Consider the following 144,179-nt stretch of genomic DNA (forward strand, 5'->3'; position numbering starts at 1 on the left):
TATCTAGCGAAAAAGAGAAGCGCCTTAATCAGTGGTGGAGAGAGGATGAATATAGTATTTAATTATGTTTGAAAGTATATTTGTCAATTTTGACACAAATACAAAAATTTGATTCGATTAATCCATACCTAACTTGACCAAATATGATTTAATCATAAAAAATCAATGATTTGAATTTATTTAACTTGAACTTGAAATACCTCAAAATAAAAAATGTCTCAAACTCAAAAATAACTCAAATTCGAAATTATTCAAGCCCTAAGTAACCCAAACAAGAACTCGACGTGACCAAAACTTCAATTGATCCTGTACAGACCAATTTTTGACCCTGGGCCTAGTACCCAAACTAAACCCACTACCCAAATTAGGCCCAATGGTAAAAAAACCCCTAAGCCCAACAACAACAGCCCATAAACTAAAAAATTCACAGCAAACCCTAACCCCTAACCCTAGCTCCAGCCGCTGCAACCACCGACCCCAACTGCCGCCACTCCTCTGCCACCTGCTCTCTACCTGCTTTCTGCCATCGCCCAAACTGCTCACCTGCAAAGACAGAAACAAACACGCAAGGCAGAACCAAATAGTAGCAGAACAATAATAGAAGCTATAACATTGTATCAATCTGCTATAAAAGCAAAAAGAAAATGTAACTTTAGGGGGGGGCGAACTTCATTCTTGTAACAGGGGGCTTTTCTTTTCTTTTTTTTTTGGTAGCATTTACAGAAATAAAAAAGCAAAAAAAGTTTAAAGGTGATTGCCAGTGTTCTATCTTATTTTCGATTTCTTCTCAGATATATTTTTTTTTCTTTTTTTGTTTATTTACTTTTATACATATATAATATAAAGAGAAAAGTGCAAAAAAAATAAAAAAATACCTTTTTCTGAAATTTGTACGGTGGCCGGCGAGACGCCGGAGCGGTGGGCCTTGGCCGGAATCTGGACTTAGTCTAGAGAGGATTCTTTTTCTTTCTTCTGTTTTTTTTCTTTTCAATGCTCAAATGATTTTTTTTCTCAAAACATTGATTTTTATACCCTTGTAAAACGGCGCCATTTTGGCTCAGCTCCAAAACACCCAAAACGACGTCGTTTCACTCCCAGACCCGTGTGCGAGACCCGACCCGCTACAGGGTCCGCGCGTTTTCGACTTTTGGGATATTTTCCGCTTTGGTCCTTCCGCATTTTATATTTTCTAATGCAGTTTATTTTTATTTGCAATTTTGACCCAATTATTTTTCTTTTATTTCGATTTGGTCCCTGTTGGAACGACGTCATTTTTGAGGAAAGGTTAAATTTCCTTTTTAGTCCCTCCATGTTACATGCACGTTCAGAACGGTCCTTCCCTTTTAATTTATTTATGATTTAACCCCAAATTTTGTTTTAAAATTTCAATTCGGTCCTCTTTTCGTTATTTTGGTTATTTTATTAATAAATCTATTATGATTATCATTATTATTATTTTATTTCCTCATTTATATATATACATATATTTGCAAATTTCCAATTTTGCTATACATATATGTACATGCGTGCATTTTTATATTATACGTACATATTTTTTATAATTTATTTATTTATATATGTATACATACTCATATATTTATTTTATTTTATTTTAATAATTTTAAAATATACATATACATATATTTTTCATATTTTTATAAATTTATGTGTGTACACATGTTTATATAACAAACATACTTATATTGTATATATTTTTGCATTTTATAATCTATATACATATATATGTATAAATACTTATATTTTTATATCTTATAATTCATATATATTTTTCATATTTTTATAATTTTACGTATATTTTTACATATATATATTTCTCTTAAATGTACATATACATGTTCATATTTTATAATTTTCATATATTTTCCTTTATTGTTTTGTGTGATCATTTATGCATTTATTTATATGCCCATTTTTTTATACTTTAGTTTATTTATTTATTTATTTATTTGCTATGGTATATGCATGATTGATTTATTCCATTATTCGTTTTTGTTATCATTGTTCATATTATCATATTTATTATCCCATTGTGCATATTAACACTATACTTCAAAATTAAAAATTTTAAAATAAGGCAATGTTTTGCGTTTGGGAAATTCGAGAAAACGTGCCCTAAGGTATTGGGTGTCGATTTTTCTCGTTCAACCAAATGGCTTAATATCCTTCTTAAAAATTTCAAAATAAGGCAATGTTTTGAGTTTGGAAATTCGAGAAAACATGCCCTAAGGTGCTGGGTGTCGATTTTTCTCGTTCAACAAAATGGCTTAATATCCTTCTTAAAAATTTCAAAATAAGGCAATGTTTTGCGTTTGGAAATTTGAGAAAACATGTCCTAAGGTGCTGGGTGTCGATTTTTCTCATTCAACCAAATAGCTAAATATCCCTTCAAAAATTTCAAAATAAGGCAATGTTTTGCGTTTGGAAATTCGAGGAACGTGCCCTAAGGTGCTGGGTTTCGATTTCTCGTTTATCCAAATTACCAAATATCCTTTTGAATTTTAATCCATGCCATTCGAGTTTTTTTTTAAGGATCGTATTTTAAATTTCTTTAAAGTTTTCAGTTTTTCGACACTAAGACTTTAAGTAATCAACTAGGTACCAATTTTGGGCGTATCGAGGGTGCTAATCCTTCCTCGTGCGTAACCGACTCCCGAACCCATTTTTCTGAATTTCGTGGACCAAAATCGTTGTTTTAATAAAATTAAATCGTTTATTAAAGCAACCGCTTTGCAAGGTGATCCGATCACACCTCATCAAAAAGGATCGGTGGTGACTCCCATTTTCGTTTTCATTTTCCAAAACCCAAGTCGACCCCGTTTTCATCCAAAAAATGGTGTCAACAGATCCAAATTCAAAACAACATAGAAAATCCCAAAACTATCTAAACCTTAAATTAACTCGAAAAATATTAAAACTCCAATTAAATTAATCTAAATTGATGCGACTAAAAATCAACCTAATTCACCCAAACGGCAAGTTTATTCAAAACCATGAATCACATGCATTTGAGATATATTTTTTTATTTTTTTATTTTTTAATTGAGTTTATTTTATATCTATAAATTTATATTTTACATTATTTTTATATATATTAACAACATTTTGTTAAATTCAGATTCATTATAATGTTATTTTTTTAGTTACATGACTATCAATGGAGTATTTTTTTATTTAAAAATGTGACATCAACAAAATTGACAAAAAAAATTAACAATGTCAACAATTAGACTTGATTTTAAATCTGAAAAATAGATGGACTAAATTCTTGAAAATAGAAATGTAGAAACTAAATTGCAAATTTGTGGAGTACATAGACTTATGACATATCTTAACCTTTATACTACAAATCATTTATTATATATATATTTATAATTATAACAAATAATAATTATTAAAATGTTAATATTGAATATTTTCAATAATATGTGAAGAATATTGTTTTAAAATTATTATTTAAATAAATTAAAATATTAAATATTTTATTAAAATAATAAATTATATTAATTATAAATATAAATAATTAAACATGTATGTTTAATAATATTAAAAAATATAATATTTTATATTAATATTTTAAATATTTTAAAATAAAAATAAAATTTATTATCAATATAATAATATTAAGCTTAATTTAAGTTAAGTTTTATATAAAAATAAAATTACCTATAAATGAGCTCTTTTCCGGAAAATAACTTATGCTTTTCAAAAGGGCAAATCATTTTACATGAAAAATAGCTTATTTTCCGTTGACCAAGTTGTTTTCTGTAAAACAAATATAGGAAAATGTAGAAAACATTTTTAGTAAAAACATTTTACATGTAAACAAACGGACTCTAAATATTAAAATTTTAAATTAAACTTGAATCTTTGGCTAAGGTCTTTGTTTGTGGGCTTAAATTCATTGTGTATTTTTTCGATTTTAACAGATTCTTTAATATTAAACTTATTACTTGAGGATTGACTTAAATTATTTTTTGTTTGAATAATTTTAAGTTTTTACTTTTCAATCATGATCACTTAGACATTAGTTTTGAGTTGAGTTAACTTGAAAGTTTGACATTTTGAGAAAGTCCTTTTAATTATATATATGTAAATTCTTCTCCTGTGTACATCGTCCGACCTTAGCTCAGTTGGTAGAGCGGAGGACCGTAGTGAGATTACTCTAAGAAATCCTTAGGTCGCTGGTTCGAATCCGGCAGGTCGGATTCATTATTCCAAGAGTATCTTTTTGGGTTAATTCCAACAATGGTCCCCGAATGATGTTTTAGATTTTAAATTGGTCTCTATTTAAGGGTGAACAATCAGTTCGGACGGTTTATTTTCGGAACCGACTTAACCGACCTAGACCTATCAAACTCAAACCGACTGACCATCCTTGAGTTATTGAGACTTTTTTTTTAATTCATATTTGTTTGTGTGTTTTTTATTTGAAAATTTAGAAAAGAGATATTACATGATAAGATTTAAGTTAATAGGGACCAAATTACAATGATTTTAATATCTAGAAATTTGGGAGAAAGGGACTGGTTTATAAAAATCTGAAAAATCTGGGTTGTTTTTGGGAGAACCAAATTCTGTTTTCAGGGACTAAAATTGTAAAACAATACAAAAATTGAACTTTAAAGATTAAATTGTAATATTGCAAAATTATAATTTTAGGGATTATTTTATAAAATCTATAGGTTGTTTAGTAAATTCTAGAAAATATAGGAATGGGTTCAGCTTTTATTTTTTTTCTAATTGGGTCACATTTTATTAGATTTAATGGGTTTAAAAGTTATTGGATTAATGGTTTCGGTTTAAATTTATTGGGCTGCGTTTAGTGGGTAATATATATATATTTTAAATAATATAACACAAAAGGGTTTTTTTCTGTCTATTTGACCGACCAAATTGAAAAAATTGATGTTGAAACGGATAAGATTGCCAAAGCCAACTACAACTTTTCGGTTAAAATCGATTTTTGCTCATCTCTATAACGGTCTTCAAAACACTCTAATTGAATGGTTAAAGTATTAAAAAATTTTAGAAGGATTGTCTTTTTTTTTTGGGATAAAGCAACATTTAGCCATTAGACTGATAAATTATTTCCAATTTGGTCCATGAATTTTTTTTGTCTACGTTAGTCTCAATTTAGTACTTAAACTTGAATTTTGTTAAGATGCGATGATGTGACACTATAAGATTATGTCATGTTATCATTCCAAAATTTTAAAAATTTATATCAAATCTAAAGAATAATTAAAAATTGTAAGAAATTATAAATTTTAGAAAAGTACATGTCAAAGTACCACATTACATACCTTAACAGAATCCAAGTCCAAAGATCAAAGATCAAATTAAAAAAAGCTACCACATTTCGTGATTAATGTGCATAAAAAATTCACGAATTAATGTAAAAAATTACCAAATTTAAAGATTAAATATTATTTTATTATTTTTTTAACTCACCATATCCAAAGTGATTCATGGAATAAATATATAGATGGTAGTAAACTAATAATTCACTGGAGTCATTCATTATTAACGCTTTTAGGACTCAAATAACATTTTTAAAGTTTAAAAATCATTTTAAATCTTGATAAATCAGAGTTCAAAGAAATTTGGTCTGACTAACTCTATCTTTTAATACAAGCTCCTTCTTTGTGTGAGATTTTTTTATAAAAATTATTTCTTAAATCATATTGTTATACAAGGGAGAAGGAGGTAGAGAGGAAAAGGGGCTGACGCAACAGAGACCGATTCATCTAAACAGGTGGAAAACTGAAAAAGCACAAGAGGAAAAAGAAAGTTGCCATGAAGGCAAAAAAGGCAAAAAGTAAAGGAATAAGTGTTTAAGGTTGCTAATGAGATAGACAATCATTTTCCCTCCATTTGGAGGTTATTTATAGGAAAAGTCTTCTTGTCTGGTAGTAGTGACGTGGCAAGGTGGTTATCATCATGGAGTACGTGATGGACGTGCATAATGAGACCCATTATGTTATTCCTTTTGAGATGGTACAAGTTTGTTATGTCTAGGTGGGCACTAAAGAAAGTATTCACATTGAAAAGCAGGTGTCTGATCATGGTAAATTGGAAGCCAGATGGAAGGGGACGTTCCATCTATTAATTGATAGTCTCACGACAGATGGTTAGTTTGAGAGATTGAACGGTCGAGGATAGTCCGATTAGCAGGAGGTGAAGAACTGTCTTCAACTATCCACCTAATACTTTCTGAGAGTGCCACTTGCCTAGCCCGAATGGACATATAACACATATATATTATCATATTACAAGGTTTTGGCTACAAATATAAATAAACACTTGTTCACATGATTTTTTTTTTTACATTTGGCATTAACTTATTTGACACATGTTCACACCTTTTTTGCATAAATTCTTCAAATATTGATTGTTTCACAATTTCATCCCTCCTCTAAATATAATTGAAATTAATTTAATATAATTGAAATTAATTTACTTAATATATATGTTGACACCATTTTTTGGATGAAAAACGGGGTCGACTTGGGTTTTGAAAAACAAAAATGGGAGTCGCCACCAATCCTTTTTTGATAAGGTGTGATCGGATCACCTTGAAAAGTGGTTATTTTAATAAACAATTTAATTTTATTAAAACGACGATTTTGGTCCACGAAATTCAGAAAAACGGGTTCGGGAGTCGGTTACGCACGAGGAAGGATTAGCACCCTTGATACGCCCAAAATTGGTACCTAGTTGATTACTTAATGTCTTAATGTCGAAAATTAAAAACTTTAAAGAAATTTAAAATACGATCCTTAAAAAAAACTCGAATGGCATGGATTAAAATTCAAGAGGATATTTGGCAATTTGGTTTAAACGAGAAATCGAAATCCAGCACCTTAGGACACGTCCCTCGAATTTCCAAACGCAAAACATTGCCTTATTTTTAAAATTATTTTAAAAATTTTTAAAGGATATTAAGCCATTTGGTTAAGCGAGAAAAATCGACACCCAGCACCTTAGGGCACGTTTTCTCGAATTTCTAAACGCTAAATATTGTCTCATTTAGAAAATTTTATTTTTGAAGTATGGTGTCAATACGCATAATGGAATAATAAATATGATAATGTGAAAAAAGATGAACGAAAACGAATAATAAAATAAATCAATCATGCATATATCATAGCAAATAAATAAATAAATAAACTAAAGCATAAAAATGGACATATACATACATACATAAATGAACATAAAAATAAAGGAAAATATATGAAAATTATAAAACATGAAAAATATGCATGTACAATAATAAACAAATGTGAAGCATAACAAATAATAATGACGGACATGTAAATAAATAAATGAATAAGATTAACAAAATTATAAAAATATATATACATCTATATATATGTATAAAATTATGAAAATATAAAAAAAACATATGCATATATACGTATTATTACATGAAAAATTATGTAAGTGTATGTATATACATATATACTTATACAACAATCATCAAATATAAAAAGTCTATATATGTAGGTATATATATGAATCATAAAATAAAGAATATATACAAATACATATTTTAATATATGTAAAATAAAAAATAAATGAATAAATATATATGTATATACATATTCATGAGAAAAATATATATATAGATATGTATAAAAAAATACGAATATTTATGTATATATTAAATAAGTTATAAAATATATATATACGTTTGTATGTATGTAAAAATAAATTATTATAAAATATGGACGTGCATAATGCATATATGTATATATAGAATAAAAGTAAAGCTGAAAATAATATCAAACTAATTAATATAGTAATATAATAGTAACAAATAAATAAAAAGGAAAATAAAACTAATAATAATTAATAATAGTAAAAATAATAACAATAATAAGGTTAAATAATAAAAATGCTAAAAATACTGACTAAATCGAAATAAAATAAAAAATACAGGGCTGATTCGAAAATAAAAAGGCGACAAGTATCAAATTGCGACACGCGCAAAAAAAGAAGGGACCAAAATAGTAAATTTATCCAGGCCTTTAAAACGACGTAGCTTCGGGGGACCAAATTGCAAATCGAAACAAATTACTGGGTGAATTAAAAAACAGAAGGCAATTGATTGTAAAACTATTTAAAAGCGGAAGGGCTAAAGGGAGAAATAACCCAAAGCTCAAAAACACGCGGATCCTCCGGGTCGGATTGGGTCGACACGCGGGTAAAAGGGCATTAAGGCCCAAAATGGCGTCGTTTTGGCCACTGGGGTTAAGGCCCAAAACGGCGCCGTTTCAACCCTCTATAAAAAACAAATTTTTTTCTCAAATTTTCATTTCTCCTCTTCTTCCAAAAAAAAAACCAAAAATTCTCTCACACCCTCTCCCTTTCTCCAGAAACCGGCAAGGGCCCGGCCGTTGACCGCCGGAGCCGCCGCGCGCGGCGGCGGGGAGACCAAAAGTCTCCCTTTTCTCCGCCGAATGGTCTCCTCGTCCTCCTGATCGCTCCGACGTCGGTAAAAGAGGGTAAAAATGCCTCCTTTCTTGTTTTATTTTATATTTCGAAATAAAAAATAAATAAAAACGAAATAAAAAAGAGTGACCTTTTATTGCTTTTTTAATCTTTGTTCTTCAGATTTTTTCTTTTTTTTTTTTCGAAGAACCCCCTTTGACATTTTCGAATGGCTTTTATATAGCCATTTTTTTACATATTTTTTTACTTGTCATTTCTGTTTCTGTTTGCTACTTGCGTGTTCTTTCTTCTTGCAGGTGATTTGATGGCACAAGTGGGCGACGTGGGACGTGCGGCGGTGGCAGAGCGGCGGCCAGCAAGTGGACGACCCTAGGTGCGGCGCACCTAGGGTTAGGGTTACATTTTTTTGTTGTTTTCTGATTTGGGCTAGGTTTGGGTATTTGGGCTGAGGGTTAGTGGGTTAGGCTAGTTGGGTATTGGGTTGCTGATTTGGGCTTTGGTTTTGGTGTGGTTAGGCTTGTATTTGGGCCTGGGTAGTTGGGCTTGGTTTAATTTGTTGGGTTTGGGTTGGTTGTTTAAAATGGGCCTGTACAATATATTTTTTAATTTATGATATTAGTTTTTATTAAATTTGAATTGTTACATTCGGTTCTAAAATAACTGCTTATTTGTAAGGATGAATTTGAATAATTTTTTAAAATATTTATTAAATTGAATATTGTCCAGTTATATTTTCAATGAAATTGATTGGTTTTATATGCAAATAAAATTTTCAGTTTTTATTTAAAAAAAATATTTTATAGTATTTTTTTATTTTAGTTTAAACGTTTTTAAATGGTTATAATGAATTATGGTAATACTATTTTTAAAAAGTCATACAGAGTATGTGAGACACAATATCTTAAACAAATATACATATGTTATGTATATTCTTTTATTTTTCTATATTGGTTTATATATTAATTAATTAAATTATTTTAAAATTTAAAATAGTTATAAATTTATGTAATAACGATAATTTTTAACATAAACGTATAATTATTTGGTATACATTAAAGTTCTTGAAAAAAATACATACTTAAATATTTATTTTGTTAAATTAATATCATATAGAAAATAGGCTTAATACCATTTTGGCCTCTGTAATATAATAGAATTCTCACATAGGCCCTTTTACTATTTTTGGTTAGTTTGCCCCTTTAACTTCTTTTTTTTGTTAAAAATATTAAACCAACCGATGACATGTTGTCACATGTTAAAAATAAAAAATATTTAAAATTTAATTAAAAATAATAAAATATTCAAAAACAAAAAAAAATGCAAACATAAAATAATAAATTAATCATAATATATTTGAAAATTATAAAAAAATTATTTTTAAAATAATTTATAAGCATGTGAAACTTCCAAAAATTTAAAAATATCATAAAATTTAAAAATTGATTTCTTTTTGAATTTTAGATTTTTATAATATTTTAGTATTTTATTAAAAAATAAGAATTTTATGGTATTTTTTATGATATTCTAGGTTTTTTTTTTCATTTTAATGATTTTTTTAAAAAAATAAGTTTTTTAAAGTAAAAGAATACTATAAATTTCTTGAAAGTTTCATAAAATTCTAAAATTTTCTAATAATCCTAAATTCAAATTTAAAAAAAATTATAAGTTTTTTTAAATTTTTTTTGAGGTTTTGCTTACTTGTAATTTTATTTTTTTTTATAATTTTAAAAAATAAATTAAGATCTTTTTATGGTTTTCCTGTGTTTTAAGATTTTTTGTTTTTTTAAATTATGGTTTTTTGGGGATTTTAATGATTTTTTTTTACATTTTTAAAATTTTTAAGTCAATCGAAACTAGTCACGGAAAAAAAATTCTTAGTTTGGAATTTTAAGATTTTTAGAAAAAATAAAAATAAAAATAAAAATAAAAACCTTATACTAGGGTTACTTATAAATATGTAAAAATTCAAAAAAAATTAATATTGTAAAAGGAAAAAAATTGTTTGGAATTTTAGGGTTTTAGAAAATGTTATAATTTTGTGAAAATTTTTAAGAATTTGATGGTATTTTATATTAAAAAAGTACTCAAGTTTCTTTAAAAATACAAAAAAAATTCCTAAAATTTGCCCAAAAAACCCATAAAATTATTCAAAATTTTAATGAAATTGTAAAATTTCTAAAAACCTAAAATTTCAAAGAAAGCTCATGCTTATAATTTTTTTTGGAAGTTTCACATACTTGTGCTTAAAAAAATCATTTTTTATAATTTTCTAAAATATATTATGATTTTTAATTTTATAAATTTCTAAGTTTTCATATTTTTTGGATTTTTAATGATTTTTTTGGACTTTTAAGTAAAATTTAAAAGTTGTTTACACATGGCAGTGCATCATTTTTTTAAACAGAAACTGTAGAAGGGGTTAACTTGAGTGACAAAATGAAAATCTATGGGGGCAAAGTGGTTGAAAAATAGTAAAAGGGCCAAAGTGAAAATTTCAGTATAACACATGGGCTAAAATGGTATTAAGCCTAAAAATATTATATATGATTTTTACGAACATTGTAATAAAACATTTATTTTAAAATTTAGCTCCATATTTATATGATTTTTCAAGCAATCATATTTATATGATTTTTATCTTTAATCATTTTATTTCTCAAACATTACGTATTTTAAAGTTATTTTGAATTAATAAATAAATATAATTTAATAAATATGTACAGTAAATCCATGCATCACACATGATAAAAAAATTAGTGAAATTATAAATATTAATCATGGTTAAATATTAATTAAAAATAAAATATTTATTTTAATTTTTAGATCCATAAATATAAATATAAATATAAATTATTTAATTAGTACTCTAAAAAATAATTATTTTAGATTTGGATCAATTTAACTTGAAATTACTTGAACCCGAAGTGACCAAAACTTCAAATGGTTTAAATCCAAAACAATTCAATAAAAATCTCAATTCTCAAACCCTAAACTTAAATTGATCCAAACCAAAAATTAACTAAAAAAATCTTAAAACTCAAATTAAATTGATCTAAATTTATGCAAATGAAAAGCAATTTAATCCACCCAAATGACATGTTTATTCAGAAGTATGATAAACATGTTGCAAATGAGTAATATCATAATAGAATGTAGATTATTTTTTAGGATGTAACTAAGGTGCCTTCCGTATTCGTGTTACAATCAATGAAAATTATTTCTTTCGAAGTATGTGGTTATCTTTTCTAACAATGCTTTATGTTATTTGTCTTTATAATGCCTACGTTGCTAAGAAACTATATTGGATACGTGAAATCCTCCTAAGGACACCATAGAAAACATTTTTAACTTCTAAAAATTATTCAATAAATGCATATCTCAATCAAATCTAGATAAATAATGGTTTATTTGAATAGGGGATGAGATTAATTTTGGTAAAATTAAAAAAAAATGATATTAATTTTTATAGTGATGAGATTAATGTTTTTGGATTCAATCTACGGTAATGTGAATTATGATGTGAAATTAACTCTTACACGATTGGAGCATAAAACTCCAGTCAAAATTGTGAAGTGTGTATAGATTAAAAATAATATATGTATTTGATGTGAGATCTAAAGGTAGCCTAAGTAGTACATGAGATAATATTATTAGTAGGAATTTTAGGAGCTGAAATTAAATTATCTATATCTTTATAATTTTTAAAAAATTAAATTAAAATTTTATTATTTTTAGGGGGGTTAAAGTACAATTTTATATTTACTAATTTAAAGGACCAAAATGGAAAAATTATCATATTTTAGGGGGAGGGATAAGTTAATTTAGGTCAGTTTTGAATTGAGTTAATTTAGAAGCTTAACATTTTGAGAAAGCCCTTCCATTTGATATATATTTGTATATTCTTTGATTGTGAACATCGTCCGACCTTAGCTCAGTTGGTAGAGCAGAGGACTGTAGTGAGGTCACTCAAAGTAATCCTTAGGTCGCTGGTTCGAATCCGGCAGGTCGGAAATTTTTGCTTTATTTCGGGTTAATTTCAACAATGATCCACGAATGATGTTTCAGATTTTGTAACGCATATGGTAAAAGTCTACCTTGAATCCCTATAGTAAAGTTCATTTTAAACCCTTTACCAATTATTTATTCTATATTAAAATTTTATTCAAATCTTACAACTTTCCCTTAATTACTTATAATTTAGACAAAATATATTATACCCATAAAAAATTTCATGTATTTTTGAATTATTATATAGCTGAAATTAAAATTAATAATATACCACTTGATACATTATTAATGTTTTGAAGACTTAATTTAGGAACTAATTTAAAATTTAAAATAAAAAAACAATTAAATTTGGATAAAAGTTTAACAACATTTGATACAGTTAAGGCTATCTTTTAATACTAAATCCCCGAATTTTCTTATAAAAAATGATTTCTTAAATGATATTTTAAATGTGAATCATGTTTAAAAAATTAAGGCATAATGATTTATTTGACCCTTCAACTTTATAAAAAAAATTATTTTAGCTTTCTATTTAAATTTTCGCATTTTTTAGCTCTTAAACTTGAGTTATTTGTCAAATTGCTCCAAAATGAATGGAAAAGTTAACATTTTTTTTGAACTTTGTTTATGTTTCATACATGTAGATTGCCATGTGGATGACAAGTTAGCATTTAATTAATTTTTAAAATTTAAAAATTTTAAAAAATATATAAAAACTATTTTTTAAAAATATTTAAAATTTAAAAATATTTTTAAAATTTAAAAATTAATTAAATATTGATGTGTTATCTACGTGGTAATCAACATATATGTCATATTAGTAAAGTTAAAAAATGTCAACTTTCCATCAAATATTGGGTGATTTGACAGAACAAATGCAAGATCAATGGTTAAAAGAAACAAAAACTTAAATGGATGACTAAAATTATTTTTTTTTATAAAATTGAAGGGCCGAAAAATTTATTATGCCAAAAAATAATAAATATTAATTAAAAACAAAACATTTATTTTTTTTAAAAAATATTAGCCCCATAAGTATAATGGTAAGTTATTCAATTAGTAGCTACAAAGAGAAGTCTTTTAATTAGTCAAATAATTTTTTTTAGTGAATTACAAGAAAATAGTAAAACCTTAATAGCAACATGACTTGAACGATTCAAACCCAGACCATATTTAAGTTGATGAACACCTTAACCATCATGATAATACATGAGATTTTAAATAATTTTTAATTATTATCATCTTTTAAATGACTTAATACATTTCATTCATCATGATGATGATTTTTGGGTAACGGTAGGTTAGAAGTAAAATCTCGGATTGAATATTTCAATCCAATCATACACATCTATTGCAATCATTTTAGGGCACAAAACATTCAACTTTATCAATATCCTAATCCATAATTAGTATATATCTTGAAAATTAAGCATCATTATATATATATATGTTCCTTGGATGTTCTTGTCTGACTCATTATGCAATATTCTAACAACAATAATGCATGTGTTTGGGATGAGGGACAAAATCGACTTGATTGATTTCTTTCTACTCCATTCATAGAATCCTAATCCCCTTAGTCACTAATCTCATTTTCAAACCACCTAATTTAGTAATATGTCTTCACACTCATTTCAATAAATTATGATTTAATTTAATTTAATTAAGATAAATCAATAATTAAAACTTAAATTAACGTAAATTTAAAGTGATCGAAACTATGATTTAAACTCAAAATAATTTGAAAAACAATTAAAACTTAAAATCTAAATTCAAGATTACCTAACCCATAGTAGGTCCGTTTTCAATATTTTAGGAGTCTTAGACCAAACAATAAATTGGGATCCCTTTTTAAGAAAAGATTATAGAATGTAATACAACAAAATAAAAAATTACGGTTCCTTTTCTTTCCTTTTTTTCTTTCTGCAATGAAGTGTCGATTAGAAGATTTAGAAAATGTTAAAACTTTTTTTTTTCACGTTAAAAACTAAAGAAAATTTTTTTTGAGCCGAAATTTTTTTTGGGCCCCTTCCAGCCATGGCCCCTAGGCAGCCACACTCCCAAACTACCCCAAGGTCGGCCCTAACCCAAAAATATTAATGCTATAAATAAAGATTAAACAAATTTTAAGCATAGACTAATTAATTACATGTTAAAGAAAATCTGAATGATAAATTATTATACTTGTCAAGTCATACAAGGCTAGCTAGAAATATCAAACCATCGTTTTAAAAAGAAAAACATCTATGTAAGCCTTTAAAATAGAAAAAGAAATTATTTGAATTACACAAGTATATTTTACTTATTATAATTGAATTTTTTAAAAATAACATATAGTATTTTAAAATTTTATGCATTTATTATTGTATTTATAATATTTATAATATTTTTTAAATGAAAAAATTGAAAAAAATCTCAAATCCTAATATTCCACTATATCAACTCTAGCAACCATGCCCAAGTCTGAGTGCAACAGCCTCCAATAGCTCCTCGGCGGCTTCCCCACCAAATGCAAACCATCATCAGCACCATGTACCCACTTAGCCATAAAATTTGCAGTAGTATTACAAACTCTTGCTTCTCTAGCTTGATAGTCCAGTACCGTTAAAGCATGCCCATAATTCGTCAAACCAACAAGCATACATGTTCCCCTCCCAATCCTCGAAATACTAACTATAAGGCCTCAATATCATCACTCTCCACAATCGCCTGTCGGAATACCTTAGCCCAAGCCACCTCCAATCCATCTAGCACAACCCACAACTCCAAGTGGAGCACCAACGTGATTCAAATCTTCCTAGAGAACTTGACAAGTAACACCCCTCGCTCGGTCCAGTCGCTAGACTTGAGTTTCAAGATGCTACTATAATTATCAAAATGTTTTATGATATAACAAATAAAAGTGTTTTTGATTAAAATTTATTTTTGAACAAAGAAATTATAAAGTTCAAAGCATAAAAATCATTTCAAAACGTCTAAACGTCTTAGAAAATGTTTTGAACACTTAGAACACGTTTGGACAAAATTCAAAAATGGTTCAACTCTTTTAAGCCAATTGAAACATTTTTAAATCGATTGAAAAATTGTTCCCTACAAAAAGTATCAATACCTTTTATAAAGTATCGATACCCATACAATTTTCACTGATAATTTTTTCAAGATCAATACCAATCTTGCTTACGGACTTGAAACAAAAATTGAACAGTCACAATAAAAATCAATACCTTTTCAAAAAGTTTTGTAGCGACTTAAAATTTTCACATTCACTAGTCGAGGTTGTTACGAAAGGAAATCTTATATTGACGGTTATTGAAAACTTGGAAAAAGTCTCAATTTTACTTAAAAAGAGGAGTTGCCACCGATCCTTTTTCTAGGTATGATCGGACACCTATTAAATTCTCGTTTTAAAATTCCTTTACGAAGAGTCGATTTTAGGTCTGCGTCAAAATCCAGAGAAAATTAGAGTTCGGGAATCGGTTACGCACGAGGAAGGTATTGACACCCTCGTACACCCGAAATCGGTATCTCACTAAGCGCGTGTTGTCTTAAATTTTAAAAATATGAGTTCAATTTAATGTTTAATTGTGATCCGATAGAAAATTAAAAATTATGATAAACTACACATTATTATATTCTATATATATTTTTTAAAATGCAATTTGATAATTTACGAGTAATTACAAAAATAAAGATTTTATTTTTAAAAAACGAGAATTTCTGAATTTTTTAATTTTTAGAAGGGTGTCCCGTATTTAACAAAAATCCAAGATATCCACCCCACATAGCAATGAAATCAATGGCTTAATGTTAAACCGATTCGTTGCCTTATGTATTGAAATGATTTTAAATTAAAAATTGCAAATAAAGTTAACATAATAATATTCTAAAAGGCTATTTAAAGATGCTAATTTAATTAAAATGAGATATCATTTAAATACATGGACTAAATAAATAAATAAAAATAGATTAAAAGTTTACCAAAAGCCCAAAGTTATGAGCTTGATCCAATGGGTTGCACAATTCGAGACCATTTTTTTTCTCTTTTCTTTTTTTTTTATTACTTTGGGCTGCCTCAAGTGTTGGGCCGCTGTTGGGTTGGGCAGTTGCTGGTGTTGGGCTGTTGCTGGACGGGCCTCCACTGGATTGGGCCGCTGCTGGAGTCTGCTGGATTGGGCCTCTACTAGGTCTGCTGGATTGGGTCTGCTAGGTCTGCTAGATTGGGTCTGCTGAGTCTGCTGTATTTGGTTTGCTGGATTGGGCCTGTTGCTGTTGGATCTGTTGCTGGCAACGGGTCGAATCTGGTTCGTGTTGGATCCGATCGGTGGTACGGGTCAGGTCGTGTCGGATCCGACTGTTTTTTTATTTTTTTCTTTCTTTCTTCTTCTTCTTCTCTTCTTCTCTCTAATCCTAGCCCCTTCAGCCGTCGACGTTTCCTTTGCCCTGTAGTACAACGGCCTCCGGTGTTCTTCTTTTTTTTCTTCTCTTGTCCTTCTCTTGTCCCTTCTTCTTCTCCATTTCTCTTTTCTCTTCTCTCTTTTCTGTTCTTGTTTTATTTATTATTTTTTTCAAAATTTTTTGAAGACCTAAAGGCGCCGAGGCCCGTTCCAGTCACCATCGTTTGTCACCCGTCGCTCTGGTTCCCATCAACCCTCAGTGGCCATGGCCGGATTCTCCTCTTCGTCGGTGTCTCTCTCTCTTGAAGGTGAGTTTTCATTTGTTTATTTATTTTACACTTGGTTATTACTATTGTTTGGGTTTCAGTGACGGTGGTAAAGGAAATGGCAAGGTAGTGGGGGCGATGGAAGTCATGGTGGCAGTGGGGGGAAACGACCGTGGCGATTCGAAGGTAAAAACCTTGTTTTTTTCTTCTTGAAGCTTTTTTTCTGTTCTTGGTTGCCTATTTTTGAAAAGAAAAAAAGTCCTTTTATTGTTGTTGATTTCTCCTTCTTTCTCTCTATTTTCAGGTAGTAGTGGAGGGCTATCATGAACCTAGGTCGGCCACCGAAAATAACTGAGGGTGGGGGGCGAAGTATGCCTCGCCGCTGCTAGGGGACAGTCTGACGCGCCAGAAGGACTGGATTGTAGATGACGCAAAACTACTGGGGATACAACATAATTTTAGAAAAAGTGGGGGCTAAAAATGTAATTTTAGAAAAAATAGGAGGCCAAAATGTAATTTTAAAAAAGTGGGGGGCCAAAATGTAAATAGTATTCTTGTATTTTTTCTAATTTTCCTTTTCTTTTTTTCTTATTATTAACTTTTATATTATTTTTTAAAAATTAATATAACATTAAAAACTAAATACACTAATGGGCTAAAGCCCCAAACAAATCCAAAATTAGATTAGTATAAGCCCAATTATCCAATCACAACAGGCCCAGTCATTGGGCCCATATGAGACAGGTTCAAACCCTAAATCTATTGATCCAAAAATACTTCGAGCTCAAATTATCCAAACCCGTAATTTGGAAATAAAAATTAAAACACGAGACTCGAACCAGACAAAAATTAGTGATTACAGTTGCCCCTCTTTGCTCATCGCTGTGAAACAAGGATAGAGTAAAGACTTAAAAGCATTGAATTTTGTTTGATTGCCCGATTTTTCTTTCTTTCTTTCTTTCTTTTTTTGAAAAAAGAGCTTGACTCACGATGCAATTTTTGAAAGTAACGAATACTTCGAAAAAGCATCCACTTGACAACAAACTGGAAATTAAAATACCTCAGCGAGCAATAAAAAAAAAGCTGAAATGGATTTAGGCGGAACCAGAATTTTGAAAACAAATAAAAGACTAAAATTTAAAATACCTCGACGTGCAATCCGAAGCTCAACTCACCTATCGGATTATGAGTTGATCTTTGAAAAATAGAAATTAAAAATACCTCGATGTGCGACCCGAGGCTCAACTCACCTATCGGATTATGAGTTGATTTTTTGAAAAACAGAAACTGAAAATAGCTCGGCGTGCAACTTGAGGCTCAACTCACCTATCGGATTATGGGTTTATTTTTTGAAAAATAGAAGTTGAAAATATCTCGGCGTGCAACCCGAGGCTCAACTCACCTCTCGAATTATGAGTTGATTTTTTTGAAAAATAGAAGTTGAAAATACCTCGGCGTGCGACCCGAAGCTCAACTCACCTATTGGATTATGAGTTGATATTTGAAAAATAGAAATTGAAAATACCTCGATGTGCAACCCAAGGCTCAACTCATCTCTCAGATTATGAGTTGATTTTTTGAAAAACGAAAAAAGAAATAATTTTTGAGAGAATCAGAATTTCGAAAAAGATTATCAGATGAAACTCGAAAGCCTTCTTTTTCATTGATTTAGTGCAGCTGGCACCAAAATATCTTATTCTACTCAATACTTGTATATGTCATGTGTGATGTTATTATGATATGCACGTGTTTGTCCTAAATGCTTTTATGCCTAAATGATCATGCAGTGCACTTGGGCTGTTTGTCAAACTCACTTAAATGCCATTTTTTTGTCATGGTTTTTGTGATGGCCCACATTCTTCTCTATTATTTCCTCAACCCTTGAATTTTCTCTCAGGTTTTGTACTCCTCCTCAAGTTTTATGAGTAACCCATATTTCTTCGTACATCACTCTCCTGCCCCCTATTGAACTTTGTTCTTGCTTCGAGGCCCTTGTACTTATCAAATTCTCATCCGGATAATACTCAACATTCCTTTTGTTTAGAGCATGTCATTTTACTATTTATCATTTAAAAAACCAAACATGAGATGCTTGAGAATGGCAAAGTAGGCATGAAGGAAATACCTCACATTCATATTTTATTTCAAAAGCAACAAATAAAGAAAATTGACAAGGAATAGTTCAATAAAGAAAGCGTCAAAAAGAAAAAAAACAAATTTAATAACCGTGAATGCCCTAGATATCCAATGCATGAACTTCTCCACGTTTCTTCATCAAGGATCTTTTTGAGCATAGCCTCTTGTGTAGAAGATTTCGAGCTTTTGAGAATGCTTCAAATATTGTAATTTCGTCATTTGATTCCCTGTTCAAGTCGTCTTACTCCTTAAGTTCAAACTTGCTTCATTAGGACACCTTTTCGGGTTTTTATCCTAATCCTGTTTGTTTATCAAGACACCCTTTTTTCGGGTTTTCATATTGATTTGATTTGATTGATTTTTTTAGGCATAATATTTCTTCATAACATCTGAGTTCACTTGATTAGGTAACTCTTTCTCATCCATCTCAGTGAGAATCAGAGCTCCTCCCGATAAAGTATTTTTTACAACGTACGATCCTTCCCAATTTGGTGTCCATTTTCTTTGAAAGTCTTTTTGTATTGGGAGGATCTTTCTTAGTACAAGCTCTCATTCACAGAATTCTATTGGATGCACCTTTTTGTCATGAGCCGTGATCATTCTCTTCTGGCACATCTGCCCATAACAAATTGCCTTCAAGCGTTTTCCTTTGATAAGGTTTAGCTAATCATATCTACCTCGAACCCACTCTGATTCTTCTAGTTTTGATTCCATCAAGACGCATAGGGATGGGATCTCAACTTCGATGGGCAGAACTACTTCCATTTCGTAGACCAGAGAGAAAGGAGTTACTCCCGTAGATGTCCGTACAGAGGTGCGATATGTGTACAAAGTGAATGCTAGCTTCTTGTGCCAATCTTTATATGTCTCAGTCATCTTCCCGATAATTTATTTAATGTTTTTGTTAGCCCCTTCTACTACTCTGTTCATTTTCGGGCGATAGGGTGAGGAATTATGATACTTTATCTGAAATTGCTTACACTCTTCTTTAATCATCTTGTTGTTCAAATTCAAAGCATTATTTGAAATGATTCTCTCAGGAAAAGTATATCGGCATATGATCTCCTTTTTTAGGAACTTGCAGATTATGGTCTTCGTTACGTTAGCAAACGAAGTGACTTCTACCGATTTTGTGAAGTAATTTATAACCACAAAGATGAATTGATGCCCATTAGAAGCCTTTGGGGAAATTGGCCCTATAAAATCTATACCCCACATAGAAAAAGGCAATGGAGAAGTCATAACATCCATACCCCATCTAGTATTTTTCTGGCTTCAACAGCGTCCACGCATCTCATAAGCATTTGATCCTTTCCTCTTTTGTATAGAATATCCGCATCAATAACAAATCCAATCGCCATTCTCTTGATTGTCCTTTTGTCATTCTCATTTGCTTGCTCGGGATACCTTTGATTCTTGATATATTGCAAGATATCATGGAACCATGGTCGTTCATTTGACTCTTTCTCAATGCTAAAACAATGTGCAGGGGCCTCTTATATGCTTATTTAGAGAGACACTATTTCAGTTTCTCTGTTTGCTTTGAACATTGAAGCCAAGGTGGCCAGGGCGATAGCCAATTGGTTTTCTTCTTGTAGGAAGTAGTTAAAAGTCATTCATTTGAATTCTTTGACTAGTTCCACAACAAGATCGTGATATTTGACTAATTTTAAATCCCTCGCTTCCCAATCTCCACGGATTTGATAAATCACTAATGTTGAGTCCTCGTACATCTCTAAAATTTTGATTTTCCGTTTGATAGTTGCACGAAGTCCTATGATGCAAGCTTTATATTCATCTATATTATTGGTATAGAAGAAATTCAATATGGCAGTAAGCGAGTAATGGTTCCCTTCCGATAATACTAAGACTGTTCCTATCCCGTGCCCCAATGCATTCGATGCACCATTAAAGCTCATCTTCCATGATTTCTCTTTTGATGACACATATTCTTTTCCAGAAATGCACATCAAGTCTTCATCCAAAAAATTGAATCTTAAAGGCTCATACTCATCCATTGCTCGACTTGTTAAGAAGTCAGCTATTGCGCTTTCTTTTATTGACTTTTGGCTCACATACGCGACGTCATACTCAGACAATAGGATCTGCCATCATGCCATTCTCCCTAAGAGTGCAGGTGATTCCATCATGTACTTTATTGGGTCCAGTTTTGAAATTAACCATGTCGTATGGTACAACCTATATTGTCTAATCCTTCGAACTACCCAAACCAATGCGCAACAGAATTTTTCAATTGATGGGTACTTTGCCTCATACTCTGTGAACTTTTTGCTGAAGTAGTAAATCGCCTTTTCTCTTTTCCCTGAGTTATCATGTTGCCCTAATACGCAACTCATTGAGTTTTCGAACATGGTTAGATACAATATTAAAGATTTTCTGATGATCGATGGTACTAGTACCGGGGGACTAGACACATACTGTTTTATCTTGTCGAAGGCCACTTGGCACTCTTCGTTCCATTCTCCCGAATTATGTTTTCGAAGGAGTTGAAAAATTGGGTCACACTTGTTGGTAAGTTGAGCAATGAATCGAGCAATGTAATTCAACCTTCCTAAAAATCCTCTGACTTCTTTTTGTGTGCGTGGAGGTGACAATTCTTGTTTGGCTTTTATCTTGTATGGATCAACCTCAATACCTCTCTTACTGACAATGAAACCTAGCAGTTTTCCCGAGGTAGCCCCAAACTTACACTTGGCTGGGTTAAACTTCACTTGGAACTTTCTTAATCTTTCGAACAGCTTCTTGAGATTCTCGTTATGCTCTTTTTCTTCCCGAGGTTTGGCGATCATATCATCGACATAAACTTCTATTTCTTTATGCATCATGTCATGGAACAACATTACCATGTCTCTCTGATATGTTGCCCTAGCATTCTTTAATCCTAATGGCATCACCTTATAATAGAACATTCCCCACATTATTATGAATGTGGTTTTTGTCATATCCTCGTGAGCCATCTTTATCTGATTATAACCCGAGAAACTATCTATGAAAGAAAAATAATGAATGTTTTGTCGTACTATCCACCAACGTATCGATGTGTGGTAAAAGAAAATTGTCTTTGGGGCTTGCTCGATTCAAATCGCGATAATCCACGTACATTCGTACCTTGACATTTTTCTTCAGTATCGGGACTATGTTAGCTACCCATTTTGGATATTTAGAGACTTGTAGGAAGCCATCATCAAATTGTTTCTTGACTTCTTATTTTATCTTTAACAGCATTTCAGGTCTCATCCTTCTTAACTTCTGTTGAATAGGTTTGTATTCTGGTTTCAGTGGGAGCCTATGGACCACAATATCTATGTTCAACCTTTGCATGTCCTGATAAGACCAGACAAATACATCCTTGTACTCACAGAGCAAGGCGATCGAATTTCATTTGGTGTTCTCTGAAATTGAGGTCCCAATCTTCACTTCTTGTTTCTTTTCTTCATTTCCCAAGTTCACTATCTCAACAGATCCTTGATGGGGTAGGATCTGTTTCTCTTCTTGTTCTACCATTCTTAGTAATTCAGGAGACGAGACACAATTAACATTTTTCTCGGCTTTGAATTCTTCTAAACAAATAGCCTTTTCGAAATCGATTTCAGGATTTGTAACGAAATTGTTCATCTTATTGATATCCGAACACCTGAAAGGTGAATGAAAAAAGAAAAATATAGAGGACCATCAAAGTATTGGAATCAACGAACACAATGTTATGGAAAGATATGAGTGAAAGGCTATGAAGAGAGGGAATAATTACGAAGCTAATGGAAATTAAAAGATCATGACAATATGCATCTTCATTAATGTTCATTGAAATGATAAAGAGCAAACATAAGCTCTTAAAAATGGACCCTACTACTTAGGGACACACACGAAATAGAGAATGAATATTGGGCATTACTCTCGAGAGGACTTAAAAACTACAAGGAGATCCACAATAGTCCAATTATTCAATACATACCCTGGAGGACAAGGGCGTATCATTGAAACATCCTCAATTGCATCACCCTCGTTGTCAACAACATTTATGCTGATATTCTGAAGACCCTTTTCAATCAATAAAAAAGTACTCCGCGGATTGTCTTCCTCCGAGTACATCATTTCCGCAGATGTAAAGATCTCTGACAAATGAGGATGCGTTATTGGCTCCCATTCTAATTCTCAACCTGAGGTTCTTGCGATTCTTCTTTCTTGATTTTTTTGTAATTATGTTCTTCTTTGACGTATATCTGGCTCGAACCCCAAACTGTATCGAGCTCTGTGGTGCGTTAGTTTCAAAGCTCTAGCTATCCCTTGCTGATATCTTCCCAAACCTTTCTTCGCTCGAGCTTCTTTTCCTACAGTCAGCTTAATTTCCATCTTGGTATTCCTTGACAAATTGGGTGTGGGAATCTTATTCCCTTCGGTAATAAATGTGGCACTGATAAATTTAAAGGAACGAAAAGAACATTCCACGATATTCTTGCTTACTTCGATATAGGGTGCATCAGTAGAGATAGATGCAGCGATGTCTTCCTCACCAGCGATAGTAATCAAGTGACTATTTATGATACACTTCACTTTTTGATGAAGAGATAAAGGAGCTGCCCCAGCAGAATGAATCCAAGGCCTTCCTAAAAGGCAATTGTATGAAGGCGTGATGTCCATGACTTAGAACTCGATATCATATGTGCATGGTCCCACCTCTTGAGGAATTTGGATCTTTCTCATAACCTCTCGTCGTGTCCCATCAAATGCCCTTACTATGGAGTGACAAGGCCTTAGATAAGACATATCAAATGGCATCCTAGAAAGTGTGGCCAAAGGCATGACATTGAGTGCAGACCTGTAGTCGATGAGCACATTCGGTACTATGTAACCCTTACAATTGGTTGTGATGTGTAATGCTTTTACAGAGCCCCTACCATTCGACGGTATTTCATCATCACTAAAAGAGATGAAATTATCTGCATTTATGTTATTTACCTACCTATTGAGCTTTTCTACAGATACATTACTCACCACATAAGCTTGATTTAACACTTTTAGCAAGGCGTTTTGATGTGACTCTAAGTTCAACAATAGAGATAATACTGAGATTCGCACTGGCTGCTTGTTTAATTGCTCCACGATGTTATATTCACTGTGCTTAATGAACTTTAAAAATTTATGTGTTTCTTCCTCATTCATAGGTCTTTTAACTTCTTGCTCAGACGGTATTTCAACATCGACCTCCACCTCATGCATCTGTGCTTTTCCTTTCTGGTTTAAGTCAGGGGCTTTCTTCCTTAGTCCAACCATCTCGGGGGAATAACAACTCTTGCTGCGGGTAAAGTGTCCTACTCCGCTAACACCTTCATTTGTAGCATTTGACTTTTCACTTTTAGGTACAACAATGTTGACATCATATTTCCATGGTACCGCCTTATTGTCCTTGTAAGGGAAAAAGATGACACTTTAATTATCACATTTGGTTTAACTTCCCCCTTCTTTGCCTCGTAATAAATCACCAAAGACCGATCGACGTATAAGGGATAACTAATGGTTGATTATCTGAAACGCATATTTCCCCTTCCTCGGCCTTCTCCATTCTATCAAAGATCTTGACCTCCTTATTATCCATAATGTCCTGAAGTAGTTTTCTGAGTTCCTCACAAGATTGGATGTCATGCCCTCCGACGCCATGGAAATCACAAAAACTTTGACCTTTTGTATTTTCTTCTTTAAAAATTTCGTTGGATGGACAGAACAAACCCTTTTCAACTATTATCTCCCATACATTTCGCAAAGGCGTCCTTACTTCGGCAACATAGCTTTTGGCTCGCCATTTGTCTTTATTTCTCACCGCATTCACATTGCCATCAGTATGGTTAGGAAGAGGGTTTTTAACCACATTACTAACACCATCAAATCGTAGAATGCTAACATCGATGAGACCTTGAACCCCCATTTTAAAGGCAAGGCAATTCTCTATAGAGTGCGCCTGATTTCCAGCGTGATACATGCAACTAGCGTTAGGATCATACCACTTGGGTATGGGGGCTTTAGGGATGCCATATAATGTCGGGATATTAATTGTTTCTCTAATAGTTTCGGGTATAATTCTCCATATGACACAGAAATTAGGGTGAACTGGGGTTTTTCAGACCTAGGTTTTGCTGGTCTTTGTTCATTTTTGGGTTGGCCTCGTATAGGCATGGTTGGTGGGAACATGGTGAAGGGTCTTTGGTTATTCATGGTGAAGGGTCTTGGGGAGAAAAGTAGAAGTTTAAAAGTGGACGATAACGAGGTTGTGATTAGGCTGGGTACAGATTAGAGATATAGTGGCTCTCGGTTCCAACCATATGGGTTTTGCCTAATTTTTCCTTACATGTACTGCCCTTTTTGAAATCTTAGGGCCTTCCGTCCTCTCACTCTTGATGGCGTTTTCTATAAGCTCCCCGGATATTACAATGTCTGCAAAGTCTTTCGTGGCACTTCCTACTAGCTTATCGTAAAGTGGCACTTTTAGAGTGCTGATGAAGAGGACCGTTATCTCAGTTTTAGTTAATGGGGGTTCTACTTGAGCCGAGATATCCCTCTATCTTTGTGCATATTGTTTAAAAGTCTCCGTCGGCTTCTTTTCCATCATCTGCAAAGTTAGTCGATTAGGTACCATATCTGATACATGCTTGTATTGCTCACAAAATGCTGATGCTAAGTATTTTCATGATCGGATCCTTTCTCTACTGAGCTGATTATACCATCGAAGAGCTGGTCCGACCAAACTATCTTAAAATCAACGTATCAACAATTTATCCTCATTCACATAGCCAGTCATCTTCCGGAAAAACATGAAAAGATGCATTTTTGGACATCTTGTCCCATCATATTTGTCAAAATCTAGCGCATTGAATTTTAGGGGTAGAACCAGATCGGGTACCAAACTGAGCTCTTTGGCACTCAACGCAAAGAAGACTTCAGTACCTTCTATTTCCTTGAGCCTTTCTTCTAAGATCTTATACTTATCTTGAGCATTATGATCATCAATTTTCAACCTTGCTATTTCTACAGGATCGTCTAGATCTGGAATAATTAGATCTGAAGGATTAGCCCTGGGGTTCAGTACGAATATCCCTTGCTCTAGATGAGTAGGTGGTGCAAGATGTTACTCAAAGACTGTAGGTTCCCCTTAGGGATATCCTCTTTGTGTTGTATGGACGTGAGGTGGAATGAATCCTAGGGGATAGAGTGGAGCCTGATTATTATTAGCTCTTGACTGGGGCTCTATAATATCGGGGCTCTGCATAAGTCCCTTTCCTTTTACCAAGGCTGTCATCATCTCCATCATTTTGGCCATTTGATCCTTTTGCTCGAGTGATTCCTCTCGAGATCTTACCATCAGATCTCTCGCCTCTTGCTATGACTTAGCCAACTGTTCTTGTAATTCTTTTTGGGTCTTTTCCATCCTTTCAATTCTTTCATTGAGTTCAGCATTCATAGCTCTAGCTCTTAGATGCGTCCTATAAGAATGACGTGATTCCAAACTTGTAGTGTCATAACTATGGATTATACGGTTTTAGCCTTAGAGAATGATTAGGGTGATATGTACATGCAATGAATTAATGAATGAATGACTAATGAATGTTAGTCATGCATAAATATACAAAAAATAGGTGTTGATTTCAAGATAGTCTCATAGTTGGGCGTTTCATTAATCAAAAGAGTCAATTACAAAATATTTTTCCATATTTGATTTAGCAGTTACACAAATTTCCTAGCTACATCGCCTTGTTTCCTTATACGTTCTAGGAACTCCGACATGCTCGATCTTTGACTTGGTGGGAATTGTCAACTGAGAGCTTCTGCTTCATCCGATAATTATACTATTTGCATAGCCGCCTTGCGAATTTCATTGACCAAACTGCTGATATGCATATCCTTTTCTTGGAGAGCTATTTCGTAGGTATGGATGTTTCTATCATGCTGACCATTCTTATCTTCTAAGGCTTTTAGGAGATCATCTAAATGTTGTTGATGAGCTTGTAGCGTATTTTCTAAATCTCGTATCTTTCCTTTTAGCTCATGAAGCTCAGATTGACTAGTTATTAATTCTCTAGACACGGTTTCGTATTCAACATTCTTCTTCCTTAACTCTATCATAGCATGTGCATCTTTTTCCTCTTCCTTCTTCGCTTCCGCTCTCCAGAACTCCATCCAGCCTTTGATGTTGCTTATTTCTTCCTTCCATTTTGATGATGATTTTCCCAGTCTACTATTTCTTATGGTGCCTCTTAATTTCTTATTTTCCAAGTGAAGATCCTTTAAGTCATTTTTCGTGATCTCAGCTTCTTTTTGGACTTTCTCGGTTCTAGATTTTTTAATTTGAACATCAATCTTCAACTGATAGTTCCTTCTGAAGAGAACTAATATCTCGTGGTTTTTCACGTCCAAATTCATGTATTGCTATCTCCAACTCGGACGACATTTCTTCTGAGAACGGATTCTGAAAAGCATAATCTGTCAGTGGGGTTAGTTGATTCTTCACTTGTCGTTGTCTCCATATGTCATAATCTAGAGTGATAGTATTAGCATAGAGAGCTAACTCTATTAGTTAGATTTCCCTCTAAGAATTTGCAGTATCTCGGACTTTTTTCATGTAACCTTCACCCGTAAAGGCAAACTCAGATTGTGCCAATCCACCAGTAGCTGGTATGAACTGTCATGAAGCAAACTGTCTTTAAACCATCAATGGAGCATATCTAACTCCTCCCCATAATCCTAGTAAAGACACCCAATATTGGTTTCCACACTTGTATAACAGGACAGAAGGATGGATCTAAGGTGCTCTCCAAGTAATATTTTCGGCACGGAGGTTCTGAAAAATCGAGACCCAGTACTGTTCAGTAACATCCTTTGGCCAATCTTTTTCAATGTATGTTGCCAATGAAGCGAAGGTCTTTGAAAACATATGGAAAGGTGTGCACTCCACTTTCTAGAAGTGGCTAAAAATCCAAGCATTAAGTAACTAAGCGCATCCGATAAAACGTCTTTCCCCTTTCTTCCTACAACTACTTAGAGATAAAAGTCTCGGCCAAGATAGTCGGGACAGGGTTGATTTCTTGCATTAAATTTTGAAAGAAATCCACTACCGTAACTTTTATGTGACTAAGGATCTTTGGGAAGACGATCAGTCCGTAAATGGCTAAAGCAAATAGATCTACTCTCCTCAAGATATCTGGATGATTTTGAACCAACTCTTGAAGAGAAAACCATAGAATACAACTGACTTTATTCTTCTTCATTATATGCTTTTCAGCCTATGTATCAGTCATCCCTGTCAACTTCATTAGCTTTTTCTTGAAGGTCATTGGTTTAGGCTCCTTCACATATATCTTGTTGAGTTGTACATTGTCAATGCGAAGTAGGACGACATACTCATCCATGGTCGGAGTCATGTATTCCTGATTGAAAGTGAAACACTGGTAGGCTGGGTCCCAGAATCGAACCATGGCTTGAATCAACTGTTTGTCCATATTGATTGCTATCAAGTGAGCTATATCCCCATACTTTTCAGTGAAGATGCCTCTAGTGTCTGAGTCTCACTGTTTCCAGATCCTAGTCAAGTTTTCGAGGTCATTTTGACGAGCATTGGAAGTCACACGCCTGGGAAGATTGGAGATATATCCTTCCTTTAAACTATCCCCTTTTGCCTTCTGGGTCCTCAAAAACCAATCTCGAACTACGGCATTTTTCTCGGTTACTTGCGTAATTGACTCATTCATTAGAAACCCCTTTTTTAAGCAACCAATCTCTAATCAACACTTTCCTAATAGGATGCCTATGATGCACGATGAGAAACAAAATGAAGACAAATAAACTTAGTTAGTAATCACCAAAATATAAACGGAGGAAAAAACTATGGTAAATCTAACAAATTAAACTATTTAATCATGTATTTTGGAGAAACTGACCCACGTTTTCACCCCATCATGATTTACGAAATAAACCTACCCTACATACTCATCAGATAATCTACCCGATCCAAATTTATTAAACGCACCTGATTCCCTTGCAAAGAGTGTAAATGTAAAAGAAATAAAAGGTAAAAGACATTCTTCCCATGTACTTATTTGGTGACTATTCAACGGACAGCGGTTCAATATGGCTCTAATTGGGTGGCTCATACGTTCACTATAAGTGGTTTCGATTCTAGAAAGGTACTTGAATTGTTCATACTGTCGCCTGCTAAGGCTAGTACGGAGCCTCGCTCATCACCCATCATAGGCTCCGAGCTCAATTCGAGGGATTACATTTACTTATGCCTATACGGAGAGACAAGTTAACTCACAAAAGCATAAGTCATATGTAACCTAAAAGCATTTCACTAGTCTCTGCGGATGGATGAGTTAACTCACGAAGGCGTAGCATTTACCTCCACTTAAACGGACGCAGCTCGGGTGGATAGCTCATGTTATGCAAGAATACAAGTGCACGGTGTGTGGGGAGAAACTCACAAACCTTTTTTGCTTTTTTATTTATTTTTTTTCTTTGCTAAAAAAAACTAATATCATAAAACCTAGAGCTGAAAAGCAAAAAGGTAAAACAAGTTAAAAAAATATTTACAACATGACACAGATGCATGATTTTTCAAAAACAAAACTTAGGGACCACGATTAAACGTTAATTTGAACAAGGAATTTAAAAATTTTGACAACACGCGTTTAATATCAAACTCGACTCTCTACTTTGTCCCTAGTGGAGTCGCCAGCTGTAGCGACTTAAAATTTTCACATTCACTAGTCGAGGTCGTTACAAAAGGGAATCTTATATTGACGGTTATTGAAAACTTGGAAAAATTCTCAATTTTACTTAAAAAGAGGAGTCGCCACCGATCTTTTTTCTAGATATGATCGGACACCTATTAAATTCTCGTTTTAAAATTCCTTTACGAAGATTCAATTTTAGGTCTACGTCAAAATCCAGAGAAAATCAGAGTTTGGAAGTCGGTTATGCGCGAACCCTCGTGATGCCTGAAATTGATATCTCACTAAGCGTGTGTTATCTTAAATTTTAAAAATACGAGTTCAATTTAATGTTTAATTGTGACCCGATTGAAAATTGAAAATTTTGATATACTACACATTATTATATTCTATATATATATTAAAATGAAATTTGATAATTTTCGAGTAATTAAAAAATAAAGATTTTATTTTTAAAAAATGAGAATTTCTCAAATTCTCAATTTTTAGAAGGGCGTCCTGTATTTAACAAAAATCCATGATATCCACCCAACATAGTAGTGAAATCAATGGCTTAATGTTAAATCGATTTGTTGCCTTATGTATTGAAATTATTTTAAATTAAAAATTGCAAATAAAGTTAACATAATAATATTTCTAAAAGGCTATTTAAAGATGTTAATTTAATTAAAATAAGATATCATTTAAATACATGGACTAAATAAATAAATAATAACAAATTAAAAGTTTACCAAAAGCCCAAAGTTGTGGGCTTGATTCAATGGGCTACACAATTCGGGCCCATTTTTTTTTCTCTTTTTCTCCTTTTTTTTTTACTTTGGGCTGCCTCAAGTTTTGGGCCGTTGCTGGGTTGGGCAGCTACTGGTGTTGGGCTGTTGCTGGACGGGTCTCCACTGGATTGGGCCACTGCTGGAGTCTATTGGATTGGGCCTCTATTGGATTGGGCCGCTGCTGGAGTTTGCTAGGTCTACTGGATTGGGTCTGTTGAGCCTGCTAGATTAGGTCTGCTAGATTGGGCCTGCTGCTATTGGATCTGTTGTTGGCAATGGGTCGAATCCGGTTCGGGTAGGATCCAGTCGGTGGTACGAGTCGGGTCAGATCCGACTGTTTTTCTTTCTTCTTCTTCTTCTCTTTTTCTCTCTAACCATAGCCCCTTCACGCTGCCTACGTTTTCTTTGCCCGGTGGTGCGACGGTCGTTGGTGTTATTCTTTTTCCTCTCTTCTCCTTCTCTCTTCTCTCTTTTCTGTTCTTATTTTATTTATTATTTTTTTTCAAAATTTTTGAAGACCTAAAGGTGTCGGGGCCCATTTCAGTCACCGTCGCTCGTCACCCGTCGCTCTGCTTCCCGTCAACCCTCAGTGGCCATGGCCGGATTCTCTTCTTTGCCAGCGTCTCTCTCTCTCGAAAGCGATTTTTCGTTTGTTTATTTATTCTACACTTGGTTATTACTACTGTTTGGGTTTCGGTGATGGTGGTAAGGAAAATGGCAAGGCAGTGGGGGCGATAGCGGCCACGGTGGCGGTGAGGGGAAACGGCCGTGGTGATTCGAAGTTTTTTTTTGTTCTCAGCTGCCCTTTTTTTAAAAAGAAAAAAGTTCTTTTATTGTTGTTGATTTCTCGTTTCTCTCTGTTTTCAGGTAGTAATGGAGGGTCATCATGACTCGCTAGGAGGACTGGATTGTAGAGGACGCAAAACTCCCAAGGCTAAGATGTAATTTTTGAAAAAGTAGGGGGCAAAATGTAATTTTAGAAAAAAGTGGGGGCCAAAATATAATTTTAGAAAAAGTGGAGGGTCAAAATGTAAATAGTATTTTTTCTAATTTTCCTTTTCTTTTTTCTTATTATTATTTTTTAAAAATTAATATAACATAAAAAAACTAAATACACTAGTGGGCTAAAGCTCCAAACAAATCCAAACTTAGATTGGTATAAGCCCAATTTCCAATCACAATAGGCCCAGTCATTGGGCCCATATGAGACGGGCCCAAACCCTAAATCCATTGATACAAAAATACTTCGAGCTCAAATTATCCAAACCCGTAATTTGGAAATAAAAATTAAAACACGATATCCGAACCGAACAAAATTCAGTGATTACAAGTTTCAATACCTATTGTATTTTTATTAATACCATCTTTGATATAGATACGTTTTTTGCATTTTGACTTGATGATTTTTCAAAAGATTACAAAAAGTATCGATACTTTTTCTACGAGTATCGATACATTTTACCAGGTATCGATAAAATGTTTTTGGTATCGTTGTAAACAAACTTTAATGGTCACTGAATCAGACATTAAATACTAATAGTATTGATACTCGTAAAAAAATATCGATGTTTTTTATTACAGGTGAATTTAATGATCCCGTATTTTCATCCTAAATGACTCTATTCAATTCCTCAACAACTACAACGATTGAAAATCAATTAGAGGGTATAAATATCATCTTCTAAGGGTCTCACAACAACTAGTGAGATTACAATTGATCAAGTCCTTCAAGATACATAAAAACCCCCTACCAATGTGCTTCAATTCTTTATCTTCTTCTTATAGGCACTTGTGAGCATTCATTATATTTTCTATCAAATTAAGTGTTTTCCTTGTATATGTGTTTAATTGGAAAACATCCTAATCTTGTGAGAATTATTTCTTTGTTTATTTTTTATTTTCTTTGAGAGGGTTCGTGCCTTACAGTTTGTGGTAGAAACCTTAAGGGAGTTTGTAAGGTTAAACCTTGTCCTCAAATGTTATCGAATTAATGAATTTGAGAAAATTCTTAGTAGCGGAAAGATAAGGTAGGGGAGTAGATAATTGGGGTTGAACCACTCTAAATTCTTGTGTTCATTTTTCTATCATTTATCTTTAACATCCATAAAATTTTTAAAAGCCAATCCACCCCTATTGGAAATTTCGATTTAATTATTTGAGCTATCAATTCGTTAATAACCCTTCCCACAAGACCACCCAAAAAAAATGTTGCACTCAATATGACACATGCAACTTCCAAACCAATTTACAATTGTCATTTGGTGACCCCAAATTACCACACATAATTTCCTTATATGTCGTTGCTACGAAGAACCTCTCCGAGGTTGCTAGTTTTCATATACATTGATAAGACCCTATGCTCAGCAAGGGTACAAGCACAGTCGCAATCCTATCACGTATTTCAGCACTAAGCACCTTGACTGTCCCCTTCCAATCCCAATGCAATCACCATGTCCATAACCAATATGTCTTCAAACCTCGACGACGGGGATGCAACAAGTTCAATTAACGGCCCCACGACCGACAAACAATCATCCACCCAAAATCAGACTAAGGTACCATTCTAATAGTGTTGGATCTAGTGTCTTAAGTGTAGTATATTCGTTTTGCATACTTGTATTTTTCAAACAATTTGACTTAATAATAATATCCATTAATTACTTTTTGTATATTGTCCTCAATGTTTTTGCATGCAAAGCAAAATGGAAGCAAATATTGATTCACTAGTTATCTAATGTTTAACTAATACTAAGCAATATTATGTGGTCGGATTGTAATACGAAAAGACAACTTGTATTAGTAGATGAACCTAAACATGTCCTTAATCTAATAAAAATAAACAAACCAATTGAAAGACTAATATGTCGTCTATCAAGTCTAATTGGGGAGATGTTTTGTCTTGAGCATCGGAGCAAAGGACTTGTTAAAAGATAGAGACATAGAAGTGACTGGCTAAATTGACTGTAAATCAAACAATACTCTAGTAGAATAGATCCTAGATCCGTTTATGAATTTATTCACTTGTGATTAGACCTGTCCATGAGCCGAGCCACTTGGCCTGGCAAGAAGGCTTACTTAAAAAGTGGGAAGATTTGGGTAAAAATATAGGCCCAAAAAATGGGTTTGGGCAAAAACATAAGGCTCATTTAGAAAATGGGACAGGCCCCGGGTAATGCTTTTTTGGCCCGGGTGCGGCCCGAATATGCAAAAAAAAAATTGTTGCTTTTCCTTGCTTTTTTTTTACTTTTTTTTTCTATTTTCTTGTTATTTTTTCACTTTTTTGCTATCATTTCACTATTATGTTGGTACTATTATGTTGTTATTATTTGGATATTCTATAAATCTTGTTCTATTGTTAATTTTGTTACTATTTTAGAGGCATTTGCTTGTTAAATTACAGTTATCTTAGTGTTATTTAAGTATACATATATATTTATTTTCAATTTGTTGGGAAACATTTATTTTAATGTTTGTAGTATTTTTGATGTATTATATTTTAAAAAAATTATATAATATATAATATAAAAAAATTAATACGGGCGAGCCGAGCTTGGGTAAAATCTTAGGCCCTTTTTTGGGTCGGGCTCAGGCCTAGCAAATGGGCCTAAAATTTTGGTTGGATCCAACCCGACCCACCTACGAACACCTCTACTTGTGACGTTCATAGTGTGACATACTTTAATCTTGAGTGGATGACAGGCTATGTATTCGTGACTTGTATACTTTGATGTAAGAAAAAGCCTGAGTTCAAATAGATAAGGAATCAGAAGTTAGTGCGTTGGGTATACAACTTTTGCAGTATGTAGCATCATTCACGATAGTGAAATTCATAGCTCAACTAATGAGTAAATGATATTTTGTCCTCGACATTACATGATAGATGAAAAGTAAACGTGGTCACGAGTCGTTTGTCTTTGTGATAAATGACTTAATTACTATTCAATAGTAATTTACTTTTCATGAAGAAAGATGTAATGATTACCATGAGATAAAATACAATCATATTGAGAGAACGAATTTATCCCAAAGAGATTAAGGATATGCTATGAGGGTAACATACTTATGACTTGTTGAGTAACTTTAGTAATGGTATGTAATTAGGGAGAGGATTTTTGTTCTTCTCTTATTTATCTTCAATTTTTCCACTTATGGTGGTGAGAATAATTAATATTACCATCCCTTTTACGTTTATTATATAGCCACTTATTACATCCACGTTAAAGATTATGTCTTTATATAGTGTTACATTCGCTTCAAGGAATGGAACAAATCTAATACAATAGGCTTTATGGTTTTTCATTTAATAGCTCGTTATTTAATAGCACATTTGAAGCATGAAAAATTAAATTTTTTTTAAAACAAGTCTTGATCAATAATATTCTCCTCATATAGTTTTAATTGAGAACTCAATACTACATATTTATACTCACTCACAATTTTAAAATATTGCAACTTTAGGTGCATCCAATAATAATGAGATTTAGATAGAATTATCATATTCTATTGTTCATATCTTTCTTTTAGAATATTCTACAATTCAAGTGGATCTTTAAAAGTAAAATATTTTGCTTTCAACCCTTTATGGGGATGATAGCAAAACAAGATCACAGTCAATTTAATTTAATAATAAGAGTAAGAAATATAATTCAATAGCTCAATCTTTCTTTATCATTTTCAAAATAAACATAGGTATGCAAGTATCATGCATAATATAATTCAGTAGTTGAATCTTTCTCTATCAAAAGAGGTAGATATTCATAGTAAGAGTGATTCATACTGAATATAATCTTTTCCTCATTCACAATCTTAATAGGAGATCTATTACAATGAATATCTTTTAAAACCAATGCATTAACCACCACAAATTGTGTTCTTTCAAACCAATGCATTAACCACCACAAATTGTGTTCTTTCATATATTGATATATTAGCTTTTTTTGAGTTTTCAACTAATTTTGTACCACCAAATATTGCAATAATATTGATTTGCTTCAGTACTGAATTAGATAAACGCTTTATATATAAGGATAGTATTCTTTACTACATTATCAACAAAACATATATACATTCTTAAAGAATATCAATATAGTTGAACAAAATATTTGAACGTACAATAAATATGTGATCGATGATCTTTCATATCACATTGATAAGTTATATCTACCCTTTGAAGGGTTATCTTGAAAACTCTCATTGTTCTCTTTGAAAGTATTGCATTATCTAAGAGAAAGTTATTTCTATTTGTCATTAATTTTATCAATGATTGAATATCAAGTATGAAAGTGACTTGAAAATAAATAGAAACGGGAAAAAGCCATTTTATTCAAATGGCCAAATGTCAATTTTTTTAATGGATTCTAGATTTTTGTAATGGTTGCATCACCATTATTATTATTATTTTTAAATATCGAAGGAGTTGTTTTTATAGGAAGTATATATGTACACCCATGGTAGGTTTTTTTTTAAGTTACTACTTTTTAATAACTTTAGTTGGTTTAATTTCTACGGGATCAAATCCGATTCAATCCAAAATTTCCAACAAAATATAATAATTTTTTTAAGAAATTAAAAAACATATCAAATATGAATCCGATTAAATATTATTCATATAATGTAAAAGTATGTATGAAAAATTGATATGGTGCTCTATATCTATCTAAAATTTGCTCAGTCAAAAACCAAAATTAATAATGACATTAAATCTTTCACCATCCTCGAATAAATTAATCAAATCAATTATGAATTAAAATTAATATAAACATAAAATAAAATAAAATTCCTGAAAATATCTGCATCTAGTGTCTAAGATATCAGCGAACAAATCTAATTTTCGATCCTCGAACCAATAAATTAGATTAGATTGAGAGAAACTGATGTTAATAAATTTTTTCGTGCAGTCTTTGGAGTAGCTAAACGATTAAAAGCGTTGAAGGAACTAAAGGGCACTAGCGCCATTGATTTATCGTGGTGACAAAGTGTAAATAAATAAATAAGAAATAGAAGAAACAAGAGAACTATGAAACTCGATGAATAAGAATGTTTACAATGCTTCTCTAATGTCTATATTTATAGACATAATAACTATAGATAAAATAAAATTCTATTTTTAATGAATATTAGAATCCTAAAGTATATAAAATTTATCTTGATCTTTATAATAAAATATTCATAACAATATTTCAATTAATCTTAGGGATAATTCAACATTTAGTCCTTGAACTTGGCAATTATTCTCAACTTGGTCCTTAAACTTTTTTATCCAAATTAGTCCCTGAACCTAGCAAGTTTTCCCAATGTTATTTTTGTGATGATCTAACACTTTGAAATTGTGCCACATCATTACCTATTTTTAAAAAAATACTATTTTTTTATGTGATGACCTGTCACAAAATTAAAATTTCACATCATCGCATATACCAAAATTGAGAGAACTTGTCAAAGTACCGGGACTAATATGAGAATAGTTGTCAAGTTTCAGGACTAATGTGGACCAAAAAAAGTAAAAAGACTAAGTTGAGAAAATTTGCCAAGTTCAGGGACTAAATATCGATTTATCCCTTAATCTTGAGAAAGAACTAATTGCACCAAACATCCCAAACTATGACCATTATTCTAAATTGGTCCTCAAACTTTAAAACATTCTAATTACTTCCTAAAACTATTTATGTTATATCAATAAAGTTCTTCCATTACTAAAACCATTAATTAAACCATGCATTAAATGAGACACTAGAATTTAAGTAACATAATTTAAAATGAAATTTAAAAAAAAATGAATGTTGTAAAAATTTTAGTTTTAAGATTTTTGAAGTTTTTACAGAAACTATCGTTCACTTTCTCTCTCTCTCTTTTTTTCGTTTTACTTTGTTTTTACTTTTTAATTATAAAAGTTATATGGTAACATTTTACTTTTCTTTAAAATTTTCATTTTAAATTATGTGACATGATGTTTTACGTCCCATTTAATGATTAAATTAACTATTTCAATAATTGAAGGACTTAATTGATATAACATGGATGGTTTAAGGATGTAATTAAAATGTTTTGAAGTTTGGGGATAAATTAAGAACGAGAGTGATAGTTTGAGGATGTTTGGTCCAATTGACTCTAATTTTTAGATTTTATTAGTACTATAAAAAATATATTAAATAATCTTAGGGATATGTCAACATACAGTTCGTGAACTTGGTAATTTTTCTTAACTTGGTCCTTGAATTTTTTTGGTCCATATTAGTCTTTGAACTTAGCAAGTTTTTTCAATTTTGATTCTTATGATGACATGACACTATGAGATCATACCACATCATTATTTAATTTTTTAAAAAAAATGACATTGGCATAATACAATAGAACCACATCATCAAATTGACCAAAATTGAGGAAAACTTGTCAAGTTCTAATACTAATATGAGAATAATTGTGAATTTCAGATAAAAAATTCAGTTACCTATTATTATTTTATCCCTTAATCTTAAAAAGAACCCCTAATTTGAGAATAAATTAAGGAAACTATGACTGGTATTCATCCATTCGTAAATTATTGACAAAAGAGCTATAGGACAAAAATCGTTTTTGTTATTTGCTAATACAACATATCATACAATGTACAAGTTGGTAATTAAACAGCTGCACAACGCACATTGGATAACGTTGTTCCCAGCAAATCCACCGTCAACAACGACGCCCTTGGCTTCGACGACCTGACCGAACATCCCACCGGCGCCGGTAGAGTTTCCGTCGACGTATTCCGTTCACAAAATCTAAGCCACTTAGCTTGCATGTAACTGTGTTTCCTCCATGGTCCCATATGCATTTTCTTTTCCTTCATGCATTTCTTGGCAGCCAAACACAAGATTTTAATCACGTTATTCAATCTCTCCACTTTTCCCACGTAAATTTGGGGTAATCTTTGGACCAACCGGTTGTAATCGTCGCTGGCTCTCGCTATCTCGAATTCTGCTCTTAAATTTAATTCTATGATTACCCTTACTTCCCCTTTTCTTGATTCCTCTATCACATCCAAAAACGTGTGCTCCCCTGCAACAACAAAAGAAAAAAGGCCGCCATTAATGGAATGAAGGATCTTTGTTTTAAACTTTCAAAAAAAGAAAAAAGAAAAAAAGGAAGATCATTGTTTTAAGTATTATTGTGGGGTTAATTACACTTTACATCCTAAAACTATAATCCAAACTCTAAACTATTCCTACACTTCAAAGTGTTCTAACTAATTGAGTTTCAAACTATATGAGATATAGTTGTGAAGCATATTTAAAATACATTAATCAAATCGTAAATACCTATAAACTTATCAATTTGATATTTTAGATTTAACATATTAAAAAATTTTCTAAATTTTAATAATATTGTATTCTTTTAACATATTAGATTCAAGTTATTAATGTAACAGGTAACTCATGTTTTAAATATATTCAATATCAAATCTAAGTTGTGAAGAGATAAAGACTTGAGTTTTGTTCCGGGATCCGAAAAAAAAATATTTTAAGCTAAAGTACAACGTTCTTGTGTTAAACCTTATTAATATTCGAGAATGATGTAAGTAATAATTTTCCATTTTTTTTTTATCAAGAGTTAAAGCGTTAAAGCTTTGCCTGTCACATTTTAACCTGTTCTGCAAGTATTTAATGTCAAAGTTGATAGCTAAGTTAATGTAATGAACTTATTTATATGGTGCTTACATATATGTTTTACCTGATGGAATGTGGGCAGAGCTCGGCCATTTAGAGCGGCAAACGGCGGTGTTGAAACCGGCGTTTTGGAGACGACAACTCACTTCTCTCATAACACAAACCCTACAACTTTCCGCCATGGATTTCCCACAACCACAAACATTTCCGGGTCTCCGTACATCATTCAGAGCTTCTTTTGCGGCATTTCTAATCCTCGATTCTAAAGAACTCGTCCTACGCAACGTAGCTTCCAAAAGCTGGTGCTGACTTTCCCAATAATTACCATCGTTTTTGACGCCGACCGCATCGTTTCCTTTCCCTTCATCCTCATCGTCATCACCAAACCCTAAACCCGCCATTTCATTGCCCCGGACCTCATCGACGCTGCCATTACAGCTTTCGAAGAAGAACCCATCGTCGCCGTCTTCTAGAAACTCGAATTCCATGTCCGACGAACTTGAATCCGGTTGGTCGGGGAACTTGAATTCTTGGTAACCGTACGTTAAGTTTCGGTGATTCCATGAAATTCTTGCTGTAATTCCAGCCATTTTATTTTTCCTTTTTTTGGTGAGCTTAATTTTAGAAACTCGGTGACTCGTCGTCGTTGTGGATTACAATTTGCGTGACTCGTTTATATATAGTAGGAGGGAAAACGTGGGGGCCGATATGAACCGACGTGGACGCGCATGCGATGGGAACTGAAATCTTATGCGGCGTTAATGGTTGTTTACCATCAACATCAATCCAGTCTTGTATTTTGGACTAAACAGCGAGGATCCACGTCGATCATTCGGCGGCAATAATTCAGATATACTCGAATATTCACGTCCCATAGCTATTCATTTTAAAAATGGTCCAATATAATGTTTGGTCCCTAATAAAGTTATAGATTTAATCCAATTTTAAAAATTTGCAAACTTTTATAACATTATTTAGTTATTCTAAATTATTAAGAATATTAACCATTCCCATTAAAAAAGTAACAAAAAACCTTTTCTAAATAAAAAAGAATATATGTTTGATTGCTTAGAGATATTTAAAAATAATAAAAGGTTGACATTAGTTTTTTTTAAATAAATAAATTCACACCTAAATTTTATTTTAACTAAAATATTTAACAATTGCAACTATTTGAATTAACTAAAAATTATAAAAATACTAAGATTAGTCACAAATATTTTTCATAATAAAGATACCAACTTAGAATAGGAAGATAATGTACTTCAACGCACTTGAACTCAAGTCCTCCTGCATTGACAATAATGCCCATGCCAATCAAGCTAAGACTCAAATAGCTAAATGCATATGTATTTAAAGTGGATAATATCTCAATACATTTCTTTTCGAAAAGGTTTAACCTACAAGTTGGTATTTAATTTCAGAGGCGAAACTAGAAAAATTTTTTAAGGGGGAAAATGAAATTTTAATTTTTAATAGTCTATATCTTTATAATTTTTAAAGGCTTATATAAATTTTTTTTATAATTTTAGGGGGGCTAAAGTACAATTTTACCTTTACTAATTTAAAATTTTAAAAGTTTCTAAAGGACCTAAACTATTTTTTTTCCAAATTGGTACCTCCATTAGTCAAACCACTAAGTCTATTTTAAAAAAGGCTTAACCCATAAATTAGTACTTAACCACGATAATCATTTTCCCAAATTGATGCCTAAACAATTTTTTGGTCACAGATGATACCTAAACTATTATTTTGTTACTAATTTTACACCAAACTGTTATATCCGTTCAAAAAATTCAGCCAATATTTATAGACTGCCATGCCATATTAACTTTAAAAAATATATTTTTTAATTCTTTTATTTTCTTTTACATTATTTCTCTCTTTAATTTTTTTTATTTTTTTCTTAGTTTTTCTTCTTTCTTCCTTTATAATGTTTGGCAATGCAAGTATGCTCGAAATTGATCCTCTTGAGGTCAAGACATTGGTGATTAATTATATTTTCAAATTTCACCATCTACTTACCCGACCTAATGAGATTGAAAAGGGTCTTTCATCGATCAAAACAAGTGTTTTTAAAATTGGAATGGACCGATCGGTTGATTCACAAACCAATACAAATTAGTTAAATCAACGAAAACTCTATTTAATTAGTTGAATTGGTTTTCTCTATTATTTAAATATTTTTATTTTTAATATTTTTAAATATATTTATAATGAAAATAATACTTTGTCTTTTCTTGTTACATGGCAATTTTTAATTGGTTATCTTTTTTTTTAAATAGACTTCACGATTGGACTAACAATTGAACTAATAGAGGTACCAAGTTGGGGAAAAATAGTTTAGGTACCACTTGTCGAAAAAAAAGGGTACCAAAATGGGGAAAATGGCATAGTTTAGGTATCAATTTATGATTAATATTTTCTTAAAAAATAGATTTAGTAGTTTGACTAACAGGGTACCAACATAAGAATTAGGTATCACTTTTGACAAAAAAAAGTTTAGGTACCAAGATGGGAAAGGGGTATATTTTAAGTACCAATTTGTTGATTTAAGCCTTCAATAAAATATATAATAGTGAAAATCATCTTTTAAAAAAAAGAAGGGGTAAACTCAATAAGTAGTCGTCCAACTATTAGTAAGTTCTTTTTTTTTTGTCTTCAAACTATAAAAAGTTACAAAATGGTCACCGAACTTCGATTTTTTTCTTTTTTCGGTCATTAGCACTTAAATGGCTGACGGAAAGATAATGTGACAACTTTTTAAATTTGCATAATAGCAATTTTAAGCCTCAACATTTATACATTGTATCAATTTAGTCTTGATTCTAAAAATATTAACTCTCAACGTTTACACATAGTGTAATTTGGTCTTGCTTTCAATTTTACTTTTCTTTGTGACCCTTTCACCTAAAAAGCTAAAACCCCTAAATCTATCAACTAAATTTGATTGGAAATATACCAAAAATAGAAACACCCAAAAATCCAAGATAATAATCTTCATCTTTTCTCATTCTTTTAAAATGTGTAAATGTTGAGGGCTAAAGTTGTTATTATGCTAATTTTAAAAGTGGTCAACTTATCTTTCCCTTAGTAATTTCATAACTGGGGACCAAAAAAGAAAAATTTGAATGGTTAAATGATCAAAGAAGAAAAAGTCGAATAATTGAGTGACCATTTTGTCACTTTCCATAATTGAATGACTAAAAAAAATTAATAATAATTAGGTGACTACCAAAATAATTTACCCTTAAAAAAACTTATTAAACAAACAATATTCATCAATACCTATTAACTTAATTTTTCTTGATCATGTAATATTTGTATATTTTGCACATTACACTTATGTTCCAAAGTATATAATATTTTAATTAATTTGTATATCTTGTACTATATCATATTGTGTTTTAATTATATGATTGTATGATGTGGAAAATATGGGTTTAATTGCTATAGATATTGGACAAGTTCAAAATGCCATCTACCAAAAAAGCATCTCCATGTTAGAGATAATGGTATAATCTTATCTATACTAATTCATCATGATAAAAATGATGACCCAAAATGATAAGATTCATTTAATTGATGAGTAGATGTTTAATTATTTAATTATAGCTTATATTTGAATTTTCATGGAATAAGTTGATTGGAAAGAAAGAACTATGGGACACCTAATTTTATCAATCGGCTTTGCTGGGGCCCCCCTAAAGCGACTCCTTCTCCCTAGGCTATATGTTGTGGGAAATTTAGCTTCAACAGAATGCATGTGTCTTTGAGAACCAATGACAACAAAGGGATGCGATTAGACGAGTGATAGAAGGAGCTGGAGATTTCTTCACTCTATCCTCATCCATCAACCTTTATAGCTGGTTGTTACTTTTAAGCTTAGCAGAGAGGGATCTTCAATGGACAACCCCAAGATACTGGGTGTCGGTGGAAGGAAAATGAATCATTGGAGCATATAGACATTTCGAAAGCAACTAATGCCGAAACTGAGTTGTAGGCACTTAGGGACAAACTCTTCATGGCTTGCAGTTAACCTAAGTATTAGGCATGGAGATAGATGCAACTATTGATATTAATTCTCTATTTCTCTTTTGTCTCTCTCATTGATGAATGTAATTAGATTTATGAGATCCAAATTATTAATTAATAATAAAAATATATATTGAAACTAAACTTAATTATGATATATATATAATATTGTAAAATTATTTTGTATTACTATAAATAATATATTAATTAATGTTTAAAAAAATCCAAAAACAGCCTCTAAAAATTGAAATTCAAATGCACTTAAAAACAGGAAATGAAGGTGGAAAAACAAAAAGATGAAGATGGACGACTTTGTAAGCAATATTCATATGTAGATAAATCTCAAATAAAGAGACAAAAAAAAACACTAAAAAAAGACAAAAATTCCCTATAGAATAGTGTATTATTGTTTATATATATATATATATCCACACATCTACAACATTTTATGTGATTATAATAATTTGATAAATAGTATTTTTATTGTTTTATTTCTTTAATATGAAAACCTTGAATTATTTTTTTAATTATTTATTCCCACGTTCTCTCCCCCTCTCTGTCTCCTCCTCCTCCTCTTCTTCTTCATACTGAATCCATGGCCAACCTGATAATGGCCTCCTCAAATGCTATAATCTCCATTGTTCTTTCAACATCCCTCCAAACTCAAATTCTATCAAATCCAACAGCTATTATTCTCTTATTTTTATATTTCTTAAGGGCTATTTAAATTTAATTTCAGAAGTCGAAAACCATTTAATTTGATGTTTCATATTGTCAGGGACACCATTTTTTCAACCAATCTAAAAAGGATAATTGTTTCATCTGGTCCCTGAGTATTTTATATAATAACACTTCAGTCCGATGCCAACATGTGTCAGGCGGCACTTCTAAAATTATTTTTAAACACTTATGATTGGGTCATAATTAACGAGGGGAAAAAGGGAATGATGCCGCTGGTTGGTCAAGCAACCCTGATGAATACTATAACAAACGGATCATTTTCGTATATAAATTTTCCTCTAGACAGTTTTCGTAATTAATTAATATTTTTAGGTTATTTATATATAAAAAAGCCAGATGATGATGTGTATAAAAATGTCACGTGGGATGCTTTGATTGGCTCCACATAGTTGACTGGCTTTTTTTAACTGTGTTAACTGAAATGGGCTGAACCGATTAACAGAAATAAAGTTAAAGTATCAAAATATGACAAAAAATATTTAAATACTATAATTTTTATAATCATAGGATAAGAGTTGTTTAGATATTGAATCTCTAAACAGGTGAAACATGTGTTAAGCGTTAATTGAAGGTCTGAACTTAACTTCTAAATCAGGACTGCTTCAATAACGTTTTTTTTTAAAAATAAAATAAAATAGATAAATAGAAGATAGAAAAAAGGATAACAACGATAGGATTTTTTGTAGGTAAATTTTTGGGCCACATATTTTAATACAATTAAATATTGATAATTTTCAAATTATTTTCCATAATATATTTATACAAAATAATCGTTCCACGTAATGTGTCAACATATAGAAAGCAACCCATTGGCAAGACGCCGCGTTTGTTTTCAGACATTTCTTTTTTATTCAATACATTGATAATATGAATCATGTGATTATTTAATAAGTCATAATATGTTTTTTTATTTGAAATTGAATATTTACTTTTATTTTCCAAAAGACATCCACTTAATCTTATAATAAATATTAAATAATGACATTTTTATTTTTAAATTAAAAAATTACTTCTTAGAAAATAATATATACGAATCTAATTTATTTAATATTACGAGATACAAGCATACAACTAGGTGGAACGACAGGTAGGCTCCACTCTTTAGGATAAACCTCAACATCTGACGCCCGCAATTGTGCCACGTTTCGTCACATTCAACACTCAATCACATCAATCATTTTTGTCCCCCCCCCCATTTGCTAAATTGGATGAGATGGGATTATCTTATTATTCACTCGAACCTTATCCACATTAAAATTCCATCCAAATAATAATAATATTCCACCAAACAATTATTTTTGTCGGTACGTATATATAATATTATTTATTTTTATGGTGCCTGAAATATATTTTAATGTTTTTTATTAATCGCGGTGGTAATTTTTACGTTGTGGTACTTCTAAAATACCTTCGAACTCGACAAAAGGATCATAATAAAGGTGAGCACCCTTACAACTAATTATATCTATCTATAATCTATAATATATTATTAAACTATTAATATTATTATGTGATAATACTAAAAGTAATATTAATTAATATGATAATATATTGATGAAAAATTAAATTTATTTATATCTTTTAAAAATTTTACCTAAAATAATAAAATTATAAATATGTAAAATCATTTATTTTTAAATAAAAAAATCTAAATTTTTTTAATTAATCAAATTTCTAATCTATAAATTTATTTATTAATAGTTTTCATTATCAATGTAATCATTATTATCATTTAATTAGACTTTGGATCTGTATTAAATTATACTTATTATTTTAGATTAATTCTTACCGATATTTATGGCTATAAATATATGTATTCATTCAAAATAACATTTAAAAAATTATATTTTAACAAGACAAAATACACGTGCCAAAAAGAAAAAAGAAGCTACTCAAATAAGATTTGAAAAAACCACCGTCCACCAGAAATAATAATTCTCTACAGTGTAAACCACCATTACAAGTCACTCTCTATTTTCATGTTGTAATTATTCTAGATTTAAATTTTATTATATTCAAATTTCATTCTAGTTATAATTATTAAAAATTATATTTATAAAATTTATTTTTAAAAAATTACTTATTTTGATGAATTAAAGATGATTCTTGAGGTTTTATGATTAATTTGTAAAAACATATCTCCATATAAAAGGGTGATTTTAGTAGGAGTTTGGCAAATGGTTCCATTGATGATACATTGATTTTTCCTTATGAGAAAAAAAACTTAAGGATGGGATTATGATAGTTGAAAACAATAGGTTTAGATCAAGATTAACATTCAAATATTTATTAAAAACTGGTATAATATCAAATTTAGTCTTCAACATTTATATTTGTGTCAATTTAATCTTTACACAAAAATTAGACCAACATTTACATTTACATAAAAATTTAAAAATAGAAAAAATGGTTCAATTGATTTTTTGTTTAGTTCAATCTTTCAACCATCGATTCAAGCAATTTGTATTGATTTGTGTGCTAAAAACCCATTATTCCAGATTTATATCCCGACTTGCTGATATGATTTGATTCTAGAAACAAAAACAATGTAAACTGAATTAAGGTTCGATCGACCAATCAATTTTAAAAAGGTTAAAATATGTCATAGGTATTTGTATTCTTCACAATTTTAAAATTTAATTCCTCTATTTTTATTTCAAAGATTTTAGTCCATTTACTTTCTAGATTTCAAAAATCAATTCCAATTGTTACATTGTTAACTCTTTTTTGTTAAATTTTTTAGTTTGATATTTTGAAATAGAAAAAAAGTACTCATTTGATAGCAGTGTAACTAAAAAAATGATGTTACAATGAATTTGAGTTTAATAAAATAATTTTAATAGTGGTAAAAGTGGATCTGAATTTTGAAATTTAAAAAATAAAGAAACTAAATTCCTAAAGTTAAAAGAACAATAACTAAATTTCAAATTTATGAAAAATATAAGGACTTAAAAAAGAATAGTTGTGGACCGGACGTGAATATTCGAGTATATCCGAATTATTGCCGCCGAATGATAAACGTGGGTCCTCGCTGGCAAGACCAAAATACAAGACTTATTTGATGTTGATAACCCAATCATTTATCGCCACGTAGGATTTCATTTCCAATCACATGTGCGTCCACTTCAGTTCATATCGGGCCCCACATTTCCGTTCTACTATAAAAACGAGTCACGTAAAATCATAATTCACAACGACGACTCACCGAGTTTCTAAAATTAAGCTCACCTAAAAAGACAAAAAATGGCTGGAATTACAGCAAGAATTTCATGGAGTCACCGAAACTTAACGTACGGTTACCAAGAATTCAAGTTCCCTGACCAACCGGACTCTAGTTCGTCGGACATTGAATTCGGGTTTCTCGAAGACGGCGACGATGGGTTCTTCTTCGGAAGCTGTAACGGCAGCGAGGATGGGGTCCGGGGCAATGAAATGGCAGATTTAGGGTTTAGTAATGATGATGGTGATGATGATGATGATGATGATGATGAAGGGAAAGAAAAAGATGGGATCGGCGTTGAAAACGCCGGTGATTACTGGGAAAGCCAGCACCAGCTTTTGGAAGGTACGTTGCGTAGGACGAGTTCTTTAGAATCGAGGATTAGGAATGCCGCAAAAGAGGCTTTGAATGATGTACGGAGACTCGGAATTGTTTGTGGTTGTGGGAAATCCATGACGGAAAACTGTAGGGTTTGTGTTATGAGAGAAGTGTGTTGTCGTCTCCAAAACGCCGGTTTCAACACCGCCGTTTGCCGCTCTAAATGGCGGAGCTCTGCCAACATCCCGTCAGGTAAAAAATAGATGTACATATATATTAGGTTATTTTCACTAAAAGTCCTCAAGCAATGATTGAATTTTAAATCTGATCCTAAACTTTAAAAACATTTTAATTGAATCATCAAAATATCAAATAACTTCCTTTTAGCCTTTTAACTCTTGGTTAAAATGCAAAAATTCTCCGATGTTAATAATTAAATAAGGTTTTAACACAAAAATGTTTATTAGCTCAAAAAAATTATAATTTTATTTCAACTCCTAACATAAAATTCATATTTTCGCCTCTGTGAACTCAAATTTAACACTGAACATATTTAAAATATGAGTATACTTTCTGCATAGATAGCTTAGATTCACATACTAAAAAAATTATAATACCCTTAAAATTTAAAAGGACTTTTTAGGTTCACACTATTTAAAATTTGATCTAGTAACTGATTCGATACTAATACTTGAAGACTCAACTAGCTAGAACACTGTGAAGTGTAGGACTAGTTTAGAGTTTGGATCATAGTTTGAGGACATATAGTGCAATTAACACTACAATAATACCTAAAACAAAGATTTTTCATTCCATTAATGGCGGCCTTTATTCGTTGCAGGGGAGCACACGTTTTTGGATGTGATAGAGGAATCAAGAAAAGGGGAAGTAAGGGTAATCGTAGAATTAAATTTGAGAGCAGAGTTCGAGATAGCGAGAGCCAGCGATGATTACAATCGGTTGGTCCAAAGATTACCCCAAATTTACGTGGGAAAAGTGGAGAGATTGAATAACGTGATTAAAATCTTGTGTTTGGCTGCCAAGAAATGCATGAAGGAAAAGAAAATGCATATGGGACCATGGAGGAAACACAGTTACATGCAAGCTAAGTGGCTTAGATTTTGTGAACGGAATACGTCCACAGAAACTCCGTCGGAGCCTGTGGGATGTTCGGTCAGGTCGTCGAAGCCAAGGGCGTCGTTGTTGACGGTGGATTTGCTGGGAACAACGTTATCCAATGTGCGTTGTGCAGCTGTTTAATTACCAACTTGTACATTGTATGATATATTGTGTTAGAAAATAACAATAAAGATTTTTGTACTATAGCTTCTTGTTTTCCCAATAAGATACTTGTAGACAAAATATACCTAAATTAATAAAATTTAAATCCAAAATAACAAATATACAAACACAAACTTCAAAGTAATTACTATAATTTTAACATAAATTTATCCTAATGAATCCAAACTCAAATATGAGTTTGAATTTAAAATGAACTAAAAATTTATAAGAAATGAGTTGGTATATAGAATCTTTTGTATAAAAAATTTGGATGGATCCGAAATCGAATTTTTTAAGATAAAGTGTTTTTAGGAGACTATCTTAAAAATAGTTATTTTCCCTTCGTGTGCAGAACGATCAAGAAATACTATTAACAAAATATAATACATTTACTCGAAATGAATAATTCGTACTGCATTACAAATTATTTTAGACCAGAATGAAATCTAGAAATACACACACAAAAAAAAGAAAGAATATAACTTTAATGATGTCATTCTCTGATTCCACAATACTGGTTCTTGGGTTTTTTACCAAAATATTACAAAAAAAAGTAAAAAAAACCAAAATATTATAAACTTTTTTTTATTTACTAAAATAATACAAAAAAAAAGATGGCTGATGGAGGGCATGCAAAAGGCGGCACCAAAGGTGCCTTTCCCATAGGCGGCATAGGACTAAAATGTAATGCTCTAAAGTTTCAAGGATCTGATATGAAATTTACCATTTTGAATTTTGAAAGTGAATTGGTGCCGTGGGGGTGTGGCGGCACTAAAGTTGAAATGTGGCTAATTGCCTTCTAAGCCCTCCTTATTTATTATTTTCTTTTTATTCCCCTTCAACTCATTTTTTTTATTTAATAAACAAGCCCTCAACCTATTTTTTTAGTTAAATAAGCTCTTAATCCATGATTTTTACTCATAAAAGCCCTTTATTTTATTATTAAAGTAAATATATTTTACCTAAAGTAAAAATATTTAAAAAAGTATAAACTAATTCGTATTTTATGTTTATGTGAATTGGATGAGAATAATTTATTAAATAAAAAAATTTACTAAATTTGATGAGAATAGTTTATAATTATAATTTATTTTTTTCTATTTGGGTTACATTTATGGGTGATCAGTTTTATTATTACTTTTAGTTTTTCAATAAAGCATGCCTGGTATTTCTATTAATTTTTTAATTAAATCTAATATTAGTTAAGTGATAATTAAGATACTTAGAATTCTAATTAAGTAATAACTCTACTTTACTTTAATAAAAGTAGTATCGTCAAATTTTTTAACTAATAACAATAAATTATAATTATAATTATCACAAATTTTTGTCTTTTTCCTATATTTTATGGTTAGAGTTCTATTTAAATAACAATTCTATTTTAAAATTAGCACAATATTTTTAATAATAATTGCACTTTAAATTATAATTATTTTGAAATATATAATTCTCACAACTTCTATTAAATTGTAATTATTTTTAAATTTATAAAGAGTATTTATATATAAAAATATTTTTATTTAATTAAAAAACTTGAATTCTTATTGTTTTAAATTCATCTAATTATATTCAATGATTTTATAGATTTATAGTTTTATTAATTAATAATATATTATGTTTTTTTTAAGTAGAGCCTTTATAATATATGACCAAATTAATTAATTTCACATTAATATATTATTATTTTAATTAATCTTACTTTTTATTATTATATAATAATATTAATAACTTATTATTCTAATGTAGTTTAGTAATATAATTAACAATAAATGATATTTTTGTCAGTTCAAAAGTTTTTTCAAGACTCGTGCTTTTATATATATTATAGATAGATATTTTTATGATTTTTATCAGAGATATGAAAGATTAAATCACAGCCTGTCATATTTCGTCATCTAATTGGTCCGTTAATTGATTTTAATGGTTAATGTAACGAAATGTGAAAATTATTAATGGAAGAGCTTAATTAATTTTTCAGGTTAATGATAAGGGCTCAACTGGGTCCAAATTAAGTCAAGGGGCTTAGTAACTTTTTTTGGTTTTTCCTTAAGGGACTATTATAGCTATAAGCCTTTGATAAACATAATTTTTTTTATTTAATAAACTATTCTCATCAAATTCACATAAACATAAAATGCGAATTAGTTTATACTTTTTTAAATAGCTTTACTTTAGGTAAAATATATTTACTTTAATAATAAAATAAAAGGCTTTTATGAGTAAAAATCATAGATTAAGAGCTTATTTAACTAAAAAATAGGTTGAGGGCTTGTTTATTAAATAAAAAAGTGAGTTGAAGGGGAATAAAAAGAAAATAATAAATAAGGAGGGCTTAGAAGGCAATTAGCCACATTTCAACTTTAGTGCCGCCACACCCACAGGCGACACCAATTCACTTTCAAAATTCAAAATGGTAAATTTGCATATCAGGTCCTTGAAACTTTAGAGCATTACATTTTAGTCCTGTGCCGCCTATGGGAAAGGCACCTTTGGTGTCGCCTTTTGCATGCCCTCCATCAGCCATCTTTTTATTTTTGTATTATTTTGGTAAATAAAAAAAATTATAATATTTTGATATTTTTTTTATTTTTTTGTAATATTTTGGTAAAAAACCACTGGTTCTATAATATCATAAAACATAAGATCATAACAACTCAATATATGAACATTAGCATACTTACATTCATTTAAGATTTATGCTATTTACATATATACCTTAAAACAACTTATGTGCCTTAGATCAAACTAGCATTTACAATCCAAAATACCAAATCGACAATTTACTACTTAAAATTGACTTGATTCTAGGTACATGCCACATATCGAAAACATAAAAAACTACACAAATATTGCTAAGTTGAGAACTACGATTTGGATGCTGTTTCACTTCTTGAGAACTTCGACATCTACTGATTCATATGCATGAAAAATAACAAATTGTATGTTGAATGATAAAGCTCGGTGATACTTTCATGATTCAAGTTAATAATACTATAACAAATAACAATAACGGATTAGAATTAGAATTAGAATTAGAACTAAATCATGAACTAGTTTACAACAATACCAATTCTCAATTCATATCACATATATCCAAAATGCATACCTTATATAATGTGATCAACTAATATTAGTATAACATACCAAGTTTTCTATCATTACATCAATTCATTTATATTCCATTGCATATCACTAATTCATTTAATTTTTATATTTCTTTCTCGAATCTATTGATTCATTTCGTTTCCATTATGGTCATTAGGGATCGTATAAACCGGTTCACATGATTTTTCACATGTTATTATATATCATATTTCATAAGTATACATAATGTACCATTTACATCATTATTTCATTTCATACATCATTTAGAAAATTTAAGTTTTATAACCCCTATTAACCCGACACGAACTTAAGACAGATAGACAAATTTATTTTACTTTGTCATCTCGGGTTGCCTAACAATGATAACGTTTAGAACTAGTACATTCTGCCATCCTCAGTTGCTCGACAACGATGGCTTTCACTATCTATCATTGTTGTTCATTCTACCACCTTGGGTTGCTCGGCAACGATGGTTATACTTATTGTACTTGTGACCCTATGACATGCCAACTAAATCTGACTTTGCTCGAAACAGTTAATAGGGTAACCCATGAGTTCAATACGCATCATAATCACATATCATAGTTATATCATGTTTGTTTATGTTATATTCAATTCAATCCAATTCTTGACATTCGATATCATCATTTATAAACCGAGTCAAGAAATAGTAATACACTTACCTCAATAGGTAGTTTTGCGACAATCATATATGTATATGTATATGTATATGTATATGTATATGTATATGTATATGTATATGTATATGTATATGTATATGTATATGTATATGTATATGTATATGTATATGTATATGTATATGTATATGTATATGTATATGTATATGTATATGTATATGTATTTATGTATTGAACTCGAATCATAAAAGTACAAACTAAACTCTTTTGTCACTCGTCTACAACTCTCGCTTTTCCTTTCTCTCGAGACAGCCTAACATCGTTTTTAGCTATGTTCGATAATTTAGTTATAAAATAATGTCAGCTCACATCCAAATCACATTAAAATACATAGCCAACATATTTTCATTTTATTCAGTTGTCCTTATGACTGAAATGCTCATATTCTTCTCTATCTAACATCGGATCAAAATTCAATTTCGCATTCTTTCATTAGGGACCTTATACTTTTATCTACAACTTAATTTCATAATAGTTCATAATTTATTCAATTTAGTCTCTAATGTCACAAAGTTATCTAACAAGCTTAAATCAATTTTTAATTTAGTCCTTATCATAATCTAAGCTTACTAACTATCAATTTCTTCAAATCAAGCTCAAAATGATCAATTTCACTTTAATGAAAACTTCCTAAATCTCTAACAATTGAAGAAATTAATTCATGGGTTAGCTAATTCAAGCTCCTATGATTAAGAATCTATAAAAATGTCAAGAATTAACTAGTTACCTTAGTGAATTTAATGGCCGAAAGTTGAATAGATGAATAAGGTTTCGTCTTTTCTTTCTTCAACTTGGACGACATAAACAAGTGAAAGAGATTATGTTTCTCCTCCTTGCAACTTAATATTATATATATAGTATAATTAATAACTTAGTTAACTTAATTAAGTATAATTAGTTCATTAATTGAAACATATCTTTACATTTCTTAATTATAAGTCATGGTTAATGGAAATCATCATTCTCCACCAACAATATGAAGAACAACGGTTTCATAACCATTTAGGCCCTTTGGATAATTACTAACTAGGTCCTCAAGTATTTTCTAAATTAAAATTTAATAGTGATTGGATTTTTAAAATTTAGCCCATGAGCTTTAATTAATGATTTTCTCAGTTAAATTAATTAATCGATCATCAATGTATTTTCATACCAACTCCGTACATTTTCCTATTTTATTATTACAAACTCGGTTTACAAAAATGAGATTTCGAAACCGTATTTTTTGACACCGAAAAAATTTGGGTCGTTACACCATATTTCAGTTCTCACTTTTGGTTCCTATATATAGAGTACCAAGAGGTACCTATTGTTAGGAAAATCTTAATAATAAATATAAATTTTGTATATTTTGTTTATTCATAAATTTTGTTAAAATTAAATAATTATAATTATAAACTTACTTGGAAGTTACACACTCACTAATCGAGAATAGATTTGATGAATAGTAAGCTTAAAGTTGTTACCAAGGATTAAACCCTTTGTCCTTAAGGGGAATTGTTAGTTACTTGATGCACATAGTTTTGATGCAATTCCCTCACCACCACCTCAAATACATCCCTCCACCACATTAAGGTCTCCAAAGAGATAATGAATATTCGATAATCTGCAACAAATGTTGGATCTGGAATGACATATCATAATCTCCACATCGTCAATAAACTCGTACAGAAATGCACATATGACCCTATTTGCATGCTTATTGTATCCTAGCCTTTATACTGAGTCTTCATAGGCATCAATCATTCATAAATATATATCATATCACATAGCATGTTTCAATCCATTTTAATATCACATATAATGTATCATACTATTTTCTACTTTATTCAAATAAGTTTAATTTCCTAATATTCAACATCATTCCCGATGAATCAATTCATACAAATATTAACTACTTACCTTGAAACTCTGTAACACCCCAAACTCGGCTTGGACATTAGGGCCGAATCTGGTGATAATACGAAGAAGGGTTTTGATAATAATGTCATTTCGTCAAAACTTTGTAAAGTGTTTCGATAAATCAACCAAGTTTTATGACTATTACCAAAAACGTTATTTAGTTAAACCATTTGCCAAAACATTGTTTAAAGCGGAAGTTTTAGTAATCGTTTATATTTTAGAAATCTAGTTCGTATTTTTGGAAAACATTAGTTTTCGTAAAACCACGATTTTAGTCAAATGTTGTAATAAAGGTTAAAAACACCACCAAAACCAGAATAAAAATCCAACAGTCCAAAGAGTCTAAAATTTACAAAACTCTCAGAGAAACAAACCTTACTTAAATAATTAAAACCACTATTAAAAACAATTTGCATCTCGTGGTCACCGTGAGACTCCATTGCGCCAATCTGCCTAAGTCTGTGGATTACCTGAACAGAACAGGCAAACATATGTGAGTTTTCGTAAACTTAGTGTGTAACCCAACAGAAATAGGCATACAATACTTACAGAAATCACATATACAATCAGATTCAAATTCATACTGCACTACAAATTATTCGTCAAAATATAATACATTTACTCGAAAGGAATAATTCGTACTGCACTACAAATTATTTTAGACCAGAATGAAATCTAGAAACACAAAAAAAAGAAGAAGAAAGAATATAACGTTAATGATCTCATTCTCTGATTCCACAATACTGGTTCAATAATATCATAAAACATAAAACCATAACAACTCAATATATGAACATTAGCATACTTACATTCATTTAAGCTTTATGCTATTTACATATATATCTTAAAACAACTTATGTGCCTTAGATCAAACTAGCATTTACAATCCAAAATACCAAATCGACAATTTACTACTTAAAATTGACTCGATTCTAGGTACATGCCACATATCGAAAACATAAAGAACTGCACAAATATTGCTAAGGTGAGAACTACGATTTGGATATTGTTTCACTTGTCGAGAACTTAGACATCTACTGATTCATGTGCACGAAAAATAACAAACTGTATGCTGAATGATAAAGCTCAGTGATACTTTCATGATTCAAGTTAATAATACTATAGCAAATAGCAATAACGAATTAGAATTAGAATTAGAATTAGAACTAAATCATGAACTAGTTTACAACAATACCAATTCTCAATTCATATTACATATATCCAAAATGCATACCTTATATAATGTGATCAACTAATATTAGTATAACATACCAAGTTTTCTATCATTACATCAATTCATTTATATTCCATTGCATATCACTAATTCATTTAATTTTTATAATTCTTTCTCGAATCTATTGATTCATTTCATTTCCATGATGGTCCTTAGGGATCGTATAAACCGGTTCACATGATTTTTCACATGTTATTATATATCATATTTCATAAGTATACATAATGTACCATTTCCATCATTATTTCATTTCATACATCATTTAGAAAATTTAAGTTTTATAACCCCTATTAACCCGACACGAACTTAAGACAGATAGACAAATTTATTTTACTTTGTCATCTCGGGTTGTCTAACAATGATAACGTTTAGAACTAGTACATTCTACCATCGGCAGTTGCTCAGCAATGATGGCTTTCACTATCTATCATTGTTGTTCATTCTACCACCTTGGTTGCCCGGCAACGATGGTTATAATTATTTTACTTGTGACCCTATGGCATGCCAACTAAATCTGACTTTGCTTGAAATAGTTAATAGGGTAACCTATGAATTCAATACGCATCATAATCACATATCATAGTTATATCATGCTTGTTTATGTTATATTCAATTCAATCCAATTCTTGACATTCGATATCATCATGTATAAACCGAGTCAAGAAATAGTAATACACTTACTTCAATTCAATACAATCATATATGTATATGTATTTATGTATTGAAATCGAATCATAAAAGTACAAACTAAACTCTCTTGTCACTCGTCTACAACTCTCGCTTTTCCTTTCTCTTGAGACATCCTAACATCGTCTTTAGCTATGTTCGATAATGTAGTTATAAAATAATGTCAGCTCACATCCAAATCACATTAAAATACATACCCAACATATTTTTATTTTATTCAGTTGTCTATAACTGAAATGCTCAAATTCTTTTATATCTAACATCGGATCAAAATTTAATTTTGCATTCTTTCATTAGGGACCTTATACTTTTTATCTACAACTTAATTTCATAATAGTTCATAATCAATTCAATTTAGTCCCTAATGTCTAGAGGTGATCATGGGTTGGGCTACCCGACCCGGCCCGACGGCCCGTCCGAAAAATGGGAGGGTTTGGGTAAAAAAATAGTCCTGAAATATGGCTTTGGGCAAAAAATAAGGCCCGTTTAGAAAACGAGCTGGGCCTATTGTAAAACTTTTTTGGCCTGGGCCAGCCCAAATTATATATTAAATATATATTTTATATTTTTAATCAAATATAGTTTTTAATTAAATATATATATTAAATATATACTTTTTTGGAGTTGTAAAATTTAATATGGGCCAAGCCGTGCCGGGCTCGGGCTTAGCAATTTTCTTTTGGGCCGGGCTTGGACAAATTTTTAGGCCCATATTTTGGGCCAGGTCAGGCCCGGGCCAAGAAAATGGGCCTAAAATTTTGTCTGGGACCGACACGAACCTAGCCCAACCCAGCCCATGATCACATCTACTAATGTCACAAAGTTATCTAACAAGCTTAAATCAATTTCTAATTTAGTTCTTATCATAATCTAAGCTTACTAACTATCAATTTCTTCAAATCAAGCTCAAAATGATCAATTTCACTTTAATGAAAACTTCCTAAATCTCTAACAATTGAAGAAATTAATTCACAGGTTAGCTAATTCAAGCTTCCATGATTAAGAATCTATAAAAATGTCAAGAATTAACTTGTTACCTTAATGAATTGAATGGCCGAAAGTTGAATAGAAGAATAAGGTTTCATTGCTTTATTCAACTTGGACGACATAAACAAGTGAAAGAGATTATGTTTCTCCTCCTTTCCACTTAATCTTATATATATAGTATAATTAATAACTTAGTTAACTTAATTAAGTATAATTAGTTCATTAATTGAAACATATCTTTACATTTCTTAATTATAAGTCATGGTTAATTGAAATCATCATTCTCCACCAACAATATGAAGAACAACGGTTTAATAACCATTTAGGCCCTTTGGATAATTACTAACTAGGTCTTCAAGTATTTTCTAAATTAAAATTTAATAGTGATTGGATTTTTAAAATTTAGCCCATGAGCTTTAATTAATGATTTTCTCAGTTAAATTAATTAATCAATCATCAATATATTTTCATACCAACTCCGTACATCTTCTTATTTTATTATTACAAACTCGGTTTACAAAAATGAGGATTCAAAACCGTATTTTTCGACACCGAAAAAATTCGGGTCGTTACACAATATTCCAGTTCTCACTTTTGGTTCCTATATATAGAGTACCAAGAGGTACCTATTGTTAGGAAAATTTTAATAATAAATATAAATTTTGTATATTTTGTTTATTCATAAATTTTGTTAAAATTAAATAATTATAATTATAAACTTACTTGGAAGTTATACACTTACTAATCGATAATAGATTTGATGAATAGTAAGCTTAAAGTTGTTACCAAGGATTAAACCCTTTATTCAAATAAGTTTAATTTCCTGATATAGCATGTTCCATTCCATTTTAATATCACATATAATGTATCATACTATTTTCTACTTTATTCAAATAAGTTTAATTTCCTGATATTCAACATCATTCCCAATGAATCATTTCATATAAATATTAACTACTTACCTTGAAACTCTGTAACACCTTAAACCAAGGCCTGGACGTTATGGCTGAATCTCGTGATAATACGAAGAAGGGTTTTGAGAATAAAGTCATTTCGTCAAAACTTTGTACAGTGTTTCGATAAATCAACCAAGTTTTATGACTATAACCAAAAACATTATTTTGTTAAACCATTTGCCAAAACATTGTTCACAGCAAAAGTTTTAGTAATCGTTTATATTTTAGAAATCTAGTTTAGTAACCGTGATTTTAGTCAAATGTCGTAATAAAGGTTAAAAACACCACCAAAACCAGAATAAAAATCCAACAGTCTAGAGAGTCCAAAATTTACAAAACTCTCAGAGGAAAAAATTACTTAAATAATTAAAACCACTATTAAAAACAGTTCGCATCTCGTGGCCACTGTGAGACTCCATCGCGCCGATTCGCCTAAGTCTTTGGATTACCTGAACAGAACAGACAAACAAATGTGAGTTTTTGTAAACTCAGTGTGTAACCCAACAGAAATAGACATACAATACTTACAGAAATCACATATACAGTCAGATTCAGATTCAGATTCAGACCTAAGTCCTTTACAGATACAGATAACAGAATCAGAGATACAGAATCCTACCCCCATCCTCTACACACCATCTTCGACCATCCCATCACACCATGTGGGGTCAAAAACACTCATCCATCCCTACACACCATATTGTGTCATTACGACACATATCAGATAATATGCAGACAAGTTGGCAGAATATAGGCGAAGGTCAGCTTACAAAACACTTCCTCCACATATACAAATTCCCTCCCCAAACATAATTACAGATTACAGATACAAAAATATCATGCTTAACATGCTGGTATACAGATATCAGATATATATAGCAAAATAACCGGACATGCATTACAGTGTCCTACTAAGAGCAAACAATGAGGATATCAGATCATATAATCTAGGGTTTGGTTATCCCTTACCAACCGTACGGTAGGCCCACAGTCGATCAGAGCAACCTATGCGACCCTAGGCAAAATTTCAGAAATATGGGCTCACATGCCTGTATGGCTCACACGGCCTAGCCCAAAACCACCACGTCTGTGTGGCATGCCCGTGTGGACCCATACGCCCAACTTGGCCTAGCCCGTTTGGCTCATATGGCCATACTCACACCACCACACGGTCGTGTCTTGTGCATCGTCAACCATACGACCGTGTCTCACATACGGCCAACCACACGGTTGACCACACGCCCGTGTGGCGTCAACAGTCTGCACTTTTAGCTTTCGTCGAAACTCGTTTCTCACGCGTAAGGGGTATATACCTGTTATAATTTCAATGTAACAACAATCTCGAGCCTTTCGAAACCTAAAAACAGAGTACCCAACATCAGTTTACCAGATTGATTAACAAATTTGACACATGAGTCAGCACAGAACCGACTTACCATCGATGACAAACTGCCTCTGATGCGCAGTAAACCGTTGAAGTGCAATTCCCTACTCCACAATAGAGGTGCTCATGGGTCGGGCCGGGCCGGGTTCGGGCCGGACCCATAAAAAAATTTTGGCCTGGCCCGAAGTATGGGCCTGAAATTTTGCCCAGGCCCGACTCGGGAAAAAAATCATAAGCCCGGGCCTGGCCCGGCCCGGCCCATTTTTTAATAAATACTAAAAATTTATTTTAAAAATTAAAAAAAGTATTTTAAAAATATTTTAAAATTAAAAAAATTTTAAAAAGTATTTTAAAAATATTTTAAAATTAAAAAAATTTAAAAAATAAATATATTTATTATATCGGGCCGGGCCGGGCCTGGGCCAAAAAAGTGGTGCCCGAGGCCCGGCCCGTTTTCTAAACGGGTCTCTTTTTTTACCCAAGCCCATATTTCGGGCCTATATTTTTACCCAAACCCTCCCATATTTCGGGCGGGCCGTCGGGCCGGGCCGGGCCGATCGGCCCATGAGCACCTCTACTGCACAATCTGCTTCTAAACACAAATTACCACTAATCAATCACTACAGATTGTCATCGCCAAAATCCCAAACCAAAAGTCATAAAAACACAAAGCTCACTTACCAACCGATTACAGAACCCGATAAACCAAAGGCACGATTAAACAATAAAACCAACAACAGAATCGAAGAAGAAGAACGAATTAACTATTTTACCGAAAAATGGAAAAAAAAGCTAGAAACCACAAAAAAATTGAAGAAAACGTCAGAGGGAAAATTTAGGGAGAAGAGAGAGAAAAATTTGAAAAATAAAATAAAATCACAACCTCTCACTAACAACTCAACCTCAACTAACTCAAACTTTCAAGATCACTCAAACTCTCTTAGCCAACCGAAATAAAAATTAACACCCCCGCTCCCGTGAGGATTCAAACATAAGACCTCTAGCATAACAACCCCCTACCACTCAAACCAGTAGGCTCATTTTGATATGAGTTTACAAACATTATTATATAAGCTCACTCAACAATGGTAAGGCTAGGATTAGAAAAATAATAAAATTTGGCAAAAGTAGGACTTGAACCCAAGACCTCACACACACACCTAGAACACTTAACCATTGAAGTAGTTACATATTTATGTCAGATATTTACAGAAGCAGAAATAAACTATTCAGGGTGTTACAACTCTAACCCCCAAAAAGAAATTTCGACTTCGAAATTTACCTGATCAAAACAGATGAGGATACTGTTGATCTATCGAGTCCTTAGGTTCCCACGTGGCTTCCTCAGTGCCATGATTTCGCCACAAAACCTTTACTAATGGAATGGACTTCCTCATCAGAACCTTAATATCACGATCCAGAAACTAAACTGGCTCCTCCTCAAAAGTCAAATCCGGTCTAACCTCGATCTCCTTAATAGAAACAATGTGAGATGGATCAGACCTATACCGCCTCAAAATCGAGATGTAAAATACATCGTGGATACGGTCTAACTCCAGAGGTAACTCTAACTGAAAAGCAATCGGTCCCACACATTTCAGAATCCGATACGGCCCAATAAACCTGGGGCTCAACTTGCCCTTACGACTGAATCTCAAAACTTTCTTCCATGGAAAAACTTAAGAAAAATGAAGTCACCCACAAAGTACTCAATATCTCTCAAATTCAAATATGCATAAGACTTCTATCTATTAGAAGCAGCCTTCAGATGATCCTGAATCATCTAACCTTATCTTCAGTCTTAGAAACTAGCTAAGGACCCAAAACCCGACGCTCGCCCAACTCAGTCTACTATAGCGGAGTACGACACATACGACCATACAAAGCCTCGTAAGGTGCCATCTGGATGCTAGACTTGAAACTTTTATTGTAGGCGAACTCAGCTAACGGTAGAGAATCCTCCCAACTACCTCTAAAATTTATTACACAACTCCGAAGCATATCCTTCAGTATCTGAATTACCCTCTCAGATTGACCGTCGGTATGAGGATAGAACGCAGTATTGAAGTCTAATATCGTACCCAGAGCCTCGTGTAATTTTTTCCAAAATCGAGAAGTGAAGCAATGATATCTATCAGAACTTCGCTAACTTCTGGAGAGAGTAGTTTGTTCGAACCTGAATAAAATGAGCGGACTTGGTCATTTGATCCACGATGACCCAAACAGAATCCTTCTTAGTGGGTGTCAAGGGCAACTCACTAATGAAGTCCATCGTTACTCTTTTCCACTTCCATAAAGGAATCTTAATGAGTTGGAGCAAACCCGAAGGCAGCTGGTGTTCAGCCTTAACCTACTGGCACGACAGACAACGAGCAACGAAATCTATTAGCTTACATTTTAAACCCGGTCACCAATACAGTTCACGAAGATCCCAATATATCTTATTGCCACCGGAATGCATAGCATAAGTGCTACTATGTGTCTCCCTCAAAATCGACTGTCAGAATCATTTAGCACAAGGATTTGACCTCGAAAACACATAACTCCATCTTTATTTAGCCCAAAATCTGAAGTACTTCCGCTCTCAATCTGACGAAACCGCAAACCCAAAGACTCATCCCCTAACTGCTTATCCCGAATCTGATCAATCAAGTCGGCTTAACTTGTAACTGAGCTAACAGACCCCCATCATCAAAAAAACTAAGACGAGCGAACATTACCTCAAATCAGTCATCGCTCTACGGTTGAGAGCATCGGCTACCACATTGGCCTTACCAGGATGATACTCCATCGTGCAGTCATAATATTTAAGCAGCTCAATCCAACAACGCTGCCTAATATTCAACTCCATCTAAGTAAGAAGGTATATGAAACTCTTGTGATCAGTGTAGATGATACACCTCTCACTATACAAATAATGCATCTAGATCTTTAATACAAAAACCACAGCAGCTAACTCAAGATCATGCATCGGATAATTCCCTTCATGTGTCTTAAGCTGACGGGACGCATAAGCCACAACCTTACCATCTTGCATCAGAACATATCTCAAATTGACGTGTGACGCATCACTATAAACCACAAACTCTTTACCGGATTTAGACTGTATCAGAACAGGAGCCTAGGTCAGAACAAACAAAAGCTTCTCGAAGCTCGATTGTAGCGCATTAGTCCAAACAAAAGAAACATCATTGTGCAGAAGCTTAGCCAAAGGAGCTGCAATTAGAGAGAACCCCTCTACAAATCGCTGATAATATCCCGCAAGACTTAGAAAACTATGGATCTCAGATACGTTCTTAGACTGCTTCCAATCAAGCACAGCCTCAATCTTTCTTGGATCAACTTGGATCCCCTCAGCAGAAACCACGTGCCCTAGAAAAGTTATCTCTCGCAACCACAACTCACAATTGCTCAACTTAGTGTAGAGCTACTTCCCTTGAAGTATCAGAAACACTACTCTAAGATTCTCATCATGCTCACCCTCGGTCTTAGGGTAAAACAAAATATTGTCGATGAAGACCACGACGAATGCATCAGAACATATCTCAAATTGACGTGTGACGCATCACTATAAACCACAAACTCTTTACCGGATTTAGACTGTATCAGAACAGGAGCCTAGGTCAGAACAAACAAAAGCTTCTCGAAGCTCGATTGTAGCGCATTAGTCCAAACAAAAGAAACATCATTGTGCAAAAGCTTAGCCAAAGGAGCTGCAATTAGAGAGAACCCCTCTACAAATCGCTGATAATATCCCGCAAGACTTAGAAAACTATGGATCTCAGATACGTTCTTAGACTGCTTCCAATCAAGCACAGCCTCAATCTTTCTTGGATCAACTTGGATCCCCTCAGCAGAAACCACGTGCCCTAGAAAAGTTATCTCTCGCAACCACAACTCACAATTGCTCAACTTAGTGTAGAGCTACTTCCCTTGAAGTATCTGAAACACTACTCTAAGATTCTCATCATGCTCACCCTCGGTCTTAGGGTAAAACAAAATATTGTCGATGAAGACCACGACGAACTGATCCAGATATGGCTGAAAGATTTGATTCATCAGAACCATTAATGCAGTCGGAGCATTTGTCAAACCAAAAGGCATAACTAGGAACTTGTAATGTCCAAAACGAGTCCTAAATGTAGTCTTATGAACATCAGCTTCCTTAACTCTAAGTTGATGATACCCAGAACGGAGACCAATTTTTGAAAACACAAAAGCCCTTCTAAACTGATTAAATAAATAGTCGATCCTTGAAGTGGACACTTATTCTTCACCGTCAGTTTATTCAATTGTCGATAATCAATATACATCTTCATGGTCCCGTCCTTCTTCTTTACAAACAGAACCAGTGCCCCCCACGGAGACACACTCGAGTGGATGAAACCATGATCCAAAAGCTCTTGAGCCTTAAGCTCTGCAAGCTCCTTCAATATCATAAGGTACGGGGCGATGGATACCGGATCTGTACCCAGTAGAAGCTCAATACCGAACTCAACTTCTTGATTCGAAGGTAAACCCGATAAATTTTTAGGAAGACATCTGAAAAATCCCTCACTGTTCTGATATCTTTAACAGAATAGTCCCCAAAAACTGAAACACTGACAAAAGCCATATACGCTTCACACCCTTTCCGAACCAGTTTTTCAGCCACAAGAGTGGAGATCACATTAAACAAAATCTCGACGCTCACTAATCAAAACCACCTCCTTATCCTTCTCGGTCCTCAAAATGACCCTCTTAGTCGTGCAATCTAAACTAACTCGGTGCTCAACCAACCAATCCATACCCAGAATCAAGTCGAACTCCCCAAACGATAGCTCCATCAGATTTGCCAAAAATACGACCCCTTGCACCTCTAACGGAACATTTCTATAAAGTTTATTAACCCGAACAGACTGCTCCAACAGACTCAGTACAGTAATCTCACTAGAAGTGCTCTCAACAGAAATCCCTAGGTTTTTAAAAATAGTACTAGTTACATAGAAGTGTGTAGAATCTATGTCTATCAAAGCAGTATAAGGTACATCAAAAATAAAAAACGTACCGGTGATAACATCAGGAGCATCTCTATCTTCTCGGCATCGAGCAACATAGACCAATGTAGGCTGCCTCGTCTCAGTCTAACTAGCACCTTTGCCCGGTGCTCTCTGTCCTCGACCCAAACTATTACCACTCCTAGCTAGTCCATGGGCCCTAGATGGCTGCTGAATTGCCCTTTAAGGCTGTACAAAACCCGGTCTCAAAGGTTGAATCCCAGTAGGAGCCACCGGAACCTCCATTCTAACTGGCCCATCAGGTCTGGCCCATTACTTAGGCCTCTGAACAGAAGTAGATGGCTCTAAATCCCTCTTATTCTTGCCTCTCTCACAGTCTCAATTTTGGCACTCCATACGCTTAACTTTCTTGGCGATCAGTACCCTCAAATTATCCTTTAGACCATCCTTAAAGCAGACACATTTCTTGTACTCAGATGCCATAATGCCTCGAGTGTAGCGGCTCAACCTCACAAACTCAGCCTCATACTCGGCCACAAATCTATCACCTTGGGTAAGATTCATGAACTCACACCTATGAGCATTTACATAGCTCGCCCCAACATACTTCCCCTGAGAGGCAGTCTTAAAGAAGTCCCAGTTCAGACAATCTGACTGAGTACCCTTCTCAATCGATAACCATCACTGATATGCCTCGTCGCGAAGCAAAGAGACTGTACCCTGAAGTTTCTGCTCAGGTGTACAGTCAATATCATTCAGGATCCTCTCGGTGGCCTCCAACCAATACTCGAGTACAGTAGGGACGACTCTAGTGACACCCGTAAACAACTCAGCTTCATTGAACTGGAGTCGTTCAGTTACTGACCCACGGCCCCCGAATCTAGAATGGGGTCCAGCAACCCTCTTCAACATTCTCAATATGGCTTGGGATAGCATGTCGTCCCCATCCGAGTGGCTTTGAGACTAAGTCTCAGTAGCAGGCGAAACCGGTGTCTCACTCTTGTCTAAATTTGGCATACTGCCTAGAGAGAAAGACTCAGCTTTAGCCCCCTTACGACCTCTACCACGCCTACGAATACCACGACTGCGAGTTCCACAAGCGCTCATCATAAATTCAATTTTATCTACATTATAAAATTTTATACATCAGTTCCAGTATTTATTAGCTGATATTTTATGTGTAATTTATCAGAAGTTTAGAAATGTTTTCATAGGTTTCAATCTCTACCTATTTCAGTATAATTTCAGACAGTACTAACTACATTGTTTTCAGAATATTCTATCTAAAATTCAGAAATACTTATAGGATTGGCACCTGAGACTCGGTGTACCACATACTTTCTAAAATTATCCAAATTATTTAAAAATTAGTTCTTTTTGAAACACAGTTTTAGAACCCAAAATTCACATCCTGAGTTTTACAACCTAGCTCTAATACCACTAAATATAACACGCTAAACCCGGCCTAGACGTTATGGCCGAATCTGGTGATGATACGAATAAGGGTTTTGAGAATAATGTTATTTCGTCAAAGCTTTATAAAGTGTTTCGATAAATCAACCAAGTTTTATGACTATTACCAAAAATGTTATTTAGTTAAATCATTTGTCAAAACATTGTTTAAAGCGGAAGTTTTAGTAATCGTTTATATTTTAGAAATCTAGTTCGTATTTTTGGAAAACCTTAGTTTTCACAAAATCGTGATTTTAGTCAAATGTCGTAATAAAGGTTAAAAACACCACCAAAACCAGAATAAAAATCCAACAGTCCAGAGAGTCCAAAATTTAGAAAACTCTCAGAGAAAAAAAACTTCAATAATTAAAACCACTATTAAATACAATTCGCATCTCGTGGTGACCGTGAGACTCCATCGCGCTAATCCGCCTAAGTCTGTGGATTACCTGAACAGAACAGACAAACATATATGAGTTTTTGTAAAGTCGGTGTGTAACCCAACAGAAATAGACATACAATACTTACAGAAATTACATATACAATCAGATTCTGATTCGGCCCTAAGTCCTTTACAGATACAGATAACAAAATCAGATATGCAAAATCCTACCCCCATCCTCTACACACCATCTCCGACCATCCCATCACACCATGTGGGGTTAAAAACACTCATCCATCCCTACACACCATATTATGTCATTACAACACATATCAGATAATATGCCGCCAAGTTGCTAGAATATAGGCGAATGTCGCCTTACAAAACACTTCCTCCACATATACAAATTCCCTCCCCAAACATAATTACAGATTATAGATACAAAAATATCATGCTTAACATGATGGCATACAGATATCAGATATATATATAGCAAAATAATCGAACATACATTACAGTGTCCTACTCAGAGTAAACAATGAGGATATCAGATCACATAATCTAGGGTTTGGTTATCGCTTACCAACCGTACGGTAGGCCCGCAGTCGATCGGAGCAACCCTAGGGAAAATTTTAGAAATATGGGCCCACATGCCCGTATGACTTGCCCATGTGGGCCCACGTGCCCAGATTGTCCCTACCCGTGTGACTTACACGACTTGGCCCAAAACTCACACGCCTATATGGCGCAAACACCCAACTTGGCCTAGCCTGTGTGGCTCACACAGCCATACTCACACCACCATACGATCGTGTCTTATGCACTGCTGCGACAATCTACATTTTTAGCTTTTATCGAAACTCATTTCTTACGCGTAAAGGGGTACACACCTGTTACGATTTGGATGCAACAACAATCCCGAGCCTTCCAAAACCTAAAAACATAGTACCCAACATTGATTAACAAATTTGACACATGAATCAACACGAAACTAACTTACCACTGATGACAAACCGCCTCTAACGCGTACTAAACCGTTGAAATGAAATTCTCTGCTTCATAATCTGCTCGTAAACACGAATTACAACTAAACAACCACTACAGATTGTCATCGCCAAAATCCCAAACCAAAAGTCAGAAACTACAAAGAAAATTTAAGAAAACGTCAGAGGGAAAATTTTAAGGAGAAGAGAAAGACAAATTAAAAAAAAAAGAAATATAATAGAAATATAATCTAAATAAAACCCCCCACAATATCACAACCTCCCACTAACAACTCAACCTCAACTACGTAGGAATTTCAAGGGCATTCAAACTCTCTCGGCCAACCGACACAAAAATTAACGCCCCTGCTCTCGTAAGGTTTTTAACACAAGACCTCCAACAAAACAACCCTTTTACCACTCGAACTAGCAGACTCATTCTAATATGAGTTTACAAACATTATTATATAAGCCCACTCAACAAGAGTAAGGCTAAGATTAGAAAATTAACAAAATTTAGCAAAAGTGGGACTTGAACCCAAGACCTCTTACACACTCCCAGAACTCTTAACCACTAAAGTAGACACATATTTATGTCAGATATTTACAGAAGAAGAAAAAAACTATTCAAGGCGTTACATACTGATGATCACTAAACTAACTATAATTACGACAAAGGCAAACACTCCTATCGAACAATAGTATAGCTATGGTGAGTAGGGAATATTGTATCCATGAGGACTAAAAGTACTAGTAATTACCATTTTTATATTATTTAGCCGATAAATTGAAGTGATTATTTTTAATCTAAAATTAACTAAACTAATTAGTAAGAACGAAATAGAGAATGAATTAAGAAAATAATCGAATAAAACCAATGAGATAGAATACCAAGGAAAGAATCCACCTAGACTCCACCTATTATTCTGAATTTGAATTAAATGATTTATTCACTTGTGTCTTGATCCGTAGAAATCCCTAAATTATGTTAATATCTCTTTCGGGAGTAAGAACAACTGACTCTAGGTTGATTAATTGAATTTTCTTTCTAATTAAAACCCCTATTGTCACATTAACTCGATCTATGGGTTCCTTTATTAGATTTGACTCTAATCCGGTACATTTATGTCGTTCTATTTCTAGGATTGCATGGAACTCCACTCAATTATGCTAGATCTACTCTTAAACATGGACTTTTGCTCCACTGAAATAAGCACATTAAACATGAATTAATATCCTGAAAATATTAAAACACGAAATAAGCATACATAATTGAAAACAAGAATCAAGTATTTATCATGTAATTTAGAAATCAAATAATACGATTCATCATAGGTTTCATCTTCCCCAGGTATCTAGGGAATTTAGTTCATAATCTTAAATGAAAACATCTCAAAGACAAAAAAACCACAAGACATAAAAAAATTCACTAAAACTTTAAAAGAAGTTAAAATGAGATCTTCAATCTTGAAGGAGATCCGTTTCTGAGTTGACTCCGATGGTGTTCTTCGAGTAATTTCTTCAATCTTCTCTGAGTGCTCCCTCAGGTTTTCTTCTGATTGTTATTTATAGATTTTAGAATGCTTAGAAAGTCTAAAAATTGGGTTTTTCAGCGTGTTTAGGAAATAGGGTGCAAAATCGACACGGGCTGGCACATGGGCGTGTGATAGCTCGTGTGGAAATGCCCAGGCTGTGTGGATCCTAAAAACAGCTTTGTTCGTTCGATTTTGGCTCGTTTTTATCTCCTTTTGCTCCCAAATGCTCACTTAGGTATAGAAACATGAATTTAAATAATTAGGAGCATCAAATTCACTAATTTACATAATAAATCATCCAAAAACACATTAAGAATGGGATTAAAAATATGTTACTTTGATGGCTTATCAAATATCTCCACACTTAAGCGTTTGCTTGTTCTAAAGAAAAATCCTCAACTCACAATTAAAATTAATCTTTCTCAACCCATAATTCTCATCAGTGATGTTTCGTCATAATTCACAAATAATCATACATTGATAATTCAACTAAAAGAGCACTAAAGATCCAAATAATCCAAGTCGAACATTTTTAAAGCATGAAAACATAGGTATTTCCCCTTATATAAGTAATTACATTTAATTCAAAATCGACAAGAATTAACATCCTCACTAAAGATTCACTCAAATCACTTAAAGTGTTTAAGGTCCAAAAATAAGCACTCAATAATCAAACATGAAAAGTCATTACCATAGGCTTGCATGAAAATCAAATCTCCACCACTATAAAATGAGATGATACACAAATCAAAATGTCTTTAAGAGGTTGTAATGGGGCTTAGGTTAAATGGTGTGAAGAAAGGCTGGAAAAGTTGGTTAAAATCGAGATTGAATTGATAAATTACCAAACTAGAAAAATAAACAAATATTGAATTAAAAACAATTACATCAATTGAAAACTATTCAAGAAAAACATGAGCTTCTTCTCAAAATATGAATTTAACTGTTCAAGCTCAATTAACGTAGAACTAAATAATAATCAATATATACGTATTATTTTTTCTATTTTTTCTTTTTAATTGAGAAGAATAAGAAATAATTCAACAACTTAAACAAAAGGCTTAATCAGGCAATTAACCAAATCAAATCTCGATAAAAAGGGAGTTAATAAAACGGGAAAAATTCTCAATGAGCAAAAGATGAGTTATGGGTTAACATTAATAGGTAAATCAAGAAACGGTGTGTTGGGCTCAGAGGGGTTCACTAAGGGTTAGGATAAGTGGTTAAAACCTAAGTGTCTTTATCATCTCAGTATATCAAATCAAAGGTGTGGTCTCAACATGCATAATCGAAGCAAGTTCTAGAATAACAAATTAATATTGACACACTCATATCCAATAAAAATGAGCAAGAAAAATGTATGCTCTAAAGGCTCAAAATCTCACAAAAAATTATGGTTTTTGATGTTAATCTTGCAAATCTAAAACTTCAAGGTAATACCTCAATTCAGGGAAACAACCTAAAATTTTTTAATTCTGAAAATAGACTTATCATGTTTGATTCTCTCATGCCTTAAAGTTTAAATCAACCAATACACAATTATCAGCAAATTAATCTAAAACACATCAACAAAAATCACAAGTCAATAAAAATTTATTCTAATAGAAGTATGAGAAAATTATTTAAACACAAGACATAATTCAAGGATTTTCTAATAATTATATAAATAACCTCCCCATACTTAAGATGTACATTGTCCTCGATGTACAAACAATATAATCACAATATAAATAGAATATTATCAGAGAGGGAGAAAACTGAAACTGCCCTAAATTTTGGATGAAATCCCCAGAATAGTGAAAAGTGAAATTGTAGTGAAATCTAAATGTAGAACATGATTCCAAGCACACTAATAAGAAAATAAACACAAATAGTGAAGAAGATTAAGGGATTAAAACTCGATTAGAAACAACCATAAAAATAAAAATATAGTTCAAAAATATAGAAACAAAATAAGTCTTAGAAAATAAAAATAAAACAAATGGACTCAATGGTCCTCATCATCAAACACGTCAGTGTCGTAAGTCGTCAACATTGAGGAGGAGATATAGAGATGCTGACAAATCTACTGCAATGTCGCATCAATACTATCGAACCTCTGAAAGCAACGCTACTCGAAACGAGTGAATCGCTCTGAGAGGTCTGCTAAAGTAGCAGCAGAAGAAACAGGATGGTGACTCGAAGGTGGAGGTTGAGGTGGATCTTCGTGATGGAATGGGACATCATGAGTGAAGTCTTCAGGTTTATTCTGAGAGTCAGAATGAACTAATCTATACTGAGGAGGATCTACTCCACGACGCCGCTCGATCATCCTCATATGGATCATGTTTAAGATTCCTTATGGGGACATCTGGCCAAAAAGTGTAAGTGTATTGGACTGTTCCAGTGTGTCAAAGAGACCGAAGTGTTGAGCAAGTCGAGTCACATAAGGGCCTAAACAGATGAGACCCTTCCTGTGTCGGTCAGTCTCATGGCGGAAGGTTAAGGCAATAAAGTATGTCAAATCAAATATATGTTCGGTGGCCATGCTCCATAGAAAATAAGCATCAGTAGTACTGACGACTCTAGTACTCTCTCTCCTACCGGTCAAAGTGTGAGCTAAAAGGGCATGAAGATACCGTAAAGCCGGAGAGAGAGAAGTCGCCTTCGAGCGACTCACGCCATAAGGTGTTAGACTCACTGTAAGCTCTTCCCAACAACTTAGATAGGGTGTAATATATGTGTCGATGTCGGTGGAGGAAGTTCTCGGTACTCATAAACTCCTCAATGTAGAGTCTCATAGTAGTACCAAACTCGGGGACACTCATATAGTGCACCAAGCCACCGATTCTAAAAGTCATGGTGCCTAGCTGTAGAATAAATGTAGAACAAAACTCCAAAGTAAGCTCTATGTGTGTGGGCTCGATGATGGAGAAAAGTCGGTCCCATGAGGCTGTAGTAATAAAGACACGCACGTGATCAACTAGGTGGACTTGCTCCAACGCGGCCCAATCAATACATCGGCCTAGACCGAGTGGGCGCTGTCAAAGTAACTGAAATAATTCCTCCTAGAGACCTGCAGAAAATCAAAGATAAGGGTGGCGGGCCTCGGCGGAGGCACTCGAGGAGGAGGTTGCGCCAGGTGCCTTCTGCTTTTTCGAAGCGGGGACGGCGACCTTAGACTTGCCGTGTGTGTTTGTCATGGTGTGCCTTAAAATAAAAGAATTCATCAATAAATAAAGCATCACCAAATGCCAAGAAGGTAAAATCCAAGTAATCCAAATAGCAAATTATTTTTAAAACAGTATGTATGAATACCCAAGCATGCAAAAACCATATCGTAAAACTATCATACTAATCTTAAATAGTAACAAATAGAACCAAAAAAGAAAAATGACTAATAATAATACTACTAATAATAAACAATAAAGAAATAAAATAATCTAACTAATAATAATAGGTAAGAATTAAATAAATAAATAAAAGAGAATGGCAAAAGGGGAAACCGATTGAATGGCGGATGGTGATTGGAGGTACGAGGCTGGTGCGAACGAAGGCTGAACGGTGGTGGGTCGTGCATGTAGGTGTGTGAAAAAGGGAGAGGGAAGAGGGGGTGTATGGTTTGGGGGGGCAAAAGGGTGGGGTGGCGGTTTAGGTGAGGTCGTGCGCCGATGGGTGCGAGGGAGGAAGAAAATGAAGAAAAGGGAATAAAAAAGGGTCAAGTTGGGCGTGGTTGGTGGACAGTGGCCAGAAATGAGGTGATTTTGGTCGGAGTAGGGGGAGGCTGTAGAACCGGCGGATAGGGTTAGGGTTGGGGAAAGAAGATAAAGTAAAAACAATGAAAAGGGAATTAGGGGTTTAAATTGGGTGACACAGTCATGTGAGGCCCGTGTTGGGCCACACGGCCATGTCACACGCCCATGTGGTTCTCCCTAGCCCGTGTGTGATTTAAAAATATCAGCCCAATCTTCACACGGCCTTGGACACGTCCATGTCGCATGGCCATGTGCAACCTCCTTCATTTCTCCCATGTCCGTGTGACCTTTCACACACCCGTGTGGCTCGACCATGTCTCGTACACGACCGTGTGTCTTGCCTGTATAACTCTTTGACTTATTTTAAAATTGAAAAAATTAGCTCTAGGTTTCACACGGCCTGATGTGGTCCACACGGTCGTGTCACACACCCGTGTAGACTATTTTAGGCCGTGTCTTTGTCATTTTTTTGGAAAAAATTAAGTCTCAGGATACATACGGCCAAGGACATGCCCATGTGTCCAGGCTGGTTCAAAAACACTTTTTTTTTTAAAAATAATTAATTTAAAAATAACATGAGATAAAATTAGGAAAATTAGCAGCGTTAACACTCGGTTTACCTCTCAAGAAGCGCTTATTTAAAGTCTAAGCTCGACTTACCTTAAATTCTCACGGTCACGGTGGTTCGCGAAGTTGAAATTCCTCTTTTTCGCTATCAATTCTATTATTAAAATAAGGTTTGAATCGAGTACTATTTACCTTAAACGTGTCGAATTGAAAATGAGTTACCTCAACTGTACCGTATGGAAATATATTCAGTACCGTAAAAAGAGTTGCTCTGCTTACATTAAGCTCTGAAGTGGCAATATGTGGATCCATTTTATCTAATAGTACCTTGTCCCCAACCTTAATTTGGTTTGTTTCGTCCACATGCTCATCATGGGGTCGCTTTGGTTCTGCATCGTATATTCTCGATTTCTCCTTGACATGTGTCTGCCATTCATCTAGTTCATCGATCTGTAGCATTCGTTCTTTATGAGTCATTTTTTTGTCGCATGGACTTGAACGTGGCTCCATCACATTTTTTTGAGGGGTTTCCTGCAAAGAAGTTTGAGCCACAAGGTTACTCATAGTAACAGAACTCATATAATCATCCCGATTACTAGATGTCGTAACAGAATCACGAGCTTAGAATGTAATCGTGTCATCACCTACACGAAGTACAAATTCACCTATACCAACATCAATAATAGTTATGGCAGTTGCTAAAAAGGGCCGATCTAGAATCAAAGGCACGTCACTATCCTTATCCATGTCTAAGACAACAAAATTAACTAGCAATATGAATTTATCAATTTTGATATGAACATCTTCAATAATACCCCTAGGAAATCTAATGGTTCTATCCGCTAATTAAATACTCATCCTATTTTGTTTGGGTTTCCCAGGACCTAATTGTTTAAACATTTTATATGGCATGACATTAAAACTCGTCCCTAAATCAGCCAAAGCATTATTAACATTTAAACTACTAATTAAACAAGGGATAGTAAAACTCCTTGAATCTTTCAATTTGTTGGGTAGTTTATTTTGCAAAATGGCTGAGCAGACTGCATTTAGCTCCACATGCAACGAATCATCTAACTTTTGTTTGTTTGCCAATAACTCCTTTAAAAATTTAACGAAATTAGGCATCTGCGAAAGAGCTTCAATAAACAGTAAGTTAATATGTAATTTTTTTCAAAAGTTTAATAAATTTACCAAATTGTTCATTTGTGTGGTCTTTTTTTGTCACGTTGAGATATGGAACACGAGGTTTATATTCCTTACCGACCGATTTTTGCTCATTTTGACTTACCTCAACCTTACTTTTACTTGCCACACTTTCTTGCCTCGATTTTGGTTCAGATTCAACTAACCATTTTTCATCTCGAACAGTAATTACATGAAGCTGCTCTCTTAGGTTAGTTCCGATTTTGCTAGGTAAGTTACCTTGTGGTCATTCTAAAATCAACTTTGCAAGTTGATCGATTTGGTTCTCAAGCCCTTGAATCGATGCTTGTTGATTTTTAAGTGTTGTCTCGGTGTTTTGGAAGTAAGTTTCTGACACCAAGATAAACTTCTTTAGCATCTCTTCAAGGTTCGGCTTTTTCTCTTATTGGTAAGATTATTGAAAGCTTGGAAAAGGTTGTGATCTCTGGTTTCCTTGACCACCCCAAAAGAAATTGGGATGGTTCCTCCACCCTGCATTATAGGTGTTACTGTAATGATTATTTTGAGGTCTAGAATTATTACCCATATAGTTGATTTGTTCGTTCTCTGTGCGAGGACCATAGGGTAAACATTCTGGATTGTTCATCCATCCTTCATTCGTATCGCACTGCATCACCGGATGTACCTGCATAGAACCATATAAACTATCAATTTTCTTATTTAAAAGCTCTACCTGATTCAATAACATGGTGACCATAGGGTAAACATTCTGGATTGTTCATCCATCATTCATTCGTATCGCACTGCATCACCGGATGTACCTGCATAGAACCATATAAACTATCAATTTTCTTATTTAAAAGCTCTACCTGATTCGATAACATGGTGACCGCATCTAAGTTGAAAACACTGGCTGCTTTTATCAGCTTTGTCCTCATGACTTACCACTAATAATTATTCAGTAACATCTCCTTTATAAATTTATAAGTCACTTTAGGTATTTTATTATTCAATGTACCACCGGCTGTTGTGTCAATCAACTGTCTAGTTGAGGGCTTCAAACCATTGTAGAAGGTTTTAACTGTAGCCATAAAGGTAACCCATGGTGAGGGCACACCTTCTCAATAAATCCTTATACCTCTCTCATGCATCATATAGGGTCTCTAATTCCATTTACACGAAGGAAGAGATATCATTACTCAGCTTAGCTGTCTTAGCCGATGGAAAGTACTTCAGTAAGAATTTCTCGGTCATTTGATCCCATGTAGTGATAGAACCTCGTGGTAAGAAGTTCAATCACTGTTTAGCTTTATTCCTCAACGATAAGGGAAATAAACGTAGGCGAATGGCGTCGTCAGAAACGCCATTTATCTTGAAAGTGTCACAGACTTCCAGAAAATTAGCCAAATGAGTATTTGGATCTTTGTCTTGCAAACCATCAAATTGAACAAACTGTTGAATCATCTGAATAGTGTTCGACTTCAGTTCAAAATTATTCGCAGCAATGGTAAGTCTCACAATACTCGATTCAGCCTCAGCTAGAGTAGGCTTGGCATAATCGTACATAGTACTAGGAGCAGAATTCCGATTTGCGGGATTCGCAGCAACCACAGGAGGTAGCTGATTATTCTAATTATCACTCATCTCCTCAGTGATAATAATAACGTCCTCTTGCTCTTCCACTATACTCTGTCGACTTTGCCTATCTTCTCTACCGTTTCTGCAAGCTTTACTTTCCATTTCACTATCAAATACTAATGGTCCCGACGAGTTTCTTCTAGTCATAAACTAAAGAAACCTGCCAGAAGCAAATAAAATAAAAATTAAAAAAAACAAAAATTAAACTAAAAAAATGCAATGAAAATAAACGGCTAAATTAATAAAAATCGAGTGTTCCTAATATTTTAGTCCCCGGCAATGGCGCCAAAAACTTGATGATCACTAAACTAACTATAATTACAATAAAGGCAAGCGCATCTATCGAACAATAGTATAGCTATGGTGAGTAGGGAATATTGTATCCATGAGGACTAAAAGTACTAGTAATTACCGTTTTTCTATTATTTAGCCGATAAATTGAAGTGATTGTTTTTAATCTAAAATTAACTAAACTAATTACTAAGAACGCAACAGAGAATGAATTAAGAAAATAATCGAATAAAACCAATAAGATAGAATACCCAGGAAAGAATACACCTAGACTCCACCTATTATTCTGAATCTAAATTAAATGATTTATTCATTTGTGTCTTGATCTGTAGAAATTCCTAAATTATGTTAATATCTCTTTCGAGAGTAAGAACAATTGACTCTAGGTTGATTAATTGAAATCTCTTTCTAATTAAAACTCCTATTGTCTCATTAACTCGATCTATGGTTTTCCCTATTAGATTTGACTCTAATCCGGCAGATTTATGTTGTCCTATTTCTAGGCTTGCATGTAACTCCACTCAATTATGCTAGATCTACTCTTAAATAGGGACTTTTGCTCCACTGAAATAAGCACATTAAACATGAATTAATATCCTAAAAATATTAAAACACGAAATAAGCGTACATAATTGAAAACAAGAATCAAGTATTTATCATGTAATTCAGAAATCAAATAATACGATTCATCATAGGTTTCATCTTCCCTAGGTCTCTAAGGAATTTAATTCATAATCTTAAATGAAAACATCTCAAAGACAGAAAACCCACAAGACATAAAGAAATTCACTAAAACTTCAAAAGAAGTTAAAAGGAGATCTTCAATCCTGAAGGAGATCTGCTTCTAAGTTGACTCTAATGGTGTTCTTCGAGTAATTTCTTCAATCTTCTCTGAGTGCTCCTTTAGGTCTTCTTCTAATTGTTATTTATAGACTTTAGAATGCTCAGAAAGCCTAAAAATTAGGTGTTTTCGTGTGTTTGAGAAACAGGGTGCGAAATTGACACGGGCGTGTGGCCAGCTCGTGTGGTTTACACGGGCATGTGGCCAACCCATGTGAAAATGCCCAGGCCATGTAGATCCTGAAAACAACTCTATTCGTCTGATTTTGGCTTGTTTTTCGTTCATTTTGCTCTCAAATTCACTAATTTGCATAATAAATAGGATTAGGAGCATCAAATTCACTAATTTGCATAATAAATAATCCAAAAATGCATCAAGAATGGGATTAAAAACATGTTACTTTTATGGCTTATCACATTCTCAATCATAAAATTAATATAAATATGCATACAAATGCAACGATCTTGGACCATAAAAGTACAAACTAAATCCTCTCGTCACTTGTCGGCAACTCTCATTTTCCTTTCCTTCTCGACGACTCAACATCATCTTTAGCTACATATGATGATTAAATAAATAAAATAATTTCATATTTCATCCAATTCACGTTCAAATACATAGCCATGCATATTTTTCAATTTTATTCAATTTAGTTGTTATACTCAGGACACGCATATCTTTTTATATCTAGCATTGGATTAAAATTTGATTTCACATTCTTTCATTAAGGACCCTATACTTTCTATTTATAGCATAATTTCATGACAGGTTTTCAATTTATTCAATTTGGTCTTTAATGTTAAAAAGTTATCTAACAAGCTTTATTATTTTTACAGTCTAGTCTTTTTCATTATCTAAGCTTAATACTTATCAAATCCAAGTCTAATTCATCAATTTCTCTACAATGACAACTTACTAAAAACTTAGCAATTGAACAAATTAATACATCTGCTAGCTAAATCAATCTCCCGTAATCATAAATCTATAAAAATTTCAAGAATTTTATCTTGCTACCTTATAATTTTTGTTTGGTCGAATGCTACCCTCAAAAATGGAGTTTTCTCCCTATTTTTTTCTTAAGGACGTTGGAAGTAGATGATAATATAATCTTTCTTTCCACAACAATGCTATATATACATAATTAACCTTTAGTTAATCATAATTAATTAGATTAATTATGTTTTATTATATCAATTTATCTATTAATTTAAACTAAGTGAGCATCATCATTACCATCCATTAACCCATGCCTAAAATTGGTTTATTATCCATTTTGATCTTTTTGATAATTGCAATCTAGGTCTCCAAATCTTTTCTTAATTAAAATTTAATAGTATATGAACTTTTACAATTTAGTTCCTGAGTTTTAATTAACTACTTCTCAACTAAATTGCATGACTAATTTTAATTATATTTCCATATTAATCATGTAAATATTTCTATTTTATATTTATGGACTCGACTTACGAAAATTGGGTTTCAAAACTATATTTTTTGATTCTGTATTTGATTCGTGGTTGTTCGAGCTCACACTCAAAGCGATTCGTGGTACGAGAATAGTAGAGAAAGTCGTTCGGTTGAAATTTGGGAACGTCTAGGATCTGTCTTGCACAAAGCATAGATATTTTTCAGGAAATGTTTATTGTTATAAATATCACAAACTGACTTGATTTTTTAAATTTTAATTTTTCGCTTTCACAGAAAACAAACTAGATTTTTTTCCAACAAAACCTTTTGCTTGTTAAGAAGCCTAAAATGCTTTTTTTTTCTATGTTCGTCGTCACCATCCCCCCTTGTCACCACTGTTCGACACCTCTCTAGCCAAAAATAGCATAAATTAACGTGGTAGAGTTAATGATAGCTAGGGTAATGGGAGAAGGAGGAGAGGAGTTGAGGAGGGAGAAGATAAAGTCGGTAAATAAAACAAGAGTTGATTTTGGTGGAAGTGGAATGAGAGGTCGGAGGCTATGGAACGTCATCATTTTGGAGCAAAAGCCAGAGTTAGGATCGACAAAATTGGAACAAGGGGTTTTTTTTTAGTGGATTTAGGAGAAATTGAGAGATGCTGGATAGAGGGGTGGCGAACACTGATTGGATGAACATATTTTCGAGTTCAATGATTCAACATTTGCCACATTCTTATTCGGGCCATTGTTATTCTGAGAGCTGAAATCCCTTTATCCACTATTAATCACACTTACATTGTTTTTATACCAAATATTAAGAATCCACATACCATGTCTCATTTTAGACCTATCAGTCTTTGCAATGTTATTTTCAATATTGCCTCGAAAATGCTGGTTAACAAGCTTCAGGAAGTGCTTTATTTATGTATTGATGCTTTTGTGCCTGGGCGTCTTATTTCTGACAAAATTGTGGCTTCTTGTGAGATACTTCACTCTTTTAAAAATAGGAGGTTGGGTCGGCAAGGGTCATTTGTACTTAAGTTAGACATGAGTAAGGCTTACAACTGTGTTGAGTGGCACTTTATTGAAGAAATGCTGTTGAAAATAGGTTTCTCCTCTAGATGGGTTAATAGAATTATGTGATTTGTTTCATCAGTGACCTATTCGGTTGTGGTTAATGGAGTGGTCAGTGACAAGGTTATGCCGACTCATGGTCTTAGACAATGGGACCCCTTGAGTCCTTACTTATTTCTTATTTGTGGAGAAGGCTTTCTGCTCTTTTACGCATGGCATCGTTGGATGGCCAAGTTTGAAGGGCAAGAGTTGTGCAAGGATCTTGTATCGGTGGTTATGTGCAAGTGTACATGGTGCAAGTGTACATAGTACAAGTAATAAGTAGTAAGTAAAGAGTTATTGTCTCCATAGGGACTGTTGTGTAAATTATTTGCAAAGTCAACTATAATACAATTTGGAAGAAAACAAGTAAAAGAAAAATATTGTTGTTGAGAGTCGAAATTAAAGTTATGAATGTAATCAAATTCAAATACCTACAAAATAAAACAACACATTTTGTAGAAAAATAATCACAACAAAAAGATTAAACACAAGATTTAAAAAAACATAACATGAATAGACTAGAACAAGTATTTCACTTAACAAGATTTTATTGACAATTATAAAAAGAATATCACGAATGGATCGTGGAAATATGAAAATTCATTAAACCAAATTTTAATTAAGGCATAAGCTTCTCTTGAAGTCCTATTATGTCCCTAAGTTATTTTGCATATGTCTATGTCAAAACTAACATAGAAATTACCATTTTGAGCATTTTTTATAGTTTATGCACACAACAATCACTGTTCAATATCGACATGATATGCACTATTTAGGTCTTTTGTCTATTAACCATTACCTCTTTCTAGATTAAACAGTTAATTCTTGAACCTATAAATGTTGGCTTTACATTTACATGTATTAACATGAATTAAACCTAAATGAATGAAACAATCATTTTCACAAAATATTCAAAATACAAAAATCAATAGACTCAAATCATGATTTATACTTATTCTGAATAAAGAAAATTACGTCATATAATATTAAATTGAAAACATAAAGATACGATTCAAACATGTCTTTCAACACAGAAAAAATCAATTAACAGCAAAGAGAAAGGGAAGAAGAGTAACCGAGGAGGGGGTTATCCACAGCCATTTCACTATAAGAAGAGAAAACAGTTGAACTGTAGGGGGTTACTTGTGACTACTCCTTGTAGCTTCCTATGGTGGCTCTCATCCTTGTTTTAACGTTAAATCATCAAAATGCTCTCAAGTTACTCTCTCTGTCTGCTCTCATTTTCGGCAAGTAGATTGCCTTATTTTGTGGCAAGCAAAAAGATTAGCAAGTCATAAGGAAACAAGAATACTCAATGTTTTTTCTCTGAAAACTTATGTCGAAACTAGATGTTTCAATGGTGTGTTAATGAATGAAATGAAGCCTCCTTTTATAGAATTCTAATCCCCAACGTCCCTTGCTATTTTTAGCAAGGGAATCATTGATTCTCTCCCCCATATATGTTGTCCCTTGATATGTGGATGAGTGGGTGGTGACTTATTAATTTTAGCTAGGAAGTTGGCTTGTTTTTCTCTTTGTATGGTGGGCCTTGGAATGGTAAAAAGAGGGTGGTCTTGACTGCTATTTTTAGTAGAGAGATAGAAGGTTTTGAGGCTTGATTCAAAAGGAATAAAATTGTTGATTTTATGTGATGAAGAATAAGATTAACTTTGTTATTTTTAGGAGATGGGTGGCTAGTTATGGATTGCTAATTTTAACAGTGGATGTTTCTATTTTTAATCCATGAAAAGTGGGTAAATGGAACGATTTTGGGCTTCCAATTAAATAATTTTGGGCCTCCATATAGTTAAGTCTGGAATAAAGTCACTTTGAAGCTTACATTACTACATCTGGATCTTCCCATCTGTATCTGTCTAAGCCCAAAAACAACCCAAATACTGTTATACTTTCCCTTAGTCCAATTATTCCCAAAAAGTAGTAAAATAACATGCATTTAACATAAATTTCACTAAATTAACACATTCCTTAAAAATTATAAAATATCATAAAGTTAAGTGTAAAACCACAGAATGCATTATTTATTTACTAGGAATTAGCATAAATTGTACATAAAAGAGTGTCGAAATATCTATATATTTTAAATTTTATAGATCACCTTGGATTACTCACCTTCTTTGTGTTGACGATTGTCTTGGGGAGGCTACAGTTATGGAAGCTGACACCCTTAAGCAGATCCTACAACAGTATGCTAGATGTTCGGGACAACTTATAAACTTTACGAAGTCAAGTGTCTTTTTTAGCACAAATGTGAAAGAGGAGAATCAGTCGGATGTTGGTTGAATTTTGGGAGTCATTCATTCAAATAAATTGGAGAAATATTTTGGTCTGCCACCTATAGTTGGGAGAAATAAGAAACGGGTTGTCTCGGATCTTAGAGATAGAGTTCAAAGTAGGATTTTTGTCTTGGAGTGTACGGACTCTCTTAGTGGGGGGCAAGGAAGTATTTGTCTTTTCGTCAGGCTTTACCCACATATGCAATATTTTGTTTCTATTTACTAAATCTTTTTGCAAAGAACTTGAAGCTTTAATGGCTTGATTTTGGTGACAACAGTCTACTGAGAAAATGGGCATTCACTAGTGTACTTATTCTTCACTATGCGACCTAAAAAGGGACAATGGGTTTGGTTTTTGAGACTTATCTAAGTTCAATATTGCTCTTCTTGCTAAACAAGGTTGGCGTCTGTTAATGCATCCGACCACTTTAGTGGGGAGGATACTAAAGGCAAAGTATTATCCAAATACAGGTTTTCTTAATGCATTGTTGGGCTTTAACCCTTCTTTGATCTAGCGAAGTATACGGTGTGTGTGTGGGCTTTTGGAGCTAGGCCTCAGATGGATGGTAGGCACAGGATGGTTGATCTCAGTTTGGAATGATTTCTAGTTGCCAGCCCTGCTTCTCGAAAGATTTAATCCTCACAAGTGGGTTACATTATGTGTGTTTTAGATCTTATGGTGCAAGATCAAATGGCATCAAACGTGGATCTGATTGATTCTGTGTTTTCCCCAGATGAAGCTAACATTATTAAGAGTGTTCCTCTCTCGAGTTTCTCATAAAATGATCGTGTTGTATGGGATGGTGAACATTCGAGTTTATATAGTGTTCACAGTGGATATCGATTGTTACTAAGGCCTCCTACTTTAAATTCAATGGACAAGAAATTATATAAGTAGATATGAATGCTCTCTTACCCTCCAAAAATTTGAATTGCTATGTGGAAATTCTTAAAACACTTTGTGCCTACAAGATCGAGTTTATATAATAAGCGTATTGCAAATGATCCTTTGTGTCCTAGATGTTATCAAGCTATTGAGGATATGAATCATGTCCTACGATAATGTGCTTTTGTAAAGGATGTGTGGTTAGCTTTACATTATGTTAGCTCAGGAAATAATGAACAAATCAACTTTCATGAATGGCTATCATGGATGTTTGAAAATCATTCTGTGAATAAAAGAACTGAGATTGCAGTTGTGTTGAAGGCTATCCGGTATGCTAGAAATAAGCTGCTACATGAGGGTACAAACCAGAGGGTAGAGGATTTGGTTGCTTTTGTCCAAGGCTACTATGCGGATATTAAAGCACTGGCTAAAAGTATATATCGGTCGCCTCCACCTCAAATTGTTCGCTAATCCCTTCTGTCGACATCTCTTTTCAAGATAAAAGTTGATGCCAGCTTTTCCCTTACATAGAGAAAGCCATGTTCAAGAGTAATCATTAGGGACGAACATGGACAAATTATGGCGTTTGTAGTCGCCTTACCTTACAGTTGCCTACAGCTTTTGCGGGAGAAGCTCTAGCAGCAATTCATGGGCTAAGGTTCACTCTTGAGATGGGTTTCTTGTTCGTCATCCTGGAAAGTGATTCCAAGTTGGTCATCCAAAAGTTAATCACAAGTTCGAAAGATTTATCAGAAATTAGTACACTTATCTAGGAGACAAAGGAGCTTTCAATGCTATTTGTGGACTGTCAATTCAACTTCATAGCAAGATTGGGGAACCAGGTTGCACATGCAATGGCTCAAGATGGTATGACGAGAATGGAAGACTGTTTTTTGGTGGAGGAGACGCCAGTGTTGGTCACCACTGCTGTCGATGAGGAAAGAAGATTGCTTGACCAACCTTAGTCTGGGCCTCGAGAAGCTTCGATTTGGGAGATTTATCAATATCCTTGATTCCCCAACTTCTCCCCTCAAGTGTTTTGCTCACCGTCTATTCACTGCTTCACTTGATGGCTTAGCACTAGTTAGGGTCCCTTCATAAGAGAGACCTCCTTTTGTTTGTTGATTTGTTTTCAAATTTTATTTTGGGTTCTGTTTGTCTGTGTCTTTTTGTTTTCTTCTATTAAATAAGGTAATCAACTTTTCTTTAAAAATATATATAATTTATGAGTATTTTATATTTTTTTGTATTGTGAAATTTACATATGGTGAGATTTCAACCCATAACACCAACATTTTTAAAATAGTTTTTACAAGTATTTTATATTTGAGATTTATTTAATCTTATTATTTAATATTTGTAAATATTTTTATATACATATATCAAATGTTTTTAAAAAATAACGATAAATATAAAATGGTATACCAAAATAGATCGATACCAACACATACATGTACTAGTAAACAAACGATACATCCACTAATACAATGTAAAGCCCCAAATCCGGTCTAAACGTTATGACTGAATCTGACGATGTCATTGTAACACCCCTTACCCGTATTCGACACTGGAATAGGGTATGAGGCATTACTAGAACACATACACTTATAAAAATGTTAAATCGAGTTATAAAATTTCATTCAAATTTAAAGTCTTCAAATTTTTAACATGCTTTTATAAATCTTCATGTTATAACTTCAAAATATTATATTTGTAACAAATAGGGCTTCTGAGACCCAATACATACTCATGCAATTCAATACTTCATTTCCATTTCATTTAATTCACGATTCTCATGTTCACAATTCAATTCAATTTCTCAATCCAATATACACTTCAATACCACAATAATTCATTTAATTCAAATCATATCATTTGCAATTTCCATTTAATTCACGTACAATTCAATTTCATTAAGTTCAATACTAATACATATTTATCGTTTAACTTAACGTCCCCTTTTTGCATCATTTTACACTTCAAGCATGAACTTAGTATTTCATTCCTTTCCACTCCCATTTTCTATGCATATCACACAAGATATAAACATTACACTCAACCATAGTCGCAAGCTAGTCTTTTTGAAGACTAACCACGTGATAAACTATTTTAATAAAGATTACAAACTTTAAACCTTACCACCCTTTTATGATCACAAGCATATTTCCATCTAGACATTTACCATCTCAATGCATAATTTTATAAATTTAATGTGGTGTAATCCAGCCACAACTTGGCCAAAGCCTAAGCATACACACCAAACATGCTAGCCAAATAAACATATAGTATAAGCATTATAAGCATGGATAAGCGCCACATTTATTCATGTATCAAACTTACCAACATGAGTTAATTCATAAACCATTTCTGACATTGCTACATACCAAATCATATACCAAGTATACCACATACACATACTATGAAACTTTATTTTCTCACATGAACTTTAACCATAACTAATAATGCACAATTATAAACATCATTTCTTTTCAATCGTTTATCAATTATAATCGAGCATATGGCCAATTATACACAAGTCATTCATATTTTCATCCAATTTTCCTTCTCCTCCTCTCCATTCCCCATCCTTAATGTGTATAACACTCTAAAACAACATTAACTACAATTTCACTATTCACTCACATGTATATTCAAAGCTGTCTATTCAAGTCAAAGTCACTAAATTATTTTTACCTAGAGCTACAGAACTCCAAATTAAGATCTGTTAATTTTCCCCAAAACTATATTCACATATCTTCTTACCATAAAATTTTCAGAATTTTTGGTTTAGCCAAATAGTACAGTTTATTCTTTAAAGTTTCCCTTGTTTCACTTCTTGATAGTTCTGACCTCTCTTCACTAAAAATTAATTATCTCATTATATAGACTTCAGATATTGTTTCCATTTGTTTCTCTTGAAAATAGATTCACTTATTATTCTAAACATATAAACTTTATCCCATAATTATTTTTTTATAATTTTTGACAATTTTTCAAAGTCAGAACAGGGGATTCCAAACTCATTCTGACTCTATCTAACTAAAATTCAAATATCTCAAAATATATAACTCTTTTTCTTTATCTATTTCTTTTATATGAAAATAGACTCATTCAGCTTTAATTTCATATCTTATTAAGCCTCTAATTTAATTTCCACAATTTTTGGTGATTTTTCAAAATCACACAACTGTTGATGTCCAAAGCTGTTTTGTTGCTAAATTTGCTCTTTCATAATTTCATTACTTCATTTCATCTTACTCAAGGGTCGATTAAATATTGAGCCCATTGTTCATCACATAACCTTAATCGATTCACATGTATTTTCACTTAACCAATTTCTCTGATGAACACCTCGTAATAATAATAGTTACACGGCGGAATCAGCACTTAGCAACCACCTTTATATTCAAGGATACGGGGAATCAGCACATAGCAACCCCTTTTATAATCAAAGATGCGGGGAATCAGAACATAGCAACCCCTTTTTTTATATAATCAAATATACGGGGAATCAGCACTTAGCAACCCCTTTGATAATTAGAATACGGGGAATCAGCACTTAGCAACCCCTTTGATAATCAAGAATACGGGGAATCAACACATAGCAACCCCTTTTATAATCAAAGATACGGGGAATCAGCACTTAGCAACCCCTTTTACATTCATTAATATTCGGTGGAATCAGCACACAACAACTACCGTTATAATCATAGATACCCGTTTTATTCTGAGGGTTCAACAGGGAACTCTCATTTTTTCTCACTTTTCTTTTCACTAATCAAGGTCAAATTCTCATCTTTCTCAACTTATAATAACACAGTTAACTTATTTAGCACTCAAAATTATTCAATCTAGTCCAAAAATCACATTTTAAAAAATTACATTTTTGCCCCTAAAGTTTTACAAAATTACGATTTTGCCTCTAGGCTCGTAAAATAATTTTTATTCAATTTCCTTGCATTTTAGGCCTAGCTGAACCATTTTATGACATTTTCCATTCACAATTTTCACTTATTCACAGAATTATGACACATTTTATAACTTTTACAAATTAATACTTTTAGACATTTTTATCAAAAATTACTTAGTATAAATCGTTTATCACGCTCCAAACATTCATATTCTTCCATAGAATATCAAAATACATGCATATTCTCCATGGGTAAATTTTTAAACATCAACTCTAGCTTAAATAAATGGTAGAAATAAGTAAATCATATTACGGCAATCTCAAAAACGTAAAAATCATTAAAAACGGGGCAATGATGGACTTACTATTGAGCTTGGAAGCTTGAAAACCCTAACCATGGCTTCCCCCTTGCTAAATTAGGCCTTATGGAGAAGATGGACAAAAATTGGCTTTTAATTTTGTTTTTAATTCATTTTAATAACTAAATGACCAAAATGCCTTTAATGAAAAACTTTGGAAACATGCCTAACCATGTCCATTTTTGTCCACCAACTTAACCAATGGTCTAATTACCATATAAAGACCTCCAATTTAAAATTTCATAACAATTGGACACCTCTAACATATAGAACTCAACTTTTGCATTTTTTACAATTTAGTCTTTTTGTCTAAATTGAGTGCCCAAACGTCGAAATTTTTGAACGATATTTTCACAAAATCATTCTGTGAAATTGTAGACCATAAAAATATAATAAAAAATAATTTTTTTCCTCATCGAATTTGTGGTCCCGAAACCTCTATTCCAACTAACCCCAAATTTGGGCTGTTACATACAATACTAATTACCTCGCCCAAATGACATTTAATAGATCTTAATAGAATCGTTCCTTAATTTTTTTTCTTAATTTGTGTTGATTAATATATCTGAAAGTCTAAAGTATAATTAAGTGTTGAGTTACATTAATTGAATTGGAAATCAATTTGATTTTTAATTCAATTTTTATTCATTAATCAATATTAACTATAATAAGTTAACCGATATAATATTCATTAAGTCAGAAATCATAATAAATAGATTTATCAATTCTAGTATAATCTGAAAATCAAATTTGAATTTCACCCATTATAAAAGTTAATAATTCAAATTTATTTTACTACAACTTACATACTTGAAGTTATCAAAACTCAAAAAACTTCCAACTAAATCAACCTGGATTAATCTGAACCAAATTTATACCCAATGGGCTCCAACCCGACCCGATCCCATAGGAACATCAGCCAGACCTTGGAAACCTGATACCCTTACTGAAATTTAGAGCCTGCTTTTTGTATTTACATGCATGGCATAGTTCATATTTGCCCATTTCAGCTAAGTGCTGCCTATTTAGTTGTCAATTGGGCCTACAAGCATGGCATGTTTACAAGGTTTTTGCTAATAATTTTAAGCCCAAGATATGCTGGGCTGGTTTGGCATGCCTTGAGCCCAATCATTGTATTCGGGTTTGTTCCGAGCTAAATATTTTGGGTTAATTTTATTAAGCATCCTAAGCTATGGAAGAAAATTTTAAATTAATCTCTAAACTTCAAAATGTTCCAAAAATATGCTTCATATTAGGTCTTTTTATTAGCCAACTCGTCAGTCTTGACATTAAATGACAACTCAAATTAGTTGTGTTTAACGATGATATATACTTTGGGTTAATTTATCAAATGTCTCTAAACTATAGGAGAAATTTTAAATTAGGTTTTATTTGATAAACTGAAAATTTAAGTGTTGAATAATTAATGATTGAAAAAAAATTAAATATTGAATTTAACTTATAAAATATGTCGTATATTACTGAAAATTAAGTACGGATTATAATTAGACTATTTAATAAATGTAATTTTTAAATTATGAAAAAAATTATTTTACTTTTTTTAGTTTATTTTTTAAAAACATTTCAAGTTATTTTAAACAAGGTTAAATTTTAATTAAAGGATAATATAATGTTAACAAAATTTTAAAAATATTAAATTTCAAAATAAATTATCAAATTTTTTATTTTTATATCATTCTAATTGTTTGGTTAAATTCCAACTTAGATTTTATATATTTGAAGTTAATATATTTTGTTTTAATACACCAAAACTCTTGAGACAAATTTTAAATTAATAACTAAACTTTAAACCATATAATTCTAATCTCAAAATTTCTTAATGAGAAATTAAGATATTACTGAATCAACCTCAAAATCCACATTATCATCATCAATCATGAAATAACATTCATGTTCATGAACATCAATATTTATGGGTATAAATAAAAGTAACAAAAAGAAAGTAAACAAGAGAAAATTCTTAACTATAATTTCTTTCCACCCCAATTGGGAATCATTTACATTGAAGGAGAAAAATAAACATTGAACTCTAATAAAAAGAGAAAATTTTCAAATATATATATATACACCTTTCATATATGTTATCTATAAAGGAAAAAACAAGAACCAATTTATTATTTTGATTCTAAACTGTTGTGATGAGCCCATGAATCCTACCACTGATATGCTTCCATATCAAAATGAAAAATTGTATTGATTTACCTCAGGTAACATATCAAGACCCCCATAGCAGTCGTCAAAGTTGATAGAAATATCATCGACACTTCTCGACAACGATGTCGTTTGACCAACGTTGTTAGGTAAATGTCTGGTTTCCTCTGGGAACATCGTATGTGAACCATAAGTAGAATCCATAGGCAAAGTCATGATAAAATCATTAGGTTCTTGTTGCTCCATAAATAACTCTAAAGATGTTGCTTCATCATCTTTAGACTGGGATGTAAATGGCAAATATATATTGCCAATGTTGTTGCTGTTGTCGTTGCCTTCTTCGCCATTATTGTTTACGTTATGATAGTATTGTTGGTTGCTTGAAGACTCGACAGCAACCGTTGCCACCTTTGTTATAGAAAAATACTGCAAAGAAAAATGCAATTAGAAGACAAACAAATAATACGAGACATTAAAAACACAATAGCTTTGTATTTTAAAGAACTGGGTGATCTTTGTTTCTCAAAAATAGTGAGAATATTTAGATGGTTTTCTTCTTACGTTATCATAAGTTAGACAAAAAGGAACAGACACTAAAAAGAAGCATTGTATGGGGAAAAGGGATCAAAATTCAACAGATTTTGTCTATATTTGAGTATTTTCTGGCAAATGGAACGTGCACATATAGGACAAATAAATGCAGGTGTACGTAATTACAAACTCTTTTTTGTCTATATATATCTACGGTGATAATATTCGTTACATTCACAATCAAAATCGAAATAAATACAATGTCATCAAACATGTTAAGTACTAAATGGTCTAAATTATTCGAATTTAACTTGAAAAGATGATTCAAATTTAAGCCGAACTTAAGTTTTGGAAGTGAAACCCGGTTTCAAGTCAAAGCTAAACTCCACTCAATTAAACTCCTAACTTCAGTTACAAGGGCCACAAAGATGCAGTGCACACGTGACCAATCCTAGCTGTCCTCTTAAAAGGTAAGTCTACTGCCAACACATCATCAGTTACGTGTCCATTAAAGTTATGTTATTTTGTCCATTCTAACCCTTGTTTTTTGTAGGCACATGATATTGCCAAGGAAATATAGGAAAAAGACAAGGGCATTACTGTCCTCCAGCAAAGCTAAAACCTTTTTTCACCTTTCTTTTTAATTTTCAAATCCCACATTGAATTTTTCAATAAATCTTAATTACTAAGATTAATAAGAAAAAACAAAAACTCACAAGGTTCTTGCTTTCATCCTCATAAAGTGTAAGGGAATCTCCAGTTCCTAGTCCATTTTGCTTTACAAAATCCCCTGATGAATTGAAAAATGAGATTATAAACACAATAAAATGCAAAAATTCATATAACAAAAGGGTTTCAAATGAACAAAAAAGTCATTAACAATGAAGGGTTTACCAGTGTTTTCCAGCACATACATTCTGCTCTTATTATTGGACCAGAACCTGAGACATCAAATGAACAAATAGAGTTAAGAAATAAAATTCGAAACCCTTTTAAAAGGTGACATCCAATAAATCTGTCTAAACCCGTTTTTCGAAAATGAGTAAAAGACGGAATGGAATCAAATTTTGAGAATGAATTACTTGTATTTGAGGGTCCACATATGGTTAGAGTATACATCCTTGATCATAACTTGGATGCCTTCTTTATCAGATAGTGGTGGAAGGTTTACCTCTGCGTCTCTCTGGTTTTAAGATAAACACCGTAGATAAAACATAAGATTAGAGCATAATTAGTGAAAATTAATAATAAACCAGTATGCAAGATAATGATCATTCGTTTTGCAAATTAGAAGATAATTACTGCCTTGACAAGACTGTTATATTTTCCTTTTACTGTGATGATTTTTAGTGTGCGAGAATCGAGAAGTCAAGAAACGATTAATATTAGTTATTGAACAGTGTAAAGATGACAACAATGTTGCAGTAATCAATGAGACGAAATGAAGGAATAGTTATTGGTTGGCTCTCTTTTTTTACTTATTTCTCTTCTTTCAATATTCTTTAAAGTGGAAGAACGGGCCTTGAGAATGGCCTCATGGATCAATCAAGTAAATTAACCTCACCTTTGGAAGAACTATTCTCCCAAGGGACCCAACATCACTGTTCTTCAGCTCTTTCTTTAGCACCACCCTTAGTCTCTGCATTATTCCAAGTTATAAAGAATTTCAGTCATTAGTGAAGATAATGAAATTCAAAACTCAAAAAGATCAACAAGTTTTTCAAAAACGCACCTGGTTATCTGGTGTGCAAAACCTGTATTGATCCTTTTTGTTATCCTTGTTTTTATTTGTATCAGTGTCAGCACCAGAGTTTATCAGTCTCCTTGCATCTACCTGTGTTGAAGCCCCTGAATTAGCATTTCTTTGGAGGCTTCTTTGCCGTGCCAACTTTCTGTTAATCCTTGCAAGCTTTGTTCTATAAGGATCATTGGTTCTTCTCTCTTGTTCCTTACGTACCCCAAATTCAAACCCCTTTTGCCCCGTAAAGAAAGGATACACAGGAGCCTGCTCTATGGAATGGTTGTATGGGAATTGCAGGCTCTGGTTAGGTGACAAAAGCTGTGATGGATGTTGAAACTGAGAGTTCATTGGTTCAAACATGGAGAAGTCCGAATTCTGAGACCAATCCATGTTTGAGGAGGAATGGATGGTTGTTGTGGTGGTGATTGGGGTGGTGCTGGAGGTGGCTGTGGTGGAGAAAAAGGGAATGTAAGAATTCTCCATTAGGACGAAGGTGCAATGTGATGATGATGAGTCTAGGGGATTGCAGTGCTGGTTACGATCAGAGAAGAAGGTTGATGAGAGTGCACTACTTTGTGTGTGTTCTTCTTTACTGTTTTGAGTAAGAACAAAGTGTGGCTCAATAAGGTCATGGGGCTGTAAGATGCTTCCATTAGGGTGAGTCCAGGTGTGAAAAAAGCGTGAGAAACGCGTCAAGTGGTGCAGAGGGATCGGTTGTGGAGAGAGAAAAAGACCATGAAACTGCAAATAGAGAGAGAGAAGAGAAACAACGAGAGTCAAGTAACGAGAGATTGCCAATGGGGTGGTGGGTTGGCTGACAAGTGGCCGGAGAAAGGTGGTTTCGGGATACCCATCTGACCAGTGAGTGTGCTTGAGATAGTGTTGGCGCCACCTTTGGTTTAAATGTGGCCCTAGTCTTGGGCTGATTCTGCACAGAACACCATGCATTGTTCCTTGGCTAACTCATAACCTTCTGCGTTGAACTATGTAGTTGGTGGCTAAGGATTGGAGTTTTAGTTTTTAAACTTTACAACCTGTGTTTTCTTGTTTGTTTTTGTTTTCTTGGTTTTTGAAATTGGTTTTAGATAATGCCTCTATTTGTGAGTAAAACGATGGTGGAATGGTTTGGATCAAGGTGTGGCTGAAATCAAATAAGGAATATCGGTTTCCATGAGGGTTGTCTTAGATGTGTGTTTAACTTCACAATGTTTGTCATCCACTCCACTCTGCGGCTTTTTGGATGCCATATCCGGCTTGTTTTATCATTTACTTGAAGGATCAAAACCTGCCATCAGGTTCAACCTGTGGAAAAGACAAAATGAACTGAAAAAATTGGTGATTAATGCATGAAAACATTGTCTAAAACACTAATCAGTAACCATATGCCTTTGATGTCGGAAAAACCGAGGTGAAAATTGGAAATTGCAGTAATTGGGACTCATTGCAGGGCCGCATTTCAAGTATTAAAGTGTCAAAGACCAAAAGAAGGCAATCAACGTGAGGGTATCAAAACAAGTTAATGATATATTTATGGCTATATCAATATGAAACCTGGAAACTGAGACATTAAATGCTCAGAAACTATATTGGCATCTTAACTACGACCCGAGAAAGGCATGCGGATGCTCTTAGAAACCCAGCCAGATTAATGGGATAAAAGAACGAACAGTCAAATCCTACTTTACTAAAGAATGATATTTCCATAAGAACAAGAACCTTTTATTTAAGCATGAAGTGCATCGCTAAGCTGATTATAAGGTGGTTTTCTGTCCGTTGTCACATGCAGACAGTAGGGACAGCTTGTATATATCTTATCAGGAATAAGAAACACGTATGCATCTACACAATGCTAAATCTTGTTCTTACCAACATGAACATAATTATGAAATCTTCATTTCAGTAGAAAAATCCTAAGATGGACCTGAAATACAGATAAACATATACAACATGCACCATGGTAACTTGAAGTTATAGATGAAATGAGGTATTCCAGGTAGGTGTTTTCTCTATTTACAATAATGAGTACGCACACAGGTGGTCCGAAAATGAGTGCCGGAAATCCTACACTCTTAAATTAGAACAAGCAGCATAAGAAAAAAAAAATGGTTAGATAGAATTTGAACAGAGAAAACTAAGAAATCAACTTGATATATCAGCTTTGACAAGAAGGCTTTTGATTACTTACAGAGCAAGTCTCAATTCTCTGCCTACATAGGAATGATCGAAAGGCCTCTGTCCATCACTAAAGATGATTCTACAACTTATACCTTTGAGTGATTTTCGGATTTTGAAGCAAGAGAAGAAAATTCAGAAATGGTAATATATAAGGAGTTTTTCAGGAGAGAACTTGTTGAATGAGGTGATTCACAGGCACAAGTTTCAACTATATAGACCAAGAGGCAGAGCTTCATGCAAGCGATGAGGCCTAGATATGCAACACTTGCCGAAGATACCTATAGCTGTCAACATCTAGAACGTAACGCCAAACACGTTGAATGAGTGCCATTAATTTTATTCCACGAAGACAATGTTAGGTAAGATGGAATCGCTTTCTCGTTCATGTCGACTTTTTTATTTGTACACTTTTTGGAAAAAAATTACAAAATAATCACTTAAAAATATAGATTGACAAACATGTCCTACCATTTAAGCCAAACAAAGCCAATTGCCCATTATAGACACCGGTGTTTATAATACCATCTTATGACAGATGCTTGCAAGAGAAAGCAATTCAAAGACTCCGGCTTTAGGTACAATAGACTAAAATTTCAAGGCAGCATTACACATAATGACAACAAATCAGAAATAGCTATGTGAAACTCTAAATTTAAGAATGTAAGATATGTTCAAAGGTGGAGGTCTAAGGCCAACATCTCATTAACCTTTAAAACAATCAGAGTTCTGTTTCAATACTTTATAAAGTCGCATTAGGCACCTTTTTTACTGAAAAAAGCTTATGGTAGACTGGCGCATGACCTGGAAACCGGCTTCTAAAGATTTATTGATAGAGGAGGAGATTTTACTTAACGCTTTCGCATTAAAGCTGTCATACCTGTCCTAAGTCCCAACATAACATTTGTGTTATCTTTGAAATAAAGAAGAGTACCTATATATGGTAAAAATCTGGCCACAACATGTTTAAGCATAATCACATAATATGTCCTTAAATTCCAATTATTTCACTTAAGGAAAAGTTTAAATACAATTTCCTATCTATGTCATGATTATTCAACCTCTAATAAATCTTTGCATTCAAACTTTTGGTCCTGTGATTAATGCATATGATTCAAATAAGAAAAGAATCTTTTCTTCCAAATCCAAAAACAAAATAATAATAATAATAAAACCTTTAACAAATAACTTAAAATAAGAATAACATTCATAATATTGAGTCAAATGAAGTTAACATTGGTCTCTAAAGGGCCCTAATATCTGAAAGTGATTTCTCTATCCATATTCATACAACACTGCATTTGACTATGTGGAAAATAGCTTCTATCTATATTATCCAAACTCTAACATTCATGTCCTACGCATATTCATATATAATACTTCAAATATATAAAAACTTAAATAAATACATGTACACATAACACATATAAATACATACCTATGTCGAATGTTCAACTCTGAATTAATCTCTTTTTCTCTGACTTGCATTGAATTTCCCATTGAAGCGTTACAATTGTTGGAAAGGGGGCAGTATGACAGACTCTATATTATTGTAAGCAATGTGGAATGGTTTAAGCATTGTACATGAATGCAGTGGCCCGATGCCATTTTCTGGTCACAAGAAGTACATCGTTCTGGGCCATGGAGAAATGAAAGCAACACTTCAGCACGAGATAGACCCAGCAAAGCTCTACCCTTTCCTAAACCTGAATTTTCAGGACTGACCTGGAAACCGGATTCTAAAGCTTTATTCATAAAAGAGTAGATTTTACTTAACATTTTCGCATTGAAGCTGTCATAACTGTCCTAAGTCCCAACATAATATTTGTGTAATCATCGGAACAAAGCAGAGTACCTATACATGGTAAAAATTCTACTTATGCTGATATGTAACATATGTTTTCTAATTCTTCAATTTTATGACAAAAAAATTACAGAACTTAGCCAAGGTTTACAGTTTGCACTATCACAGCAATTCCTTCAGTAAGAACTGAACTCCATATCTCAGCTTGAAAGATTTAATGATCATCAAATGGACAGAAAATATTTAAGCAGAATCACTTAATGTGTCATTAAGTTCCAATTATTTCAATTAAGGAAAGGTTTAAAGGCAATTTCCTATGTCATGATTCAAATAAGAGAAGATATTTTCTTCCAAATCCAAATAATAAAAATAACAAAACCGTTTAATAAATAACTTAAAATGAGAAGAACACTGGTGATATTGATTCAAATGAAGTTAACTTTGATCTCTAAAACGGGAATAATATCTGAAAGTGATTTCTTTATATCCATATTCATACCACACTGCATTTGGCTTATGTGAACAATAGCTTCCATCTATATTATCCCAATTCTAAAATTCATGTCCTATGCATATTCATATACTTACAAATATATAAAAACTTAAATAAAACAATAATTACATACCTATACCCAACATTCAACTCTTTTGACTTGCGTTGAATTTCCCAATGAAGCGTTACAGTTGTTTGAAAGGAAGCTCTATAACAGTAGCAATGTGGGATTGGTTCAAGCATTGTTCTCAAAAGCAGTGGCCCAATGCCACAACAAGAAGATCTCCCCTGGGCCATGAAAAAGAATTCAAGTGACACAGAGATGGGATAGACCCAACAAAGCTTGATACTTTCCAAGACCTGAAATTTCAAAACTGGGTCAAGTTTGGACGAAGAAAAAGACCAAAGACCCTCAAAGAAGACACATGTCGAACATTTGGCATTCATACTTTCAACATGTCGATCAATTAAGCTGCCACCTTCTCTTCCTCTGCTTCCATCCATATGGTTTGCATGGCTAAGAGACTTAAGACACAAACTGGGAAATCATTGCAAGTGAAATGAAAGTAAACTATACTATACAATACTCACATGCAGTTTTTTGGCAGGGATAAACTAAGGATACTCAACAATGGCAGCCATGATTAGAGCAATGACAAGATATGAGGGATGTGAGGTGAGGATCATGGGATTCATTGATGGCTCAGTACTAGGAAAACAGAGGACAATGAGATGGAAGTTCTTGAATTGAATTGCAGCAATTTCTTCTCTGATGAAATTCTTTCCTACTCTATTGAAGACCACAACATTTTTCTAATTTTGATAGTGGGATAATCTCAAAGTTATCATAGAACCAATTTTTTTTTTTAAAATGCCAAATATGGAAAAAAAAAGATACAAAACCCAAATTGAGAAAAGTTATTAGGGACTAGATGTTACATTATCCTAAAATATAATACAAATAAAATAAATTTTGTTTAAACTTGAAAGTTATGATAAATTTTTGGGTAAAATGCACTAGAGGTCATCCTAAAATAGTATTGTTCCTCTTTTAGTCACTTTAAATTATTTTTGTCAATTTAGTCACTGCCATTAAAAAATTTGGCCACAATGGTCACTCAAACTACCTAAAAAAAAAGGAAATTTTATTATTTTTGACCCTTTAAAAATTACAAAATTTTAAGTTAATCTCTTAAATCTTCATAAAAAATACCCATATTAAATAACATAAAAAGTGCTAAATCCAACCTCCGATATACTTCCACCGCCGTCTTCCCCCACAATCTCATTCATTTCCTCCTTCGATCTTGACACTGAAGTAAATTTCTTAATTACCCATATTTTCCCATTTATTTATTTTCTAACTTGCACCAGTTTTTCAAATGCACCATAATTATTCATGTTTTTCATTTATTTATTTTCCAACTAAAGTCAATAGTGACATCAATAGTGGAGGAAAAGGACGGTATTGAATCAGTGGTGATGTTTTTCAGGGCAGAAACCATGACAGAATATTCTTGTTCGGGTGAAAGATAACAGAGCAGAGACGGTGGTGACATCATAAAGGGCGGAGCTACGGTAAATCGATGTATTTTCATTTACCTAAGCATAAAAAATTAAAACTTCACGGGTATAGTAACGGTGTTAATTGAAATTTTATAATTTTTAAAGAGATAAAAAGAACAATTTTTCCTTTTTTTTTTCTTTTTTTTTTTGCAAGTCCAATCAACAATTTGATTAAAATTGCCTAAATTTTATTTTGGGTGCAGTCTGCTTCGAATATCATCAAGATATTAGGTGTGGAAAAATACTTATTTGAGAATTAATTCAAGCTTATTGGAGATTCGATTTTGGGTAAATTAAGATTGCTCCAAAGATCACCTATATTTGATTTTGAAAAAGGTTTTTAATAAAATAATATTTAAGATTTAAAAATACAAATGATTTCTTACATCATTTTTGTAAAAAAAAAACTGAATGAAAATCATATAAGATATTTTCATGCCTTTATCTCTGGATTAATTTAAATTGATTAAAAATTGTATAATTCTTAAAAATATGGTGTATTTACAAAAATGTTTTTTTTAAATTTAATTTCTTAATTTATTTCTATTTAATTTAATTTAAAGATAAACAATAATCACACATGTGGATTCATCAAAACTTGGTTAGAGTGGAAAGCTTCGAAACTTAGTTCTCTTTTTGGACATACATATTCAATTAATAAGGTATTTATTGTATAATATAATTTCTTTAGATGAGTGACCTAAAGACTGTCCAATAATGATTAATTATATTAATTAGCATGATTTTATTATTTGTTTGTGTTGAATAATAGAGTAAAAATTTGAAAGTTAAAATATACTCTAAATTTTTATATATTTCGTATATTTAAAATTTAATTTCTATTTTTATTTTAAAAAAATTTAGCTCTTCTTCTTTTTAAATTTATAATTTTAGGTCTTGTTACCACAGTTAATATTCTTTTATTAAATTTATTGATGTCACTTGGAGCTAGAGGTGCTCATGTGCCGGGCCGGGCCGGGCCGGGTTCGGGCTGGGCCCATAAAAATTTCCGGCCGGGGTCCTATGCCCTGGCCCGGCCCGGCCCGAAATATGGGCCTAAGATTTTGCCCAGGCCCGACCCGGGAAAAAAATCATAAGCCCGGGCCCGACCCGGCCCGGCCCATTTTTATTTTAAAAATTTTAAAAAATTAAAAAAAGTATTTTAAAAATATTTTTAAAATATTTTAAAATTAAAAAAATATTTTTAAAATTAAAAAAAATTAAAAAAAGTATTTTAAAAATATTTTAAAATTTAAAAAAATTAAAAAAGTATGTAAAAAATATTTTAAAATTAAAAAAATAAATATATTTATTAAATCGGGCCGGGCCGGGCCTGGGCCAAAAAAGTGGTGCCCGAGGCCCGGCCCGTTTTCTAAACGGGCCTCGTTTTTTTGCCCAAGCCCATATTTCGGGCGTATATTTTTACCCAAACCCTCCCATATTTCGGGCGGGCCGTCGGGCCGGGCGGCCATGAGCACCTCTACTTGGAGCCATGTAACAATAAAAAAAAATATTGAAATGTTTATGTGGGTTTTTATTAAAAACATTCATTCGAACTCGTCATGATAAAATAAATTTTTTGCTAGAATAGAGTTCCTAAAAAAAACGGCATCTGCATTTTGATTAAAATAGTCAACAATATTAAGAATCGAGACTAACTAATGACATTATAAAAGTAGAATGATCAAATTATTTTAAAAATTAATTAAAGTATATAGATTAAATATTAAGTTCCAACATAGTATGAGCTAAAATTGAAGTTTGGCGAAAAACGAAGCAAGACAAATCCAAAAGAAATGAAAAGCATAATACATTGCCTTAAACGAAGTAAGATCCTTAGGGCATTCAAATTAAATATCACGTAACATTTTAATCAAAAAATTAATGGTTTAATTATTTGGACTAATTAATAATATTATAAAAGTCTAAATTACATTACATTACAAATTAAAATGTAATAATTAAATATAAAATATAAGCATAATACATTGCCTTAAACTAAAATTTAACCACTTCTTTTAAAAGAAAAAGAAAAATAACTAGTTATATAGATTAAAGTTAAAATAATATTTATTATTTATGTCTTGATTAATTTAAATTAATTAAAAATAATGTAAAGCACTTCAAAAACAAGCTAATTTCTTTATATTTTTATTAATTAAGTTAATTTAATTATAGATAAATAATAATGGTAGATGATAATTTTTTACGACACAAAGTTTTACTTTTATAGCTCGATTGAATCAATTTTGCATGACGAAGATAATATAACATTTGTAGTTTCTCTCCCTTTAAAGTTAAAATTTATTATTAACAAATTTTAGTTTATTATTAATTAATATTTAGTTTAAGTTAAAATTCACATTGACCATTTAATTTTAAATTTATTTTACATACTATCGAATTTCATTTTAATTGAAATTTATATTGAATATTTTAAATTTAAATATATATATATATTAATTTGAGATAAATTTACTTTAATATTTTATTTTATGCTAATTCAAATATGTATTAAATATTTAAAATAAATTAAATAATATTGTATAAAAATAGATAGATAAAATTAAATGTTTATTAATAATAAATTAATTTTTATTAATCATTACCAACAACATAAGGAAGCAAGGGTTGAGAATTTGAAAAGCCTTGTTTGGTAATAAAATATGCTTATTTTGTTTCATAGCTACTCCATTTCGAAAATATACTATAGATAATAAATAAAAGGTTACTCCATTTCGGTAAAAGATTCACGCCCAAGTTTCATAATTTTGGGTTTGCTATCTCGTTCAAGATTTTCCTACTCTCAGAGAAAAAGGTCCTTCCCTTTTGGGCCGGTTGTGGGAGAGGAGGGATTCAAATCCCAACACCATGGTTCGTAGCCATGTGCTCTACTCCTCTAAGCTACAGGCCTCACCTCGTATCCATTGAATTTGTTCCCAGGAATACCCTAAAAGAAGTAACATTTCCTCTCCCCAACCATTTCGAGTTAAGAAGATGTGAAAGTGCCTCTCTCTCTATAAGAACAATGCATTCCGAGGTATGAAGTAGGAGAGAGGAGATTTCATAATTGGGGTTTTGAATAAAACAACCTTTTCATTTTTCATCCTTATTATTTTTTCAATAAAGGGTTAATTCCCTTTCCTCAATTTGTAAATAATTTGGTAAAAAAATAAAATTAATGTTTAGTGAACTTAACACAAGATATTTATTAATATTTTCCTATGTATACAAAAGATTGTAATGGAATTAAAATTTTAACATGAGAAACTTTATACATGTAAAGAAAGGAATAAATAAAAAAGCAAATTAGCCCGTATTAGAATGTATTAGGTAGAGGTATTTATCAGTCAAGTCGGGATTAAATATGTAGTACACATTATGTTTTTTGGCACTATTAAAAATATAAGTTTAAAATTTTGTTCAAGATTATTCATATTTGTAAATGATTAACCTAAACTGGCTTTAAGTCCATCTATATTATTTTTAATTTAATATTTGATATTTTAGATAGTTTTTCTTTTATTAAAATTCTAAATTTAGACAATTTAACATAATTTTTAATGTTTACATAGTATTGTATTATTATATATTTAATTTTAAGTTATATAAGTTGCATAATATATAAAAATAAGATAAAAATATTACAAAATTATAAAACGGGTTAATTAGACTTTGAAAGTTGAAGCCCAATTCTAGCTAATATTTTAAATAGGCCTAATTTTTTTGTCAAAACTCATTTTTTGGTCATCAATTTTTTTGTCCAAACTCTTCTATAATTCCGATAGATTGTTGATCGTAGACGGGTAACTCAACTCATGAGCATATCTAATTTAGAATTATATAAAAACCATGGTATGTTGGTAAGATTAAGATTTTAAATTTTTGAACACTTAAATTCAAATTTTATCATAGCGGAAGCAATTTATTTTGCTTTACATCCATCCCAAAGTATCATTTCTAGCACATCGGTGGGGTAGGCTTGGACACGTTGAGTATACCCAATAAATGTATCATAAATTTTACTGAATGTGACATGGGATCTATATATTTTTGAACATCATAAAATTTCAATCTAGTAAATTTTTGGTGTCAAAATCATTTTTAAATTTGAAACAAAATGGGGATCGACTTCAAAAATGAAAATGGGAGTCGCCACCGATCTTTTATTGGGGTGTGATCGGCTCACCTTAAAACGATTTTGGTTTACGAGATTTGAGAAAATAGGTTCGGGAGTCGGTTACGCACGAGGAAGGGTTAGCACCCTCGTAACGCCCAAAATTGGTACCGAATCGATTGTTTAATGTCTTAGTGTCGAGAATTTGAAAAGATTTTAGAATACAATCTTTTGAAAAGAAAATTTGAATAAAACGAATCGGAGGATGAAACTCATTTATTTCAAGGAAATAGATTGTCACACTCAGTAAGTTAGAGTGTAACATTTTAAATCCGCGAAATTAAGTTATTCTCTTGACTTTTAAAACTCATGCATAAGGATATCTGATTATTTGGGTCAAATGAGAAAATCAAAACCCAGTAAGTTAGGGTTCAATTTCACAAAATTCCTAAATATCAAATATTGCCTTTATTTTAAACCCGGGATAACAGAATGTCACATCCAGTAAGTTAGGATCCAACATTTTGAAATCTTAAAAGCTTTATTTTTTTAAAATTGTATGGTTTTACCGAAATGAATACTTGATCATCCAAATTCATCGAGAAGAATTGAAACCCAGTAAGTTATGACACAATTCCATCGAGAACTTATGCACATCAAGCCGTTTTTGGGAACTATGAAATACAATGATTGTAACGCTTTAATAAAATACAATTCTTACAAACAACATAATTGAATAGCAATGTACAAAACAAATGGTAAATGGCAGACTAAATTTACATTGAGGAACAATCAAGCATATAATACATCAATATTAACAATTAGATATCTAATAAATTAATAGTTACATTCCTAAAGATACTTTGATTACAAATAAAATAAATAAATAAAATAAAAATAATATGAAGAAAAAACAATTTGATAATAATGCTAAAAACAAAGAAAATGTTTAAATGAATCTTTACAAAAGAATTGTAAAAAAAAATCTTAGAATTAATATGTACATTTTAATTTATATAAGCAAAAATCTTAACGTAGATAATAGTATACGTATAGTCATAATATGTAAACATTAAAATAAGTAAAATAGAATAGCAAATTTAAAAGGAATATAATATTTGTGCATAAAAAAATAAGTAAAATTTACAATTTTAAATTAATAGCATATCATTTATATACATATGTACTAAAAATAATTCAATATTATATATAAATATATATGGAAAAACATGAGATATTATTATGAAAAATTTCAAGCTAAATGTGTATATACATATATGAAATTTTTTTAAAATATATATATATAAGTTATACTAAGATAATATAAAATGTATATAACAAAATATTTGTGAAAATAAGTAATAAAAACATAAAATAATATCGTATAATAAAAGGATCTATGTAATAAGATTAAGTAAAAAAAACTAATAATAATAATAATAATAATAATAATAATAATAATAATAATAATGAACTAATTAAAAAGAAACAAACAACACAAAAGGGATTAAATTGCAATTAAAACGAAATTAATCGGGAAAAAACATAAATAGACAAAGTAAGGGCCAATGTGCAATGCTCGAATAACATGGGGGACTGAAACAGGAAATATCCTGTCCCCAAAATGCTGCGTTGCATAAGGACCGGAATGAAATTCGCAAGAAATTATGCAATCCAATTTAAAGAAGGAACATAAACTAGCTTGAAATCAAACGCAAACAAGGAGGACTTGGAGCGCAAAAAGACCAGAAAGGCTGGACACGCGGATCCTTCCCCGGGTCGGGTCACCGTGCAGGTTGTAGGCCAATCTTAAACAAATTTAAAGAAAAAACTAAACGTTTGCCCCCCCCCATTCCAAGGTTGCGCCGCTCAGAAAAGATTGCTCAGAGGCCTTTGAACCATCGCCCGACTCCGATTGCGTCGGAGCAAACGTAGATACGGCTAAACAGGTAAACTCCTCGCCCTCTAACCTTATTTTCTCTTTTATTTCAGTATTATTAATGAACAAAAGAGCCAGGAAAAAGAAAAAAGAAAAAAAATAATGAAATCACCTTCGAATTCTTGCTATATGCTCTTTTCTTTTTTATTGATTTTTTTTAAATCGGATCCCTTTTAAAGTGTTGTATTTTGCTTTATATAGCCGAAAATACAAAATATAAAATAAAAAGAAAAATACAAAATCCTCTCTGCTATTTCATTTCTTTCTTTTTCGTTCTGTCTGTTGCGTTGTTTGGCTCTATTTGCAGGTACGGCGTACGAGGTTGGGGACGTGGCACATACGGATGTGTGCGGGCGCGTGCGTACGGAGGCTCGCGTGAGTGGTGCTACGTGCGTGGGGAGTGGCTTGGAGCATACGGAGGTTGGTCACACGCGGAAGGCTTGGCTGTGGCGCATAAATCTTCTAGGGTTTTCTGTTTCTGATTTTCGTTTTGGGCTGCGTTATGATTGGGCTATGGGTATTGGGCTTAGGCTAATTGGGTTTAGTTATTGGGTTGTATTGATTTCGGGTTTGTAAAAGCTGGACATTAATAGTGGACTTTTGTTTAATTTATTTATTTATTTGGTTTTTATATTTGTAATTTTTTTGTTTGTTCTTCTGGGCCCGGGCAAATTGGGCCTATTACAATTGGAAATGTTGTAATTTTCGAAAACTTTGAGGCATATTTTCGATTGGTAAATGTGGAGAGTTGAATCATAAAATTGTGGTTTTATATTCTACTCCATGAGACTTTTACAACAGTATATCATATGCTCAAAATGGTTGAGTGATGAATGAGAAATTAATGCTCAAAGTAAGCTACTTGTGAATATTTGTTGAGGAAAAGAAAAGCTTAAATTCCACATTGGTTAAATATCAAGTGTGAGATGTGTTTATATATGAGAACCACTTGAATGGTGATTGAATGACTAATTTTGAAACCTTGCCTTGTGTGTAGGGGTGTAGACCCAAATCTATCGGGGTTGGGGCACACTTGCACAACGTAGGCTACATGAAATATTCGGACCGGTCGGGCCCAAAATGGGTCTACGGATATTTTAGCCCAACACGAAATTTATTTTTCTCAGCAAATATATACAAAATTTGATTTAAAAAGGACATATATCCTGATTTTATTTGATTCCAATCAATTTGATTTGATTTTAATCAAATTAATTTAATTACTCATTTAATACAGACTATGTATCTTTATTTATGGATATTTCCAAAATTCTTCTATATTGAATGCCTATAAAAGGCCTAAGAATTCTTTCCAAAAAATTCTCTCACATCGAGATTATTTTACTCTCCAAAATTCTTCTCTTTTTCCTCTCCATATTTTTCAACGTTCCGGTGATAGAAAAATGTAAGGTTTGTTCGTTGATCCCTGTAGAGGTGTTATTACTTCGATCACCATATTGTTGTATCCTGGGAGACAATCGACCAACATTTCTCTAAGTACCGTAGGAGCAACCGAATCTATCTTAAGAAAACTGTGTAAAACAGGCATCAACATATAGTAAAACTCGATTCTTTATTCGATTTTTGGTTTTCCATAATCTTATTTATTTAATTGATTTCTTGTATCTGAATTTTAAATACAAATATTTATTTTATTTTATATAAATATTTGTTTATTTATATTCATATTTGTTCGCTAACGTGTTTTGTCCAACAATCTTAAAACAGATTTTAGTATTTGGCAATTCTCTAATCCGAGACAAATGAGACACCAAGGTGAAAAAAATTGTATTTTATTTGAAATAAAAATAAAAATTGAATAAAATCTATTTCGGGATTTATTCCCGCCGTTCAACAGATTTTATTCCTTTTATTTTATTTTATTTCCAAACGAGAATTAAAGTTAAATAAAATTTATTTCAGGATTTATTCCTACCGTTCAACGGATTTTATTCCATTTTTATTTTATTTCCAAAACAAGTATTAAAATTAAATAAAATTTGTTCCGGGATTTATTCTCGTCGTTCAACAGATTTTACTCTAATTTTGATTTTGTTTCCAAAACGAGTATTAGAATTAAATAAAATTTGTTTCGGGATTTATTCCCGCTGTTTAACGGATTTTATTTCAATTTTGACTTTGTTTCCAAAATGAGTATTAGATTTAAATAAAATCTGTTTCGGGATTTATTCCCGCCGTTTAACGGATTTTATTCCAATTTTAATTTTTTTTCTAAAATGAGAAATGGTCCAAAATGAGAACGAGATTTAATTCAATTTAATACTCATTTTGGAAACAAAATAAAAAATGAAATAAAATTTGTTGAACGGTGGGAATAAATCTTAAAACAGATTTTATTTAATTTTAATACTCGTTTTGAAAATAAAATAAAAAATGGAATAAAATCCGTTGAATGGCGGGAATAAATCCTGAAATAGATTTTATTTAACTTTAATTCTCGTTTGGAAATAAAATAAAATAAAATGAATAAAACCCGTTGAACTGCGGGAATAAATCCCAATTTTAATTTTTATTTTCAAATAAAATACAATTTTTTTCTACCTTGGTGTCTCGTTCGTCTTGGATTAGATAATTGCAAAATATTAAATCTGTCTTAAGATTGTTGGACAAAACACGTTAGCTAACAAATATGAATATAAATAAACAAATATTTATATAAAATAAAATAAATACTCATATTTAAATTTCAAATACGAGAAATCAATTAAATAAATAAGATTATGGAAAACCAGAAATCGAATAAAGAATCGAGTTTTACTATATGTTGAGGCCTGTTTTACATAGTTTCCTTAAGAAAAATTCGGCCGTTCCTACGGTACTTAGAAAAACGTTGGTCGACTGTCTCCCAGGATACAACAATATGATGATCGAAGCAGTAGTACCTCTGTAGGGATCAACGAACAAACCTTTTCTTTTTCTATCACCGAAACGTTAGAAAATATAGAGAGGAAAAATAGAAGAATTTTGAAGAGCAAAATAATCTTGATATGAGAGAGTGTTTTTTTTCGAGACAAGGTTTCAAGTTTAATAATTTCATTTAATCACCTTTTAAGTGGGTTTTCATATATAAACACATCTCACACTTGGTATTTAACCAATGTGGGATCTAAGTTTATCTTTTCCTCAACAAATATTCACAAGTAACTTACTTTGAGTATCAATTTCTCATCCATCACTCAATCATTTTGAGTATATGATATATCATTGTAAAGGTCTCATTGAGTAGAAAATAAAATCATAATTTTATGACTCAACTCTACACTTCTACCAATCGAGAATATGCCTCAAAGTTTCCAAAATTTATAACTTTTCCAACATAAACTTGTAAATAAATATAGTTAAACATCAGATGAATCAATGATTTACCAGAAATTTTCTAATCAATTTCCTTCGGGATCAACTCATAAGGAAGGACCAAGATACTTTGATTTCTTATGTTTTCAAAAACAAGATGTAGATTCCAACATTTTGTACATGCTAATTCAAATTGGTGAATCTTATTGTAATAGCCCATTTTTGCCCGGGCCCAACAACAAAAACAAAAAATAAATAAATTAACAATCCATTTACAACAAATTCAAACCCAATTATGCCATGCCCAAATACAAATTAACCCTCAGCCCAAACTAAACCCTAGCCCAAAACCTAAAGTAATTTTCAGCAAGAGGGAGAGGCAGAAACCTTAGGCGCGCCGCAAGCCTCTGCCACCTCTGACACTACTGCCTCACGCCAGCCACTGCCACCTCCACGTGCATCGCACGCCTCTAACACTTGCAGAGAGAAATCAATGCAAAATAACAGAAGAATCAAGCAAAATATATAGAAAAAAAAAACAAAAAATCAACAGTTGTAATCGGCTATAAAAGCCAAATATCATCACTGTATTTTTTTCTTTTTTTTACGAACATTAAAAAATAAAAAACAGAAAAACGAATTGCAAAGGTGGTCTTTTTATTACAGATTCATACATTATTATTATTATTCAATTTATTTATTTTTATCCCCTTTTTTACATACAATAAACAAGAAATAACAAAAGAGGGAAGGAATGACTCACCTGAGGCTACCGCGGTCTTGTCGCCGGAGGTCTCTTCTCCGTCGTCGGAACTGAGCCTAGGGGAAAGGAGGGACCTTCTTCTTCCATTTCTTTCGGGGTCTTTCGGGCCCAAATCCAGGTTCTACGCGAAAAGGGGAGTAAAAGGGGGCTTTTGGGCTTCCGACCACCGCAGACGGCGGCGCCGTCGCCGGTGACCGGTAGCCGGCGTGGCGGCGGCCGACCGAGCCTTTGGCTGGATTTGGGGGGACTGTAGAGAGGTTGAGAGAGTGTTTTTTGAAGTTTTTTTTTTTGAAAAGGAGAGAAGAATATTAAAAAAAACTGACTTAAATAGGCCCATGAAATGGCGTCGTTTTGGGCTTGGGCACCAATAGCCAAAATGGTGCCGTTTTGCTTCAAGACCCGGATCGACCCGACCCACACAGAGAGGATCTGCATGTTTTGATAATTGGGTTATTTACCCATTTGGTCTTTCCGTCTTTTTGGGTGTTTTAATTTAGTCCTATTTGGACCTTTTATATTTTATAAATTTCGCCCCAAATTTTTTAGTGTTTTTAATCTAGTCCCGGGTCCTATGAAGGGACACGTGTCCCAATAATTGGGATATTTTTCTATTCGACCCTTCACCCTTTCGCGTTTTTCCAAATTGGTCCTCCGTATTTATTTTATTTCAGTTTCAACCTTTAACTATTATTTTTATCCCTGATTAGTCTATTTGTGTTTATTTTGTTATATTATTAATTAATCTATTTATTATCATACTTATATTTTCTTTTTATATTTATTTACTCATTATTATATTATTGTATTATACTATTAGTTTTGTATTATTATTATTATTATTTATTCACTTATACCTTTTTAATTCCAAACTTTGTTATATACACATATACATGCATGCATTTTTATAATACACGTACATATTTTCTACAATTTATATATATACATACTTATATATATTTATATTCTATAATCTATATACATTTTTTATTTTCATATATATATACATAAGTACTCATATATTTTTATATATTTTATATACATATCTATATATATATCTATATACCTTTCTATTTTCATGAATATATATACATACTTATATATTTTTATATTTTATAATTTTTATGTACATGTATATATACACATATACCTTTTTACATTTTTATAATTTTATTCATTTTCTTTAGTTAGTTACGTTTTCATTATCATTTTGGAAGAATGTTTTAACTTTATTCACTTATATACTTGTTATTTCGTATGTTATTGATTGGTCCTTTTTATTTATCTTATTTTCGTTGCTATTTTTCGTATTATTTTTACACCATCGTATTTATTATTGTTTGTTATGCGTATCAACAATGTAGTTTGTTTTCGCATTTTTTAAGACATCGTGTTTCCTTTTACTCGATATATTAAAATTTGTTTCAAATAAATAGCATTCCGAAAAGACTGTGTTCTAACTTACGGAATATGATCTTCTTTTTTAAAAAACCGAGATAATCGAATATCTTTCCAATAAATAAAAAGCTCATTTTCGGGAATTCGATACGTTGTGTCCTAAAGCATTGGATATGACATGTTGTTTTCTCGAGATGAGGATTTTTCTAAAAAATAAATAAGGCAATATTTCGTGTTTTAGGAAATTTGAGGAATCACACCCTAACTTACTGGGTTTCGATTTTCTCATTAAACCTAAATAGCCAAATATCCTTTTAAGTTTCAAAATACATGAAATTTCAATAGAAATTAAAAACAAACTTGTGCTCGGGAGTTCAAAGTATCGTGTCCTAACTTATGTGATACGACCCGCCCCCGGGAACGGCTATTGTTTCAGCCTACGAGCGAGGCTCGTCATTTTTACAAGCTGGACGTAGCTCAATTTTATTTTTATGGAGCTTCATTTAGCTCATTTCCAGCTCCTTCAAGTTCAATGAGCTCGAACCAGCTCAATTTCAGCTCAATATCTTTAAGACCTTTATTATAGTAGCTGAACTAATTATTTGCGTCATTTAATTAGTTTATTACAGCTCAATTAATTTTTGTTGTTTAATTGGTCTTAAATCTGGACGAATTTAAATAAGCATGTTAAATATGTTTTTCTTTCTTACATGTTATTAAGTCATATTAATTCCTACAGCCTATAAATATGTTTTTATGCATGTTTTTAATATGTCAAGTTTTATTACATGATTTAAAATTGCTTTAAAGCTGCCGGATTTAATGAGCTGTTTTTAGTGTCATTGTTGACCGAATTAATGTGTCTTGTTTTTATTCTTAATTTAGTTCAGCTAAATACCACATTAATCTTAGTTTTTCCTATTTATGTAGGTTGGCCGAATGTGGGGGTTCATTTAGCAAGGTGAGCCGAATGTGGAGATTCATTTAGCTTGGTGCATGCACAATAGATTCAATGAACCTGGAGATACATGCATCAAATTGGTGAGCTGAATTTGGCATTCCTAGGTGACTATTCGGTCAAGAGAGCTAATGTTTCCAACTCCAAAGCTGTCAATTAATCCTTTCACATTTGCTGGATGCATCTTGGCTTTTCGGTTCCATGTGTTCACACTCCATGACTCTTCAATGTTGAGCTTTCACACTTGAATTGGCTGCTCATTACCCTCTTAATTGCTGGTCACTTTTCAGCCAAAAGTTGCAACATAAATGAGCTAATTTATGCCCATTGGCCGAACCTAGCTATCCATGCATCATCCAAGTTTTTCCAAATCCAATGCTTCATCTAGAAGGTGTCTAATGGAGCTCCATGTTCAGCCGAATCTAGCTAGTTCATTTAAGTGATTCATTTGCTTAATTTTTAAGGAATGTAAGTGACCATTCGGCTAGCTTAGGTGTTGCTTATAAATAGCTGAAATTTTACTTTGTAAAGGACTTTTGGACATTTTAATTAGCAAATTACTGCCAAATTTGTGAGGCATTTTCTCTCAAATTTCGTTCGAGACCCGTAAGACTTATCTAAGCTTTTAGTGGCGTCTTTCCGAGTCTTTTCCGAACTTATCACTCCTAAAACCCGAGTGTGGCGTTCACCTTTGATACCTTTGGTTCATACTTTACTAAGTATCGGGTCAAGGTCCTTATCAACCATTTCCAACTCAATTTGGTCCTATAAGTTTCGGGTCGACACTTTTCTTCAGTGTTGGTTCACTCTTGACCTTTTTGAACCATTACCAAAACGTACCAAAACCAAATACCATTTTCTAATTAATCTTAAACCGAACTCGACCATTCTAGTCATACCATTTCGACTTAAACCAAATCCATATCCAACTTTGCACGGACTTACTTTACTTCTTGAAACTCAATTATATTCTATCTTCTTCTCGTCTATTCTACTTCTTCGTTTACGATCGAGAACTATACGGCTCGGGTTCAACTACTAAACCGAGGTCATATCATTATGGGTTGTGATACTCTGATATCTCGAGACGAGAGAATCTTTAGCAATCGTTTTGATTTAATTAAAGCATTTTAAAATCAACATTAATAAAAGAGGATCGTATTTTAAAATCTTTTCAAACTTTCAGCTTTCGACATAAAGAAATTAAATAATCAACTAAGGTACCAATTTTGGGCGCATCGAGGGTGCTAACCCTTCCTCGTGCGTAACCGGCTCCCGAACCCATTTTTGAAAATTCGTAGACCAAAAACGTCTGTTTTAATAAATTTAAACTTTTATTAAAATGGTTACTTCACGAGGTGATCCAATCACACCTAAATAATAAAATATTGGTGGCGACTCCCATTTTCGTTTCATTTTCAAAATCCAAGTCGACCCCATTTTCACAAAAAAATGGTGTCAACAGCTTGGCGACTCCACTGGGGACAAAATAAGAGAGTCAAGCCACGTGTTGATTGCTTTTTGTGTTTTTGTCGAAAATTGAAAACTTGGTTTAAATATACGATCCTTTCGTTGCATTTTCATTTGTCTTTATTACAATCTTCATTGTAATTTATAATCGCTGTGTTAGTTTAAGTTTGGATATATTTCTGCGCATGGCATTGCATGACCACTCGGTCATACCCTTCTAAGTTGGAGTGAGAAATTACGCCTTCGTGAGGTTTTCACCTCCGCATGGGATAGTGAATCGCTTCCGGGATACATCCGTACCTATGTCTTCGTGATATTTTCATCTCCGCATAGCCATAGGGAAATGTATTCCCCTGAACTAAACTCGGTCTGTATGAGCCTATAATGGGTGAGAATCGAGGAATCTGCTGGTTCAGGTACCCCTACTTTAGAACCAAACCGCATATAATAAGCCCTAAGAGCTTACCCTAGGTAGAACTGCACCGAATGCCTAGAGGTCACCCGAAACTTGGTTTAAATTTTCGATCATTTTGTTGTATTTTGTCCGTTTTTGTTACGATTATCATTACTTCGGTTTGTAATTACTCTATTGGTTTGAATTTTGATGTGTTTCTGCATATTGCATTACATAACCGCTCGATTATATCCTTTTAAGTGGAAGTGAGAAGCTATTTCCTTCGTGAGGTTTTCACCTCCGTCCAGGATAGTGGACCGCTTTCGGGATGCATCTGTACCTATGTCTTCGTGAGATTTTCATCTCTGTACAGCCATAGGGAAATGTATTCCCCTGAACTAAACTCAGTCCGTATGAGCCTATAATGGGTGAGGATTGAGAAATCTGCCGGTTCGGGCACCTTTGCTTTAGAACCAAACTACATGTGGTAGACCTTAGGAGCCCACCCTAGGTAGAGCCACTTCAAACCTTTAGTGGTTACTCGAATAGGGATTCTATTTTTCTTGTTTGCTTTTGCTTTGTACTAACCCATTTCGTTTTGTTTTGGTTATAATTGCATTGCATTTTCATAATAGAAAAGAGGTGTTGATTCATATTCAGTTATTAAATAGAGAGCTTGTCATAAGAAAATGAGTTTCTTGATAAAATGGAAGACAATACAGTCGTCCGAGCATGGTTCGAGAAAACGTAACGATGGAAGGGTAATAGTCTGGTGAATGAGTACACAACTTTGCCTCGTTGCCTGAAGACTCAAGTTGACGAAGACTATTCGAGGGCCGCTAATGCCAACTTTCTTAAAGAAGCCAATGAGCATCACGAGGATGATGGAGAAACGAGTTGCAGCCCGGATCGAGCAAAAAGAGATCGAAGAGGCACCCTTTTTGGGAGTTCGCGAGATTTGATCTTGGCATCTGGATATGAGGAAAATGATCGATGTCTTCACTTTGAGTATTAGGGTAAGGCCGTATATGTAGATATTCATTTTATGTAAAGAGATTTCTTTTCTAGAAAAGTTATTCTAATATAATTGAATCAAGATCAACACCCCTTTTTGCATTCATGCATCAACATTACCTTTCATTGTATACAATAAATTTCCCAAAATCCAAAAGTGCGTCGAGTTTAAAACTCTAGTATAGAGCCAGATGGATGATAAATAATTGGAATTCTTTGAATATATCAATGGTTTGGAAGGTAAAGATGTTTGTACCTTTGAAGAAGGAACTAAGGAAAAACTATCAAGAATTTGTTTCTACATCCCTAGAGGCGTTCTGGACAACGGGACTGTGGAGGAGAATCTTGTGTTTTTAGGACCAACTCAGAGTACTATTCATAACACTCTTATTGCTCTAAGCCAGGGAGCAATAGAAAATTCTTTTGTGAAAAGGCACATGTCCACTATTTTTTATTTCAATGAAATGCATCTTTGTGTTTTGTCTTGGCAAACATTCTTTTGTTCCTTCCATTTCATTCATACTCATACCGTACAGATAATTATCCTTCGATCCATTAGCTCTTTGAGTCTTCCTTCGTCCCTAGAACAGGTCTCTAGATATCAATGATATGAGCGACACTGATATTGACTCAGAATCTCCTTTTGAGCAAGATATGTGTCTAGAGAAACCTCAGGACTTTAAAGACGACCAAGACTGTGGTTTATCTCTTGATTTGTTAAGGAGGGTAGAACAAGTCGAGAAACAGATTCTACCTTACAAAGAATCAATGGAAGCCATGGTCTTCCTTAATGTGGGGCATGGATGTCATCGAGCTGATCGCGCCGAAATATTCTAGCGGTCATCAACTCATCTTTATGGTCGTCAATTACTTCACTAAGTGGGTAGAAGTTGCTTCATATGTCAATTTCATGAAGTTGGCAGTCAGCAAATTCTTGAAAATCATATGTCGCTATGGAATGCCAAAAAGGATCATATTCGACAATGCACTAAATTTGAACAACAGTACGGTATCAAAATTTTGCAGTCTGTTCAAGATTAACACTATGTCGCCTTAAAATGAATAGTACAATGGAGGGAAAAAAAACAAAAACAAAAAAAACCTCTACTGGGGTAACTCATTTCTCATTGGTATATGGAATAGTGACAGTTTTACCCATCGAAGTTGATATTCCTACCCTTCGAGTCTTGTCAGAGCTGAAGTTGGATGAAGCAGAATGGATCCAGGCCCGATATGATCAGTTAAAGTTGATTGAAGAAAAAAGGTTGAAAGCTATCCGTCATGATCAAATGTACCAAAAGCAAATGATGCGAGCTCACCAAAAAAGGTTCACCCTAGAGAATTCCATGAGGGGGACCTAATATCGAAGAAGATCCTTCCTATACAAAAGGACTTCAGAAGAAAGTGGATGCCAAACTCGAAAGGACCTTATGTGGAAAGCCTTATCTGAAAAAGAGTCGATATTGACCAAGATGGATGACAAGAACCTGCCTAATTTTGAGAATTCTGATTCAAGAAATGAAAACTTCACTTGGAAAACAAAGAAACGAAAAGAAAATAAGAAAAAAATAAGAACGAAAAAAAAGGAGAGGCCAAGGTGAAAACCCGCAAAGGGCGTCTTGAGACCAAAGGGGTTTTGAATTGAAAACCCAGGAATGGGCAGTTCAAATTTTGATCGAAAGTGGGGCATGCGGTAGTCTTGTCCTCTCCGAATTAATAAGAAAGAGAGATGCTACATCTTGGGGCATCAACAAAGTCTTCTAGGACTTCTAAACACATATCAAGTTCAAAATGGGTCCTCAAGATGTTTGGGGCAGAAAAGCTCATGCTGCGATATCTAGGGCACCTATTTCCATTTTATTCATTTTTGTATTTTGACAAAATACGCCATCTTGATTAATTTATTCTCATTCTAGCAAAATTTGCTATCTTGATTAATTCATTCATTTCGAGCTTTGCTCTCAACAAAATTTCATCTTGTCCATTTTGATAATCTTTTTCAAGCACTTCATTGAAATAACGATTATTGGACTGATAATATTCAAGCAAAAGAATTTTTGCATATTACTTTGAAAGTTTCTAAATAGTATGAGGACCTGAAACAAGACTATTCTTTAGAACTAACCAAACTTAAAGGTTGGAAGCATTTGAGAAAGAATAGTCCAAATTGCTACTATTTCTTAGGTTTTTCTGTTAAAGATACCAGCTGAACGAGAATGCATCAGTGATAGAACCTTGATGAACAACGAGGAATGATAACCCAAACATCAAAAAAGATCATTCTCATGACATTCTACATTCATACAAATATCATTCATACACATTCAGTTAGGAGCATTTGATTCATTCTAATCATGACATCCTAAACATTAGGCATAAATAGGTCTATGAAACAGATTTTACAGGTCATGTTCCCCAAAGAACAGATCAATGAAGTTACCCATACCCCTGAAGTTGCAGTGGGATGGATTGAAGTCATCATATCAAGTCTTATCTCCCTGAAATTGTAGCGGAATAGACTAAAAACAACATATCTTGTCTTCCTGTACCGGCAGCGAAGCAGATCAAAGGCACCAGCCTAACCTCCTTGAGTTTGCAGTGGAGCAGACTGAAGATAGCAGATCTTGTCTTCCTGTACTGGCAGCGAAGCAGATCGAAAACACCAGTCTGACCTCCCTAAGTTTGCAGTAGAACAGACTGAAGATATTAGATCTTGTCTTCCTGTATTAGCAGTGAATTAGATTGAAGACACCAATCATATCTCTTTGGCATTGCAGGGGAACAGATTGAAGCTACAACGGCGAATCTTGTTCCCCAACATTGCAATTTAAAATATTGAAGCTGTAACGGCGAATCTTACTTCCCTGGCGGTGCAGTGGAACATATTGAAGCTACAATGGTGAATCTTGTTCCCCGACATTGCAATTAAACAAATTGAAGCTACAACGGCAAATCTTGTTCCCCGACATTGTAATTAAAAAGATTGAAGCCACAACGGTAAATCTTACTTCCCTGACGGTGCAGTAGAAAAGATTGAAGCCGCAACGATGAATCTTACTTCCCCGATATTACAGCTAAAAAGATTGAAGCTATACATTACAGATATTATCTCTCTGAAGTTGCAGTAGAGCAGGCCACATCCAGTCTTATCTCCCTGAAGTTGCAGAGGGAGCAGACAAAAAAAACCAATCCTATCTCCCTGAAGTTGTATTGGAGCGGATTAAAACCATAGATTTTATCTCTCTGAAGTTACAGTAGAGCAGATTGCACCCAGTCTTATCTCCCTGAAGTTGCAATGGAGCAGACAAAAGAAGCCAATCCTATCTCCCTGAAATTGTAGTTGAGCGGATTAAAAACACAGATCTTATCTCTCTGAAGTTGCAGTAGAGCAGATCGCACCCAGTCTTATCTCCTTGAAGTTGCAGTGGAACAGATAGAAAAAAACCAATCTTATCTCCCTAAAGTTGCAGTGGAGCGGATTAAAACCATATATCTTATCTCTCTGAAGTTGCAGTAGAGTAGATCGCATCCAGTCTTATCTCCCTGAAGTTGTAGTGGAGCAGACAGAAGAAACCAATCCTATCTCCCTGAAGTTACAGTGGAGCGGATTAAAACCATAGATCTTATCTCTCTGAAGTTGTAGTAGAGCAGATCGCATCCAGTCTTATCTCCCTGAAGTTGTAGTGGAGCAGACAGAAGAAACCAATCCTATCTCCCTGAAGTTGCAGTGGAGTGGATTAAAATGATAGATCTTATCTCTCTAAAGTTGCAGTAGAGCAGATTGCATCAGACCTTATTTCCTTAAAGTTGCAGTTGAAACTACAAGTCTTATCTCCCTAAATTTGCAATGGAGCAAATCGAACATAACAAATTTTCCCTTGAAGTGCTACAAATCCTATCTCTCTGTCGTCACAATAGAGTGGATCAAAGCACCAATACCTCTGAAGACACGGTGGACTAGAATGAAGCTATCTGAAGAAGAAAAGCACCAAAACAAGTCAAGATCCGGTGAGGCCGGGCAAAATTAGTCCTTTTTGAAGTCTTTGCTCTGTTCTCATTACACGACAATGAGCAAAGAGGGGCAGCTGTAATAGCCCATTTTTGCCCTGGCCCAACAACAAAAACAAAAAATAAATAAATTAACAATCCATTTACAACAAATTCAAACCCAATTATGCCAAGCCCAAATACAAATTAACCCTCAGCCCAAACTAAACCCTAGCCCAAAACCTAAAGTAATTTTCAGCAAGAGGGAGAGGCAGAAACCTTAGGCGTGCCGCAAGCTTCTGCCACCTCTGACACTGCCGCCGCACACCAGCCACCGCCACCTCCACGCGCATCGCATGCCTCTGACACCTGCAGAGAGAAATCAATGCAAAACAACAGAAGAATCAAGCAAAATAAATAGAAAAAAAAACAAAAAATCAACAGTTGTAATCTGCTATAAAAGCCAAATATCATCACTGTATTTTTTTCTCTCTTTTTACGAACATTAAAAAATAAAAAATAGAAAAAAGAATTGCAAAGGCGGTCTTTTATTACAGATTCGCACATTTTTATTATTTTTTTTCAATTTATTTATTTTTTATCCCCTTTTTTACATACAATACACAAAAAATAACAAAAGAGGGAAGGAAGGAGTCACCTGAGGCTACCGCGGTCTTGTCGCCGGAGGTCTCTTCTCCGTCGTCAGAACCGAGCCTAGGGGAGAGGAGGGACCTTCTTCTTCTATTTCTTTTGGGGTCTTTCGGGCCCAAATCCGAGTTCTACGCGAAAAGGGGAGTAAAATGGGGCTTTGGGGCTTCCGACCACCGTGGACGGCGGCGCTGTCGCCGGTGACCGGCGGCAGGCATGGCGGCGGCCGACCGAACCTTTGGCCGGATTTGGGGGGAGTGTAGAAAGGTTGAGAGAGTGTTTTTTGAAGTTTTTTTTTGAAAATGAGAGAAGAATGAAATTTTTTTTAAAAAAAAAACTGACTTAAATAGGCCCATGAAACGTCGTCGTTTTGGGTTTGGGCACCAATAGCCAAAACGATGCCGTTTTGCTTCAAGACCCAGATCGACCCGACCCGCACAGAGAGGATCCACCTGTTTTGATAATTGGGTTATTTACCCATTTGGTCCTTCCATCTTTTTGGGTGTTTTAACTTAGTCCTATTTGGACCTTTTATATTTTATAAATTTCGCCCCAAATTTTTTAGTGTTTTTAATCTAGTCCCGGGTCCTATGAAGGGACACGTGTCCCAATAATTGGGATATTTTCTTATTCGACCCTTCGCCCTTTCGCGTTTTTCCAAATTGGTCCTCCGTATTTATTTTATTTCAGTTTCAGCCTTTAACTATTATTTTTATCCCTGATTAGTCCATTTGTGTTTATTTTGTTATATTATTAATTAATCTATTTATTATCATACTTATATTTTCTTTTTATATTTATTTACTCATTATTATATTATTGTATTATACTATTAGTTTTGTATTATTATTATTATTTATTCACTTATACCTTTTTAATTCCAAACTTTGTTATATACACATATACATGCATACATTTTTATAATACACGTACATATTTTCTACAATTTATATATATACATACTTATATATATATTTATATTCTATAATCTATATACATTTTTTATTTTCATATATACATACATACGTACTCATATATTTTTATATATTTTATATACATATCTATATATATATATATTTATATACCTTTCTATTTTCATGAATATATATACATACTTATATATTTTTATATTTTATAATTTTTATGTACATGTATATATACACACATATACCTTTTTACATTTTTATAATTTTATTCATTTTCTTTAGTTAGTTACGTTTTCATTATCATTTTGGAAGAATGTTTTAACTTTATTCGCTTATATACATGTTATTTCGTATGTTATTGATTGATCCTTTTTATATATCTTATTTTCGTTGCTAGTGTTCATATTATTTTTACACCATCGTATTTATTATTGTTTGTTATGCGTATCAACAATGTAGTTTGTTTTCGCATTTTTTACGACATCGTGTTTCCTTTTACTCGATATATTAAAATTTGTTTCAAATAAATAGCATTTCGTATTTTGTGATTCGGAAAAGTCATACATTAACTTACGGGGTTTCGATTTTCTCGATAAACCCAAATACACGAATATTTTCAAACTCAAGTTTTAAATGATCTCGAGAATTAATAAAAGACTGTGTTCTAACTTACGGAATATGATCTTCTTTTTAAAAACCTAGATAATTGAATATCTTTCCAATAAATAAAAAGCTCATTTTCGGGAATTCGATACGTCGTGTCCTAACGCTTTGGATATGATATGTTGTTTTCTCGAGATGAGGATTTTTCTAAAAAATAAATAAGGCAATATTTCGTGTTTTAGGAAATTTGAGGAATCACACCCTAACTTACTGGGTTTCGATTTTCTCATTAAACCTAAATAGCCAAATATCCTTTTAAGTTTCAAAATACATGAAATTTCAATAGAAATTAAAGACAAACTTGTGCTTGGGAGTTCAAAGTATCGTGTCCTAACTTATGGGTTGTGATACTCTGATATCTCGAGACGAGAGAATCTTTAGCAATCGTTTTGATTTAATTAAAGCATTTTAAAATCAACATTAATAAAAGAGGATCGTACTTTAAAATCTTTTCAAACTTTCAGCTTTCGACATAAAGAAATTAAATAATCATAAGGTATCAATTTTGGGCGCATCGAGGGTGCTAACCCTTCCTCGTGCGTAACCGGCTCCCGAACCCATTTTTGAAAATTCGTAGACCAAAAATGTCTGTTTTAATAAATTTAAACTTTTATTAAAATGGTTACTTCACGAGGTGATCCAATCACACCTAAATAATAAAAGATTGGTGGCGACTCCCATTTTCGTTTCATTTTCAAAATCCAAGTCGACCCCGTTTTCACAAAAAATTAGTGTCAACACTTATAATTTAATATTATTATTTATTCAACAAAGTTGATTGATTGATACACGTTGATTTTCTGTTATGATAAATCGAGGACACAATAGCTGATCCAATAGTTGCTCCAGGGGCTGCAATAGCTATAACAAGAATTGAGAAAATATTTTCTTTTAATTACCGACTATTAAAAAATCAAAAAATATTACAACATTTATATTAATCGCATTTAGTATAAGTTCAAGACACATAAGACTGTAAATTTTCCTTTAAATATATTCTCTAATGTATGAATGTTATTTGAATATATTTGGAATTTGAATTTTGTGATTTATATTGAATAGGTCAAGAGATAAAACATTTGGCAAACAACAGTTAAACATAAACCAACATTTCCCATCTTTGTCATTTCAATGGTTGTTTTACCAAAAAAGACAGAATCATTTTAAGTTCATTAAGATCTAAAGAAATAAAAGACATAGTTTTATTATTTTATTTCACCAGCTCCTTTGTTAAATCCACCCAACAGGTTTCAAAGATGTAACTGGTGAAACAATGCACTCAAATTATTAGACTTCACTATCTTGTTATGATAATGATATTTAGGGTGACATTCCCTAGGAGATCCCTATATTATAGGCACGGTATCAAATTAGTCCATCTATTTTTAAATGAATCAATTTAGTTCTTTTATTATCAAAAACAATAAATAAGACCAAATTAGAATTTAGTTAACAGTTATTGTTTAACAAAGTTAATATTTTTTAAAATTTTTATGGTTCTGTAAATGAAATTTTCTGTTTGGAATTGAACTACAATTGAAAATAAAAAAAATTCAAGATTTTTTTTATACAACAAATGTTAACTCTTATACAATATGGACTTATGTAATTCTTTTTAATAATATAAGGACTAAATTGATCCATTTAATAATAGAGAGACTAATTTGATACAATCCCTATAATTAGGAATCTCCCAAGTACTTAATAATACAGGGTCTGTTTGTTTCACTGAAAATAGTTTCTGGAAAATGACTTACTTTCTTGAAAAAGTTAATACATTCTAGTGTTTTGGACTTAATAATACAGGGTCTGTTTGTTTCACTGAAAATAGTTTCTGGAAAATGACTTACTTTCTTGAAAAAGTTAATACATTCTAGTGTTTTGGACTTAATAATACAGGGTCTGTTTGTTTCACTGAAAATAGTTTCTGGAAAATGACTTACTTTCTTGAAAAAGTTAATACATTCTAGTGTTTTGGATGAATTTATATAAAATATTTTTTATTGTTTGACAAATTTTTAAAAGCATTTCATACAAACTATTTTAAATAAAAACTATTTTTAATGAAACAAATAGGAGAAAAGTACCTTAGAAAACATTAGAAAAATTAAAGTTAAAAACAAACATCCGAATATCCCATGGAACAAGGTGGATATATATGTAACACCATTGTCAATGGGAAGCCAAAAGTAAAACAAGATTTCCATGGATGTTGCAACCGATCATAGCAATTCATCATCACTCGACTACTCTCTCTCCTTCACTAGCCTCGTATGCATCGACCCTCCAAATCATCAAAGCAACAAAGATCAAAGTCCCCATGACTCGAATAAAAGTTCCCGACCAGACTCCGGTGGCGGTCATCTCTTGCCACTTGAGTTCTTGTTGAAATCACGACCACCATCTCTTGGCGGCGATGGCGAGAGGAAATTGAATGGGGAAGTGAGGAATCAAGGTAAAAGAGAGACGATGGGCTCGAAACCTTGGTTCGGCCGGAAATTGCTTCGATCATTTGTCTCGCCGTGTAGGGAATGTCGTGTTGTTAAGCCAAGTACCGTAAAAGCACCTGCTAAGCATCACGGACGTATCAAGTTGCATTAATGAATATGGTAAAAATTAAGGGGGTGTTAGGTAGTAAAATCTTTTTTCTTTTTTTCATGTCCGCCACCACATTCTCTCTAAAAAAACCTTATTTTTATTGAGTGTGTTATCCTGAGCGGCTAGCCATCTACGACTGGTGGCTTAGTCTTCTTCCTTCTCCATAAGCCTATCTTTTCCCCTTTTCTCCTTCTTCTCTTTCCTTCCTCCGGTGCAATAACTTCTTTGGCCATGCTTTTGGACGAGCCGATGCATTAAAGGAGTGACTCCGATAGTGACAAGGCTAGACCCTCCGAAAAGTTGGTGTTGTGGTCATCACCAAGGAAGGTCTGAGCTTCATAGCTTACCTTTTTACCCCTAGATATGGAGCTTGAGGAGGGAATGACGACTCCAGCTGTTCCAACGTCGGTGTGATTCACCAGCATTTGAAGGGGGTTGTGAGGCGATCGGAGATGGGGAGGACGCCAACAGCTTCCTCGTTGATAGTAACCTCTATTTTATGTTTATTTCCATTTTCCTTTCTTGGTTCCTATGTTGTGTTTGGACAGGCAAAATCTATGGTGTTCATCCCATGGGCGAAGACCCGGTTTTGGTCAAATGGCTTTGCCCAGATCTCAGCGCTCTTCGAAGCGTGCCTTGCTGCCCCGCATGGATTTGCATTTGTTCTCTCTAGCTTCCATTTTCATTCAATGAATGGTAAATGGACTTAATGCATACTGACTATACAAATCACTTTTATGAAATGCGAATACCATCTTCCAATAAAAACTAATGGGGGTATTTGGTTTATGTGCGACAAGGTTAATTTTGTTTAGCTATTTACCCCATTTACTTTCTCCCAAAATTTTACTTCCCTAACCCTCAAAATTTTTTATTTTTCCCCTAAACTTTTACTGTTTACCATTTACCCCCAAATAAAAAAATCATCCAAAAAATATCCCTAAATCTAAATAGTAATAATTTTATTTATATCTACTATTTATATTATTAAATTAAATTCCACATTTTATACTATTTATATTATTGAATTGTTTAATCATATTAAATCTTTATAAATTTCTGTTAAAATTGAATTATTGATGATGCCATAAAATATCTGTGTTAAAATTTTATGTTGGTATCAATTTCACATATTTTATCTTTAAGATAATTTTTATTAAAAATCAACTTTTTTATATTTAATATATTTTTTAATTTCAAAATACATGGTGATAAAAATCAGAAGATAATTGAAGCAACTAAGCAAGCAAATAAGCTAACCCGTATATAAAAGATCAAAAAATAAATTATGAGAAGATCAAAGTTAATAACAAATTTGAGTACGGCGGGCAAATTTGATTATAATGAGTGACAATGGTTACAATGATCCAAAGTCATTTTTTTAATTTAACTTGAACAAATATATTCGATTTGATTCAAATTTCATCTCACTCGACTCAATTCGAAAAAATTTCAAATCGGGTTAGGATGATAAAATAGGATTCGCCAACTCGATTAACTCAAAACATTTTCATTCGATTCGATTCGACCGAACGCTCACCCTTATAACCTGTGAGTTTTTTGGGGATTCCACAAGAAATATACAAGTCACACTCTTAACCCACTTCTTAGAGTACAAAAAAACTCCAAAAGTGGTGTATGAGATGTTTTCCTTTTTCACTTAAAAAATGTTATTTGTTGTGGTTTAAAAGCAAATTTGACCAAAATGATAAAAATAAATAAAAATTGGTAAATTTGTTATAAATGATATATAACACAATGTAATGTAATGGATTAAATGTCAACTTTTCTCGGCTTATAATAATAAATATATAATTGAAACAATACTTGAAGAATATATGAAAGAATTATAGAATTTGATTTATTAGTTATTATTATTATTTTGTTTTGGTTTAAGTCATCTAAATTAAAGTAAAATTTTCAAAAATACACATTTAAGGGAATGCAAAATCACCTAAAAAAAAAAAGGTGATATTGAGATCACCTATATATTCCAGAATCTTAATATTGTTGGAGTCTAATATTATCGGCTCAAGATAATGTTTACGTTACTCTCGAGAATATAATATTTTTTGAACCAAACACAATATAATACTAAATATTTATGTGCAATTAAAATAGTTTTTGTAAAACAAAATCATGAAATATCTCATGGATGAAAATCACCGCAAAATTAAAAGACATCACGATTTAATTTTTGAACTATATTTTTTTTCTTATTTTGGTATTTCATTTTGTTTCATTTTGGCATCACATGTTATCTCTAAAATTATCAATAACCAATAAAAATAAGAAATGTGTCACATTATTATTACCAACCATTTTATTTTGAAATAAATTGAGATGAAAAAAATAATTCGAGTATCAAAATCTAAATACAAAAATGTATATAATAGCTAAATTATGAATTAAACTAAATTAAAATGAGCCTTATTTTTGGTTATATAGTGGTAATTGCCTTGTCATGTTGACCATAGTGTAAAGACTATTTAATTTGAATTTATTATTCATTGAATATTAATTATTAAATTTTATTAAATGTATAATATTTAAGGAATAAGTAAATTGTTTATTTATATATAATAATGGGTAAACTATAAAAATAATTATTTTTATTTGTCTCAGATTATATTTTAGTCACTTATGTTATCATTTTGTTATGAAGTAGTCACTCCGTCATTAAGCTCCGTTACCTCCCTAACGACAATCCTATGTGGCAGTCCAAATAGGTTTTAGATGCCAACTTGGATGTCAAATTGGGATGAGAATAGTTTTTTTAGTCAAAATGGAAAAGAAAACTAAAAGAAAAAGGAGACTGACAATTTTTTTTCCAGTTCAATGTGTAATTAATTTAAAATTTCATTTAATTAAATTTATTTAATTAAAAACCTATTTTCGTCCTAGTTAGACATCTAAGTTGACATTTAAAACCCATTTAAGCTGCCACATAAGATTGCTTTTAGGGAGGTAACGAAGCTTAATGGCAGAGTAACCACTTCGTAACAAAACAATAATGTAAGTGACTAAAATGTAATATTTCAAACATAAGTTTCTAAAATATTTGAGACAAACAAAAGTGACTATTTTTATAATTTATCTTATAATAATTCGAATTGAGTCAAATTCAATCATATTAACTTAAAATTAAAGTTTTTTTTCATTTAAATTTAAATTTATCCAAATCAAATTTATTAAACTCGAAAAATTAATTGATAACTCCCGACGATAAATCATTTTAGTCAACTATTTAATTTAGGAGATAAAATTTTGAATTGATTTATCATTTTTTTTCGCTTTATTTGTTATTTGTAAATGATGATGTAGATGTGACTCATTGCTATCGGTTCACCATAAAGTTGATCATATAAATCCTTAATCATATGTCCATTTATTTGGTACTAGCCTCAATAATCATTGTGAATTTGACATGAGTGGAGTCTCTTCTTTAGTCATTGTCCCACAATTTCGGCTTTTTCAAAAATTTTAATTAATTACATAAATGTTTATTTTTTAATTAAACACGTAAATGACCTAAAATTTACAGTGAAAGTTAGTGAAGCTAAAGAGTTTGGCGCCACCAATATGTCACATCAGTAATTAAGATAAAAAAATTAATTTTTTGGTGGAGTCATGTAAAATAACGTTACCTGTATAAATACTAGGGAAATACTACAATTTCTGAAAAAATGGAAGAACTTTTAAAAAAATTAATTTTCTAGTGGAGCCAAATAAATTAGCGCTACCAGTTTCCAAAGTTGTCCACCCATTTTTCTTTTTAAAATTTTAAATAAATTAAGAAAACTTTTTTTTTGTCTTTACCTATTAAAAAATATATTAAAATTTTAAAATTGGTTAATACTTAAATTTTTTTAATAGGTTCAAAATTTTAATATATATAAATATATTAAGTATGTTAAAAATTTAAAATTGGTTATACTCAACATTTTCTTTAACATATTTAAAATTTAAAATTTTTTAAGTTTTTTAAAATTTTAAATATATTAAAAATATTTTTTTCTCTTTACCTATTAAAAATATATTAAATATATTAAAATTTTAAAATATATTTTAGAAAATTATACTGAATATATTAAAATTTTAAAATTGGTTATGCTTAACATTTTTAAAATATTTAAAAGTTTAATATATTTAATTTTTTAAGTTTTTTAAAATTTTAAATATTTTAAGAAAATATTTTTTTTGTCTTTACCTATTAAAAATATATATTAAGTATATTAAAATTTTAAAATTATTTATACTTAACATTTTCTAATATATTTAAAATATTAGAAAACTTAAAAAAATCACATTGGAAACTGGTGATGCCATTCTACATGGCTCTACCAAAAAATTGATTTTTTATCCCGATTGCTGACGTAGCATGTTGGTGGCGCCAAATTCTATGACTCCACCAACTTTCACTATAGATTTTAGGTCATTTACATGTTTAATCAAAAAACTAGGTCATTTATATAATTTGTTGACACCATTTTTTTGATGAAAACGAGGTCCACTTGGATTTTGAAAATAAAAACAAAAACGGCAGTCGCCACCAATCCTTTTTGATGAGGTGTGATCGGGTCACCTCGAAAAGTGATTGTTTTTAATAAACGATTTAATTTTTATTAAAACAACGATTTTGGTCTGCGAAATTCAAAAAAATGGGTTCGGGAGTCGGTTACGCACGAGGAAGGATTAGCACCCTCGATACGCCCAAAATTGGTACCTAGTTGGTTACTTAGTGTCTTGGTGTCGAAAATTGAGAACTCGAAAAGAATTTAAAAATACGATCCCTCTTTATATTGCGTTATTTTAAAATTACTCGAATAAATCAAAATGAAAAATGCCTTCTTATCTTGAAGTAATAAGATGTCACATCCAGTAAGTTAGGACACAATACCTTGTATTTTTGAGAGTAAGCTTGCATTTTTATTTTTTATTGAGACCTCATTTATTTTTAATTTCAAAGGGATATTCGGTTACTTAGAATCAACGAAGAAAATCGAAACCCATAAGTTAGGGCACGATTTCTCGAATTTTCTAAATATAGAATATTGCCTTTATTTTTGAAATTTTTAAGAAGGATATTAAGTCATTTGGTCAAACGAGAAATCGAAACCCAGCACGTTAGGGCACATTTTCTCGATTTTCCAAACGCAAAATATTGCATTACTTTGAAATTTTACTTTTGAATGGTAACGAATAAGAAGTTTGAAGTAAGCATTTATTTTATTTAGAAAAACATGATAAAGCAACCTAAGTTGGATAACTATGTTGGGACTTAATTTATAATATAATGACATGCAATAACAATATAATAGTAAACATGGAATAACGATACATGAATAAAATTATATAAATGTATGATAATAACATGAAAATATAAGTGAACGAACTATGGCACATACAATGAAGATAACCACCCAACATACGTTATTTTAACACTATTATTAATATCCAGAGACGAATAAATTAAACAACATATGTAGGGCAAGTTAAAATAAAAGGTAGAACTATTTTAAATAATAATAAACGGGTTTTAAATAAATATTGTAAAAAAGGGAAATTTAAGAGTCAACCATATACAAAATAATTGTAAAATACTATATATGAAAACTTCAAAAATGAATAATGCATATGTACATGCAAAAACGTGAAATAAGAACAGTTAATCTTAAAATGGATAATAAATAAAACATTTAAAGGAAAAAATGTGGAGTAAAGAAAGTACAAAACAGTTTCAAAATAATTGACACATATAACATGTATAACATATTTCAACATGAGATATAATAATGTATAAAGTACTTAATTTATAGAATCCTGAAATAAATAAAAAATAAAACAGCATGGAAATGAACAATATAAAGAATATCAAAATAAGTAGCACAAGAAACAATTTATATTACATAGTACATATAAATTTAAAATGGATAATGCCTACACATATTTTTGAAATAAATAAAATATAAGACTCGAGATAAATACTAGTTAATCTAAAACAATCTAGAATAAAATAATATATAAAAGAAAATCCTAAATGATAAAAGAAACAGTTAAAAAAATATATATGAAAAATATAAAACAAATTCAAATAAATAATAAATATAAGGACTTAAAAATAATAATAAAATAGCCTATTTTTAATAAATAAATAAACTAAATATATTGAGGACATGGTTGAAACGAAATAAAAAAAATCAGGTCCTAAACTGCAAATATATAAAACAGATTGCTAGGGGCTGAAATAAGATGTGCTGAGGACATGGGGGACCGATCGTGCAATATTCCCCGTCCCATACGCTCATCATTTTGCGCAGGACCAGATCGAAACAGATGCGAAATTCTGTGGCCGAAAATCGAATAAAATAAAGAGTGCATTGAATGCGTCACAGAACTGGAGGGACTAATTGCATAAAATACCCATTAGGGCAATGATGTGCAGCCCTCCAAGCCTTCAAACGGCGCCATTTAAAATCTTATAAAAGCTAAATATTAAGGCATTGAGCCATTTTTCAACAATTCTGTAAACCCTAGCCTCCCTCTTTTCCTCTCTGTCGCTTCAAAAACTAGAAGCCACTCTTCCTCAGCCCCGATTTGGACGGAATGAAGAAGAGCCTCGACGGCGCCGGGGTAAGTACTCCGTCTCTTTTCTTTTTTTAACTTATATCTTCTTATATATATATATGTGTGTGTGTGTGTGTGTGTGTATGATAAAATAAGAAAAAAAATAATAATAAACAGACAGAAACAAACCAAGAAAACGTAATGAAAAAGAGAAAAGAAAAAAACCTTCTCTTAGAAGATTTTTTCGATTTTTATTGATTCCACAATGTTCTTTTTTCCATCGAATCCCCCAGCGTTGTTCGATCTTTTGGGCTTATAAAGCCGATTTACAATGTACTTTTATCTACTATTTTGGCTTCATTTCTGCCACTGTTCCTTCACGTTTTTTGCTTCCATTTTTGTCTCTTTTTTGCAGGTACATGGCAAGGTCAACCTGCCGTTTTAATGAAAGGCCGGCTGGCGGTGGCAGACTTCGGGCGTGGTGCACGTTGGAGGCACATGGGAGCAGCGGCGCGAGGCAAGGGCAGGGAACCCTAGGGTTCCTCGTGCTGTTTAGTTTTTGGGCCCCAATGGGCCGCTTTAGATTTTGGGCCTGTGGGTCCATTGGGCTGAAAATTGGGTTTGTCTATTATTGTAATTGGGCTGTACATAATTAATTAAATTTTTTAGGTTAATTTTATAAATAAAAAAAGACCACAATTTTATTACCAAAAGAATATTCAGTTTGAAAAAGATAGAATAAAATAAGGCAATGAATGATGATGATAATGAGAGGAACCTTAGACAATTTCATGTTTAGCTATTATTGTCCTACAATTTGAACACGACCAAGATTTATTTTCATCATATGTTGTTTTATAAATGAAATATATGCACCTGAGAGGGAAATATTCTTCATCTTACTCTTTTCTTTTAAGGGTTTATAATTACAGTACAAATTAGGGGCAGCCACAGAATCTTGGATTCCTTTAAAATCTATAATTTTATATATTAATGTAGAGTAAAATTATATTTTAATTTAAAAATGATAAAATTTTGATTTAGTCATTAATTATTTGGTATGCTGACAATTGAAATCTTTTTAATTTTAGCAACGGCTAGAGATTTTATCACATGTCTAATTTATTTATTTATTTTAATTTTTAACTATAACTTATAATGACACAAAAAAATTAACTCCACTCGTGAAATTAAAAAGTTTTTGTGTACCAAATAATTATCTTTTATAAAATTATAAACTAATATAATAGTAAAATTGTATTTTAACTCTTATGAGAATTTCTAATTCAACTTTAATCTTCTCGAAAAAAATTCTAGCTTCACCCTTACAATATATCACTCATAATACATGTCCCATCAATGACTAATATAAAGCATAGCAAATGAAGAGGGAAAAAAAAAAGAAGGGCAAAACTTACACATGACATATGCACGTAATAAGATTAAAGGCTAATTGGCTAAAATAAATCTACCTTAGAACTATATATGTCACTCAATAAGTATGCAAATTCTAATATCCTAGTCAAACTTCATTTGTAAGGTATACTATCGATTTTAGTTACATTTTTTGTTAATTTGATCTTTATTCTTTTGAGGGTTAAATTTGGGTCTCAACCTTTTAAAAGAAATCAAATTTGATAATCAACTATTTGAAAAAAAATTAAATTAATTTTTTATCGAAAATACCAACTAAAATGTTAACTTTTTAAACATGGGAGCTTTATATAAATTCGCATTTACTTCATGCTAATCTTTTCATAATTTTTTATGAACTTTTATATTTTTTTGAATTTTTTATTTTGAACATTTTTATAAATTTTAAATTATTTGTGACGTGACATATAAGAGCAAATAACTCCATGTTGTCATGAAGTGCACGTAGACTATCACACGTATTGCCACACCAATATCATTAAAAAAATTAATGATTTAGTCAGCATTTATGTTAAATAAAAATAAATTGACTCTTTTTAAAAGATTAATAGTCAAGTTTAGCTCAAAATACAATAAATATTAAATTGATAAAGATTATAAACATTAAGGATTAAATTTATCATTATTCTGTTTCATAATTAACAAATCAATTTAATGTTGAACCATGGAACCGACGGATTGAAGTCAGCTTTTTTACAAACATACCTTTGAGACATTGTGGAATTGTCATTAAAAATCCATATTTATTTATTTATTTATCCATATTAATAAAATGATAATGATAAAAAATATTTTTTTTGAAAAAAATAAATAAAGGCAATTGATCCGAAATCTTAGCGAAGTTGCCTTGCGCTTACTTTTGGCACACAACACCCCCTCAGATTCCGCACTATACTAACGGCCAAAAGCTAAATGTAACTACTTCTCCACTGTCTCAAGGTATTAGGACCGCATCATCAACAACAACAAACATTGATTCTATTTAATTCCTTTATTAAAATGTTAAAAAATAACTATTATTTATTAAAATAATATAAATTTTAAATCATTTATTAAAATTTTATCTTTTGAATAATAATTTAAATTTTTTTAATTTTTCATTTAAATTCCCATCATTGATGGTGATTTAAAATTCGAGATGACAGGTCAAACATTGATCTAACAAAATAAAATCTCCGTCGCATCATAAGAAACCCAAATTGTCAGTCAATTTAATTATCATTTCATATTATTTATGTAAATAATTATAATGCCATATTATTTAAGTAATCAATTAATATATTTATAATATTCATGTAAAAAATCCGCATTTGTTGGTTTTAGAATACAAATGAAAAAATTATGATAATTTATCATGTAAAAATAAATATTTTTAATTTAAAATAATAAAAAGAACTTAAAATTGTGTACAAGAAATTATTTTTCAAATGAAATATTCCTTTTAGAAATATTTATAATCTTTAAAAAAAATTATCAAATGATATTGAAGAGCCACGAAAAATAAAAGATATTTTCCTTCAATAAATTTTTAAAAATCAAAACACAAAATTAATATAAAAGTTGAGAACTGAAATTAAAAAAAAAAACCAAGGAAAAGGCCATTTACGTAAATTCAGAGGATTTTTTAATTCCTTCCAAAGTCATCCCGTGAACTATCGCACCCTCCGCCTGGTCACGTGCCTTTTGTCGTCTGTTCCCACAATCGCATCTCTTGTTTACGTGGAAATAGCAATAAATATATAAACATCAGCTTAATTCGATATTTAAACAATTAATGTATATACTTTATATATTTTATTTATATTAAATTTAATACAAATAATGCATTAAATATCATTAAATATCTTTTTCATAAAGATGCTTTGCCAACTACCTCTTATGTCATTTACCAGTCACATAAAAGTGGGCCCCTAATAATAAATCTCTACCGCCCATCAAACTCGTAGAGTTAGAACATGATGCTAATGACCTTTTTACAGCCGTCGGATTAAAAAGTGTCCATCACAGTTAATAAAGCTCACTTGTACTAACATCAATCACAATTAATAGTACGAATTTATATATTTACAGGTATTCCATTTATTTTTTTAATAAGAATTTGAATGTTACGAGTTTTGATAATATTTAAATTTAAATATTTTAATTAATAACATTTTATTTTATACATATTTTGATATTAGTATAAATAATTAACTAATTCGATTTTAATTTTAAATACTAATACTCCAATTTAATATAAATAATAGCTTTGAATTTCAAATTTTACAAAAAAAATGTAAATATTTAAATTTTACAGAATTTTACATCTAATCTCGTTCACGAGTCGAGTTGACGAAGAAAAAGAAATAAAAAAGGTTAAATTTTTGGTTAAAATTTGTTGTTAGCCCCTATATTTGTACAGAATTTGAGATTTAGTTTCTATACTTTATATGTTAAAAATTCAATCCTCTTATTTTTCAATTTTAAAAACAATCTAATAAAAAATACTTATGATTTTAGTAATTAGATTGAGATTATTAAATCAAAAAAAGGAATTAATTTTTAACGTTTTAAGCATAGGGATTCAATCTCAAATTTTTGCGAAGTACAGGGATTAACAATAAATTTTTACCTTAAAATTTTCCTTGACTGTTATTTCACTGCAAACAGCCAAAGACACTCTCACTCACTCACTCACTCACTCACTCACTCACTCAGTTACACACTAAATAAGCTTTAAAAAAAGAAAGATAAAAGATAAGAGAGAAATGTGAAAATGAGGCAATAGAAAAATAAAGAAAAAAGCAAAGCAAAGCAAAGAGGGAGAATTTTCGAAAGCTTTAAGCTAAGCTAAGATGCTAAGATTTACTCTCTTATGGCTTCTCGTTTTCCTTTTTGCATCTATTTCTTCATCATCAGCACGGCCTGGTTAGCTTCCACACTACTCCTGTGTCTTTCTTTTTGAATTTTTTTATTTGGATAATTTTTTGAGGTTACTTCGAGATTCGGTTAGGTATCTAAATATTTGAATTGTTAGATTAGTTGCATTTTGATTGAGCTTGTTAGAAATGACTCTTAATTTTCTATATTTCAGTGTACGGTTCGTTTCTTTCTTCAGTGATTTGCTAGATTGGCTTATTTTTGAATTGTGATTTTGTGTTTCGCGTTGATGATAATGAGTTGTGAGGTCGTGGATATGAATTTTTTTTATATGGAAAATTTAAGTCAATAGGTCTGGTTCAAAGAATCTAGGCAGTTGTTCGGTTTCGATCCTGTTTGGATGCGAGGAAATGTAGGAAAATGATCGAAGGAAAATTTTTAAGTTTTTTTTGGTACTTTGTATGCCATGCTGGTGGAGTTAATAAAGGAATTAAGCAACAAATTAGTTTATTAAGAAAAAGAAATATAACAATTCTTCCAAGGCCTAATGGGGAGAGGTATGAAGAATCTATTGATTGGTTGTGGATTCTAGAAGTATCTATTGTTGTTTTGGAATTTTAAGTTGGTAAAATGAAAGTGTACTACAATGGAACTTTGTCTTGTGAAACAAGAAAACACGAAAGAGTTGCTTATCATATGTATATTGTTTATTTTGCTTCATTTGTAGCTTAGAGCTTGTCGATAAACGAGTATTTGCTGTTCATTTTCTTATTTAACAGTTTCTTCTTGTTTGGTTTGTTTTTAACTCGGTCATGTTTTCTTACCACAGCACCTTATGCCATGCGTATAAGCTGTGGAGCTCGTCAAAATATCCGCACCCCACCAACCTATACACGTTGGTATAAAGATTTTGCATATACCGGGGGAATTCCAGCTAATGCAACGGCACCAAGTCATATCACTCCTCCACTAAAAACACTTCGCTATTTCCCTCTGTCTGAAGGACCAGAAAATTGTTACATAATTAATAGAGTACCAAAGGGGCACTATTCTGTGAGGATCTTCTTTGGATTAGTCGAGCATGAGATTGATAATGAACCTCTATTTGAAGTATCTGTTGAAGGCACCATAATTCATTCATTGAAATCAGGTTGGTCTAAAAATGATGAACAGGTGTTTGCTGAAGCCCTTGTGTTTCTTTTGGATGGCTCAGTATCTATTTGCTTCCACAGTACCGGTCGTGGAGATCCAACAATTATTTCTATTGAAATTCTTCAAATTGATGAAAAAGCGTACTATTTTGGACCAGAATGGGGTAGAGGTGTAATCCTGAAAACAACTTCAAGACTGACTTGCGGCACATCAAAGCCAAAATTTGATGAAGATTATAGTGGGGATCATTGGGGTGGAGATAGATTTTGGCATCCCATCAGAACTTTTGGAAAAAATGTTGATGCACCGAGATCTACTGAAAGTGGCATTAAAAAAGCTTCAACTGTGCCGAACTTCTATCCAGAAGCGCTTTACCAAAGTGCTGTTGTTAGTACTGATAGTAAGCCTGATTTAGCTTATACGATGGATGTGGATCCGAATAAGAACTATTCAATATGGTTACACTTTGCAGAAATTGATGCTACCATCACCAGTGCAGGGAAGAGGGTATTTGATGTCCTGATAAATGGTGGCACTGTATTTGAAAATGTAGATGTTGTGGGCATGAGTGGTGATCGCTATACTGCACTTGTACTTAACACAACTGTTGCTCTTAGTGGGAGGACTCTGACAATAACCCTTCACCCCAAAAAAGGAAATCATGCTATCCTTACTGCCATTGAAGTCTTTCAAGTTATAGTTGCTGAGTCCAAAACTTCTCCTGAAGAAGGTATTACTTTCTGCTATTACTTATATAGTTTTGCTTCTATGACTTCTGCCGACTGTTTATTCTGTGTATGAGAGGATCCAGTATTGGGAATTGTTTTTTACTGCATATGCATGAACAAGATTCTTTCTGGTTGGTGGCAGACATTTACTAACTTGTTAAAGATTCCCGGTTCTAGTTAGGGCTTTGCAGGCATTGAAGAAATCATTGGGGCTGCCTAATCGTTTTGGGTGGAATGGAGACCCATGTGTTCCCAAGGAGCATCCATGGAGTGGAGCAGACTGTCATTTTGATAAATCTGGCGGAAAGTGGTTCATTGATGGCCTGTAGTTTCTTGATCTTTTGTCTTATCATTGAGTTTTGTTTTGTTTTTTGTTTCTGCTGATATTATCCGTTCTTTTCAATCTTCTTATGTCGGTTTCACAATTTATGTGGAGGAAACTGATGTCTCTGCTATGGCCTCTTCCACTGTTCTTTGATGTGATAAAAGCCTCCTATGCATATTTAATGTCCAAAGGGATATTACTAACATATTTTATCTATATTACTAGTGAACTTTTTCCACTTTAAGGAAGCAGTTAATCATAAACTGTTTCCATCTTTTTGCTATCTGCAGTACATGTTGCATTCTTAAGTTTTAACCAATACCATTCTACCTTGTTTGTGTCATATTATAAGTATGGAGAAGTGTGTGCTATTCACAAGCCTGGAAAAATATGCACCTAACTACCTCTTAGCATTCTCAGCCACTTGATTACTCCTGTTTGCTAGATAATGGATCTTATCCCTTAAGAATTCTACGAGTTTCCTAAAAGATTCTCATATGTACTCACAGTTTTCTAGTTAATGAGCCTTATCCACTTCGTTTGTATTTGTTAACAGCACTGCTTGTAAGATATGAGAAGCAAGTAAAGGCTGAAGCTGCTTCTATTCATTTGCTTTCCCTACATTTCTCTTTAGATTTGGTTTTCCCTAATCCATTAGGCTTGAATTTCTGCACTCTATTCATTTATACATCAGCTGTGACTCCTAAGATCCTAATTACTGTGAAGACGTGAAAAATTAAATGCATGTTAGCTTTTGGAAAGAAACCACTTAATTTCCATTTAATGTCTGCTTGCCATGCACTGGCGCTGTGGTGCACAAGTATACTTATAGCATGTGTTTCCTGGATAATGAGTGCATTCTTTGTGAACCTAGAGCGTACGTGTTTTAAAGTTCTAATTGCAACCTTACGATGAGATTCATGCATGGCTTAATATGAATTGTCTTCATCATTTATATTGCTATGTTATAAGTAATTTCCTTCTATTTCTGCATGATCAGTGGTCTCGGCAATCAAGGTCTGAGGGGTTCCTTGCCTAATGAAATATCCAAACTACATCACCTGCAGAGCATGTAAGTGCAAAAAGTTCTCAATCACTTTCATTTTAGTTGCTTCTATTTTTCTTTCACAAACTGTTGCATACATATTCTTAATTTTACAAATTTTACATGCGAAGTATCCCTTCCTCTTCTTTATGTTGTACTTGGCTTCTACAGAAACTTGAGCGGAAACTCAATTCATGGGGTCATTCCATCGTCACTTGGAACAGTCACCAGCTTAGAAACCTTGTAAGTGCAGCATAATTTCTTGTCCTTCTTGAAGACACTTGTGATTGTATTAACATCTTCATGCAGAACTTTGAAATAATAATCTACATGCGTATAAACTGTGCTACACTTACAAGATTGTCCCTCTATATACAACCCTTTGTCTGTTTCCTCCGTGATGGATATTATTTAACTTGTTTGTTCCTTTTCATTTTTAAAGACAAACACATTATAGCGTTCGGAGGAGTTTTTCCAGGGAACCAAAAGTTTTCTCTATTAGAAATTTTACTTTCCAAATGTGAATGTGCTATTGATTAAAACAACTTAGAACTCAATGTAGACCTTTTTAGTATTTGCTGCATGAGCATGCGGTAGGTTTGATATAAATCATCATATCTAATGCGTTGTAGATCAACAATGCATCCATTTCAGTTGTTAGCTGCATTCTTTTCTTTTGATAGCCATCAAATTCTGGATGCATAATATTTACTTTCTTCTCTTAAAGGACAATTTGAGCCTGAATAATATATGGGTTATGAAAGACCATGATCTTTCAGTTCATCGTTTAATATTTATCTAAACTTCATCCATCTTGTTGATATAATGTGTGGACATATATCTGCAGAGATCTCTCCTACAATTTCCTTAACGGATCAATTCCTGAAAGCCTGGGAAAGTTGACTGCATTACGCAGACTGTAAGTTTTCAACCTGTTGGTTAACTCCGGAAATCTAATACAGTGGGAGTTTGATCTAAGTTCTCATTTTTCAGGAATCTTAACGGCAATTCTCTGTCTGGAAGAGTCCCAAGTGCACTCGGAGGAAGGCTTTTGAATGGTGCTAGCTTCAAGTATGTTCTAAGAATCTCATTAGTATTGGTCTGCAATGCAATGTTTCTCAAAGAGGAATGAACTTTTCACATGATGATGATAAAAGGAATGAAATACTAATAAAAGATACAAACAAAATCATACACTTGCACGTCTATTATTGCAACTTTTATACCGGATACTTACTTTAATTTCCATGCAGTTTTACCGATAATCACGGTCTCTGCGGCATACCTGGACTACCTAAATGCGGACCCCACCTCTCTGCTGGTGCGAAGGTTGGCATTGCCTTTGCTGTATTTTTGTCTCTTGTACTTCTTGTTATCTGTTCAATATGTTGGTGGAAACGGCGACAGAATATCCTTCGAGCACAGCAGATTGCAGGTTAGTACCTTCGGGATAAATCTCATAACAATTAGTCAATTACTATAACAAGTTTATTTAGTGAATAACTATTTTTAATATTAAAATTGTTTGGCTTTAGATCCCTTGGGAATCGTATGAACATGAGACATCCTATGGTAGTGATTAATTAAAACCTGCAAAGTTTCGCATAAAATCAAAGTTTGCACAAAGCCACATTTGTTGTACATCTTTTTTCATTTCTATTCCGAACTTATATTTCATTCTCTTCAGCTGCATCAAGAAGTGCTCCCTATGCAAAAGCAAGGACTCAATCATCACACGATATTCAGATGTCAAGGAATCCTAGTCGTGGCCGGACAGCTTCCGAGAATGGGCCGAGCTTGCTATCGTGATCCAATCAGTTTTCCATCTCTTTGTTGTGTTTATTTTTGACCAGGAAGATGAATTGCAGAAACAACCGAGTTGATTTTAGTTCATGATGCCCTCTGCCTATTCTCTTGACCAGCAAACCGGTAAAAGCCGATAGAGTCGCACCTAAAAGGTATGATAACCATGAAAAATTGATACTAAATGCAGCAAAAATGAATCGTTTTGTACATTAATTTGTTTGACTCTTCTTTTTTCTTTAAATCAGTTTTGTCAAAAAAAAAAAAAAGAAATCTTGTAACTAATTGAAGAACTAACTAAATGCATATAAAAAGGAAGAAGCCAATATTGTTTCCACCTATATCTTTTGTGCGGTGAAACCAGAAAGGAAAAAGTGATGTCTACTGGCTTTTTCATCTTCTTCATGGCAGAAAGGAAACAAAAGGATTCTAACAATTGTAAGCATAGCTTAATCCTTTAAATTCATTCTCACAAGTTTTAGGTTCCTTTTATTTATTATTCAAGTGTTGTTTAGAATGTTAACAAAATATAAAGGCTAAGCTATGCTATGGTATTAATATTATATGATTTTTTGTTTACATTTTGTTCGATCAAAAATGTTTTGGAATTTACGCAAATACATCTATATTTGTAAATAATTGATCTGATGATATTATTTGTTTTTTTTAATGGAAGGGGTTCACTTACACGATGTAAAAATTATTTATATGATTAATGTTTTAATAATCCAACCGTTATATTTTATGGTTTATTCATGTAGACAATGCATGTGAAATTTTATGTAAATTTTAAAACTTCTAACTATTTGCTTGTAAAAAAAAAATTCAACCTTTGAATATATATTAATGTATAGAGCATTTTAAATCAATATGAAAGAGATATCGAATCTGTTCGAAAATTTACATGCATGATAAATACAATTATATTGATATTTTTAACTGTTGGATTGTTAAAATATTAATCTTGTAAATAATTATAATAGTGTGAAACTACTTAAGTTTTTACGCTAACTTTTTTTTAAACGATATTTTTAATTAAGATTTTAATATTTTTATTAAATTCTTAACATTAACATTTAACATCTTTTTCTGAGTTTAACATTTTTGTTAAAATCTTTTTAAATATCAAAATTGGTTTGAAACTTACTTTGCTGTCTAAATTGGATTAGATCAATTAGTATATCAGTTTGAAAATAAAGGGGTGAGATCAGTTTTAGAGTGAATTGGAGTTAGTGTGGACAGTTGAATTGATAAAAAATTTGGTTGAATTAATTTTATTTACCCTAAATTAATGGCCCAAACTAAAAAACCCCAATAAGTTTAACCCATTTAAATACTTTTTAAATAAAAAAGCAAACCTAAATTAGATTGTATAATCGATGTTTATGTCATTATTTTTATTTATAAATTTTAAAAGTTTTTTTTCTAATTTTTACTTATTTTTCAGAATTTTTCCTTTTTTTGGATTGATCAAACTAGTGGTTGGGTTGAGACTTAGTGACTTGAATGATTCAACTATTGAGCTAAGATTTGATCCTTAAATAATAGAAAGATCAAATTTTCAAGAAGAAAAAACTACGGGGACCTTTTAGAAACTTTAACCATTAGAAAAACAAGGAAGGTAGTTTTTTATTATTTATTATATAAGTACAAAAATAGCCAAACTTTATGAGAAAAGCAATCCTTCTTTAATCTCATTACACTTTCACCTAATTCCAGCGTCAGCACAGCACTGACGCGACCGTCGTTTTAAACTCTTACAGTTACAACCATTTTTCTAAGGTGGGTCCCTTGTCTTAAGCTACGTGCCGATATTACACCGTGGACCGAATCTGTCGGCATCCAAAGGGAGTCCCCCACTCACGTTACTCTTTAACCTTTGCTTCTTAATTATTAATGTATTACGACTTGAACATATATTATGTAAGAATCTTTCAACAAATCTAGGACATTAAAACTTATCAATTAAACCGTAAGATTTCATTTTCCTAATGAAGGCTCCATCAAACTAAATTAATAAATTTACTTTTTTACAAATACATAAAATATTTTCAACTTTTTTCGATGTTTGTTTCAAGTAAAATAAGATAGTTAATGTAAAAAGTTTTTCATTCAACGTAAAATTATCCTCTTATTTCCGTAAAATGTCTTACCAAGATTTTTCCCGTAAGATATTTCCTAAACTGAAAAGGCTCTGTTCATTGTAACACCCCTATTGCCAACCCAAACATTGGGTCAAAACACCGAGATATTACATTTTATACTACATTCTTCACTTATTAAATATTTTCTTATAAACTTTCATAAATTTTCAATTTAGTCCATTTTTGTCATAAAAGTTCAATATTCACTAATTAATCATATTAAATCAATTTTATTTCTTGTTACACTTTAATCATATAAGTTATTTCAATATCTTGTTTCACATATCAAATTTCTATGTATTTCACTTTTATTATTTCATCCACATATTTTCTCAAGTTTAACAATTTAATCCTTGTTATCATAAAAAAAATCATATTTTTCCACAATTTCACTTTTATAATACTTATGCATATTTCATCATCTCATAATGCATTCATTAAACTTTTTATCGTAATTTTCTTATTCACATATTAAATTGTTTCATACTTAAACTTTTGTATATTTTTCAATTTAGCCCCTATTGCCATGTAATTTATTTTTCATCATATAAGCACTTTAATAAAATAATTCATTATAATATCTTATTTCACATAACAAATTTTCATGCATATTACTTCTCTTGTTTCAATTATAAATTTCAAAAAGTTTATAATTTAATCCTTTAACATCATGAAGATTCATTATTTACTATAATTTCATCTTAACATCATTTAGTAATTATTTTACTACTTCATTTAAATTCTTTATCATTAATCTCAAATGTATGTTTGTTTCATTTAAAATAATTTTTATGAAATATTTTCAAGAAATTTGTCAAACAGCATAAAATATTTTACACGGATTCATCCAAACACTAAAAAAATATTAATTTTTTTAAAAAATAAATTATTTTCCAGAAATTATTTTTAATCAAACAAACAAACTTAAATTTAAATCATTTTAATTTGATGGAATGATTTCCATGATTAACTTTTCGTGACAAAATATACATAGACAAAGAAAATGAAAGACAGGGTGTTTGTGTTAGGTATGTTGGGGGTGTCCAATGCCATCCGCGCCGAGTGTGACGGCTTTCACATTATCCTCTCATAATGAGGCCTCTGCTCTGCAGCTGCCCCCTCTATTTGTTCATACCTTGCTTATCATTTCATTGCTTTGCTTTTCAAAATTTTGCCATCATTACCCTATTTTTAGCATATATATATGAGCCACAGCCATCTATATTCCTTGCATCCACTCATGTTTATCTCAATTTCTTAAAGTTGTACACAATCTTTATTAATAGGAGGGGTGAAACTGTGGTTAATCGCCTGGTGGTAAGGGATGTTGACTTCATAAAATTCTTTTAAAGAACATCTGGAAAATTCAATCTGAGGGTAACTCTTTGTTGAATGTGGTGATCTGTTTTGATAGAGTTTTTTAAGATTTATAAATCAATTTAGCTTGTTTCGATTTTCAAATTTTTCATGTTAGTTTTGGATTATTAGTTTTTAGATTTTTTTTACAAAATAAGATTTGTTTTATAACTTTTATATAGTATTTTTATTTATTTTCATTATTTTAAATATAAATTATTTATTCTCACATTATAAAAATAAAATTAATTATAAATAAATAAAAATAAATTTTGATTCAATTAATGTAATTGTGATTTTTAGCTTGTACTCTCAAAACGTAGTTATGAGAATAAATTTTAAAACTATATCGATTTTGACATGCCATATATGGAGAAGGGAGGTGGCTGAAGAAAAACCTTCAAATGCAAGCTACAATGAAAAGAGTTATAGTTTACGGAGGCACAACTTTGCTTCTGCTTGTAGCACAATATATCATATGAACAAGTGGGAGTGCCCGTCATGAAAGTGGTGTAAGATTAACGTCGACAGATCCTCTCAAGCTGATATAGGTATGGCATCTTGAGGAGGGGATCATTTGGGATAGTATTGGAGGATGGGTTATTAGATTTATGAGATGCATTGGATGTTATGGAGTGTTGGAGGTAGAGTTGTGGGGAGGGCATAAGTGTTTCTATAGAGCTTGAGAATTGGGCGAACGACATGTAACATTTGAGTCGGATAATTTGGTGACAGTATAGATGCTTGAAGCAACTAAGGATATTACCCCCAACTAACTCGATTTTCCACTTACTTAAATCTTTGATTGGGCGTAGCTAGGAAGTAAAGGTTAAGCATGTGTTTTGTTAAGGTAATAGGGTGGCGGATAGGGTAAAAGCAACAACAATGGCGAGGCAAGGGTTGCTCTGAACTCACATTTTCCATGCACCTCCAGATGAAGTTTTGTGTTTTTTGCATAGTGATTGTCAAGGTTTTGCTACATTAAGAATAGTGATTGCTTAGGCGTGTTTGTTTGCTCTTCTTTATCAAATTTGAATCTCAAGTATAGTTGATAAAGTTAAATTGGAGGTCGAATCAATTGGACTTTCAATTTGTATGGTTCAATTTTTTGGATAACTTTAAAAACTAAAAAATAGGAAAAATAAGAAAATTATAAAAGATCATGAATGAGAATAAATTAAGAACTAATGAAAAAGTTCATTTTTTGTTACAATACTAAGTTGTAAAAAGGTTATGAACTGACTTGTGCCAACAACGACAACCACAATAGTCTAACAACAATAGATTTAGTTGGCAGTTTTTGACTAATTTATTGTATTATCAATTATTGTTTATCATGCAACAAAAGTGAAGTAATGGTTAAATGTTTTAAACAAGTTTTAAAGTACTTATCTTTTACAAGGTAAGTTAATATGCGACAAAAAGTCCTCGAGACTAAAAAGATTGTGGCAATCATGATAAGAGGTTGAAGGCAAGGTTTAGTGGAAGTTTTCAAAGTTGAAGTTAATTTGGGAGAATGCTTTTTAATGTTTTAGTTGGTTATTTAATTGTGTGTTGCTAACTTATGTAACAAAGAGAAAAATAGTCTGGCATTGATATTTTCAAGATAGAAACCATTTTTGAGAGTGTTTGTCATCGTAAATGTAGGTTTAATCCAAATTGCATTAACAATCTTTATGTATAAGTTTGTTATTGTTGTTTTAACTATTATGACCATTACTATTACCACTATATAATCATACATATGTTTATTTGGTATCAAAGAAACACCTAATTCAGTTAATAAAGATTTTATGTTTGGTAAATTAAAATGGAGGCTATAAAAGGAAGAGGATCAACCACATGGTCACCACTACTTGATGGGTCAGGCTACTTATACTATAAGGCTCAAATGAGATCTTTCATCAAGTCAATTGATGAGAAGGCCTAGAAAGTTGCGTTAATTAGATGAAATCCATCACAAACTATTTAGAAATCTCAAAACCTAAAGCAACTGAGATGACAGAGGAAGACAATGTTGCAATAACTCAAAAGCTTTGCGTGCTATCTCCAATAGAGGTTATCCATATGAGTTTAAAAGAACATCCAGATGCGTGTTAGCTAAGGAAGTATAGAATATTCTAAAAACTACCTTAAAGAAACTTCCAAGAGTAAAACTTTCAAAACTTCATATGCTTACCACCTGTAACACCCTTTGCCCGGCCCAATCTTCAAGTCTGAACTACAAAATCCTACAATCATTACTGGAGCAACTACAATCATTTAACATTCAATCTGAAACATAAAAAATACAAACATATTCATTTCAAGCATTAAACATGATATAAAACCTTTTTCAGGACTTAAATGAGCCGACATATGCTCTAAAGTTAGCTCGAAAACGAACAAGGACCAATTTGTAACAATTTCAAAAGTTCAGGTTGACATCACGACGTGAAAGGGTTCCTCGTTACGACACAACATACTGACTTGGCCAAATGGCCTCCTTGTTACAACAACGGGATTCCTCATCGTGATGTGGCCTGGAGTCTGAATCTTATCACGACGACCAACACTTAACATTGCGACGTGGTCTCTGTTTTTGG

The 144,179-nt window shown here is 32.4% G+C and overlaps 4 protein-coding genes, 2 long non-coding RNA genes and 3 other non-coding genes across 14 annotated transcripts; 6 read left to right on the top strand and 3 right to left on the bottom strand.

Moving 5' to 3' along the window:
* The first annotated feature begins 4,136 nt into the window (after positions 1-4,136).
* Positions 4,137-4,226, top strand: TRNAY-GUA (transfer RNA tyrosine (anticodon GUA)). Its single transcript is given in 2 exon segments — positions 4,137-4,173; positions 4,191-4,226. It is a non-coding gene; the product is annotated as a tRNA-Tyr (tRNA).
* An 8,169-nt stretch (positions 4,227-12,395) lies between these two features.
* TRNAY-GUA (transfer RNA tyrosine (anticodon GUA)) lies at positions 12,396-12,485 on the top strand. Its single transcript is given in 2 exon segments — positions 12,396-12,432; positions 12,450-12,485. It is a non-coding gene; the product is annotated as a tRNA-Tyr (tRNA).
* Positions 12,486-38,342: 25,857 nt separating this feature from the next.
* On the bottom strand, positions 38,343-40,295 carry LOC107891782 (uncharacterized). The gene is made up of 2 exons (XM_016816685.2): positions 39,495-40,295; positions 38,343-38,822 (listed from the first exon to the last, which is right to left on the bottom strand). The coding sequence occupies exons 1-2, from the start codon at positions 40,018-40,020 to the stop codon at positions 38,404-38,406; spliced, it is 945 nt and encodes a 314-aa protein (XP_016672174.2). The 5' UTR covers positions 40,021-40,295; the 3' UTR covers positions 38,343-38,403.
* A 7,084-nt stretch (positions 40,296-47,379) lies between these two features.
* LOC107891781 (uncharacterized) lies at positions 47,380-49,067 on the top strand. The gene is made up of 2 exons (XM_016816684.2): positions 47,380-47,996; positions 48,586-49,067. The coding sequence occupies exons 1-2, from the start codon at positions 47,450-47,452 to the stop codon at positions 49,002-49,004; spliced, it is 966 nt and encodes a 321-aa protein (XP_016672173.2). The 5' UTR covers positions 47,380-47,449; the 3' UTR covers positions 49,005-49,067.
* Positions 49,068-75,871: 26,804 nt separating this feature from the next.
* Positions 75,872-75,980, top strand: LOC121221460 (small nucleolar RNA R71). The gene has a single exon (XR_005918853.1). It is a non-coding gene; the product is annotated as a small nucleolar RNA R71 (small nucleolar RNA).
* Positions 75,981-83,479: 7,499 nt separating this feature from the next.
* LOC107892944 (uncharacterized) lies at positions 83,480-84,540 on the bottom strand. The gene is made up of 2 exons (XR_001682670.2): positions 83,848-84,540; positions 83,480-83,768 (listed from the first exon to the last, which is right to left on the bottom strand). It is a non-coding gene; the product is annotated as an uncharacterized lncRNA (long non-coding RNA).
* A 4,923-nt stretch (positions 84,541-89,463) lies between these two features.
* LOC107891780 (B3 domain-containing transcription factor LEC2) lies at positions 89,464-97,263 on the bottom strand. 6 transcript variants are annotated; one of them, XM_016816681.2, is made up of 9 exons: positions 96,878-97,263; positions 96,562-96,788; positions 95,570-95,765; positions 91,951-93,261; positions 91,783-91,857; positions 91,301-91,401; positions 91,113-91,159; positions 90,935-91,008; positions 89,464-90,113 (listed from the first exon to the last, which is right to left on the bottom strand). In XM_016816681.2, exons 4-9 carry the CDS (start codon positions 92,905-92,907, stop codon positions 89,712-89,714), a joined length of 1,656 nt encoding a protein of 551 aa, XP_016672170.2. In that variant the 5' UTR covers positions 92,908-93,261; positions 95,570-95,765; positions 96,562-96,788; positions 96,878-97,263; the 3' UTR covers positions 89,464-89,711. The 6 variants fall into 6 exon arrangements, with proteins under 6 accessions (XP_016672170.2, XP_016672169.2, XP_016672172.2 ...); XM_016816680.2 differs by having other exon boundaries at positions 95,570-95,856; XM_016816683.2 differs by lacking the exons at positions 95,570-95,765; positions 96,562-96,788; positions 96,878-97,263 and adding an exon at positions 94,145-95,541.
* A 31,408-nt stretch (positions 97,264-128,671) lies between these two features.
* On the top strand, positions 128,672-129,744 carry LOC107891779 (uncharacterized). The gene is made up of 2 exons (XR_001682297.2): positions 128,672-128,814; positions 129,164-129,744. It is a non-coding gene; the product is annotated as an uncharacterized lncRNA (long non-coding RNA).
* A 3,094-nt stretch (positions 129,745-132,838) lies between these two features.
* LOC107891778 (receptor-like protein 4) lies at positions 132,839-138,673 on the top strand. The gene is made up of 9 exons (XM_016816677.2): positions 132,839-133,089; positions 133,871-134,923; positions 135,099-135,246; positions 136,247-136,318; positions 136,463-136,534; positions 137,139-137,210; positions 137,285-137,362; positions 137,545-137,726; positions 137,979-138,673. The coding sequence occupies exons 1-9, from the start codon at positions 133,017-133,019 to the stop codon at positions 138,098-138,100; spliced, it is 1,872 nt and encodes a 623-aa protein (XP_016672166.1). The 5' UTR covers positions 132,839-133,016; the 3' UTR covers positions 138,101-138,673.
* The last annotated feature ends 5,506 nt before the right edge of the window (positions 138,674-144,179 follow it).

Source organism: Gossypium hirsutum, chromosome D09, assembly GCF_007990345.1.
Source record: "Gossypium hirsutum isolate 1008001.06 chromosome D09, Gossypium_hirsutum_v2.1, whole genome shotgun sequence".
NCBI lineage: Eukaryota > Viridiplantae > Streptophyta > Magnoliopsida > Malvales > Malvaceae > Gossypium > Gossypium hirsutum.

What these genes read in the sequence shown, in the direction of transcription:
- LOC107891780 (XM_016816681.2), bottom strand. Translation starts at nt 92,907, where the DNA reads ATGCATGGTGTTCTGTGCAGAATCAGCCCAAGACTAGGGCCACATTTA. An exon ending in TTTGCACACCAGATAACCAG is followed by an intron (nt 91,858 to 91,950) that starts GTGCGTTTTTGA and finishes GGAATAATGCAG; the next exon opens with AGACTAAGGGTGGTGCTAAA. An exon ending in ATGTGGACCCTCAAATACAA is followed by an intron (nt 91,160 to 91,300) that starts GTAATTCATTCT and finishes TTGATGTCTCAG; the next exon opens with GTTCTGGTCCAATAATAAGA.
- LOC107891778 (XM_016816677.2), top strand. Translation starts at nt 133,017, where the DNA reads ATGCTAAGATTTACTCTCTTATGGCTTCTCGTTTTCCTTTTTGCATCT. An exon ending in CTACATCACCTGCAGAGCAT is followed by an intron (nt 136,319 to 136,462) that starts GTAAGTGCAAAA and finishes TGGCTTCTACAG; the next exon opens with AAACTTGAGCGGAAACTCAA. An exon ending in TTGAATGGTGCTAGCTTCAA is followed by an intron (nt 137,363 to 137,544) that starts GTATGTTCTAAG and finishes ATTTCCATGCAG; the next exon opens with TTTTACCGATAATCACGGTC.
- LOC107891782 (XM_016816685.2), bottom strand. Translation starts at nt 40,020, where the DNA reads ATGGCTGGAATTACAGCAAGAATTTCATGGAATCACCGAAACTTAACG. An exon ending in CTCTGCCCACATTCCATCAG is followed by an intron (nt 38,823 to 39,494) that starts GTAAAACATATA and finishes TTGTTGTTGCAG; the next exon opens with GGGAGCACACGTTTTTGGAT.
- LOC107891781 (XM_016816684.2), top strand. Translation starts at nt 47,450, where the DNA reads ATGGCTGGAATTACAGCAAGAATTTCATGGAGTCACCGAAACTTAACG. An exon ending in CTCTGCCAACATCCCGTCAG is followed by an intron (nt 47,997 to 48,585) that starts GTAAAAAATAGA and finishes TATTCGTTGCAG; the next exon opens with GGGAGCACACGTTTTTGGAT.